The sequence below is a fragment of the Neolamprologus brichardi genome, chromosome 11, assembly GCF_056152115.1.
Source record: "Neolamprologus brichardi isolate AB-2024 chromosome 11, ASM5615211v1, whole genome shotgun sequence".
Classification (NCBI taxonomy): Eukaryota; Metazoa; Chordata; class Actinopteri; order Cichliformes; family Cichlidae; genus Neolamprologus; species Neolamprologus brichardi.
In genome coordinates, this window is record NC_142114.1 from 25,497,115 (window position 1) to 25,640,488 (window position 143,374).

The 143,374-nt window shown below is 38.6% G+C and overlaps 8 protein-coding genes across 11 annotated transcripts; 5 read left to right on the top strand and 3 right to left on the bottom strand.

The window, feature by feature from the left end:
* Window positions 1-975: 975 nt before the first annotated feature.
* LOC118454245 (uncharacterized) lies at window positions 976-9,893 on the bottom strand. 2 transcript variants are annotated; one of them, XM_035908188.2, is made up of 6 exons: window positions 9,804-9,893; window positions 8,922-9,018; window positions 5,224-6,021; window positions 3,160-3,357; window positions 2,536-2,746; window positions 976-2,191 (listed from the first exon to the last, which is right to left on the bottom strand). In XM_035908188.2, the coding sequence occupies exons 3-6, from the start codon at window positions 5,930-5,932 to the stop codon at window positions 1,939-1,941; spliced, it is 1,371 nt and encodes a 456-aa protein (XP_035764081.2). In that variant the 5' UTR covers window positions 5,933-6,021; window positions 8,922-9,018; window positions 9,804-9,893; the 3' UTR covers window positions 976-1,938. The 2 variants fall into 2 exon arrangements, with proteins under 2 accessions (XP_035764081.2, XP_035764082.2); XM_035908189.2 differs by lacking the exons at window positions 8,922-9,018; window positions 9,804-9,893 and adding an exon at window positions 6,664-6,764.
* Window positions 9,894-16,787: 6,894 nt separating this feature from the next.
* smarcc1a (SWI/SNF related BAF chromatin remodeling complex subunit C1a) lies at window positions 16,788-41,491 on the bottom strand. 2 transcript variants are annotated; one of them, XM_006791815.3, is made up of 28 exons: window positions 41,261-41,491; window positions 38,913-39,032; window positions 38,730-38,815; window positions 38,282-38,363; window positions 37,742-37,834; window positions 37,573-37,642; window positions 37,218-37,287; window positions 36,931-37,006; window positions 36,426-36,551; window positions 34,772-34,866; window positions 34,117-34,247; window positions 32,849-32,908; window positions 32,674-32,711; window positions 32,181-32,299; window positions 31,759-31,830; window positions 31,531-31,644; window positions 31,055-31,208; window positions 30,360-30,470; window positions 30,180-30,239; window positions 29,651-29,909; window positions 28,618-28,779; window positions 27,511-27,566; window positions 26,441-26,594; window positions 26,031-26,209; window positions 25,694-25,828; window positions 22,151-22,505; window positions 21,275-21,400; window positions 16,788-19,973 (listed from the first exon to the last, which is right to left on the bottom strand). In XM_006791815.3, exons 1-28 carry the CDS (start codon window positions 41,444-41,446, stop codon window positions 19,882-19,884), a joined length of 3,381 nt encoding a protein of 1,126 aa, XP_006791878.2. In that variant the 5' UTR covers window positions 41,447-41,491; the 3' UTR covers window positions 16,788-19,881. The 2 variants fall into 2 exon arrangements, with proteins under 2 accessions (XP_006791878.2, XP_006791877.2); XM_006791814.3 differs by having other exon boundaries at window positions 34,772-34,890; window positions 41,261-41,461.
* A 2,643-nt stretch (window positions 41,492-44,134) lies between these two features.
* LOC102781256 (uncharacterized) lies at window positions 44,135-50,604 on the top strand. The gene is made up of 6 exons (XM_006810326.3): window positions 44,135-44,200; window positions 44,379-44,459; window positions 45,079-45,364; window positions 45,923-46,077; window positions 48,980-49,262; window positions 49,641-50,604. Exons 2-6 carry the CDS (start codon window positions 44,396-44,398, stop codon window positions 49,822-49,824), a joined length of 972 nt encoding a protein of 323 aa, XP_006810389.1. The 5' UTR covers window positions 44,135-44,200; window positions 44,379-44,395; the 3' UTR covers window positions 49,825-50,604.
* Window positions 50,605-50,739: 135 nt separating this feature from the next.
* On the top strand, window positions 50,740-58,655 carry LOC102786060 (fucolectin-1-like). The gene is made up of 6 exons (XM_087848433.1): window positions 50,740-51,128; window positions 51,763-51,827; window positions 54,554-54,842; window positions 55,227-55,378; window positions 56,477-56,756; window positions 57,896-58,655. The coding sequence occupies exons 2-6, from the start codon at window positions 51,764-51,766 to the stop codon at window positions 58,044-58,046; spliced, it is 936 nt and encodes a 311-aa protein (XP_087704559.1). The 5' UTR covers window positions 50,740-51,128; window position 51,763; the 3' UTR covers window positions 58,047-58,655.
* Window positions 58,656-60,761: 2,106 nt separating this feature from the next.
* On the top strand, window positions 60,762-65,569 carry LOC148100574 (uncharacterized). The gene is made up of 6 exons (XM_087848434.1): window positions 60,762-60,839; window positions 61,292-61,356; window positions 62,312-62,597; window positions 62,960-63,114; window positions 63,325-63,604; window positions 64,088-65,569. Exons 2-6 carry the CDS (start codon window positions 61,293-61,295, stop codon window positions 64,236-64,238), a joined length of 936 nt encoding a protein of 311 aa, XP_087704560.1. The 5' UTR covers window positions 60,762-60,839; window position 61,292; the 3' UTR covers window positions 64,239-65,569.
* Window positions 65,570-67,305: 1,736 nt separating this feature from the next.
* Window positions 67,306-74,092, top strand: LOC148100575 (uncharacterized). Its single transcript, XM_087848435.1, has 6 exons — window positions 67,306-67,512; window positions 67,942-68,026; window positions 69,118-69,403; window positions 70,682-70,836; window positions 72,920-73,199; window positions 73,578-74,092. The coding sequence occupies exons 2-6, from the start codon at window positions 67,966-67,968 to the stop codon at window positions 73,726-73,728; spliced, it is 933 nt and encodes a 310-aa protein (XP_087704561.1). The 5' UTR covers window positions 67,306-67,512; window positions 67,942-67,965; the 3' UTR covers window positions 73,729-74,092.
* A 1,274-nt stretch (window positions 74,093-75,366) lies between these two features.
* Window positions 75,367-78,472, top strand: LOC148100576 (uncharacterized). Its single transcript, XM_087848432.1, has 6 exons — window positions 75,367-75,433; window positions 75,621-75,688; window positions 76,165-76,462; window positions 76,560-76,714; window positions 77,288-77,567; window positions 77,879-78,472. Exons 2-6 carry the CDS (start codon window positions 75,625-75,627, stop codon window positions 78,027-78,029), a joined length of 948 nt encoding a protein of 315 aa, XP_087704558.1. The 5' UTR covers window positions 75,367-75,433; window positions 75,621-75,624; the 3' UTR covers window positions 78,030-78,472.
* A 319-nt stretch (window positions 78,473-78,791) lies between these two features.
* dpy19l1l (dpy-19-like 1, like (H. sapiens)) lies at window positions 78,792-108,601 on the bottom strand. Of its 2 annotated transcripts, XM_006791816.3 has the most exons (22): window positions 108,182-108,601; window positions 107,719-107,743; window positions 107,532-107,619; window positions 105,239-105,376; window positions 104,002-104,122; window positions 101,143-101,236; window positions 100,854-100,911; window positions 98,383-98,474; window positions 96,256-96,355; window positions 94,089-94,166; window positions 91,515-91,601; window positions 91,235-91,294; window positions 90,764-90,844; window positions 90,342-90,443; window positions 89,410-89,481; window positions 86,969-87,048; window positions 86,766-86,790; window positions 84,569-84,688; window positions 84,282-84,456; window positions 83,958-84,057; window positions 83,522-83,647; window positions 78,792-81,742 (listed from the first exon to the last, which is right to left on the bottom strand). In XM_006791816.3, exons 1-22 carry the CDS (start codon window positions 108,402-108,404, stop codon window positions 81,571-81,573), a joined length of 2,217 nt encoding a protein of 738 aa, XP_006791879.2. In that variant the 5' UTR covers window positions 108,405-108,601; the 3' UTR covers window positions 78,792-81,570. The 2 variants fall into 2 exon arrangements, with proteins under 2 accessions (XP_006791879.2, XP_035764075.2); XM_035908182.2 differs by lacking the exons at window positions 107,532-107,619; window positions 107,719-107,743 and having other exon boundaries at window positions 108,182-108,234.
* Between the last annotated feature and the right edge of the window lie 34,773 nt (window positions 108,602-143,374).

Sequence of the window (143,374 nt, forward strand, 5' to 3'; positions counted from 1 at the left end):
AAATATAATAATAACCACTGCAGCCAAGAAGAGAGCCTGACGAGCCCAGTTGTAAGTAAGCTATTCAGACTCGACTGTACACCGTGTTCGTGTTTTTCTCCAAAAACAATAAGTTCCGTTGGAGCAGCCTTTCAACGCCTCTCTCTGTCTCTCGCTAGCAAAGTTGACCCAGACAACAAAGTAAAGCTAGTTTTTGGCTACGAGCCCGACACAGAACCCACCGTATTAGCCAGAGGTCCCTTTACTACGGTTCGGAGCCGCGGACCTTCAGTAACAGTAATAAATCACAGCAATAGTACGTAGTTGTAAACAGCATGATAATATATTAAGTAATCCAAAGTATTCAGAATACGTTACTCTCATTGAGTAACGTAACGGAATACGTTACAGAATACATTTTGGGGCATGTATTCTGTATTCTGTAATGGAATACATTTTAAAAGTAACCTTCCCAACACTGCTCATGTCTGGCAAATACCTAAATAAGACAGCTTTGTGTGTAATTGGATCTTTAAAACACACGTGTAAGCATGTAAGGACGTGTTAAGGAAGGTGATGTTTCTCACTGAGGCCAATTAAAGGAGAACCAAATCATGTGTTGTTTCAAGCATCTACTCACTCAAGTCTGACATTTAAAGAACAAAATACATTTTTTATTGTTTTTGATGTATTTTTGTTTCATACAACAACTGGACAGGCTTGTGTGAACAGCAGGACAGATCATTGCTATCACTGTCTCATCCATCCTGGAGATGATCAAACAGCACTACATCCAGAGTTTCCAGCATCATGTAGGACACCTTCAGTGGTTCCCACTGAGTTTTTTCACTCTTACCATCAGGGAGGAGATATAAAAGCTGCCCCCAAACAAAAACTTTTATGTTTCTCATGGCTAGGTGCGTGATTTTATACTTGCAAAAAAAAAGAAAAAGAGGATTCAATCAAACAATACAATTCTTCAGAAAAAAGGGTTTGTATTAGAAAAAAATATATATATAAAAGTTCACACAACTTGTAAAAATTGTTTAACAAATACACATGCTTGGATCGACCATTCAAAAATAAACACTGAATTAACATTAATTAACAATCTGGAGCATTTCACAAAGAAGCAGCTTCTTGCCTTTTCAATTCAGTTTGCTTGCTACTCAGTTTTGATGCTAATGGTTTGGGTTTGTTTTGTACTTTTGTTATTTGCTTTCCTTCTTTGTGCCAGAAACAAATAGATTATAATAACAGTGACTTCAGTTTTTCCAGTTCATTTAAAAAAAAAAAAAACAATAAAAAAATCAGCCAGAGCAAAATCAATATGCAAACAGATCTATCATTTCTCCCCGTTTAAGAAAAAAGAAAACTACATTAAATGACCGTAAACGCAAAAACAAAATTAAATTTAAGGAAACTGATCTACAATTCATGTAAATCTAGAAAGATTATAATCCTCTACAACACAGTTCATGTAAATTCACCTCCTCATGCACCGGAAAAAGCTTTCTGATTAGGCCAACAGTTCAATAACTCATCTGCAATAATGTGGCTTTTTTGTTGGCTTTGAAATATACATCTCAAGACTTTTCAGACTGCTCACATTTAGGGTCCCGCCTGTTAAGGGTGGTTTAAAGCTCACATGTCACATCCACTATCGCGCACTGGTGTTGCTTCGGCCGGTTGTGCAAATCTAGATTTTTGTAACATCCCACCACTGCGTTGCGCTGCTGTGGCTGCCGCTGGGTTATAGACATCAGTGTATGATTGTACGATCGTGTCAGAATTCAGATTATAGTGAGCGTGATGTTGCAACAGTTTGAAAACATAAGACTTTATGGGAAAAAGAAAAAAATCTCTGCAGCGTCTCTGAGTCTGGTTGACTTCAGATGACATTGTTGTCTGAATGTCAGTGTCTATCATTTGGCAACCTGCGGCTTAACCGCGGTGTCTTTAGTCCCCTTCCCAAACACAATCACATTCTTGAAAAAGGTTTCTTTGTCGCATTGTGGTGATGATGTTGATCCTGTTCTCGGACAGCTCGTGCAGCTCTCTGATCAGCTCCTGCAAAAACGGACTCGGCCAGGGGTGGTCGTTGCGGTCACTTTTGAGAATGTACGAGCGCTCCACGATCAGCTCCAGCTGCTCGAGGTGTTTGAGATTGCTGAGGAGCAGGATGTCTCTTTTTGGTTCCTCAAGGAAATATCTATAGAAAAAGGGCAAAAAAATATGTTTTAGACTCCTGATAGGAAGATCTGGTGCTGGAGCAACTGGAAACCCAGAAAGAAAAAATTAAAATTTGATGACTCTTTCCAGCAGATTAATGTTTGGGTTGTATTTAAGAAAATGCTGCAACATAGTTTAAAGTTCTAGTGCTTTTGTTAAATAAATGAAGCAAGTTTAAGCCACCAACATTTTTTTTTTAAATTGTCAGTCAGTACTGCATGAAGGTAATCAATTAAATGTAATCTGTAATAATTTCACTGACCAATGGTATCTATCTACAATAACAATAAATACTAAATATAAAATAAAAATCTGCCATCTCACCGTATCCTGAGAGTCTTGAGCTTAGGAAATAGTGAGGGAAGCTTCTTGCAGAGACTGCCGGAGAAGCGGTTCTGATGCATGTCGAGGTGCTCAAGTTTCTTGACTTTCTTCGCGATGAAGCATAAATCCTTGAGTGATATGATCACTCTCAGCACCAGCCTGGTCACACGGGGTGGAAAAGTGGTTGTATAGAAAGCAAGAGAATTCCCACCTAGACAGACAGAAATCAGAAGAGTTACAGGAGGCAGTTTTGGCCTAAAGCTTGATCTTTTGCATTTTTAAAAAAAAATTTGCTTTTTACTTTCACAAACAGGAAGAAGGAACAGGCAACACATGGGACAAACAAAGTTTTCATCCCCCGTTTTCTGATGGAGAAAGTTTGTCCTGCTAACTAAGGATGTATACAGCATCAGAGTATTCACTAAAATGCTGGCAGGCAACCTATGAGCAAATACTAATACCTGCTTTTTAAAATAAAATAATGAGTACTATTTGTAGTGCTGCTAGGACTTACGTGGCTAGTCTGTGCTACTGCTTTATTTTGTATATCAGGTCAAATTTGAGAAACTAAACTAAAAACAAACAAACAAACAAAAAAACACATTGAACAATGGTGACACTCACCAATGATTTCCAGTGATTCTAGCTGTTGCAGATGACTCAGCCAGGACTGCAGACGACATTTGACGCCAATTTTTAGGTACCTATAGCGAACAGTCAGTGACTTCAGTGAGGTCAGTCCCCTCAGCGCGTTCTCAGACAGCATGGTTTCTGGGTAATTCACCAACTCCAGAGAAGTCAGTGCTGGGCCACCGTACGCTTCTACAGGACCAAATAATGGGAGCAAGTTAGTTAAACCTTTCATTACTCCTCTGCTAATAATTTGGCACAGTGGCTGATCTAACTGTCCCACCACTACAGGCTTAGGTAGTAAGTAAAACTCTGAATGGTGACTGATCAGTAAAGGACATCTTTAGTTAAGTTTATTAAGACCCTCATTAGTTGCAGCATCATAGTAGGGCTGGGCGATATGGCCTAAAATTCATATCGCGATATAATTTGAAGCATGTGCGGTAACGATATATATCACGATATATTCTTTTCTTTTGTATAATGTATTTTCCACACTATAAGGCACACTTAAAATCCTTTAATTTTCTCAAAAATCGAGAGTGTGCCTTATGTATGAATTCTGGTTGTGCTTACTGACCTTGAACCGATTTTGGCGAGCAGAAATCTGTTAAAAATGTTTTAGTACAACTTTGGTAAGCCGCACTGCTTGATGGATTGTCAGAGCATTACGGCTGCCGTAGTGAGGAGCTTCGCGGAGTAATCTGGGTCCAAAACTCCGTCTCACTCAGGTCAAGTCAAACAAACACTAAGAGTTAAAAACGGTCTAAATTCTTTAATCTTTAATAAAATCATCAGCATTGCTGCTTTACCAGGTGTAACAATTAAGTTTAACATGCAGGCATCCATGAAAACAGAAGTTATTAAATTTAACGGATTTAGAAGTTAACAGGAAGTTAGCTCGCTAGTTTACACCTAAATATTTTATACCATGTTCTGACTGAGAGATTTTTGAAACTAATTAAAACGTACAGCTCTGCCACCACTTCCAACATAAATAAAGGCAGAAAACTAAACAGCAGTGGGGTTTGCAAGGTTACTGAAGTTGGACTACCTGGTATATAATGTTGTGCTACGTGATTGCTAGCGACACAGCTATGTTAGCATAACATTAGCACAGTGAAGCTGGAGGATGAACGACAACTTTTTTTCCACTCCATAAAAGTTAACGTGAGGGATTCTGGTGGTCAGGGACAGATGCAATCGCATAGCAGGATGCTATACACGGGGCAAACTTCAGTCAGGAGAACAACTGAGATTATTCATCCACAACACAAGCTTAGTTATTAATATACTGCAACAACATGGGAATAGAACAGCTGCGAGAGAATTCAACATTAATGAATCAATGTTACGGAAGTGGAGGAAGCGCAGTTTTTGGCTTTCCCTATATTTCAACGGTGCTTCATCTCTTTGCTATGACTGTTGCTAGCCATAATTTGCAGATGATAATGGTTGTCGCTGCTTTCGACCAAAACAGGCGCAGCTTGATGACATCATCAACATGCGCTATCGCGATAGAGCGGTATAGTCAAAATCTCTATCGTTTTAATTTATATCGTTTCTATCATATATCGCCCACCCCTACATCATAGCAACTATTCTTCCTCGTGTCACATGTGATCCAGCAACTCTTAGCAAGTTGACTCCTTTAGGAAAAAACTATGATAAACAGTATCATCCACTGTACTCAGTAATGTCTTTGATGCTGCAAGTTAGATACATAGCTAATAAATGTATGAAATTACTGAAAGCTGTCTGATTTTGTGACCTGCTGAGTCACAAAATATATTTGATCCAGTTACACAGCAGCTGTAAATGTTGTTTGGGGAGCAATTTAGCAGGTAAACCCTCATGTAAAGTTTGATTTTCTCTTGATGAATGTTATTTTAACCCTGGAGAACCCATGGGGTCAGAGCCGACCCATTGGTTTTCTAGGGAAACCATGGGATCAAATTTGACCCCATGGGTTCTCCAGGGTTAATATTTCAGGTGAAAACAAAATGTATAGTGGTTCTGATGCAGGGTTATAAAATGCTGTAAAGACACTAGACTTACCTGGGTCTTCTGGGTCTGGGGGATAAAAGTAGTCGTCGGGCAGTGGCTCTTCTAACTTCTCTTTAATCTCCCAGGATAAGTGTTTCAGCTTCCTTAGGTTCAATAGCAAGTTATGGAAGGCCTTAGATGGCACTGATTCCACCACCTGCAGCTTTCCTTCAGCCTGCTGGTGAAACAGCAAATATTCCAGATTGAACAAGCATGACACGCTGTTTACAAACTCAGCAGCGCTTGGCAGCTGGATGTTACACACACTCAGGTGAGTCAGCCGCTCTGCTAGCTGCCCAGTCTGACACTGCTGTAGCATTGGCTCGCTCCATGTGGCGTTTCGTATCCCGAGAGTCTTCAGGTTGGGGAAATCAGGCAGGTTGTTCACATTTATCTTCTTGTAATGCTGCTGTCCATCCATGCAGACAATAGTGGTGAGCCGTGGGAGGGACTTCACAAGGTGTTTCCAGTCTTTGAGCCTCAAACGTTGCACTGCAACACGGGTCACCCTGCGATACGTTAGTGTGTCCCAGAATCCAGCTGTGTAGCGTGGAAAGTTGGATAGTACCACCATGTGGTTCCGCCATAGGCATGGGTGGTCAATCAGCTTTTTGAGGACTTTGCAGCAGCAGCGTACCCTGTGCTTTTCCTGTGTGCTCAGGTAGCTGAACACCATGACCCAAACTTCGGGTGGCAGATGTGATAGCCACTTGACCCTCATGTTAACTTATTGGAAGCCTCAGCTCCAGGCCTGTTTAACGCTCCTTTGGCCTAACTCCCTGCCTTCAAGTTTTCAAAGGCAGGCTGCACCTGAAAAGTTAACAACAAAAACACTTTTACCATCCAGACTAAAACAATACAAAGAAGATACACAGAACTCACTTAAGCCATCTCTTAAATAAGTTTCTTTTTGGCCAGTTACTCAAGAAAGTCTCTTGATGTATGCTCAGCCAGATAAGGTCTGTTCAGTGGAGAAATGTTTCTCCCACTGAACAGAATCAACTTTTTGGTATTTCCTTACCTGGCTGTAGTCGAAGGACTACAGTCTTTAATTTATTTTAAAGACAAATATGACTGCAAATTCAAACATCATGGGCTAAATCCCTGAAAACAAAGCAGTATTGTATTAATCCAAGTTATAGTCATATAACCATTGTTTGGTAATTCGTGTCTAAACTCATATTTATACAGAAGTTGAAAGTTGTGCTGTGAAGAATGAAATCATTATATTACTCCAAGAAAGCTATCCAGCATTTTTGTCAAAATGATTGCAAACACCTTTACCTTAGGACAGATGTGGTAAAAGCATGCTGAAAATAATCATGTGGTAAAATTAACATCCATTCAAATACAATGCTTTTGCCAAATGTCCCTCCAGTTTACAAATAAATGTATATTTAACACATCTCTTTAGTGGATGTATATAGTTCAAAAATAATTGTGATTTCTTACCTGGTAGAAACTCCTGGGAAAAATACATTTGGTCTTATGCCTTCAAAAAACACATTCCCATGATCCTAAAGCCCAGAGGCAGAAGCTTTTCCAGCCTGCACGCTCAGAGTCAAATGAAAATGAGTGAGTATCTCTGGTCTGTGACTCTTAAAAAGCTTGCTGGTCCGTCCTGTTTATCTACAGGTTACAATCTACATGTGACCTTAGTAATCAGCCTTTTGTTTGTCCCTGAGTGTTTCAGTCTTGATTTTGTCACTAATCCTTTGTGTAGCGACAGACTCCTTGATCACCCACATTGAAACCACACCTCAGTGATTGATTGCTGTCCTCTCCCTTCCTCCTCTGCAACATCATAAAAGTAAGGCTTTGGGAGAAGTCCAGGGTCGCTGTGTCTGAAAGCCCACCGTAAGCTTCAACAGTTCACACCTACCTACACCCTTATTCATGCGTTCCAAAGCATTCACCTCTTGGCTGGGGGTGTCAACGAGTCTCATGACCTCAACAACAACTCTTGATGGCTGAAGCCCCACAAAAGAGTTAATGTCTGAATATCTAAACCCGTCCGCCATTTTCTTACAGACAAAGCAGCCAATTTTTTCTAGGCAATGAAAGACAGATGTTCATGTGAGAACACAAAGGCTCATTACAGTCAGATCAGAAAAGAGTGATTAATCTGCCAGCTCGTGAAAAAAGTCTGTCCACGGATGTCCAGCAGTGTGAATGGGTCTGAGATTACTCAAACATTATTGGCAGTTCTTGTGTGAAAGAACTGCTAAAATAAAATACCTTGAAGGATGTAAACAACTACAAAAAGACATGACTGGACTACAACAAGATACAAAATGTGTCCAGTTCTCTCTGTGATCACGTTTGCATGTTGCTCGTCCATGCAGCACATCCTGAGCACTCCACTGATTATGAAGTAGAGAAAGAAAGTTTTATTTACAGTCCATGTAAAGTACTCAGCCTGTACTCTATTACTTAAGTATTAGGAGGCAAAATCTTAACATCTAACAGAACTTTATAACACTTAAAAGTCAGAAGCCAAACAGCTGAGACTATTTAGTCCTATCATATCCATCCATTTTGTTCAGTCTGTAGAGGGTTTCTGCAAGCTGATAATTATAGTGCATGTCAGCTCAAACAACATTTCTTATTCTGCAGTTTACATATAAATATATTTCATGTCTTCAGAGGAACCCAAAGTTCTCATTGGATGATAAGTTTAACGCTCATTCAGTGTGTTCCTTCCATAATAACACAAAGAGGTCTAACAGAATAAACAACCATGTTTTCCTACTGACACCGATCCAAAGCATGTAAGTAACGATCTGCTGATACTTTGAAACAAAGGTAGTGAGAGAGAAATGATCAGTTATTTATCTACAGTTTACAGTCTTTTCATCTCATGGCCGGGTGGGTCAACGACTCTCATAAAACTCAAAAACAACTCTCGATAGCTTGAGTCCCCACAAGGCGGTTAATGGCCGGGTATCTATAGCAGCCAGTTGTTTTCACACATGCAAAGAAACCACCAGCTTTTCTAGACATTAAAAGACAGATGTGCTTGTTAGAATAAAAAAGGTAATCAAAGTCAGACCAGAAAACGGTGTTTGATCTGCCGGCTCCCTACAATAAAGTCTGTCCAAATATGTCCAGTGGTGAGAATGAGGCACAGCTTCGAACATAAAATGACTGAACCATCATTTCCAAGAGTTCTGGTAGAAGTGTAAACACATTCACACTTTTCCCCCACTATTTCATTTTGCTATTCATCTCTGTGGTTTTGCTACAGCATGCACACTATATTCAGAAAGAATTTGCATCCATAATTCTTGCTAAACTATTGTATGTAAAAAAAAAGAAAATTTTTTACACTGAGCTGTACAAAAAGTTATGGCTCATCATTTTAGCTAATTGCTGATCAAAACTGAAAATATTCTAAAAAATAAATTAAACTGGTAAACTGCAGACACAGATAAGAGACATCTTACAATTCTTTATCCTAGAAGTTGTAGCATCACAAATTGCGGTGTAATCGCACCTAAAACATTAAACAGACTGTAACAAATCAGCCTAAATAAAGTAAAATAATTAAATAACTGGAAATTTGTTTGCGATTTAGCTCATTCTTTCCTGAATTTAAACATTAGCAGGGTTAAATGCATGCAAGCTGCAGGCTTTCTACTGTTACAAGTAAACATGCTATATCAGTTATTCACCATCAGTTTATAATATTAAACCGTTATCAGACTTACAGTGTAGATGCTCCTTTGAGAGGTCTTGACCGTTATTTCTTGACGAGCTGATCAAAGTGCTTTCTTGGCAGTTATGAGGGAAATGATTGGTCAACTCCTGGGAGGGACAAGGAAAGAGATTTAGTTCAATTGTATTTATGTAGTGCCAAATCAGTTGCCTCTATGCTATGATAAAAGATAAAGACCCTACAATAATACTGAGAAAAGCCCAACAATCAGATAAGCAAGCACTTTGGTGACAGTGAGAAGGAAACATTCATTTAAACAGGAAGAAGAACCAGGCTCAGGGAGTGGGGGCCATCTGCAGCCACTGGGTTAGGGAAGCTGATTGTTTTTAAATTTCATACTTTTCTTTCTTTAGCAATGCTATGCCAATGCTAATGATATATGTAAATAATGAATATTAATGGCCAGGCGACGGGCGAGCCGTAAACACAGCAATATCAAACATAGTCATTGCAAGCAGAAAGAAGAAACAAAACAAAAAAGGGCAACTCATTTGGTATATGTAATCCCAGATCAAGTAGAGGAAAAGCGTTGGATCACAGTCAGTACTTTGTTGCAGCACCTCTGACTTTCATAAAAAGGCAACCTGAAATCTTTAATTGGAACGTCTCATGACTAATCATTGAATGTCACTTTAATCCACAGTTGCTTTGGACTGTAAGTCTATGTCCTTGTGTTTAGGTGTTACTGCTGGTTATTTCTTATCAGTGTATTTCACCCAACCAATTTCATATATTTCTGTCACAAACACTCTCCTTTCTGCCCATGTTTTATTTTTAAAAGCATGCTCATTTGAATTCTCTCCCTTCTATACAGTTATCTGCTCCACCTTAATGTGTCTAACCTGCATCTGTATTTAAGGTTTGTTTTACGTACCTTAGTTTCCTTCCAGATGTGTTCGCAGTGTTCTTTTAGTACTCCTCTCATGACAGTCTTCTAGTGTTTTTGCCTCTGCTTGCTTCATATTTCTCTGTTTGTGTGGTTGCATTGATTACCTTTGTCCTAACTCCGTTTTTATCACAAAGAATTTGAACCTTAATCTCATCAATGGAGTTGCACATTTGGGTCTTATCAGTTGTTACACTGCTGAAAGGTCCTCCAGTATTTTGCAAGGAGCACTAAAAAGACACTTTGTCTACCATTGCATTTTGGGGTAGCCTGTTTGTTTAGGGTCACTAGTCAGGCAGGACTCGAACAGTTCAGTGCATTTATTTATTTACAGTAAATAACAGTTTTAACAGGAGATCAACCCCAGCAAACGTCCTGGGCTTCCACACAACAGGGTTATTCCACAAATCCACACGGATCCAAAGATTCTCTCCCAAGAACACAAAACAGCTCACCGCTCTCCTGCAAAGGTCCCTCGTAGACAAGGAAACAGCAGGTAAGCTGCTTTTTTTTTTTTTTTGTCCCCACTTAGAGGCAAACAGCACAACCCCAGTGGTGAAGGAGCCAGACTTCACTAACTGGTTAAAACTCAACAATCCAACAAAGACTGCAGCGCTGCCACTACCTTAAGTGGTAGCACAAACAAGGACATCAGGAACAGGTGTGTGACTCCTCCAGGTGTGTGAGCCAGAGGGCGGGAACCAGAAGAAAGTCCCACTTCTGAACCAAAACCAACACATGCGCTCACACACTCGATAAAGGAGAGACATTAAAAACTGCATATAACTCCTGTACATCACACATGTTGGCGAGGTGATTGTTAGGATGAAAAGTAAACTATGATGAATCAAAGAGAGCTTTTTTACTCAACAATGCTAGCTCTCTTTGAGCACAATACGCAAACTTTAGCTCAAGGGTGGGGAACTCCAGGCCTCGAGGGCCGGTGTCCTGCAGGTTTTAGATCTCACCCTGGGTCAACACATCTGAATCAAATGATTAGTTCATTACCAGGCCTCTGGAGAACTTCAAGACCTGTTGAGGAAGTAATTTAGCCATTTAAATCAGCTGTGTTGGATCAGGACACCGGCCCTTGAGGTTTAGAGTTGGACACCACAGAGCAAAGAAAGCAGAACCAAAAACAGCTTGTTGTGCAGTCACTGGGGCACCCGTCAGCCTCCCGTTAAAGACCACAGACAAACCCACAATGTGGATAAACAAACAACCAGTAAATGCTGCTGGCCTCTCAGCTTGAATAGCTCAGCATTTTGTTACCAGGACGCAGACACGCTGGTGAACACGACAGAAGCTGTAGATTCTTATGGCTTCTCTCAGAAGATGAGGCTACAAAATGGCAGTAATTTACAGGATGGATGCCAACAGGAGATATTTTATGGGACCAAAGCTCTCGCCTAATGCTGTCTGAGCTGTAAGAAGAGAGATCACTTTCTCTTTGATAGAGTTGAATAGGTTTTTTTTGTAAGAGTTCACTAGACTAGCACTGCTTCCTTGCTTGCCCTAACTGAATGCCACTGATGTGTTTTCATGCACGCCGCACATTAAATACAATAAACACACATTTCCCCCCAAACGTTTCATAATTAACATTTGTGCTTCCCCCCAGCCTCCCACATCTGGACTCAATCTGCCACTACAGATGAGCTTTACACTTCGCAGCTCAGACATTCTTTCTGTTTCTCTCTGGATTTTATCTGTCAATCCCGATATTCCCTCTCCGCAGCAGCTCTCACCTTTACTCCTCATCTTTTGCTTCACAAAGAAATATCCGGACCACGACTCGATGCATCACTATAACCGGTCCTCAGAGGGTGAATTTACTTTTGCCAGAAGCAATTTTTCTGGCCCTGACCTGAGGGCATCTACCTGCAGGATCACATTTAGGACACGATTCAGAGTGATAACAGAGTCATCTGTGAACGAGACAAGTCACCAGCTGGGTTTAATAAAACTAATGAAATGAGAATCTGAAGTGCTGAATGAACAAACTGTGTTGCGTTGAGGATTTTTTGGCAGTGCACACAGAGAAGGTGAGTGTGCAAAACATTTTTGGCTGTAACGCTGCATCTGCTGCCACACATGAGGTCATTTTTGAAAGAGCTTGCCAACAAAATCGGTGCAAAAAAAATTTTCTCTGCAGAGTTGCAATGGGATAAGTAACACAACGTTAAGTTGAATAAATTAGCAAAGGTGAAGCAAAAGTGTCGCCCCCAGAAACAGCCTTACTGATGGGATGTTTACACAACACCTAAAGTTACTGTGCAGTGTGAATGAACTGCAAATGTGATGCTTTTTCCCAAGTCAAAGCAAAAAAAGTGAAAAACCAGTTCAATCCCTTCCCTTGTTTCTGTTTGAGAAATGTGTGATCTACCAAATTTTATCACCTTAGCTGAAAATATTGGTGACACTCCCATTTCTTTTGTCCTTTACTTAACAAAACAAGCAGAAATAAGTGAGGCATAAGCAACTTTTTCAACTGCTGCTACTAATTCCTAATAGCTTTTCCATTTTAAAGGTGTATTTTTTCAAAAAAGGTTAAAATGGGTTTTCAGCAAGGCTGTTTTTGAAGAAGTGAAGAACTCTTCTGAGTCCACCCAGTTTCACTTTAGTCAGAACACCAGTCAACCGAGATTGACGCTGCTAATTTTCAAAGGTCATAACTGGGCCACGGATGGCTTCTCTTAGCCTCATCCTGAACCTTCCTCTCTGCTTGTACACTCAGGGCACACGACTGGCATTTACTCTGCAGAGAGAGAACACATAAACACACATGTTCCTACCCACATGACCTCTGGGAAGACGTAAGTGTGGCTTTTAGCATGTGGACCTGTGAGAAAAAGTGCATTAACCTCCTAAGACCCAAACTCTTCCACGACATGCATTTTTAATTTCTCTTTGATATTTGGGCATATTGGGGCCTGATGAATGTAAAAACAAAGAATTATCAGATTTTATTATTTTTTTTTACCTTATTTTTGTTTTTAAGAAAAATGAGAGCCACAAATCAGGATATTCATTTAAAATTTTGATAGAACAGTAGCAGTATAATGTCCTCGTAAGTGGATATCAGGCCCATGTAGAGAAAAATTGAGTATTTTGGTCTAAATAACCCAAAATGTGATGTCCACATATGTGGATGGCAGGTTCTAGGAGGTTAAGGGTATATAACACCAATATCTCCTTTATCACCACTGAACTGCATACTTCAATTCAGCATGTCACTGCAACTATAACATTTTTTATCTTATAATACTATACTATAATACACTGTCAGCTATTTAGTAGCAATTGTTGCTGTTTTTGTAACTGCGAATTTTACAAGTTTGCTCTTTTGTCTTTTCAAAGTTCTATTTATGACTCAGAAAAATGGAGCTGTTACCGGCTGGAGCGACGAGCATAAACAGATTGTAAGAAAGAGGATATTGTAAAATATAGCTGACAAAACACGTTTTTGTTGTAGCCAAATCTCTAAGAAACAATCCTGAACTGTGTAATACTTGTATGTCAATTAGATGATGTTCACAAGGCCAAAAAGTGGCTTAAAAATGGTGAATAAAGTTAAAAACACCATTAATGACTCCATTACGCAACAAATCAGAATTTGTTAAATACGTTTCAACATATTCAAATTCTACAAAACCGGAAAGATTACTTTTATTTAATCGTACTCATGTGTGGCAAGCAAACAGGAAGTCAGCCAGATACTCAACAAACTCATGGCAATCATACAAGTCTATGCGCTAACCTCATTTATATTGATAAATAAGGAGGAGAAAGCTAAGAGTAAGCACGCAAAAATATATTTGTAAAGTCAGCACTATTTTCTCAGACTGCATACTAAAAGGTCTTGTCACTAAAAGACCAATGTTTGAGCTCATGTGTCAAGTTAAAAGGCCCTTGTGTAAAACCCTCAACCACTTCTTTCCATCTCGTTGTCAGGCATTTTTGGTATGCATCAGCAATATGCAAATTGGTCCGTTTTTGTATCCTCGTTGGCAGGCAGCCGGCCTGTTTTAGGCTGGTTTCTGATGTGGAAACCAGTCAAGGACAGCAGGTTTTAGAGTAAGACTTTGTACTGGATGGCTGCCCATTTTAAATCAAAGGGAAATTAATCATGACTATTAACTCTGAATAGAGCTTCAGTTTAATATTCCATTGTGCTGTTATATAATATATCACCTATATGCTGATAAAAATGTTCACGTGCACTTTTTATTAGTTTGCTGAACTAACCAAGCATTTTGATGCTCCAGGCTAAATATTTAGTATGCTAAATCTAGCTCAAAGTTAGCCGCCCTGCTGAGGTGTCCTTCCAAGATGCCATGCGAAGGCAAAACATCCAGACTTTAATGCTCTTGCAGTTTAAGTACTTAGCAGGTGTGTTCTTGGGAAGTCTTTGAGTAATGACTGCTGTCCAACCTGCAATTAATCAAGGGGCCTCAAGTGAAATTTCTGCAGACCACCAGAGGGTCTACTTAGAGTGCAGACATGCTTTTCATCAGATTTTAACCACTGCCTGCAGCAACATCATAAAATAATGCCTGTATTTGTCTTAAAAACAATAAAAGAAGGCTGTTTTGTGGTTTCATGGTGGCAAGAAATTCAGAGGAAGTTTTGGCTCATGTAAAGTGGAAACAATGAATTCTGACTACTGGCTATAAGTTGTATCTACAAATATTATTAAGAACTATTCACAATCACATCCCTTTGACAAAAGCCAGTCAGGGTTATTGCGATGCAGGTTAGCAATATGGCAGTTAGATTGTCATCCTCCTCAGGCCAAACCTTACCAAACAAAAAAAAGTTCAGCTGTTTGCTTGTATTTTCATCCTCTCTCTAGTATAATTTTCTCTCATAGCAACCATCTGGATGTCTTCCATCAATACATCCATGGGACACAATACCTCTCCCTTTTTTCTGTCCATAATTAAAAGCCAGCTTCCACCTTTTACCATTCATAGTCCTTTTATTTAAAGCCCCTACGTTACTGTCTTTCCTCCTCTCTGGCTGCCCCCCAAAACAAGAAATAGCACCAGAAATTGGCCCTGTTGGTAAACACCATCAGAAGGCGGTCCTTGTTAACCTTGGTCAATCCAGAATAGAAATCTTATTGATTGATTTGGCAAAGATTTGACACTGGATGCCCTTGATGATGCAACCCTCTTCTATTATGCGGGGCTCAGGACAAGCACAAAGAGTACACTGGCTTGCACCCCTTGCCCTCCTGGCTGGGTTACGTCTCAGAGGCAATATTGCTACACTTTAAAAATCCCATGAAAAATGTATTTAACTTCAAAGCTTCTGCCAGCGAGTTTAAAAATACAGTCCTCCAGGACGGTCTGTACCTCACATCAACCATATTATTTATTTGATAATTCCATTAAAAATTCTCCAGAATCACTTCAGCAAGCATAGTCCCGCCTGCCACTCAAAGGGGTAATACTAGTGTAAGGTTTTTTTTTTTTTTTTTTAAAGTAAAGTCTAGTTATTAAAAACAATTGTTTTGAAGATGAAAAAACAATTGATTAGCTATAGAGACAACAATCAGATGGCCATTAGAACTGCAGTTTTTCACACCAACACACTGACTTCACCCCCAGAGGTTGCTCACAGTGCTTGATGAGAGATGTTCCATTGCCCTCTCATCAAACTTCCCATCCCCCCTTTCCCAGTCCGACTCAGGAAGTAATCACCCTCTGGCCCCTCAAACCTCTCAATAACATACACATGGTCAATCTGCTGTATGCAGAAATCCCCCCTCTCGCCAGATTACAGTGCTGGCCGGGCGGGATTAGTTTTCCTCTTCGTTTGTTCATACACAGATGCTACAAGCAGAGAGCTAAGCAGCTAAGGCAGCAAAACAAGCACACCAATGACATCTTCAACCCAGTTATCATGGATCCCTAAGACCTGAAAAAATGCTAAGTTTGTTGCTTTGTTATTCCACTTAACTATAATAGCCTAAAATATAACTTTTGCAGCCCAAATCATATAGCAGTAATTTTGTGGACAGTACTTTACCTCTATGTTAACTTGATTCATTTTTCTTTTCCTATACTACAATTATTCTCTGAAGCTGTCTAAACAATACGTAAAATACTTAAGGAAATTTTATTTGTGCGCCACACAAATGCAAATGTTTTAGCTTTGTTATGAAAAATGTATCTTCAGAAATTAAAAATGTAAGAAATGTGCCAAAGGAAATGAAAAAGCTCAAATTATTTGATAATAATAATAATGTGACAGCACTGTGTGTCTATCATAACCATTGTTGAAGAAGTAATGGCATTACAAATTAATCATACTGGTAAGGAGCTTGAAAGAATGGTTTATTGTGATTTAATTCAACTTTTTTCATTGACAACCACATATGCATGTTCTGTTTGGCCAGTGTTGATTCATTGCATGGTGCTCTAAAAATCTACTGTTCATTTCAAGTCTCAAACAGACGTTTAGACTTCACCAATTTTCTTCCACAAAAGCCGACTAAGCCTGTGACGTCACTGAAAACTGTAATTTACACATTGTGAATTCATTATGTGCAGATGTTTTGGAGCAATGTCCCTAATCCCGACACAAAAGCACGGGATAGATTATCCAGTTTGTCCTCTTGAAGCTTGTAGTTCACAAAAACATGATCACATGAAGTATTAACCCTTACAAATATGAAGCAATGTACTATTTGTGTAATGTGGTTTTTTTCTTTTGGAAATGACTAATTCAGTATTCACTAATAGCTATTTTTTTTTAAAAAAAACCTCTGAATTAACTTCAAGAATTACTTAATTGATAAGACTTGGGCTTTCAGGTGATTGATTTTTAAAATACAATCTTGTAACTGCAATATAAAAACATACTTATTTTCTACATTCTTTTTGTGCAGTTTCAGATGAAAACTTTTGCAATTTTAGCAATTGTACATTTAGTCTAAAGAGAAAAGACAAAGAAACTGAGACATTTTCATACAAAACACAGTTTATTCGACAGTGTCTAGGTCCAAGTACCAACAGACCCCATACAAAATAAAAAAAGGGGGGGAGAAACAAATGCTACAAAGAACAGAGAGAACTTCCATCTACACAAAACATCTCCTTGAAAATACATTACCAATAACACAAAAAAGTATCCATTAAAGATAATATATGTAAAGGAAATCCCATCATATTTAAGTGATATTACATAACAAGCCTGGTAAAATGTTGCATGGGAGGGCACGCTGAACGAGAGTGTGAGCGAGGGATCGTACGGTGTGTTTGTGTGCTTTCTTCTTCCAACAGACTGGGAGAAGAGGGCAACAGTCAGTGATGCAGCAGTCATGTGGGCAGGACAAAGAAATTATTTTAAAAGAAATTAAGAAGAAACAAAAAGGAAGGCGGTGGGGAACAAGAGGTAGCAAAGGGGTGCGCAGAGAGGTAGTAGATAGCAAGAGGAAGATTTCTAGAAGAGGTAGCTAGCAGATGGAGGAGGAGGAAGAGGTAGCAGAGATACTAACAGTGCTAGCAACAGGGAAGGAGTAGTAGTTCTGGTTAAGACTTCACATTAAAACATCCTCATATTGGATTTATTATTCACTTGTATGTCAGCTTTAGAACGATGCAGGATGGTGAATGCAGACTAGTTGAAATGATGATTAGAGCAGCAGGAATAAAATAAACATTTTAATTTATTTAAAGCTAACTTGCAAGTGTCATAAAATGTTTTTAATGGGTTGAAAGCACTTGCTGATGACCTGACAAAAACAACTACGTCATGAGGAAAACGGGCTTCCAAATGTTCAGAACGACTCGTTTCGAGGAATAAAATTCCGATTTTAATTTCCAAGATTACTGACATGAAAATACTTTAAAAAGCTCAGAAAAGGGAAACCTGAGCAATGGAAAATGTGGTGAATACTGCGACAAACCGCAGCTAATAAATGGATCTTGTGGTGAAACTGTTGTCCTATCCTAGTCCTAATTCAGAGGAGAGACGAAAACAAAAAGCCCATAATGTTCCTTTTTTCCCCTTTTATAGCTACAGGATTTAATTTTCATTTTTTCAGACACTTTGTTCAGCTGATACTGAAAATTAACACACAATAACTGTTTTTCTCTCAGCTGAGGTTACTTTAAATTTCCCATTAAAGAAAAAGATAAAGGAAACCAGCATCCAGCTTGAGTAGCTGATATTTAAATACCAAATCTGCACGCGAGTATTCAGTGGTTTTGCCCCTTGTTTAATTTAATTTACTGTGACATGACAGGACAGAGCGTTTAAGGACTAAACAGTTGTGATTACTTAGTAACTTAATATTTTTCTGTGTAATGGTTTGATACACAAAAATGAGGATATTGCAGAGTTTTACAGTAGCTGGAAATTAATGCAAAACGTGCACTAAAGAGGGAAAGAGGGGGAAGAGGGGTTAGCGAGGTAGGCAGCACTAGGCGTGAAGAAACTGAGCATAAGAGAGGGGTGCGGGATTTAATCGCTACAGTATCAGCACCTAAAAACATCTAGAAGCCCACCGTGCTGAGGAAGAGCATCGTCGTGTTGTGATGTTTCAGCCGCATCACAGCGTCTCCCTCTCTGTAAAGGCTGTGTGAAGGTCAGCAGGAGATTACATGTGTGTTTGTCCAGTGCTTTGTGGCAGGGTCTGGCCAAGTCGGTGTGTGCATGCAGCCTCCAGTGTTCGCCACAGCTTAGCTTACATGTCTGTGTGTGTGCGTTACAGTGCTGCAGGTGGTGTGACAGACAGAGGAAGGAGGTGGATGTACTTCCTTTCATGGCCGGAAAGTCCTAACTTGTGCCTCACAAAATGAGATTTAGCTTCCAATTTAGTTTATATTTGCTAAATACTGCAAATGTCTTTAGTAGGCAAAACTTTTAAATGTTAAAATCATACAACATAAAGGTTTTACTTCTCTGATTAGGAGGTCACAAAGTACTGAGAAGAGAACTTGGAAATTTCTGGTCTTTTTTTAAATGGAATTTTAAAGTCTAATCGAATCCAGTAAAAAGTTGAAAAAAAAAAAAGTAATTTTAGTTGAACCCTTACATTTCAAGCACAACTAAGAACAATTTAAACCTTTTCAGCAGGTACCCTCTCTCACTCCTATACTCAGATACTGTTAACAGTATTTACAGCTGCCATTTTTGGGGGGTCAAGGAGGATGCAGCCTATCAGACAAAGGCAGACCTAAAATTAAATCTCCGCCTGCCTCTTTGTTCAGTTTTGACTTTATGTCTCAAAATCAGCCAGTGCAGAAGTGAGTGAAAAACAGATTCCATACATTAAAAAAAAAGGCACAAATGACCATCACCCAGCCCTCTGTCTGACACACACATTCACAGACACACACTCACACACAGAACTACAGTGTATCATTTCAAGAGGAGCGAGAGGTAGATACTCGACAAGACAAGAGTGAGGGCAGGCTGGGTCCCCCATGTGTGTTTTATTCATGTTAATGTCTGAAAAATCTGCTTGCTTCAACACACACACACACACACACACACCACCCACCCCTACAGGTCACACCAGCTCTCTAGTCTCGCTAGCTCCCCCTAGTGTTTGTCTTGGAGAAAGAGGAACCAGACAAAAAGCAGGGCGTGTGTTTTGTGAGACTGGAAGGGGGTTTCAGTGCAATTAAAACAGCACTGGAAAAAGAAAGGAGGAAAAAGAAAAAGAGATGAGACAGTTTTTTTTTAAATCATTATTTGTTCTGTCTCCTTGTTTTGTTTTCTGTACACAGGGTCATTCTCTACATCCTCGGTTTGGCCCAACAGAGCAGAAAACAGTGTTTATTAGTAGACGACCCTTGCCGCTGTGCCCTGAGTGGAAGTCTGCATGTATGGGTGCATGTGTGAAATGTGAGGTTACCTCTGCTTTTGAACCCTGTGTGTGTCTGTGTGTGTGTGTATCCTGTGATGACGTTTATAGTAGATGTGAGTGCTGAGTGAAAAATACCGAGCCAGTAGCAAAGGCCATCAAAAAGGGGTTGATGTTCAGAGTTAGCTTCAAGCTTGTGTGCTTTTGTGTGTGTGTGTGTCCGCGCGTGTTTGTGTGTAGCTCTTAGTTGTCAGCCACTCGCCCACTCGGAGGTGCTGGAGGACCTACAGGAGCAGGAGGGATCGCATCAGGCTGTGCAGGTGGTGGACCAGGATCTAAGAAGGAAAATCTTGGTTTTAGAGCATAAAGGAAGCAAGCTAAAGTTTGAACTAATATATAAATGAATATGAAGGTAACTGTAATCCTGGTATTTTCAATACCAGTCATGTGTAATCAACCAGTTCTACATGGCATTTAACCCTTTAGGCTTTCATCGTTTGCATTTCTCTGTGCAGTTGCAGCTGCACTGTGTCTCTTCTGTCATATTCAAGACAACATTACAACACTGCTTCACTAAGTGATAAGCTTGGACGTGAAGAGCTTTTCACAGAACCAGAAATTCTCAAAGACCGCTTTTTCAGTGGTTCAAGTGGCTACCATCCTCCTCCAGTACAATTTATTCATCACAGGTTAATTGTGGATGCAATATGTAAAGCTGATATCTGACTTTAAGAGCTCCCTCTACTGGATGATGAGGCAAAATACATCAAAAACAGTCCGTATCTTTAAAGACAAAAAGGTTTCATCTCATCACAACAATCTACCACGCTTAACCTAGCTACAGGGCAATTATTAGACTAACACACACAGCAGTGGTGTGAGGCTTTAAATTAAAGCCCGCATTGATTTCTGGTAACCATAACTTATGCTGATGGGCAACATAAATGACATCCTAAGGCATGAAGAAAATTGTATTTTTCTCCTCCTTTAAAAAAAAATAAATTACAGGTTAGGTATCAAAAAGTGCAAACATAGCTTAAAAGTTAACAGTCTAAGAATTAATGATATCGCTATAATATGTCACCTGCAATAAATCTAACAAATTTTGTTTCTCTTGAGGAATGTAAATGCTGAGAAGTCTCTTTAATATAATGCAAAACAAAAAAAAACGATTAACTAACACCATTCTTAGAGTTCAAATTTCAGCTTTAGTACACGTGGAAACACAAACAGCAGCTGCCAAAAAACTTAAATACATATCATTACACTGGTGCTTAATTTCAGATGCTGATTGGCTGCTTTACAAGGTTAGAGAAATCAATGCAAACCACAGGGTCTGTGCGTGCTGTGATGCTAATAAGCAGCCATGATCCAAATGTTTAGCTGCAGCTGACATTCAAAGTAAATACCAGCTGTCAGCTCCGGGTCAAAGCATTATTTGAATTTCCCAGAAAGTTTTTTTTTTAGGTTGTTTGTTGGGTAAATAAAGGATTCTAGAAACAAGGCCATAATTTAGCGTGTATTGGTTTTGGTGAATTACATTTTCGCAAATCAACAGAAATAAACCACCTTGAGTTTGCTTATACATATTCAAAAACAACACAAGCATAATGAGAGGGTGACTATTTATACTTACACATGCCGTTGGGGGCTCCGGGGTGGCGTGGGGGCATCATGGGAGGCATGCCACCGGGAGGAGGCCCAGCAGAAGGAGGGCCAGACATCATACGTCCAGGCATTGGCTGACCTGGTCCCATTGGTCCTGCAGCATGGAAAGCACAAATAAGAGAAATCAGACACATGGAGATCAGATGGACATAAGGAAGAAAACCTACATGAGGTGCTTCAAACCAGAAACAAACATTCAACCAACAACTAACATGATTTTGTAGAGAAAAAAAAAGCCATTTAATCCATTCTGTCCTTATTCTCTGAGAACACTTGATATGTTATTTTGCTGAAGTTTAATGTAATGAGCCAATTATGTCCACATTTTCCTGCAGTTCCCAAAAGCAAATAATCACCAAGGGTTAGTCCAAATTACCAAAACACCAGTCCAAATTAGTGGGACTTTAATAAAGTAATTCATGTAGCTGTTCTTTTAGGTAGATTAAGGCATCATTTATAAAAAATAAATTAAAAAAAAAATAGAAAAAGAATAAAGATTAAAATTGTTAAGCAAGTTAGCAGTTACTACCAAGCTGGCTAAGAAGTGGCCAAGATCTAAGACTACAAAACATAGCTGCTAGTATAACTGTGGGTATATATGAAGACAACCCACTAAAGGCAGCAGAGAGTAGCTACTGAGCTATCAATATCTGATATGGCAAATGTGTAAAACAAACAAAGTTATAACCTGGTAAAGCTGCTGACATTCTTTCCATATAAAAATGCTAATATTTCACAATATCTATAAGAACACATCTTTAGGGTTATAACTGCTCCCCCTGTTTCAAAGCTCCTTAATCTCTGTATCACTTTGAGCACTAGTGTAGTTTTCCTTTCCCTTCACCTGTCTGTCCTGGGTGGTGAGGGGCCATTGGGTGGTGACCCATTGGGGGGTAGCCAGGGTGCATTGCAGCGCCAGGTGGGGGCCCTCCATGGTGTGGTGGAGGTGCTCCGTGGTGGGGAGGAGGTCCTCCGTGATGTGGTGTGGGTCCTCCTGGGTGCATGCCTGGTGGAGGGGGCCCAGAGTGTGGCCCAGCCCCAGGCCCCTGCCCCTGTCCTTGGGCCTGGGCAGCTGCAGCAGCAGCCGCGGCTGCCGCTTGCTGCTCCATCTGCTGCCTCGCCTTCATTTCGGCGTATTTGAGTTGCTCCATGTGGAACGCCTGACGCTCGGTTAGCAGCTGCTGCCTCTGAAGCTCCAACTGCACAGAAATGCAGGAACCATGAGGAAAGATGATTTTAAGACAGTTATAATACCAAATACCACCAACAACTGGCAGGTATTGCAGTACATAAAGTTACATTTTCATTGCTTTATATCCTGATAAAGTCTGCTTTACGCCAAAAAGGTGCACACTGACAAAATGTAGGCCTGCATATTTTACAGGGCAGAAGCCTAACTTATGAATACCATGGCCATGAAATCAAAACAGTTTTTACACATACAGATTTTCTTGTTACAGGCCACAAAGGTATATTTTACAACTACTTTTAAAAACGTTTTCTTTTTGTTAATCTTTAAAAACTGTGCATGCATTTAAGAACTGAAGAGCTCGTGCTCATTTCCATTTTGTCCAACTAAACAGGTCGCTGTTTTGGCCATTCCTGATATCAATCGGTGGCCTTTCCTGAACTTCTCTAGTCTGGCAGCAATAATTCTTCCTCCAGACTGAACTTGCAGCAGATGTACAGCTAGTGTGTGTGCAGCTATGCTGAGATGAATGAGCGAAGTTCTACAATAACTACATAGGCCGCTGCACTCACCACACATTCCTTATACTGATGAGGCTGGACCCACAGTATCATCAGGCGGGTATTTCAAAACATGGATATAAAAATAAAGAACTACAGCCAAAGTCAAAAAGAACGTTTATGAAGCTAAAAAGAAATAAACTAGCTTCATGACAAAAATCAGAACAAGAGAGGGGGAGGTCTGTTCAGTTCCTTCTGCATAGCACATACAGCTCTAAATAAAGCCTGTGTTTCTTTGTTTTAGAGTCTCAGTGTTACAGTTTATGTTAGGAACAGCAGCAGGAGTGGGTTGGTTTCATTCCAGCGTTCAGAAAGCCTCTTTAACCAGACTCCTTTTCATGCACTGTTTACAGCTGTGAAACTGGGCTACACTGCCAATGCCGCTACCGTGAAAACACAGTTTTACACTCTCACTAGCGTCTCCAGGGATTGTGCAGGGACAGAACACACACAAACCAGAGCTGAGAGTCATTCATTTGCTCTGTCGGGGCAGGTAACACTTTCACTTGCCTCACTGAACAACAGCTTTGCTTTGGAAAAAATGTTCTCCTCACAGAGAATTAATGCTGCGTCTCTTTTTCAATCTCTATGGAGAACTTGGGCCAAGTGGGGACAAACCTGTTGGCCAATATCTGTTGATGAATTAAATCTTTATTAGTTACTTGTGCCAATATAGCAACAGAAGAAGCGAAACTTTGTAACGCAGTCTTTTCTGGACAACTCCAAAGGATGTGCTAATCCAAATACAAATGTAGTAGTTATCTTTCTTTTTCATTTTAAAGTGTTTTACAATTATTTTAAATTTTTTTAAACAGTCTAATAAAGACGTCTAACAAGTAAGGATATTTGTGTACTTCAGAGCATGTTGATCCTTTTTCTGAGCAAGAATCCTGACATTCCTTCACTGTCCAAATGTGTTTAACTTTTTTTTGGCAGCAATAAACATGACAGTTTACTTATTTTCATTTAAGACATGTTTTATTTTAATTAAGTGTAAAACTTTTTTATTTAATGCAAAATTATATTTTGTTTTAATTTACTTTCAAATTCTTCAGTTGCTGAAGGGGCTGCATAGTTTTCATAAATTGCATAGTTCAGAATAGCTATAATTGTACCAGATGGTTGCGTTCAGTTAAGTTGGACTAGACTGTAATACAAACCATTCAGTTTGTCAACAATAAAACTGAAATGAGAGAAAGACTGAGTGTGAGACTTTGATATTAGATAAAATGAATATTGATAAAGTTTACCTTTATGTACAGAATCTGAATATCACAAAATATTTTAAAAAATTGCAATAATATTGTATTGTGCGTTAAGTATTGTGATAATATCGTATCGTGGGATGTATGGTGATTCCCACCTCTACTTAAAACCTCCCAAAATATTGGCATTTGTCCCAACTTAAAATGTCTGTTCTTAAATTTAGGAGTTTAAATCAAACATTCAACTTTTTCTCAATATTTTGTTACACGTGTTGTTCTTTTTATAAAAAAATATTTCACAGGCTAAGATGGGGTATCTGTAAGTATGACCAAGTTAAATGTAAGACCTTCATAACACAATCTTAAGAGAATCTGCTGTGAAAGTCGCATAAAAGTGAAATATACCCTTCCCAAGGAAACCTGTTGAAGGCAAGTTAAAATGGTGTTTAAGGAAACGTACAAATGTTTGGTTAATTTTAAAACACCATCCAAATATTTATCTTTTCAGACTGCTACAGTAAACCATTTGCACACATGCAAAACCTATTAGGTGAAACCTTAACGATGCAATCATGCTGTATGAGCTAATTGAGTAGCATTATGTGCCAGAGATTTTCACGGTGGTGAGAATGAAAACGTTCTTGACTCTGTGGTGTAGTGGTTGAAACATTTGGCGCACACAAAAGATCCCCGGTTCAAGGCTGAGAGGAGACACAAACAAGGCTTTAAGCCTTGATTGTTGTGTGTATCTGTGACGTCCATGTGGCTGCCTGTTTTTTGCCACTGCTCGGACTTGTCTGCAGAGAATTTACATTATAATGCATGAGCCTCGAGTAGCAGACTTCAAAATGAGTACTCTGCTGTTGGGTCTCCAAAAACATCCAAAACAAGCAGTTCTGGATCTCCCCACAGTGTTGTATAATAACCACATGAGGGTCACAGGCTAGTCTCCTTTTCTACTTGCCAGTCCCAGATTAATGTGATGGCTGTGTCAGGAAGGGCATCTGGCATGAAATCTGTGCCAAACCAAGCATGCAGAGCCATCCGCTGTGGTGACCTCTTGGGAAATACGGAAGCAGCTAAAAGTAACCTGTGACTAAAAACATTCTCCTTTGACTTCAAGTCTTTTTAAAAAGCTTATTAGTTGCATTAATAATTTTATAGACCTTTTAAAGATCTGTAGACACTTTGTCTGAGAGGTGGGTACTTTATAAAGCCGTCTTTGCTTCAAACAGCTAATTTTCCACTTTAGAGAGTAGGCGTAGTTTTAAAGTGCCGGATGAACTTCTGTTAACAGCTTACCTTCATTATTGATAACCACAGTTATAAGCCTTTACTGAGCATTAGAGGATTTGAGTGCCTGCATTAACTGAAAGTGAAGAGCCCAGCTGGCCAACAGAATACAACATTGTATTGAAGTATTCCTGACTTACAGCCTCTTTCTCACGGTCCATGATGGTCTCAAGTTCCTCAAAGTGCCTCAACTTGATCTCCAGTTTCTTCATCTGGGTCTCAACCAGCAGAGCCACCAAGGACTTGATCTTCCTCTCCTCCACTGCTGCCAAATGCTAAAAGGAAGGCAATGGGCTGATGGTCAATATCTAATCAATGCTAAATAACCTTTTCCAGAATTTTACTATTTTAACACTAAAAAAGGTACAAGATTCCATCAGAACAACAGGTACACAAAATTATAGCAGCAACACAGCGTCATTTGAGAAAAGCTGAAGTTGTTCCATGCAATTGCTGTTGCAGAGTCAGCAGTCTTACCTTGGCTTTTGTGGCAGCAGATGCCAAGGCAGCAGCAGCCGCAGTGGCAATGTTTCCTTCTCCGATATCATGTTCCAGCTTCTTGCCCTTGTCCTCTCCCTCCTCTGTAGGGGTTTTCTCCTCCTTCTCCTTCTCCTGGTCTGAAGATGATGTCTCCGTAGACTCCTCTTTGTCTTTGTCTGATAAGGAAAAGAAAAAATAGAAAAGATCAAGCACTTTATGTAGACTTTTTAAAGAATGTGTGTGGAAAAACATCAGATTTTACAGACTAATTAAACAATAAAACATTAAATAAATTATCAAATCATCAGGATAATCAACCAGAAGTAGACCCTTTAAATTGCAATTTAAAAACAAAGTTGCATGCCTGTGAAATGGAGCTTTAGTTTCACTTTGGCATAAACTGTTACCTGCTTGAGCGGTCTTAGCCTCCCCTCCCTCTTCATTCTCTTCTTCACGCTCCGATGCCTCCGCTCCCTCTTTTTTCACCTTTTCTGTTGCTTCTGTCTTGTCGCTCTTCTCGGCAGACTCGCTCGGCTTCTCAGCCTCATCCTTCAACTCACCCTGAAGGTCGAGGAAAATCAAAAATGGTAGGCGTGCCACCACAGAAGGAAAAAAAAAAAAACACAACAACTGTACTGCAAGTCTGAATTTAAGATTTGCCTTGAGATTTGAAAAATAAGTGTGGTTCAGTGTAGCTAGCTGCTTAAAAGTGTTGAATAAAGGACATTCATTCAAGGTTTTTCATCTACAAAATGCTGCGAGTACACTCAATAGTTGATCAAATCTCAAGCCTGTTAACTTTCTTCCCCCAATCACCAATGTAAGAGAATAATTAAGTGAACAGCCACTAGTGTCATTACATTCACTCACTTTTTAAAGCACGAGACGAGGGCTAAAAGTAAATGAATTGGAAAGTTCTAAATCGTGCAAAAGATAAGTGAAGTGGCTATCAATGTAATAAGTGACAGGTCATCTGTCTGTACAGGAACACTCATGAACCTGTTACAGCATGCCAGACTATCTGAAGCTGTAATCTTGTAATAACATCAGAATAATGTAGTCAGTCTTTGTTTTTGTTTCATTTATTTACTCTTGAGAAAAACATGATGAACTGATCTGGCTGGTAGTAAGACACTTCGCAATATTTTGCAATTCATACACTCTTAATAAAACCTGAGGTATAATTCAAACCATAGTTTTGATCAAAATAATCTACCTTACCATTGGATGGGATTATGTTGCATCTCCATTACCAATGCTTGTCACCCCAAGTCTGGTTATATTGTGTACTTTCAATGAAAAACCTAAACCATGAATGAATTCAGGTATGCGCATGGCCCAAGTTAGATGTTTTAATCTGATTTATTAATCAGTCTGACCTTTTAATTAGCAGGGTATTTATTATAATATCCATTTATAAATAGATGTTTTCCTATGAGACAGTGAACATCTGAAGATGCATGAAAGGTGGTCTCACCTTGTCAACCTGCTGGGAGTCGGAGTCTGTTTCCATCTTTTCCGGCTCTGTAGTTTCTGTAATTGACAGCAAGACTGAAAAATCAGCATCTGTCAGACAGATAAAACTAACAAAGAGGGTCAGAGATTATTTTAAATACATTCTAAATTTACATAGATATTACCAACATTTGTGATATGACTGTAGCTGAATAGCCAAACTAAGATATATCATCCTGTCTGGAGTGAAATTAACTTATTGATTTACTGAGATAAACACCATCAAAAAGCATCGTTTGACATGCAGGTACTAAGGTTGAAAGCACTTTAAATGAATAGGCCCACAGGAAATGATAAGTGTTGTGTGTACACTCACACGTGACCGGGTGAATACATGCGTGTGGCTGAGTGTTAAACCATGTCACGGGTGCACTTGAGCGTATGTTAAGAGTTTGAATATTGATTTTGTGCCAGTTGAGTGCTTTAGGCTAAAGGAGGCATGGAACACATTTAAACTTATTGATTACAACTGAGCATTAATCTTTAACAAGTGATAAGTATTGTGTGTGTGGTTTGTTTGTGTGCAGGGGCGGTGTGGGTGATTTCCAAGACAGCACAGAGAGAGAGAAAGCGATGAGAACATCCATGAGTGTGGTGACCCAGTTTTCTCCTTCACCTCCTCCCACTGCGCTGCCCCATCTGCAACCGCAGCTTTAATCCACTGGTTACCACAGCAGTGTACACAGAAACACCACAACATTTCACAATATGTCTTTACTCCTCAGTAGCCTGCTGGTAAAAGGACTGCTATGTAGCAAAAGTCAAATATGAGCCTAAATATGATGACATGATGAGAAACATCGGTTAGCCTGGACATATGCACAGAGCAGCAATTTACATTAGAGTGGACATCCCTCATTGCTGAATAACATTGTGATATTGGAGCTGGTCACAAAACTACCAAACCTCAGCAAAGACAGGCGATTATTTTAGATGATACCTGCCTTCCCCCAACAGGAAATGCTTGAGATATTACACCTAACATGTTTAGAAATACGTTAAAGACTTTCGAGGTTGGCTTGGAGGCATCAGCCTGTCTTTCTTTATGATCTGTACAAACAACACTCACCAGTCTTTTCTGGCTCCTCGGGGGCAGTTCCAGCAATGCCGCTGCTCTCCAAACCAAAGGCGGGATCCACCTTCCCAGTAGTTCTGGCCGCCTCCTGCACCTTCTTCACGTGAGCCTCCACCAACTCAGCTGGCACCTCTTCACGCACACGAGAGAACTCCTCTGCAAACAAAGAGTGGATGTTTTTTTACTTTCAGACTCTCATTGATAGTAATATGACAATTCATTAGTTCAGACATGAAGCTAGTATTATATTCCCAAGCATGCCAGCTGGACTGTGCAGCTTGTGTTTATTCACTTTATAATAACAAAATAGTCACATATGCACAGACCGTTTTTGGAGCTGCTTTCAGTATTGTGTGTTCACTTGGTGTTCTCTGTTTATTTAGTTTCAAAAAGCAGTAGTAACAGTGTTAATTACTCACAGAGCTAAACCATTTTTTTTTTACCCGTACATAGCTACTTTCCCCCTGTTATTCTTCCCACTTAAAAAGAAAAATAAAAGCCACACATCAGTATCGGCTCATATTCTAGCTTAGCTGACAACAATCAAATCATTTGATATTTATTAATTACAGTGGCCAGTGTTTGTCTGTTGTCTCAACTAAATCTCATGTTACGTTATCTGAGCAATTCAGCGGTTACATTTATCTTCTACTGGTCTTTTTGTTTTTAGTGTAACTGGCACAAGACCAGGAAAAATATTACTAATTTGTGTAACAGGTCACTTTTAGTTACACAAAAGTAACATGTGTAACCAAAAGGCAGACATTTCCTCTTTAACGTTCAAAAATCAGAACCATTCAAAACCCAACCCGTGTATATTTGTGGCTGCATGATGTTGTTTAAGATAATGAAACTGAATATACAGATAAATTCCTAGTATCTCCTCTGAAGTCAAGAAACTGCTGCACTGATATTTGTTGTAAATGTTTCTGTTTCTAGCTATTTAGCAATTAAAATACAGAAGCTCATTAAAATATCGTATAGATTTAAACCCTGCAGTTTATGGCTTTTTCCCACCAGTTCTCACCTAGTGCTGCCTTGGCTGCAGCAGATGCCACTCTGGGATCCACAACAGATGCCAGGAAGGCTACTGTGCTCATGACTGGGTTCCCAGACTGGCTGAAAGGTATGGGCTGATAGGAAAGAGGCCCAAGTGTGGCCTCCGTGCTCTCCAGGTATGGATCTTCAATGGGCAATCGCAGGAAGTGCAGGATGCACTCATCTTGGGTGCGTGAACCAACATGCTCTGAAACTTTGTTCCAGTCATCTTTATACATCTCCAGGGCCTAGCCATAGGTGACAGGAGTGACAATACAAGTCTTATTATAAAAAGAAAGCCAGAGAACATTTAATAAAGCAATATTTATAATTCCATGAGGCATAAAGAGTTTATCGCCATCTTCTTTTTTTGTTAAAGACAAAAAAACATAGAAAGAGTGTTGTTGTTTTTTTAATCAGGTCATAAGAACAGGCTGAGCTTATGATCAGCAGCCAAACATTGGAAGTTTTTCTTATTTAAAACAGGACACTCCCATCTTCTGTACTTTAAGACTCACCTCGAGCAGCAGCAGAGTCTCCTGCTCAGTCCAATCTCTGGTGGTGCTGCCTGCTTTACCCTGAGGAATCAAAAACCACAATATACATTTCTTTGTTTTTAAATTCTAACACACCAGCTCAGAGAGACTGTTAGAACTTCAAACATGAAAAACACATTAGGAAGTTGAACAAGTTCCAACCTTGATGCTTTTCCTGTTGTAGAGGTCAGAACGAAGGCTAAAGTTCTGCAGGTCGATGGGCTTGTCTTTGCTTTTGTCTGCAAAATTTGGCATTGGCTGTGGAGGAGGAATCTGGAAGGAATAAAATGGCCACAGATTAGCAAACCATCTTTATGAAGATGTATTTTTTTGCAATGGCACCATCTGAGACGTGCAGCAGTTTTGCAAATGAAGCTCATCAATAAAATGGTACAAGGGTATAATGGAGGGAACCCAGAGAAAACAACACAGCTGTGATTTTTATTATTATAATTTCAGTGATAATTGTTTTGCAACTATTTCAGTTTGTTTTTCTTTTGACATCTTAATCAAAGTTAAACATCTTTTGGGGTTGGTGTGTTGGCCAGAAAAACAAAACAAACAATCAAATCACAGATTCCATGCGTCCCTTTTAAAGTGAATTGCTAGCAAAAAGGACAAAATTCTTCAGGATTTGATCTATATTTGGTGTAAAAACAAAAAACTAAACAAAAAAACTATTTTAGGTGTTTAGCGATAACGTTCAGGGAAGTTATTAAAAGCCACTCTGGAGTGAGAGTCATTGCTCAAAAATTTCCTTTTTTGGAACCAATCTATTTATCTTAAAAAAATATGGTCCTTGGCCGCACAGGTGGATTCAAACCTACTTCTTCCTTCCCTCTTTAAGTTGTCCTTACCGGTTGGGGCCTGTGGTTAAGAGGCATGAGGCCAGAGGGTGTGTCGGCCAGCACAGTAAAATGAGGAGTGGGTGGGGGGCCCATCGGCAATGGACGAGACTCTGCATCGACCTGGTAGTTCACCAAACCCCACTGCTCCAAGAATGCATGTACCCTGGAGGGGGAGGGGGAATAATTACATTAAAAAATAATTAAAACAATGAAAAGCTACTTATCCTCTTCTCTTTAAAGCATTTGTGGTACCTACAAGGGTACCAGTCAAATGCATGGCATTTCTTCAGGACTGTGTTTGGCTGAAGGCCTCCCAGTAGGTGTTAACTTCCATAATACAACAATTCAATTCATTTAGGGTAAGTTTTTAATATTCATAAATCTTTTTTATTGAGTTAGCCACTGCCCATTAATCCAACCAAATTAATATGTAAAAAAACAAAAAAAAAACCCAGAAAAGTTAACAACATGTGGATCTGTCGAACCTCATGATGGCGCAAACATCTCCAGTCAGGTTCCTGCGGCAGGAGGTGGAGGTGAGGTACTCCTGAGGATTCAGCCGATACGTGTCGATCATGAAGTTGCGATAGGCCAGGTATCTGTGTTGAGATGTCGCAGTATGTCCCGTTAGAATGATAGGAGACTTATTACATGAAAGCTGCATTTTTATATATGTGGGACTGATGAGTTTGTGTGTGTGTGTGTAAACTCACATTTCTGGAGTTTTGGACTTGTTCTTTCCGTTGAAGAACTCTGGCAAGGCTCGTCTCTCGATCTCATGGATGCTAACAAGAAAGGAAAGGAAAAAATATTGATAGATATCAAAGTAGGAAGAAACAATGTTATTCCTAAAATAAAATTGTATTTTTAATGGCAATGAGATTATAATGGCCTGCAGATGCCATCAAGTGCACCTCTAACTGCATGTAAACCGCAGCTGGTGGGTTTTTTTGTTTGTGTTTTTTAAAATGCATCTGTAATCCATCTTCTTCCAAACAGCAACATCTCACTCTCTCTCCAAAATAAAAAGCCTCCTATCATCTCCACTCCACGTAAGCTTTTGAAAAGTTAGTTATAACTTATTAACCAAGTTATTTGTGTAATGTAGCTTAAGTTTCAGATTCACAACACTTACCTGTTGTAGTCAAACCAAGCAGCATAGCTGGGGATAACGATGTGATGCGTCTGTTCAGTCACATTGTCCTCATTGGCATCCAGTCGGTTTATTTCACTTTTGCCTTGTTCCTCATCATCCTGCAGAAGGATAAGCAGACAGGTCAAGTAACAGCAGTCTGAAAAAAGTCATCGTGCTGCGTAATTACAATTCATGAGACAGCCCTACTTTGGAATTAAAGTGGCTTTTCTCACAAACATTTATTTAAAAACAAAAAAAACAAAGCCTGTATAAAGAATGAAGAAAAACAGCAGCTAGTTTTTAGTTCTTTGAATAATAACAATAGGGATATTTTAATTGTACCATTTCCTCATATTTCAATTAGATTTAGTTTAACTGAATCAAAATACACTGTTTATATTACATATCACTCCCAGGAGTGACTGGGAGTGATATGTATATGTGATATTCCTAACTACACTGGAGAGATAAAGACAGACATCAATGGTCTTACCTTCCCACCAGACATCACAGATTCATCTTCCATGTCATCTGGAAAAAATAAAAATAAATGTCTCGACTCAGGTTTGCTTTTAAACTGCGAGACAGCTTATGCTCACATACAAAAGATGCTAATCTCACTCATATAACTCCTACACAAGGATACAAGTTCATTTATAAATACATACCCAAGTCGGCCACATGCCCTCCTTTGACCGGTGTATTCTCGCTGTCTTTCTTTGAATTTGCTGTGCATGGAATAAAAGAAAAAAAATGTACAAAGTGAAGTACAGAAGAGGGGAAAAATTAAAATATTTAAGAAAAAATATTCAAAGACTGTCTAATTCAGCCATGGGCATGAAGACAATAACAAGCTTTCTGGTTTGCAAAAGGGGAGACTAAAATAGACTGAGTGTGTGTCTGTGTGCTGGAGGAAGACAAGGAGATTTCTTTGGGACAAAAGTGGGACATAACGAATGGGACTTGGTCTAAAAAGAGTATTAGACAGATCATGAAAAAGAAGCTCCCAAAGGCTGTTTTTCTACTTTCTGACTTGAAAACTGTGAGCGTCTCTGGGTATGTTTTTTTCCCTTGCTGCTGAGGGGATTTTCTTGTCATCATAACATAATGATTCAGTGCACAGCAGCCACATAGAGAAAAATCACAAAAAAATGAATTTAAAATTGAATGAAATAAAATTTATCTGTTTAGAGAAGGACAAACCTTACAAAGAGAGAAACAGGACAAAGATCACAGTGCAGGTTTCTTACTGTTTATAAAGCTCTAGCTGAACATTGCAACACATAACAACAAGACTGAAGAGCGCACTTATGACAGGAATCATTTAAATATCCTAATTTCGGTCTCTGATCTTACTGGCAACTGCAGACAAATACCATTTAAAACTATTTAAAATATGATTATGTTACAATTATAGATAAAATCTAAATACGACTCAATTGATGATCAATTAAATGTAAAGACAGTAAAGTCATTTTAGTTATGCGTACTCAGCTATAGAGCAAAACTTTACATTTGTAACTGAATATTAAATACCCTTTTTATCTGCTTATGTAAAATTTCTTTAATATGACTATTCTGTGATGTTTAACTACATTTAACAAATATCAAAGTATTGATGACCAAGTTAGGATGCCTATTGTGGTAAAAATTATTTGGTGTATGCAAGCAGTTTTTGTGTCCATGTAACAATCTAAATTTAAATTCAATTAGTTAGGCGTTTCAAAATAACTGTCTGACGTTTTCTATGACAGCTAAGACAGAATAATTACATTCATTTTAGAGGGCTAAAACATTTAATGAACAAGTGTATTTAATTAATCTAATGATAATCCAAATTAATGCTTTAATACACAGGAAAAGTATCTCATGTACAGATGGTAGTTTGCAACACAAACACAAATGGAGCCAAGCTTAGCCCCTATATAGCACATACCATTCTTGGAGATGCTGCCCTCCTCCATGCTAGCACCAGCTGAGGAATCGTCCATGTCTTTTGTCATGTCCTCTTCAGTGTCCTCCTCTTCTCCTCTGTGGCCCCGTCGTTTCCAGTGAGGTCCCGGGTTCCTGAGAGAGAGAAATGATTTATTTGCTTTTCTCTAACTGTTAAAACGTGACAATAAAATATCTTATTTTATATCTGATATCTTATTATACTGCACCACAGGGCTTCATTGTCGTCCTAATTCTACTCACATCAGTCTCACTGCTGTACAAAGTGACATGTTCATTCATTAAATATAGTCTACATTGACTCAATCACACATACACAGTCCTGCTACCATAAATGCTCCCTAGCACAATCACTGTGAATTAATATCCAAATACAATTAGTCCCCAAGCCTTGGAAAATTAATTTTTGCAGCATATTTTATTAAGATCTGCTTAAACAAAATTAATGATACATCTCCTGTTCCTGAGTCACATTTAGGCCTGTTGTCTTTTGAAAAAAATGTATTGGATCACCAAGTTTTATCCTTTAGAGACAAATCTGAAGTTTTAGGAGACCACTTGCACAAATCTGCGTTTACTCAGTACTCACTCCATTTTACACTACCATTAAAAACAAAAACAAAGAGAAGGATCCTTACCCCTTCTTGCCTCCCTTCTTACGGGACTCGGCTGGAGTGCTGGGTGGAGAGGGTGAGCGCCTCCTCTTCTTTCCCGCAGAGTTGGCCTTGCGCTCCTTGCGATCGGGTGTACGGGAAGACTGATCAGACAAACCCCGAGCAGCGCAGGGAGCGAGGGATGGAGGATGAGAGAAAGAGCGGCAGAATGAGAGGATGGAACGGTTGCACACACAAGGAGGGGAAGCAGTGGGAGAACGACCGTAGGAGGGGTGGGGTGGGGTGGGGATGCCGTGGAGGTGGAGGAGACAATCAGGGTTCCTGTATACTGTCCTCTTCAAACAGACACTCTTTCATACTGACCCTCATTTCAGGATCTGAGGAATTTCTCTTCAGCAGCAGACAAACTTCTTTTTGTCCAGTTGTCACTATTTGATTCTTTTTTTTCCCCTTTTCAAATTTAATAAAAAGTAACAAAAAAAGGCTCCAGATTAGATCAAATAAAAAGCTTTTAATGTGTTTGCTGTGGCTCTTTAGATGATGTTAACTTCGCACTCTATGACTGCATTCTGGAGATTTATCCAAGCCCTACAAAACAATTCATCCAATAATAAATTTGGAGCTTTCATAAATATTTCTATCCTGCAGATGGTGCTTCATCCACCAAATTATAACAACTAGTAGAAAAGCCTAGGCCTGACCAGTCAGCTTTTCATATATGAATGTGATGTGAGTGCCCGCCTATTCAGCTTCATCTACAGCTTCACACATGTAAACAAGGATGAATATGCCAGCCAGCATAGCAGTTCCTGATGATTAGGTCAGCTGGCAGGCTGTCCTGACTGCACTTACTACAATGGCCATTCCTGGCAGTCTTTTTTCTGTTTACTTCCAGGCATACTCTGGGGCTGAGGATAACTAAAAAGCTAATTCATATAAAAACTATTTTTTTGAAAAGCTTAGGGAAGCATGTGCTTACTAACCTTAGATGCAGTTCACTCAATGTTTTGTGTGAGTGCGTGTATGACAGAGGTCAAGAGTACAACTTAAGGGTAACCCAAAGAGCTACAATTAATGGGAAACTGGAGCACTTAAACATCTGTGTGGCCAGTTTGCTTAACGCTCGCATGAGTGATCGTGAGTGATCAGTGAAAAGGCCAAAACAGTGTAAAAGAAAACTTAATGTCTCTGGCATCATAACTTTCGGAGTTCATTTACCCAACATGAACAGGAACCCTGAAACTCATTAGAAATAGACAAAGTGTGAGGAAAGGCTTAGAAAGGATGGGCAGCATGCAGACTGAAGCCAGTTGTGAACGAAGAGTGAGGTGCACAATCCATACAGCAAAGCAACATGCAATGGGACAGACTAACAGTAAAAACATCCAAATTCACACCAGCATTCACACCTAGTCTCAGTCAAATAATTTCCATTTCCAGGCTTACATACAGTACAGATTTGAAGACCAATTTTAGATTAATACCTCTACAAAAGAGCCAATTTCAACACAAGTCACTTGTAACAACGATCAGGTTGCTGCCCTTTAACAACAATGGTAGGAGCTGTGCTGTCACACTGTACTGATGAAACGTGGCTGGAAAACCTGCTTTCACACACGATTCTCTTGGATTTGAAGTTTGGATCACTGACACACACCCACACAGCAAAAACACATACCTCTTCCTCTTTGGGGAAAATCCTCTGGCGGAAGCTGACTGGCTTCTTGTTCTCATCCACTTCGTAGTCTTCCTCATTCATCCACTCATTGAAGGCATCTGTGTCTAAAACCCACTTGGCATGGACCTTATCCGAGTAAGGAAGGAGATAACAGAGTAGAATCAACTCATCAATTTACTCTGCTGGCCTAATTTCCCATAATTTCTTAGTGGAAGACACTAAAGAACAAGTAGAAAAGACAGAAATACATAAATGCAAAAACAAGAAAATTGGTTAGCTGATGTGGTAAAGCCGCTTCACTTTACATTTTAAAATAAATAAATACAATAAAACTTTGCTTGGTATGCAGGTACAAACACATGTCAGATGCATACAATAGTGACCATTTATATTCTCAGGACAATTTATAACCACATAGGTAACAAAAACCAAAACTGGAAACTCTAAGGGACACAAAAAAGTCTTCCAGTATCAAAAGAAAACCTATTGGTTACAGACATCTCACCTTCCAAGGTCTGTCAGTGCTGGGTGGGTCCTCTGGGTCACCGTCTAACTCACTGGCTGACACCCAGGTGTCGTAGCTAACAAAATAAAAACAGTTATCAGTAACTTCATGAAGTCATGAACAGAAACATCTCTCTCAGGATGATTTGAGTGATTATTTATTTTTCTTTTCTTTAATAAAATGCCAACATTTTCCTAAAATGCCCAGATATTAGAAGGAAATAATTTACATCCACCAGCTGAAGCACAGATCTTTTTGTGAGCTGCTTAATGCCTCACTCTGCTCACCTGTCTGGGTAGAGACCCCAATGGACAAGCACCTGCTTGTCTTTTCTCATGACAGGACGCAGCCACTCCTCTGCAAAACATAAATACCAATATTCAGGAGTTTTCACAATTATTATTCACAATTATTTACACTTTTATAAGCAAAAACAAAACTAAAAAAAAAGTGGTAAGATTACCAAGCAGTATTTGATCACTTTACTATATTTTAAGTCACTTTTAAAATCTTTCATTATTTAACTGTAGTAATAAGTTGGTTTTAGGTCAGAAGGATAATGAAGTGAGAATTAAAGAAAGTAGATATGTGGTTCACATTACTTGACTAAGAGTCCTTAAATCACAGAGATAACTAACAAACCTTCTTCTTGCTGGGATAGTGACGGGTAAATGATATGGGTGGCCTTCGACTTGTCATCCGTAATGGAGCCCTGAAGAGAACAGAGAAAAACAAAATGAACAACTTAAAAGGCTGAGCTTCCCACGAGAATATTTTACTACTCTGGAAATCATTTCATTCCTGTGCTCACCTGGTGTCTTTTGATGATGTCTTTGAGCTTACTAGCCTGTTTCTGCTCGATGTCTGGCGACAGGTAAACAGTGGGTCGAGTCAAGCAGTTATTCTACACATGAAGAAGGTTTAAGTTAGAGTCATGCAAAAAGTTGCTTTATAACAAAGCAAAAGTACAAAAACAAAAGTACACTCACTCTCTCAATGCGGTGATTACAGTTGAAGTTTTAAGGGACACTTGACAGCATAAAAACACACCCTTACCTCATTTCCATACAACTGCATACAGTCACAAATCTGATACCTGCACACTGGCTAAATGGAATCTGAGCTTATTCATTTAAAATGTTAAAAGACTTGGAGTTACTGAAACTTACAATAGTTTTAACAATAAAAACCCTGTATGCATTTTGAAAGTTAAACACAACTGCAATATCTGAACTTCATAACTAGAATACACGAAGCCTAATTGAATTTTATTAAAGACTGCACTTTGATTAACAAATGTACTTAGAATAAACATAAGGAGTAGCTCGAGCATAAGGACTTTGTCTTGTACCTGGACCAGGTTCTTTTCAACATTTAAGAACATTTCCACGTTCCTGTCCATCCGGGAGGGATTCTGTAGGTCAAATCTTCGCCTGAGAATGACACAAAGCCACATGAATATTCAAATAATAACTCTGCATTTATTATGACTTTATGTGCTGTGACTTCTATGACCTACGCCATCCATGGACTGCTGAGATATTCAACTTGGGGGACAAATAAAGTCATTCAAGGTAGTACAATCACTGGGAACTGACACAAATGTTTTGTTTTTTTTTTTAACTCCATAAACCAACATCCTAAAATACCAGACCATTAAGATTTTTGCTTATCTTCAAAATGCACAACTGAGATAGTTTAAATTATATTTCTAAGACCAATGACTTCAAAAGGAGGGTTTAAGTTGGTGATCAATGTCAGACCCATCTGCTCATACTAAGTTACACAAGTTAACTTACCAGCCTTGCTCGCTCTTAAACTTGTAGACAGATCCCAAAATGTGACAGAGAGCACCTCCTGCCTTGAAATCCAGGAAACACTTGGCCTGAAGATATGAGAGGAACCATAAGAACAGAACACTTTACCATTTTGGATTCAACTGTGATGGCAATTTTTGGAGAATGCAATGTTTGTATGCTTACAGGTAGCTTTGTAAGAGCAGGATTGTTGACTCTTCGCCCAAATGCATCTTCCTGGAAATGCAGCAGCTGGACCACGAGACCTGCCAGGGATTTACTGGAGGGGGAGTCATTCTGGACGTGCTGGAAGTAGGCACAGAAAAAAGTTATCAGTAACATGATAGCAATGGCACAGATTCCCATCTTATCTAGCAGTCTTTTTTTTTGTTAGCAAATCAAGGTGGCCAAAAGACAGAAAAATACAACCTACAAGAGTTTAGATTTTTTTTTTGTACATGAATTAATTCCAAAGAAATGCTCAAAAGTCTGAGAATGGGCTTCTTCATTTGATAATAAGATAACTGTTTATTGTCATTGCACAGTCATCCATAGTACAATAGTACAATGAAATTGGAAAACTGTCCCACAACGACATTGCATACAACACAACACGACACAACACATCACAGTATCACAACTTAAGTAATAAAAGGAAATAATAAAAAGAAGTCTGTTACCATGATATGAGCAGCCAACAAGAGTCGTTTACTAGAGCTCTATTTCTGTTTTGTTTTGCTATACTACTATTAAGCAGTGGGGTATAGATAAGTTAGTCCTGTAAAGAGGCTCATGCACCTCTCAGATGGCTTAAGTCATGACGGAGAGCATCATTAGCATGGTTATCAGCAGCTGGGAACATCATCACAACGATAAGAGCAAGCCTCGCTCCAGAACATCCAATCGTGAATTCATGAACCAAATAATATACAAACTATTGAGTAATGTTAAAAATACATTTGATTATTTTGAAATTCAAATGTTTCTCGGATCATTATGTTAAGTTGGTGGGGGACAAAACAACAGGGTGATATTCACAGGTGGGCAGACTTCAGCAGATGAGGTACTACAGGGTAGAACAGAAGGTTTGGCTACAGGAAGCAGAGATAAGAGTTACTGAAATAATTAGGCAGATTAGTCGAATATCAAAATAATTGTTAGTTGCAGCTCTAGAGAGTCAACAGACTAATGATTTTTGTTTAAACTTGTTATATCTTTTGCCTTGCATGGCGACAGGTTTCTGCTTAGACTGCCGTCCCTGAAATCCAGGTCCTGTTACCAGCAGGACAAGAGGGATAGTTGGATGCTATTTATTTCCTGATCTTTTTGCTCCAGAGAATCAATCTTGACCAAAAAAATTTAAAAATCAAGTCATGACTTTATCCTTTAAGGTTTAGCCAGTGCATAATCAATGTAATCCAGGAGACAATGTTAGTGAATCCCATTTATATACTGTTGCATCACCAAATAATGACATAAGGTTTTAGTTGCTTATTTTAGATTTAGTCTATGCTAAGTTCATGCAACACAACAACTAAACACTGGCCAGAAAGATCACAGTCAACAGCAACAAAGCACATTTAAAGCTGGAAGACCTTCCACTGTCATATGGCCTCAAATAACTCACATAAATATCTTTGCAAAAACAACAACAACAACAAAACAAACGGATGTATTTATTATTCTTAAAGGCAACTTTATTGAACAGTGGATATGCTTAAAAAAAGCCAAGTTTATATATGAAATATTGTAATAGAAATCTGCGAGTAAACGCTGTATTCACAAGCCCTTATCTGTGTAATTTCATTTGAATAATGTTTCTGCTATAACTTGAGCAGGCACAACGTGTCAGTGGTTTTGAATGAGAGCCTGGCGTGACAAGAGGAGCACTCTTTGTTTGGCTAATTCAGTAGGCAAGTGCAACCTGCACGGTGTGCTATGCTGCTGTGTTGACAAAACTCAACACACCGACAGCATGGAACAGGACTGGGCTTGCAAACAACACGCAGTGAAGTAGATAATTACCTTCTAAGTAAAGTACCTTTTAAGATGGCATAAAAAGAAAGCTGGGGTTTATTAAGCTAATATTATAATTTCTGCAGGGTATGTCCCGTGACTTACATACAGGTTAGCATCTCGGGCCTTTTGAAAAACTAATAAGAAAGTTTGGTTTATCGTTATTCCTTTTTAATGAGAAACTTATTACATACGAGTTAAAAAAAAATATACGCGGCTATGTGTCGCTCGTTTGTAAACATTTCCCCCCTGAGCGTCATATTAGTAGCAACATTGAATGGGCAGTTAGCGAGCTAACAATAGCTATTTGATAAACAAGAACTGATTACTCTAACTGTTCAAGACTATGGGCAGTATAGTGACGGTGAACTCCCAAACAAAATTATATATAAGCACTCTTAAAACTTAACTCTACTTAGCTCTGGGTGGCTGCAGCTAACTAAAACATGAGCGCCCCTTTGTGCTAGCGGGACGCGGGCCTTCATAGAAATCAATAGAGGAGCGGGCAGCTAGCTTACCTTCTTGTAGTGCTTTCCGATCCAGAGTCGCACCGTCTCCAGCTGGGATATTGTGTCTGAACTTTCCCAAAATTTCGCAGACGGACCACCATCTTTCTTTCGTCCCACTGCGGTTAAACCACCGACGGGGCCAGTGTTCGGTCCACCCGAGCCCGTTCCGCCTGCCGTTGTCGCCGCCGTCGCCATTGTGTGTTTTGTTCGCTGCGTTGTCTTTCTCCTCCACGGCGTCCCTCAGCGTGCAAGTTTTCGAATGACATTGCGCAGCCGCAAACGTGTTGAGTAATTTGAAGTCTCGCGAGCCTGAATATCAGATGGTCCATGGGAAATGTAGGCACCTGAGAAGGTTCCTCCTTTTTTTCCCCCGTTAGTTTATGTTAAAAGTAAGACGGCGTATTGGGGCCATTGTATGTAAGATTAAAAAAAATTTAAAAAGGGGACCGGGTTGATATAATAACTTAATAATAGCCATTATAAGTAATTTGAGTACAAAACTATCAATTTCCAAAATTCAAGTCAAAAATGTCAAAAAACTTAGATTAAAATATTACATTTTTAAAGAAAAATCTTGCATTCTTTATGGTTATAAATTCACAAAACTAAGAGGAGAATAAAGTTTGTTTTTTTAATCTAAGATTAATGTCTAAAATTTATTCATTCATTTGATTGTCATCATTATTATTATATTACTCTTGTCCGTTGTTCTCATGTGGTTTGATACTTTTTCCTGCAACATATAGATTTGAATCTTCGTATGAACTTTTATAATCCAGTGAAAGTGTTTTTGCCAACAAGATCCAAGTAGCCACATTATAGTAACAAAACACAATTTAAATTTTTTTGGTGTTGCTTACAGATTTTTTTCTGCTTTAACTACTCAAACATAATATGAGACTTATATGAGAGTTCAGTCTTACTTTTTTGGAGGGGGAGGGGTTATATGTACTAAATTAGCACTTTTACTTTTCAAAGCTATTGTCTATACTGGTGCAATATAAATTAACTATTGCCATGTAATTTGATAGACAAGGTTGACTATTTGTGAGCAGCAGTCAGGATGGCGCCATCTTGTGGAGACACTTTTTTTTTGCCTACCAGCTTTGGTCAGATTTAACCTCTTGCACAAACAAGTGAGATTATTTTTTGTCAGGTAATACAATACTTAGTTTGTGCCTGTGTCTGTACAGAGCCAGGAGGTGGAGCAAGTTTACATGACTACACCGTGATGTAAATAAAACCTCAATAACATGTATCTATCTGTCTGTTCAAGAATAAGAGAATAAAGCTGCCTTCACATAGGTTTATGTCACGGTTCTGGGTCAGTTTCGACCCAGTATTTTGAGTTTTGGATTGTTAGTTTATTTTTGGATAATTGTTGTGGTTTTGGGCACTATGAGGTTTATTATTATTATTATTATTATTAGAATTCTGTTTCTGTTTATTCATGTTAAGGATTTGTTCTCGGTTGTATCTCACGTTTAGTTTAGTTCAGGTTCCATGTGTCATTCTCCGTCTGTCTCTCAGTGTCAGGTCTGCGTCTTCCTGTAGTGTTCTCATTTCCTGTTTTATTGTGAAGGTTTGAGTCTCCTGTGAGTGTGTTCAGTTTTCCCTCTGTCTCGTCTTGTTGATTATTCCCAGCTGTGTCCACCACCTGTGTGTAATTCCTGTGTTTCTCTGTGTGTATTTAAGTCGTGTCCTCTGTCATTGTAGTTGCTGGTCCGTCTGCGTTCCCACCATGTTTCATCTGTGTGTTCCCTGCCGTCACCATCATGTACCATCGTCTTCCTTCCTTTATGTTCGTGTTCTTGTTCATGCTCTGTAGTTTAGTTGTCCCAGTATAGTTTAGTTTTCCGTTTTGCCGTTTGCCTCTCTATATTTCGTGTTCATTAAATCACCTTCACACCTTCACGACTGCCTGCGTTTGGATCTTCTTTTTCCTTTTCCACACGGCTCTTCCCACTCGCCGTGACAGTTTACTTCTTATAAATAAAGTACATTAACATATAATCTAAAAGTTAAGAAAGTGTTTCCAAAAAGTGGTGAAATGGTTATTTGATTTGATTTGATTTGATTTTATTGATTTACTTTATTTGTTTTTGGTTGAACGGTAAAATTGCACTACATTCTACTTTTCTCTCTTTCTGTTAGTCTAATTAAATTCACTAATTTAAAAAAAGTAGTTTGTTAAAACCCTTCACAAGTTTAATCAAGCACAAGAGATATAAAATGTGGCAGGTGCCCAGTAAAAAGGGTGTACTGTTTAAATCCAAGCTGAGCTGATAACGGCAGTTTATGATAATGGTACTACGAATTTCAAACCCCAGCTGATAAATATCTGGTAGATTAGTGAGCAAAATCCTTTATATTCAACAGAAAAACCTGTACACGAAGCACAGGGAGTGGAACAGGAGCTATTTTTTTGCTCCAAGCACATTAGCACGGCCCTATAGATGAGAATAAATTACAATAGTGTGGCATATTTAGCATAAATGTTCATATTTTGCTTATATTTGTTGAAAACTGAATATACCAGAACCGAGTCAGTTTATTACTAAGGTTGGGGTCAGATTTACTTTAGGATTTAACCCACTTGAGATTGATTTGAGTATATGAAACCCATTTTACTTTTTCTAAAGTCTTTGTGAAATGTTTTCTTCTTGTTTTTATTAATCTTGCCACTTTTTCTATTTTTACATCACTTTTTCTTCTTACGTTTTAGAAGACATGGTACCATAAACCTTAGATCTAGCCTGCATTACCAAGGCATTTTTACAAAAACATCAGAAGCTCCCAATATCCTATCTTATTTGGTAGCTGAGGCTTATCTCTACAAGTAAAAGGACAAAGTCCTGGGTGGGTTATTGATAAACAAAGCTCATGTGCCCTGGTTGGATGTGAATATAAGTAACAATCCTTAACAGCAGCTCCTCATCTGATTATAAGGTATGTAGTTTTCATTTAAAGATGTAAAATATTCTCTAAGGGGGTTAAGAGGGTCACTCTTTGTTTTTACTTCACATAAATGTGTTTAGTTTTTGTTTAAATTTAGTTTAGAGTTTAAAAAATGTGCAAGTTGGGGTGAATTCAAGCACATTTCCTGAATGTATTTCTATTTTCCCAGTGTGAACAGTAGCAACAATGAAACACGTTTCAGAACTGGTTTTGCTCCTTCTCCTGGGAATGTCCTCAGCATGCACGCATCGTAAGTATGATCTGGATGTATATGGGCTCTTTTTTTGTAAGGAAAACTAGTTATATGTAAAAGACAGCGTAATAATAAGAGGCAATGTGTTTATCATCAGGTAGCGATAGAGAGTGAAGTAGTATAACAGAAACTTAACAGAGTATAATATGCCTAGTTATTTGCAGTTACTGCAGTTTTTGTTTAGAGCTGGATGTTTCATGTAACTAAGAAAAAAAGTTTATACAAATTATTAAATGAGACATTTAAGCAACATCAGTGTCTTACATAACACATAAGACAATAAACCTTCCAAAAAACCCATGAAGGAGTCAGTTTTTCAGTTTCTACAGTAAGAACATTCTTTCAAACCATTCTTTTGGCTCACCAAATTCAGCATATGTAATCATTTTGAATGATGGGTAGACTTACCAGCAGTTGTGTTTGCTGATAATTGTGCAGCTCTAACAAATATACTTATCCAAATATGTTCATATACTACAGTCACTGTATTACTGTAAACAGAGTTATCAAGCTAACTACATCAGGAAGTAACTAAATGAGATACATTTGGATGGGTGCTCATTTTCAGCTGCATGTCCTTTCATGATATCTTTCATTTGCATTCTGCTATTTCCAGAAAATGTGGCCCTGCATGGAAAAGCAACCCAGTCAACCTGTATGAGTGCGGTACTGTCGGCTGCCTACGCTGCAATTGATGGAAACCGTGATTCTGACCTTCACCACGGATCATGCTCGCACACCGATCAACAGACCGACCCCTGGTGGAGAGTGGACTTGCTCGAGTCCTACATTGTCACTTCCCTCACCATCACCAACAGAGGAGACTGCTGTCATGAAAAGCTCAACGGGCTGGAGATCTACATAGGCAACTCTTTGAATAATGATGGCTTAAATAACCCAAAGTTAGTAAATATAGAGCAATAAGAAATGTGATTCTTTGTCTTTTGTTCTGGTTATCCTGTTTTGGCATTTTACTCATTTTTACCTTTGCAGTGTTTTTTTATTGCTGTTTTTCTGAACGGTAATGGAGAGGTTGCTGTAGGACTGCAGCCCATATTCTTTTTGTTGGCACTCCATATAATAGATTCCTATATTAAATCATTCCATTGTATATTAAAATAGAGAAAATTAGGTTACAGTTTTTGTAAATTTTGTCGACACAACACAAGAAGAATAAAGTGAAAGAAGTCCTAATGACTCTGTGTGTTGTGCTATAGTTATGGAGTGCTTACAGTAAAAAAATAAATAAATACCAGTATGAAAACTACTACAGCAAGCACCTGTCTTAAAGGCCCATGTTTTTTCAACCTATTCACTCACTCCAATCTCCTCTCTGTGCCATGTCTGTGGCTCTGGCGCTACCAGCAAATTCCACTAATTAAAAATGATCACGCTGACTATCATATGTTCTGATATTTGCTGCCATGGTAAATTGTATTTTCTCACACATTTCTTGTTAGGGTTGGAAAAATTTCTGAAGTTGGTGCAGGCAAATCCTACACTGTGAATTTCGCTGGTCGTGTGGAGGGGCGTTATGTAACCTTGACTCTTCCTGGTTCAGAAAGGGTCCTCGCACTCTGTGAAGTGGAAGTCTACGGATATCACGCTCCAACTGGTGAGAATTTGAACTACTACATGAGTAAATGTGCACGGTATGCAGCTATATCGCCAAACTCTGGTATCCAGAGTTTCAAGCTGATATTAAAGCAGTTTAACAATAGATATATGAAGTGCAATAAAGTTTAAACAATTTCAAATAGAAACGTGTAAAAAAAAAAAAAACACCCAGTACTTTATTTCCTAAAAAAAGCTGCAAAGCCAGGACATCATTACTGTCATCACTGTAACCATGACGACAAAGAGTTTGCTTCATTTAAAATAAATTAAAAGAAATATTTTTTCTTTTATTTAAGTAACTACTGATATTTATTTAGACTGCTTGCTTCCTATTGATTTCTCTGAACTAACTTCAGTAACGCCTTTATCCACACTATCAACATATCTAATAGTCCACATTCCTACAAAGAACTGTGTATTGCTAGACGTCACTGCAGCATTTGATAACTGAATAAAACATTTTACAAAAGTAACTTCACATTTCCTAGAATACAATATGTGTACAATATGTGAATACAATGTGTTGAAATTTTAAACAGGAAGAAAAGGTGTAGGCTATTGATTACTAGGTAGTGGGAAGGGGGTGGGATTAAATAAATTTAGGCTTTCCTACTTTTTTTTGAACATGAAAGCTTTTTGTAGTTGTGGTTGGTTTGTTTTCCTTTTGTTATGCGTTGTTTGTTTGTCTCTTTTTATTTCTCTGTTGTTACCTTTTTTTTTTTAACATGTTCAAAACAAAGATTCAATTCAATTCAATTCAATAGTTATTTGACAAATCCTAAACTGGTCACGTAAACAAGTAAACAGTTTTTCACTCACAGAAAAGTTCAATAAGGGATTATTATCAGAAGTCAGAGCATATATATTTTCACTGCTGTGCAGTTATATTTATGTTTGGAACCAGATGATACAAATCAGTTTCTTTAACTACAGGTATGTTTTCAAGACTGGATGAAAGGTCGTCCATTACAACCATTTGCAGCACTGAGCCTTGTTCTGTCAGTGGTTTCTTCCAGTTAAAAGGGTGTTTTTTTTCCTTCCCACTGTCACCAAGGCTTGCTCACAGGGGATTGTATGATTGCTGTGATTCTCTCTCTGATAGTGTAGGGCAGCGGTCCCCAACCTCCGGGCCACGGACCAGTACCGGTCCGTGAGTCGTTTATACCGGGCTGTGAGAGTTGAGACTCAGGTGTGAAATTTATGGTTTTCAGGGTTTTTATCGTTAACTTGGTTTCCCTGGATCTTTTCCGGTGTTGTAGTTGTGTGTCTTATTTTGAAGGAAATATTTACACGTCACCATAGCCAGTGGTGCCCTGGGCGAACACCCCCTCTGCTACTGTTTACAATCATAGCCAAGTGGCTAACAAACGTAAAAAGAAGTTTTCACTATCCCTACTAATTTATGTTATCTTGTTGTATCTCTGTTGTGATCAGTGCTATCCTCTATGCTGTTGCATGCTGGTGCAGCAGGTTGAGGGTCACAGATGCTAACAGACTAAATAAACTGATTCACAAGGCCAGCAATGTTATGGGATGGAGCTGGACTCTGTTAGGGTGGTGTCTGAGAAGCAGATGTTGTCCAAGATAAGGACAATCATGCCTATGCCATCTCCAAAATGCGCTGGCTGATGTCGGGGCAGCATGAGTATGAGCAACTTTTTTTTGGAGATGCCCGTGATGCCACCCCCACCACGATGCCGCTCTGGGCAACCGCCCCTATCGAAAACCGCTACTGAATAGCGACCAGAGAGCATTAAGGGGCAGAGAGGAGGACGTTACTCTCAATGTTGTTGGCGCATTGCAGGAGGACGCTGCTAATAAAGTTACACAACTACACAGTCAATTGGCGTTTATTATTATATAATTTTATTTTGTTGTATTTATCCGCGACATTTTAAGGCCGGTCCGTGAAAATGTTGCTTGACATTTAACCGGTCCATGGCGCAAAAAAGGTTGGGGAGCACTGCGGTAGGGGGTTTACTCTACAATATAAAGCACACTGAGATATTGTAATTACTATTATTATGAATTGTGGCTATGTGATTAAAGCTGATTTGAATTAAAGTAATTCTGGGAAAAGTGTTAGGCAGGTTAGGGGGGAAGAACTGAACTGAAGAAGCTTCTCGGATGAGAGGTGAAACGTCTTCAAGCAACTTAAAGAAGTCCAGACGCTTTTCTTTCCAAGCTCCTTAGACAGGGGGGAAGCTGTGTATTACTCACTCTTCGGAAATGGAGTATGCACTCCAGACCCTAATTGGACAAGTGGCATGGCTCTAGCTATGACGTGAACGCTGCGATTCTAATGAAAACATAGATGAGCTTGAAAGGAAGGCTCTAGATGTACTGGTAAATATATGCCCAAACCCTCACCCATGGCCATGAGCTTTGGTAGTGATCAGAACAATCACACCGCAGATACGAAGAGTGGAAATGAGCTTCCTCTGTGGGGTACCTGGGGTCAGCTTTAGTCACACGGTGTAAAGCTCATTTGAGAGGGGCTAAACGTAAAGTCGCTACTCCTCCACATCAGAAGGAGTCAGTTAAGGTGGTTTGCATCTGACTTGGATGCCTCCTTGGTGGCTGGTAGGTGTAACCAGTGCAGGCAGATGGAATGACCTCCCTGAGCCGGGTTCTGTGCAGAGTCTCTTTGTATGAAGAGAGTTCGTTTTTCCCACTGTTGACAAGTGCTTTCTCATGCTATCACCTGATTGTTGGGGTTTTCTCTTTAATATTTTAGAGTTTTTACCTTATAATAAAAAGCATTTTAAAGTAAATGTTTCTCTATAAATAAAACTGAATTGAAAAATGTAATTGAATGTAATGCATTTCTTGATGCCGAAACATGATTATTGACAAGACATCAATGTTTAATTTTTTTTCATGAATTTGTTCTTTTGCAGGAGAAAATCTTGCACTTCAAGGAAAAGCCTCACAGTCCTCACTCTATACAATTGGTATTGCCTATAATGCCATAGATGGAAATCATAACAGCATATGGGATGGGGCATCATGCACTTGTACAAAACCTGACTTCAGTCCCTGGTGGCGACTCGATCTGCGCAAAACCCATAAAGTTTTTTCTGTTAAGGTATTGAATGTAATAGATTCTCTCCCAGAACGACTAAATGGAGCCGAGATCCGCATCGGAGATTCTCTTGAAAACAATGGCAACTATAATCCCAGGTACAATGCACACTAAAAACTGCAACTTTAATAGAAATTAAATTAATTACAAACTGGAACTATAGGGGCATTTGCATCTTCCAAAACTGATGAGAGCAAATTTATTGTACAGCAGTGGGTTGATAAAATGCAAATTATAAATGTGAACCATATTCACCTTTAAGAATATTAGTCCTCTTAAAGGAAAATACCAAAATCCAAACAGAAAATGAATATGAACAAAAATTTCTGTGATTCCACTCATCTCACTTAATTTGCCCAATTTCACCTTTGGGGTTGTCACATTTTGCAGCTTTACACTGCCAAGTGAAGAATCCAATGTGAAACGCCCTGGTAAACGTCTTGGGTTAAGCCAATAATCTCTGCTTCTTCTGCCAGGTGTGCTGTGATCTCAAGCATCCCAGGAGGTTCCATTCAAGAGTTCCACTGTAACGCGAGTGACGGGATGGGGATGGATGGCCGCTATGTTAACATAGTCATCCCTGGAAGAAATGAATACCTGACTCTGTGTGAAGTGGAAGTGTATGGCTCTGTCCTCGATTGTAAAGCTTGTGAAGAATAACTGTGCAAGGTTTCTCTTACAGTTTTAGATACACAATAACACAATAAAATGTTTTCCCAAATTCATAGGAACCTGCAAAAACAAATAAATAAAGAAAACAAAAAACAAAATCACAACAAAACTGTAATTTATTAGAGTAAATTATGCTGGAGGAAAACCAATATTATTTAGACATAATTTGTGAACATCAATACTTGTACAAATACATTTTAAAAAAATATTTATGCATATTTTATTTTCAAAAATGTTTTGGCTGTATATTAATTCTGAACTGATAATTTTAATGTGTCATCTTTGCTTTAATTAGTTATTTGTAAATAATTAATCTGAGACTCATCAGAGCAGACAGCGTATTTCCAGTCTTCTATTATCCAACTTTCATGAGTTAGTGCAAACTGCTGTAGTCCATCTGTTGTAAGGTTTGATATGTTCTGCATTCAGAGATGCTGTTCTGAATACCTTCATTGTAATGAGAGTTTTTTTGAGTTACTGCTGCCTTTTTATCAGCCTAAAGCAGTCTGGCCATTTTCGTGTAATCCCTGGCATCAGTAAACCATTTTAATGCCTTGGATCCAACTTCTGCTCACTGGATATTTTCTTCCAGTACATTAGCAATTTCTGAAATAAGACCTGACCAACTGGCACCGATAACCACACTGCATTAAAATCAGCTGCATTAATAGATCTGTGAAAGAGTTTCTTAATGACAGTTACACATTTAATTGTCATTAGAAAGCTAAAAGTACGTGAAGTTCAAAATGCACCATTGGAATATAAGCCTAATTGTTCCTGAAAGCCTACAAAAATTTGGGTTTTTTTTAATGACAAATTGATCTATGATAAACGATTCCATTAATCGGATTTTTTTTTACTCATAGAGCTTTTGAAATTATCATTCCACTTATCTTTCAGATACAAGGACATTTCAAAATGGCCCCAAACTTTGAAGCAAAATTATATTTTGTAAACGTCTGATTACATCTTGAGTAATAAGTAGGAGGATATTGCCAAATAACCAGAAAAAAACATCAGTGCTGTGGAGAACTGCTTTACTAATTCTTGAAAATGTAATTCACAAGTGAGGAAGTGAAACAAATGTGCATGGGCACAAACAGTAGGAAGCAACTGGATAGTTTTGAGGAGAATATGAATGTGGTTTCTGATGATTGGTTAGTTGTTGTTCAGCAGAGGCGGAGCTGCATATACATATAAAACACACACAGAAACAACATCAGTAGTAGCGCTTCTCTTTGCCTGAATCATCAATTTCCAGGAAGAAGCATCTGCTCAGTCTGGATACTCAAGTAACACATTTCATTTCTTTTCTTGAAACTGATTATCTTTATTATGTTTCTGTATTTTCAGTTTAAATATAGAATTTGTTTTCTTATTTTGCTTAAAGCTCTTTTTTTGTATCTTTAAACTTAGTAGTAGTTTCAATGTATAATTTATGATTTTTTTTCAATTCAGGCTCACAACAAAACAACTCTAATGTAAAAATATATACATAAACTAATTCATAACTTAAGATTTGAAGAGTAGTAATCCTGTTCAAGGAAAGATCCTATTGAAGCTTGAAAGCCACTTTTTTAATTTATAGAGAATTCCAATGTTTTCGTGGTGAGATCAGTGCTTGCTGCTTTAAGTGAATGGATTATGTACAGGCATATAGTTTGTAGTGGTTTTGGTCACATTAACATTTTTCCCAGTGTCTTTAAAGTGTCTACCACACTGAATTTCACTTCTGACCAACAAAACACCAGTGCACATTTGTGTTTTTTTCTTCCACAAAGTTTCTTTTCCTACAATAACTTTGATCCTAACTATTTCACCTTAAAGGTGGGGCTTAAATACTTTGACACAGGAACCAGTAATAAATTAAATTTGCAATAAAATATTGTGTACTAATAAAAATCCCATCTTTCTTAAATTCAACAGAATGATGAAACTGAATGCTTTCCTTCTGCTACTCCTCCTAGGAATAAGCTCGGTTTCCACTTATCGTAAGTGTGTGAGATATCGTAAAAATAAATACACCCCCTGATTTAGTAAAAAAATAATAATAGGCAGAGTCATTTTTGAGCTTGTGTAATGTGTATACAGTAAAAATAAATTTTACTGAAAGGAGGTGGTTGCAAGTCAGTTGTGTTATAAAGATCATACTTTTTCATTTGCCATAAAATAAACAGATCACAACATGGAAATACACATTCCCAAAAATGTCTGCCACAGAAATAATGCAAATACAACAAACAAAACTCTTTTGTGTTCTGCTACAAATTCAGTTGCTTATAAGGCATTTTTGCAAACTGTGCCTGTGTTGTTAGTGGATTAGTGGGCACATCAGATACCTGCTCTGAGCCTTCAGCCTTGAGGCGACTTTTGTTGTGATTTGGCGCTATATAAATAAAATTGAATTGAATTGAATTCTAGTTTGTAATGGTGATGTACAAGTTGAGAAATGATGTCAGGAGTCTCGGTGGACTATGATATTCGCAGACGACACTGTGATGTGTATTGAGAGTAGGGAACAGATAGAAGACAATCTGGAAAGGTGGAAGGGCGACCATGGCTCAGGGAGTTGGGAAGCTCAACCGGAAGGTTGCCAGTTCGATCCCCCTGCTCTCTGTCCTGGTCGTTGTGTCCTTGGGCAAGACACTTTACCCTACCGCCTACTGGTGTTGGCCAGAGGGGCTGATGGTGCGATATGGCAGCCTCACTTCTGTCAGTCTGCCCCAGGGCAGCTGTGGCTACAACTCTAGCTTGCCTCCACCAGTGTGTGAATGAATAGTGGAATTGTAAAGCGCTTTGGGTGCCTAAATGCAATCCATTATTCCATTATTAAGTATGCACTGAAGAGAAGAAAAATGAAAGTCAGCAGAAACAAGACAAAATACATGTGTGTGAATGAGAGGGAGATGTGTAACAGTGGAGTTAGTAAAGGTAGATGACTTTAATTACTTGGCATCAGCCATCCAAAGCAATAGACGGTTCAAAAGAGAGGTGAAAGGAGAGCGCAGGCAGGGTAGACATGGATGAATATCAGATGGGATTTCTATCTGAAGGATAAAATCAAAAATCAAATCAAAATGTATTTATATAGCAAATTTTTAAAACAACATTGTCGATCAAAGTGCTTCACAAATTAAATTAAGAGCAAGTAAAATAATTTACCAACAGTGACAGTAACAGTGACAACAGCAACACAAGACAAACATTGAAGCCTGTTAAATGATAATCGACTAACTTAAGTCAAGGCCAAAGTAAATAGATAAGTCTTTTAGCGAGATTTAAAAGACTGAATAATATCAGAAGTACAAATGGCAATAGGGAGATTATTCCATAGTCTAGATGCAGCGATAAAACGATCGCCTCTGGTTTTCAGCCTAGACTTGGGTTGCATTAAGAGCATCTGATTAGAGGATCTTAGTGCTTTTTTGGGTTATACAACTGGAGATGTTCTGTTAAATAGCTAGGTGCCATATTATTTAAAATTTTACAAGTGAGTAAAAGAATTTTAAAATCAATACGGATAGCAGCTAGAGTGAAAGGAAAGGTGAAGCAGGTGAACGTATGCAGAAGAGGGTTAATAAATATGTTAGAGAAAGTCTGAATTGAGCTGCCAGGCCAGAGGAACTAAGGAGAACTACAAAGAGGATTCATGGAGCCAGTGATGGAGGACATGCAGAGAACTGCATGAGAGGAGGATGTTAGGAATAAGATGAGATCGAGGCAGATAATCCACTTCAACGTCTACTCTGGTGTTACCTCGTTATCATTTGGCCGACTGTAACTCGTCCAAAACACGGCTCTTAACTGGAACGTATAAGCGAGATCACATATCTCCCATACTTGCATCATTACATTGGCTACCATTTAGTTTTTGAACTATTTTTACGATTTAAACACTTGTTTTTAAGACGCTGCATGGAGTAGCTCTTACATATCTCTCTGATCTTCTAACCTGGTATACTCCCACAAGATCTTTGAGGTCTGCAGACCAAATGCTACTAGTTGTCCCAAGATCCAGATTAAAACACAGAGGAGACCGGACATTTCCGGTGACTGCTCCTAAATTGTGGAACACTTTGCCTTTCATATCAGGACCTCCCCAACACTGGATACTTTAAAAACCCATCTAAAAACCAATTTTTAGTCTCTGGCTTTAAATCAGTATGAGTCTGTTACTACTGTTTTTATTGTCTTATATTTCTGTGATTCTATTCCCTTCTAACTTTATCCTATTTTATGTCTTCTGCTTTGACTATTGTACAGTACTTTGGTCAATAGATGTTGTTTTAAAAGTGCTATATAAATAAACTTGGACTTGAACAAAAGGAAGTTGCTACTTAACTAGTGTAGGGCAACCCTGCAGCTGTAACACTAGATGCCTCTAGATCTTTTTAATATAAATTTGTTTTTTTGGAGCTGTGGGTTGCAGGGAAAATTGACATATTGTTTTTCTGCTTTCCTGGACTGAACTTTTCAAAGTCTTATTGCAGAATAAATTACAGTCTCCTAGAAGACGTGATTTTATGAAGCATAGTCAAAGCAACAACTTGCATTCACAACCTCTTTTATTTAGTGGCTCATGGAAAGCTATTTTTTAATGTGCAATACTCGCCCTTTCCAAAACTCTCTTTGTTTGGATATTACTGTATTTTATTATGTACTGATATTTTATTATGCATTGTATATTTTATATTCATTGTACATCTCTGATTTGCAGAAAATGTGGCCCTGCGTGGTAAAGCAACTCAATCAACCCGTTTAACTGATAACCCCGTGTCAGCTGCCCACAACGCGATTGATGGAAATCGTAATTCTGAATTTTCGGATGGGTCTTGCACACACACTAACGACCAGACGAACCCCTGGTGGAGAGTGGACCTGCTTCAGTCCTACATAATCACGTCTGTCACCATCTTCAACAGAGGAGACTGCTGTCAGCACAGACTCAGTGGGCTGGAGATCCACATAGGCAACTCTTTGAACAATGAAGGCTTAGAAAACCCAAAGTGTGTAAATAGAAAGGAGAAACAAATCATCAGCTACACTATGATTCTTTTTTCTTTAATTTTTGCATTTTTATGTTTGTAAGCATAAAAAAGTATTGTGGTGTTTACTTCTGCCTTTCTAAAGTAATCACTGGTAGCAGGATTGGTTGCTGCAGGGCTGACTTTGTTAGCTGTCCATACTCGGACCATTGGCATGCTATATAATACTACAGCAAACAATTTAATTATAGCACCTGCAATGATTTAACTACTGTAAAAATGCATCCCAAATAAATTTATAGAGTACTACAATATCTTGCTGCATTATTATCACGCTGACCATAAAATGTTCTGAAATCTGCTGCTGTGGTAAACTCTGTGTTTCTTTCTCATACTTTCTGTAAGGGTTGGTACAATTTCTGAAGGTCGCACAGGTGAATCCAAATTGACTTTCACCAATCGGGTGGAGGGACGTTACATAACATTGACTCTGCCTGGTTCAAGTAGGATCCTCACACTCTGCGAAGTCGAAGTCTATGGATACCCTGCTCCAACCGGTGAGAATTTGTGCCACTACATATAATGCTATGGAAAAGTATTTGCCCCCTTCCTGATTTCTTAGGGTTTTTTTGTGTATTGGTCTCAGATCAGCAAACAAATTTTAATACTGGACAAAGATTACCAAGAACAGCAATCAAGCATTTTGGGATAACTGGATATGACGAACTTTTGCCTACTCTTCTTTGCTGAATTTTTCAGTCATGTTGGAGGGTTTTCGAGCATGTTGAAGGTCATTTTGCAAAGCATCTCAAACTGATTTAAGTTTAGACTAGGCCACTCAAAAACCTTCCATTGTTTTCTATTAAAAAGTGGACTTGTGGTGGTGGTGGTGTGTTTCAAATCATTGTTCTGTAGCATAACCCGATTGTGCTTGAGCTTCATGGCATTAACTGATGTCCAGGCATTCTTCTTCAGGATTTTCTGGAAGAAAGCAGAATTTTTGGCTCCATCAATTACAGCAAGTCTTGGGGATCATCAAGATATTTTTTTGGCAAACGTTAGATGAACTTTTGTGTTTTGTTTAGTCAGGTGTGGTTTTCACCTCTGAAGTCTCCCATGGATGCCATTTTTGCCCAGCCTCTTTCTTATTGTTGAACACTGACCTTAGCTGAAGTAAGTGAGGCCTGCAGTTCTGTAGCTGTTTTGTTTAGATCTTTTGTGACCTCCTGGATGAATCTGCCATGAGCTCCTAGAGTAATTTGATGGTTCACTGTTCCAGGTTTTCTCTGTTTGTGGATGATGAACCAGGGTTTGAAGGAGTCTCGTTGCCTTACAAATTATTTTGTAACCCAATTAGGGTTACAACCCTTATTGTAACTCTAGTTTGGTTTGGTTAGTGTTATCACTTATTCACACTGTGAATAAATGTGGACTGCATGCAGCTTTACCTACAAGCTGTGGTATAAACCACAAAGTTTCAGGCTGATAAGCGGTGCTGCTGCAATAAAGGTTTAATCAAAATATATTAATGCAAACTCCAAAATTAGAGAAAATTTTTTTTAATTGTTGCACGTGTACTGCAGCGCTTCGAGCTTATAATTGTGACTTAACAAACATGACAAACATCATACTTTTTTAAATTTGTTCTTTTGCAGACGAGAATCTTGCACTCCAAGGAAAAGCCACACAGTCGTCAAGATATTCATTTGGCATTGCATATAATGCCATAGATGGAAATCGTAACAGCAAATGGGAAGAGGCCTCCTGCACTCTCACAAAAAAATCAATGAGTCCGTGGTGGCGGCTTGATCTGCTCAAAACACATAAAGTGTTTTCTGTTAGTATCGTAAATCAAGATTCTCACCCAGAACGACTCAATGGAGCCGAAATCCGCATTGGAGAATCTCTTGAAAACGATGGCAACAACAATCCCAGGTACTTCACATTTCATCATGGCATGTCTTAACAGCTTATACTCTTCTTCTTTCGACTGCTGCCTTTATTGGTCACAGCAGTCAGTGTTGGGAAGATTACTTTTAAAATGTATTCCACTACAGAATACATGCCCCAAAATGTAATTTGTGACGTATTCTGTAACTTATCCTGCAAGTTACTCAGTGTGAGTATTGTATTCTGAATATTTTGGATTACTTAATATATTGTCATGCTTTTTACAACTACATGAATATCCTATTGCTCTGTGATTTATTGCTAATACTGAAGGCTGTTTGCCACCAAGCTTACATTGTTAGCTGGCGTTAGACTGAGGTTAGACTGATTATTTGCAGCTAGCAGGTTGTTAATGCTATCCATCAAGTCTAACAGCCTGCAGTCTATGAACTAACTAACCTGTTGAGAGCAGCTTGGTTCCTGGCAAACAGAGTTTGCATCGCCCATCCCTTTCTTCTTTAAAGCTGAAGTAGTGTCAGAATTTCCACATAATAAATGCATTTCTGCTCGTTCATAATTAGTGATAATTGGTGATGCAGACAGGACAAACTGAATGAAATGGTGACACCTCCCCATCCTTACTTTTTACTTTTTATCAGGTTATAATTGGAAGCATACTAATATGCTGAGGCAAATGGGTAATCAGGTCGAAAGTCATCACTAGTCATGATTATAATTGTCATGGTGAGCTTATTATTGTATAGATGTTAGCATTTATGTTGTGTTCAATGAGATTAAAGTGAGAAATTGGGGAAAAAAACTCACACAATACAGATTTACTAGAAAAACTGATATTTTGTCAGGTTGTATAGTCATGAATTTACAAGAAAAAATAATAAAAACATCATCTAGTTTTCATTTTAACAGCATATAGGCATGGTGATGGCCAACGTTTCAATTAATGAAATTATAATAGTGTATGCAGACACTTTGAGTGTACATTCATTGTGTGTGTGTTTATCTGACATGCCTGAGATTTGACTCAGTGACTTGATGTGAACTTTTAGGGCCCATTAGGAATGTTATATTTGAAACTGAGGCTGAGAGTTGAGTTGTTAAATTCCATGGACAAAACACGTGTTCTGATCAGAATTAACTAGATCATGTTCTGTTTCTTCTGCCAGGTGTGCCGTGATCACAGGTATTGCAGGAGGTGCTGTTGCTGATTTCAAGTGCAATGGGACAGAGGGCCGTTACATTAATATCGTCATTCCTAAGAGAAATGAGTTCCTAAGTCTGTGTGAGGTCGAAGTGTATGGCTCGAGACTAGATTAATGCTAAAGCAGCTAAATTTCTCTCTTAAACAAACAAAACAAATCACAGCTTTAATATAATCATGAAAAACAATTGCATCTAATTAAAAAAGAGCCATAATTTGAACTGCTTTGTTATCCACGATACAGTATAAGTGTTCAGTGATTGTAACATTTTACCAAAGAGTCCTGCAAGCACATCAGCTTTAATAGTACTACTTAGCACATATACACAGATAACACTGTATATATTAAAAAATGTTCCCATTACTCTTTAGTTAAAACAGCACTTTGTGACAACAATGAAAAACAAACATCAGCCTGCTAATGATGCATTTATTGTCACATGTCGCAATAATAATGTCACAATGTATGTATTTGTTAAGAATGTCTTTACTGACCTTGTGAACTGTGGAAACTTCACTGAACTGTGTCATGTTTTTTTTCTGTCAGAGAAAAGGAGAACTGATGAAAGAACGTCTCAGTTCTGACTGAACTGTACTGTAGAATTTACAGTCATCTGAAAAAAAAGTATAAGAAAAATGACTTTCCAATTTTTCTTGACAACTAAACATTTGATCCCGTTTAAAACAGTGTCTTTTAATAAATTTGGTATGAATAAACAATATCACAAGTGAATTTATTTTGTTAATATAATTTTTTTTCTATTCTGCAAAAAATATAAATACATTTAATATTCGTCTCTGTAAAAACTAAGTACATATTTAGTCTTAGGAACTAGTACGCCTCTGTTTAAGAGAATAACTTTGTTAACTACATCACTGCCGTAGAATAGCTGTCATTTGAATTGTTTCTGTAGTTGTTTTGATTGTTGGTGAAATTACTGAATGCACAATAGATGTAACTCTGTCACTGTCAAATTGATATGATGTGATTATATGATGTTCATAATGTGTATCACCTGGCTGAGATCAGACACACACACACATATATATAAATATAATCCATCCATCAGTCCATCCGCTTCCGCTTCTCCTTTTCAGGGTCACGGGGGGCGCTGGAGCCTATCCCAGCTGTCATAGGGCGAGAGGCAGGGTACACCCTGGACAACACGTTCTCACTCCCAAAGCGTAACATTTTAGGCTAGGTGACAAATCGTCAACATATTACGTTTTCGGCTACCCACCACGTTCCTAAATGACGACCTCGGAAAAATGAGGAAATATGAGAACCGTCTGGACTCAATCTACACATGCGCGCTCTTTTTCTTCAAATCTCTTAGAAACACGCTATTTAACGTCATTAAAGTCCTGGTTAAGGTCACGAATAAGGTTATGGTTAGGACTAGGGATAAGGTTAGGTTTAGGGCTGGAATACAGGGCTGGAACGTCTATTACCGCGGAGCGTCGTTGCACTGGATTTCAGCCATAACCCGCCGCGTACCATAAGAACGCCGAAGGTCTCCTTTTGCGTTCATCAGGAACGCCGCGGGACGTGACAAAACGTCGGCATGTTACGCCTCGGGAGTGAGAACGGGCTGCCCTGGACAGGTCACCATTCTGTTGCAGGGCCAACACACAGGGACAGACAACCATTCGTGCTCACATTCACTCGCACATTCACACCTAGTGGCAATTTGGATTTTCCAATTAACCTATCCCCACAAGCTGCATGTCTTTGCACGGTGGGAGGAAGCCGGAGTAGCCGGAGGGAACCCACGCAAACACGGGGAGAACATGCAAACTCCACACAGAAAGACCCCGACCTGATGTTGGAATTGAACTCAGGACCTTCTTGCTGTGCGGCAACAGTGCTAACCACCGTGCCACCGTGCTGCCTTATAAATATAATAGTATCACTAAATCACAAGCTGAATATTTATCTGTTTTCAGACACCAAAATACAGAAGTCACTGAGTATTTGTAATATGTAATTTGTTAATATTGTATATTAACACCCAGGCAAGTAAAAAAGTACCACTGAGCAGTTTTACTTGATTTGTTCATATTTGGTAACACTACACACGTTAAGGCAGCATCGATGGCGGATGGGTTTAGGATTTCAGAAAAAGTTCCTTTCTAGAGCTTGTATCTTGTTCTTTTGGTCACTATGCAAAGTTGATAGCCCCAGGTGAGGTTAGAATTAAACTAGCCACAAAACACTTTCACCTTCTTGCTCAGCTTTCTCTTCATCACGAGAGACACCACAGCTCCGATCTGTCTGTACATCAAGTAACTTGCTTTGAAACCCAGGAAAGGTGAACTCCACACTGTCAAAAAAGAAATATGTGTGTCATTTTAGGGAGCATACAACAAATACTTTTTGTTAGGATGTATAATCTGTCTGTTCAGGAGATAAGAGTTGATTCAAGTAATTACTCAGTTTTTTCATTTCATTCAGTTATTTTAATCTGGTTTATAGATTTTTCTTCAGCATGCTAAAAACGGACCTCTTCAAGCCCATTTGAATAAAAAAAATAATGTGACGTATGAGAAAAGATTATATTAATCAATATTGTTCACTTACAATATTTTTTAATCAATTTAAGGTTAAACAAACAAACTGAAAAGAAAATGTGCTTATCTTCCAAAAACAATTCAAAGTAATCCTACACTTTTGAGCAATAGTGCATGATTAAATCTTGAGTAATAACTCCAAACAGGATATTGCAAAATAACCAGGAAAACATCTGTGTTCTGGCACGCTGGCTGGAAATATAATTCACAAGTATGGAAGTGAAACTGATGTGCAAAAAACAAAAAACAAAAAGATAAAAGAAATATCATCAGTAGCAGCTTTTCTGATTCACTGACAGTCCCAGGGGAAACAGTATCTGCTTTGTTCGGATCTTCAGGTAAGACTTTTTATTTCTTGAAAAAAAATCTTGATACAAACTTTTCTTGACATAAACCTCCGTGTGCAGCTTTCTCTTTTCTCACAGTCTGAATATAGAATGTAGACTATTACATTACCAATTTACAGCCGTGAACTTTTCTTTTTCTATTTTGAATTTCTGGTTAAACTTTTTTTGTTGTCAATTGCTTTTAGAGGCCAATCTACTTAAAAAAGAATCGAAGCTTACATCGACAGTTTATTCACGGCCGCATATTTTTTGGCAGCTTTCGACCATCCAATGGTGATTGGAGCATGCAAAGATATTTAGTAGTAGCTGCGCTCATAGAAAAATGCTATTTAGGTTGTTTTATTCAAAGATTTTCACGTGTGTTTTTGCACAAAAGCTTCTCTTAACTGGTGTTGAAAACATAAAATACCTAACAGTTTATTTTCTGTTTCTTTTGAAACCAGAATGATGAAACGGAGTGTTTTCATTTTGCTGCTCCTCCTGAGGACGACTTTGGCTTCTACTTATCGTAAGTGTAATGTTAGAGTCAGTGTGAGATGTGTGTCAGGTATGATTTTGTGTAATGACATCCATCCATCCATCCATCCATCTGTGGCATGCAGTTTGTGGGGTTAAGTTAATTGGTGATACTAAATTGCCCATAATTGTTGTCTGTCTCTGTTTCTTAGCCATGTGACAGGCTGGCAACCTGTCAATGGTGTACCCCGCCTCTCACCCTATGGTAGCTGGGATAGTCTGCACCCCCCCATACACCCACAAAGCCAAGTCCTCTTCATAAAAAGTGTAAATCCAGCAAGCAAACAAACCAAGAACTTCATGGTGCACAACATGTAGTCTTAGAACTAAAATGCCCCCCAGAGCCCAGAAATGCTTTTTGTATAAACTGTATGTTATTCTTTCTAAGCCCACCTACTGCCCCTTCCCCAACAATCCTATTATCTTTTTGGTATTTAAAATGCCAAAAAGTGTGGACATTCATTTCTAGTCATCTCAGATACACAGCTTCACCCGCCTGACATTCGGCTGTTCAGCCAACCAACCAGAAGAACGATGCCTTAAAATGAGGGTGGCTGTAAATGAAGAGGAGCTCAGACAGGTTGTTTCAGAGAGTAGATAAATGGAGGGGCTGCGACGAGGCCTGGCCAACATGTTCTCATCATGTATCAGATACTGTTAACTGTCACCAGTCTCCAATGTCAACATACAACACCATCAGGGAGACTGTGGAGCACATTCTGATTGAAGCCTTGTCTTACTCACTTTATTTACACTTGCTTGTTTCAATGATGCTTTTTACTTTGCTGAAACTTGACTACTAAAAAACTATTTTCTGCCAGATTGAGTGCAAGAGCCAATTAGCCTGAGATAACAATTACAAAAAACTGTGATAGCAGTGGAACGTTTTGCTTTTGTTGTTGTTTTCATTTGATCTTTTTTATACATTGTAACGGTCTAATTCACAGAAAATCTGGCTACGCGTGGTAAAGCAACTCAGTCAACCTGTTACCCGCATGCTAGGGCATCTGCCCTCAATGCGATCGATGGAAACCGTAATTCTGACTTTATGGCGGGGTCGTGCACACACACTAATGAACAGACCAATCCCTGGTGGAAAGTGGACCTGCTTCAGTCCTACGTCATCACTTCCATCACCGTCACTAACAGAGGAGACTGCTGTCATGAAAGGCTCAATGGGTTGGAGATCCACATTGGCAACTCTTTGGTCAATGACGGTTTAGATAACCCAATGTAAATATAAACAAATACGTAATTATCAGCAATATTGTGATTCTTTTGGGTTTTTTTTACTTTTTCCTCTGCATTTTTCTCATCTTATCTCTGCAATATTTGGTTATTTGGGGTATATCTTTTAAAGATATATATATATATAAGATATTTTTGTATATGAATATGTATATATATGGAAAATGTCTGTTACAGATAGTTAAAGGCACAAATAATACTATAAAAATACATCTCAACTTGATTTATGGGGTACAAAAATCCAATATACTTTTGTGTAGACCTGGATTTGTTGCATTACCATGCTGGAAATTAAATGTTCGGACCTCTGCTGCTGTAAACTATTTAACTCTCACATTTTCTGTTAGGGTTGGTAGAATTTCTCGAATTCGTTTGGGCAAATCCTTCGATCTGACTTTTACCAATCGTGTGGAGGGACAGTATGTAACTTTGACTGTGCTCGGTTTACGAAGGATCCTCACACTCTGCGAAGTGGAAGTCTATGGATACCCTGCTCCAACTGGTGAGAATATGAGCTATTATATCATTTAATGTGGACAGTAATCAATATATCAGCAAGCTGTGGTATAAACTCAAAATCTTAGGTTGATAAGAGTTAATATCACTTTTTTTTTCACTTGAAACTGAAAAAAAAATCAACTTTTCGCTTTATCATAATTTGCTACATGCAACAAACATCACAGTTACTCTTTTAAATTTGTTCTTTTTGCAGAGGAGAATCTTGCACTCCAAGGAAAAGCCACACAATCCTCACTGTATGCATTTGGCAATGCATTTAATGCCATAGATGGAAATCGTAACAGCAAATGGGAAGATGCCTCCTGCACTCTCACACAGAAATCAATGAGCCCCTGGTGGCGACTTGATCTGCTCAAAACACGTAAAGTGTTTTCTATTAATATAGTAAATCAAGATTCTCTCCCAGAACGACTCAATGGAGCCGAGATCCGCATTGGCAATTCCCTTCACAACAACGGGAACAACAACTCCAGGTAGCCCGTTTTAGCTATGCCCGTGCTGCATTTCAACACATCTTACAGCTACTGCTGTCTTATTGCTGACAAAAGTAATTCATGCACTTATTTTCTTAACCCCTAGATGCATAAGTGGGTCAAAAATGACCCGCATTAATTTCCTAATAATTGCATGGGAACGTTTGATTCTTATAAACTATGACTGTCAGGAATATACATTTTTTGGACCACAAACAGTGCCATCTCCTTATGAAGATTACTTTTCACAGCAAGCACTAACAGACAGCATTAATTCAGCATTCAGACAGCGAGTCACCTCCCTGTGATGTGTCACTGACAAGCAGCTTGTGCCATGTGTACATGGCATCCATTGGGGTAGAGATGTGATGTGATTTGTTAGTCTTCAAAGGACATCCGTGGAGTTCAGTGAGCCAGAACACCACGGACAAATAATTTGTCCTGACTGGGATTAACAAATTAAATTTCTGTTTCCTCTGATAGGTGTGCTGTGATCACAAGCATCGCTGGAGATGTTGTTGCTAAGTTCACATGCAATGGAACGGAAGGCCGCTATGTTAATATTGTCATTCCCGACAGAGAAGAGTTCCTGAGTCTGTGTGAGGTCGAAGTGTACGGCTCTAGGCTGGATTAAGAAAACAGAAAAACAAACACGAAGCTTGCACACTGCAGAAGTTTAATTAGGTATTTATTGCATCTTGCGTAGATCAAAACAGTAGATTAATAAATAGAACATTGATTAGTCACTTATGGATACATTATAAAATTATTTGGAAACTTAGAAGAACAAATGTATGGTAGATTAGAACTGTTACAGTAAAATAATTACTTTGATTCTATGTAAAACGTGTTTGTTGTTTGTGTCTACTGACTGTTGATTCAAGTAAAACAATGTGATATTCTAGTACGTGACATTAGTGTGTAATTACAGTACATTTGATTTTTCGACATCTCACTGCTGTTGCTTTTTGTTGGATGTTTTGTTTGTTTCATCATAAGCATTTCATATGCTGTAACAATCTCTGCTCCAAGAAAAGTCTGAATTTAATCACTGCAAAAATTACAAACTACAAATGCAAACTCTCTTATCCTAAATGATAAGAAAACTGAAATTGTGGTATTTGGCAGCAACGTTCCTCGTGGCCAACTTTGTGATGCCTTTGGTTCCCTTACCAGCTCCCTTTCTGACACTGTTAGCAATCTGGGCATGTTGCTTGACAGCTCGTTCAAACTCGATAAACAAGTGTCTGCTGTAGTTAGATCTAGTTTCTACCAACTCCGTCTCATCTCTAAGGCTAGGCAGTATGTTCCGCATAAGGACCTGGAAAAGCTCATCCACACCTTTGTGACCTCAAGGCTGGATTACTGCAACTCACTTTATTTTGGTCTTCATTCTGCCCTCCTTCATAGACTGCAGACAGTCCAAAATGCTGCAGCACGCATTCTGACCAGAACTGGAAAGTTTGCCTGTATCACTCCTGTTCTAGCTGACCTGCATTGGCTACCCATAAAATACCGCATCCAATTTAAAATACTGCTGCTTACGTTTAAAATTACCAACAACACAGCACCGAGCTACCTTAGTACCTTCTACTCAGTTACTCTTGGTGAAGCCTAGATCTCGGCTGAAGTCTAGAGGTGACCGGGCGTTTGCCCTGGCTGCACCAGAGTTGGGGAATAACCTTCCGATTGTGATCCGGGCGTCTGATTCCATCCAATCTTTTAAATCACGGTTAAAAACCTATTTGTTTAATCTTGCCTTTCCTGCTTGTTAATGCTCGCACCTGACTTTTAGACTTACTCTATTTTTTCTTATACATATTTTTTTTATGGCTTGTGCTTTTATTATGTTTCTATTTTGATATGCATTTTATATTACCCCTGTGTATTAGTGGCATTGACCTGTGAGTATATTTGATACTTTGCTAAGGCCTTATAATACTCGTGTTACTTCTCTGTCTCTTATGTAAAGCACTTTGGTATACCGCTGGTTTTTAAATGTGCTCTATAAATAAAGATTGTTGTTGTATTTAAAAATCTTGTTGTACTGTCTAATTTTATCAGCTTTAGTGTTGAGCATGAACCCTTTTTTTATGCTGAAATTTCAATGCGGATCATCAAGAATGACATTACCATACTGGGCTCAGGTTAACAACCACCACATCCGGTGCTGTTGGCCAACAGAGTTGCAGTGGAAACTTGGTAGTGTTGACCAAAGACAAAAGACAAAAGTAAGAAGAACGATGGAAGATGTTTTTGCAGAAAGTGAGTGAGAAGGAAAGGTAGGAGTGTGGGTGTGACAATAGAGACTTTATACAGGAAGATGAAAAGAGCTGGCTGATATGATGGATAGATGACATAACAGTAGAGGTATGGAGGTATGGAGATGGACAGTGGACTTTTTAAACAACTTTAACACAATCTGGACACGTGAGAGGACGCCTGAGGAACAGGAAAGAAGTGTACTGGTGCTGATTGTCAAGAGCACAGCGCTGTACATCACCCTCTTCGCTAGGGATAAGTTTCATGAGCCATGCCATGAAGATATGGGAAAGAGCTGTTGAAGCTCAGTTAAGAAGAGAGGTGATGATCAGCAAGCAGTAGTATAGTTTTCTTCCAAGAAAGAGCACTATATAGATGGGCTGTTTGTTTTGAGAGAGCTGATGGAGAAGTGAAGATCAGAAGCTTTACTGTGTCTTTGTGGATGTAGGGTAAGAATATGATAGGGTGCCAAGAGAGGACCTGTGGTACTGCATGAGGAAGAGGAAGGATAGTGGGGCAATGGGCAATGGATGTTCAACGATGTTCAACCTGCCAGGCAGGAGGAAAAGAGGAAGACGTCAGAGGTGGTTCATAAATTTAGTGAAGTAGAAAACCTGTCACATGTGGCAGGGGAGTGTGGTGGAGAAGGAAATGACTGAAACAATAACATCCTACAGTTGCTGCAGATTTGTTGGCTTATGTGTTTCAGTTGGGGAAATAGAGAAGTCACAGTATGTGTCATGTTGAAACACCCGGACAAGTGAAAATGTGCAGCTAGGCATTTTTACTTTTCACTAGAAGTTCGTGGCCTTTCTGGTACTTCTGCATATTTGTGCTTAAGCTGCATTATCAGCTGCTTAACATATTTAACTACTTTTATCTGATTTAAGTTCAGTCTGAACTTTGATCATTGACGGCTCTCTTCTATCATTTTTAATTCCCACTCTAGAACCACATCCACACATTTTCATTAAAAACACTGTTGCTGTTGCCAAAGCCTAGCACATGTACAACACCAAATATACTGGGCCCAATACTGGAATCAATCATGTAAGTACACATGAGAGGGGCAACAAAGTCTACCAGTAACTGGCACATGAAGTCCATAAATCCTGTAGATTTTCCTCATTGAAATTGCAAAACATGCTCTGGATCCTGTCATGGAAAATATGTGTGTTTAGATTTTTTTTTGTACAATAACCTCAGGCACAGACCCCCCATTTTTGAGCATTATTTCATTTGTTTCAATAGAAAATGTTTTCATTATGTAGAAAAACAGAAACAGTTATTGCTGCCCTGGAACCTTTATCTGTTTTCTGAAAGCTCGAGGCGATCCCAAACTTTTGAACAACAGTGTGTGATGCAAGTACAAGAACAAGGATGTTGCAAAATAATCAGTAAAAAAAAAAAAATCTGCATTACTGTGTTAGAAAGTTAGGTCATGACTGGAAGTGGAACACAGATGCCTGGGAACAAACCACTGGGTCGTGAATAGACAGAGTTGAAGAGGAATATGAGATAAATTTTAATGTTTGGTTTGGTGTGATTCAGCTGAGAGATGAGATGCATTGATAAAAACAAACAGAAATATAATTAATAGCAGCTTTTTTTCAGGAAAAAGGCAACTGCTTTGTCCGGATCCTCAGGTAACACTTTCCTTTCTTTTATTTATGAAAAGCATAGTTAGAAATGACCATCTGTTACAGACAAAGAGGAACTCAATTGTAAGATCACTTTTCAGTATAAATCCCCATCTGTATAGCAACTTATTTTTTTTCTTTGAAAAGAAAACTTTGAAGGGCAACCTGATTTATCAAATAAATGGTGTCTGCTAGAGACTTTACTTCTAGTATTTCTTCAGAGTCTACAAATTGTGCATATTGCTTCTCACCATTTAAGGAAGGAACCTGGAAACATATTGTTTTAAAGCCTTAGACTCTCACTGACCAGATTCCACAGGGAAAAAAGAGAGAGACTTAGCTTATTTCTGAAGAAAGAGTCCTAATAGAATATACTTACAGTAATAACTAATAACTAGGAATTAGAAAGGACTAAATATTGTTTGTTCTCAACAGATATCATCTTTCTTAACCAGAATAATGAAAACAAGTGTTTTCCTTCTGCTGCTCCTCTTAAGAACGAGTTCGACTTCCACTTATCGTAAGTGTGACATGAGAGTAATGTCTTAAATTTTAAAAAATGGCGTATCAACATCATACAAAGATGTCCTTTAGCAACAGTCCTTGCCTCAGTAGCTATGAAAATGCCTGCTGCCAAGAGATAATACTCCTGATTTAAAAATCCACAAATGCTTAAGTGGGGGTTATCACATAAGTCAAAGATTTACATAATGCTAATTAACATGAGGCCATAATGACAAACAAAAAAATCACCTATGAGATTGGAAAGTTGTGCAGATGATCTACTAATGTGTGAAAAATGCTGGTGCAGACAGTTTATTTCTATAATATAGCAAAGTACAAAGTACAGGTATTTTCTGTATGTTTTTAATCTCCAGAAAAAAAGACAGGCAATGGGAAAGGAATTTATGCATTCTGATACAGGAGTGAAAAATGAAATCAGAAATCCATGGAAACTATGAGAAATCAGACTACATGCAGATTTAATCCACAGAAGGGTTACGCTATTGCAAATGACTCAACTGAAAACTTTGCAAATCAGCAAACTAGCTGCATGCGTAGAGGAAAACAGGATATTATTTACTGACACATTGAGAGTGGTCTGTTTGTAGGAGTCTTGTAAAATAATTATACTGACATGCTTCTTCAAAAATACATTATAATATCAAATAATGTATCTTTATAATTTGACTGTCTGGACTGCTTAAAGTATTGGTGTTATTTTCTTCCAAAGCAGACACACTCATCTCCAAGACGACTAGTTTTGGACAATTTCACAACTCTGGCAGCAAGTGCCTATAAGTAATTCATATACAGTATATTTTGGTTTTTAGAATTGTGTTCTGCATAAAAGTTTGCGTTTTATGTTGTCCTGCTGCAAAAGCTAGACTGACCTTTCTGAAGGTCATACTACAAAACAAATCTGTCTTGCATAAGCTAACTCAGAAAGGAAATAATTATAATACTTTATTAATTCCAGTAGAAATTAGGTCACATAAATAAATACCCCATAACTCATGTGCAACAACTTAGATGCTTGGGCATTTTTGCTGTCTGTTTGAATGTCTTTCCTATTATTTTATCTTATTTCTGTGACTCCCTAATTCACAGAAAATGTGGCCTTGCGTGGTACAGCAGCCCAGTCGATCTCTGAGGACCACGTCCTCTCAGCTGCCCACAATGCGATTGATGGAAACCGTAACTCTGACTTGAGCGCGGGATCGTGCACACTCACTAGTGCACAGAACCGTCCCTGGTGGAGAGTGGACCTGCTTCAGTCCTACATCATCACTTCTGTCAACATCACCAACAGAGGAGACTGCTGTCATGAAAGGCTCAACGGGCTAAAGATCCACATAGGCAACTCTTTGAACAACGAAGGTTTAGGAAACCCAAAGTTAGTACAAATAAAGAAAAAATACCATTAATTTATACAGAGAGATTTTTTATCTTTTATTTAGCCTTGGTGTTAGCGATCTTTGCTTACCTCTGTCTTTCAAACAGGATCAGTGATAGCAGTAGAGGTTTTTCCTTTGTTTGTCAGTTTTGAAAAAAGGGTTTATATCTCTGGACATGTGGTTATAGTTAAATCAAATATTGATAGTCTGAAAGCTGACAGTCAACGGTTTTGAAGGCTCAACATCTGTTACTTCATTTGCCCTCATTTTTGCTCTATAACTTCTGGCTGCTTGCTACAGATATACCACTACTTAAAAATATGTCTGAGCAGTATAAAGTCTGATTTGCTCTAAAGTTTGGCCCATAATTTGTTGGACTGACACAATTTTTGTGTCAGTCAAACCAATTTTGGTATTGATTTAAAACATCTAATTGATATGTCAATGAAGTTCAGACTTCCAGATTTAATTTAAGGTAATAAGTGTACATGAATAATAACGATTTTTAAACACAGTACCCTGATTTTCAAAGTCTCATAAGTTAAAGCTTGACAGGCAGTTTTATGGCCAGGTTAGGCCTGTTCCCCGAGATTCCCTGAGGCTTTTCGTAGTAATTTTAAATATAAGACCGAAAACCATATTATCTGAAAATATACTGGAGGCAATCTGATGGTATAGGCAGTGTATGACTGAGAGTGTTTGAAGATGTTACTGCCATTTGAAGCAGCTGGATGAATCTTGAGGCATACAGGGTACAGAACTGCAGAACTCCTCAGATTCAGCTAAAAACTGTAAAACTGACTGGACACTGTCCAAATGGACAGTGAAAAACTGAAGACAGATAGACCCAGAAACAAGCAGCAACTTAAGGTAGCTGCAGTAAAGCCCTATCAGAACATCTCAAGCAACTAAACAGCACTTGTTGATATCCATGGGTTGTAGACGTCAAGCAGTTGTTCACTGTAACGGGTTAAAAACAATCCTTACTTTTAAAATTATGTTAGTTTGTCCAATTAATTTTTAGCCTGTGATAATATATGTATTAAGACAGATGTAATTCCTAAACAACGATGTAATTTTTTTCTTAAATCCCTTGAACCAAAGCTGAAAGCTGCATATCATTTGATTTAAAAACCTACAAAATGTCCAAAAACTTATGGAACCAACTGTATTACCATACTGACAATCACATGTTCTAATATGTTACCCTGGTAAGCTACACACAAGGACAATAAAGCTATATATCCTATATTTCTCTCTCACACACTTTTTGTTAGGGTTGGTGAAATTTCTGAAGTTGGTGCTGGCATATCCTTCAGTGTGACTTTCACTGATCGAGTAGAGGGGCGCTATGTTATATTGACTCTGCCTGGTTCAAGAAAGATTCTCACACTCTGTGAAGTGGAAGTCTATGGATACCGTTCTCCAACTGGTAAGAATATGAGCTATTACATAAATGTGGACAGTATGCAGCCTTACAGCCAAATTCGTAGGAATCCCAGTGATGCTAGTCTTATTAGTTTAAGAAAGAAAAAATTCTCTTAGGCTAATATTGTTGGAATAGATAACATACATTTTCACTGCTATGCAGATGACACCCAATTATATTTATCTAGAACCCAGATAACAAAAAGGAATTTGTTAAGTTATATCCAATAGACATACTGCGCTGAATGATCTGTAATATTGTTCTCGGCCGGAAGTTTATAAACATGTTGCCTAACCAGGTGCTTACTGTGGACTGTATTACTTTTGTCTCCAGGAACACTGAGGTATATTTAAGTCATTTTTGACCAGGATATGTTCATAAATGTGCATATTAAACAAATATGTAAGACTGCGTTCTGTCATCTGCACAGTATTGGTAAAATTAGAAACATTTAGTCTCAGAAAGATGTTGAAAACCAGTCCATACTTTTTTAGTATTCCAATTACTTATTATCAAATTGTTCTAAAAGATCCCTGAAGAGTCTTCAGTTGATCCAAAACACTAGTACTCAAAAAGGGACTCAAATGTGAGATCATATTTTTCTATATTAGCTTTTCATCATTGGTTTCTTGTTAAATTCAGGATTGAATTAACAATCTTCTCACAAACAAAGTCTGGAATGATCAGAGCCCATCACATCTTAGAGCACTTAAATCTCCAAGTGTGGGCGTATTTCAGTTTTGGAGTATTTGTAAGTTGGGTTACATTCTCCGAGAGGTTTATTTTGGGTTTTCTTGAACTTTTCAGTTCTTCTTAGGTTCTTAGTTATTTGTCATGTTTAGAGTGTAGTTCATTTAGCCTTCAGTTCTTAGTGATCATAGTTTCTCCCTCCCTCAGTGTCTAATCTTCTCCTGTGTTTAGTCAGTCCTGTCTCTGTGTTTCTTCTTATCGCTCCAGTTTCTGTGTCATTCCCTGTTTCCTGTCAGGGAATCCTTCCTTGTGTTTCGACGGATTCCTTGTTAATTCCATGGCTTCCATGGAATTAATTTTCCCAGTTTAGTTTTCCACAGCCTGTTTTTCTTTTCTATTTTTGTTATCTGCTTCAGTACCTGTTCTTATCATCTGCTTTAATAAACTGTTATAGTTATAATTATAATTTGTTATAGTTTTGTCTCTCTGTGGTCTGCGTTTGGGTCCTCACAAAATCACATCTTCCTTGACATTACAAAGGTAAAATAGAAAGAGCCCTGGGGTATCAAACCCAGGTATCAAGCTGGTCTACACTCAGGCTGCTGGGGATTTGGGCTAGGAGATATGAGGAAAATAAAACATCTCTATATGCTTAAATAACCTCAAAAGCAAATCTTATTTTCAAAAATGTGATCACCTCAAATTACAGAAACAAAAGTCTAGATAGTGACTATAAAACGACTGACCAAGAACAGCCACAGGTATCACAGCTGGTTTGTTTTCTTGGGTGTGGGGAGACGTTGACATGCGGAGTTTAAAACAGCCTTTTTGTAGTGGATGACTTTTCAGCTGGTGGAATAAATTCATGGTACTACTGCCTTTTGCGGCAAAAGTTTTTACAGCATGTTCTGCAAATTACTGCATTTTGCTCGACCTCCTTGTGAAATCCAAACGACTGAAACTCCCACTGTTGGCATATTTTTTCCTATCAGGTAGTATGAAAACATGCATGCTCAGCGTGTGACTTTGATATTATCCCTAACACAGTTAATGCTTTGTCCTCTTTATTAATCATAGTCTCTATATGCTGTTCTTTTTTGTGTTTTGGTGCTCACCACACCAAGAAGAGCAAATCACTGCACCTGCACTGCAGTCTAGTTCTGCTGGAGGTCCTGTTAAAAAGAAGTTCTTCCTTTCACCATTACCAAGTGCTATTATAGGGGATCACCTGATCATTGGGAATTGATCTCAAATACTTAACCTTGGAACAGAAAAGAAATAATACATTGAAAAAGTCAATCAAATGGCATGCATTTCTTCAAGACTAACTGTAACTGTTAACAGCAAACACATGCAGATGTTGACAGTTATTTTTATCAGTTTATTCCTTTTGCAGGAGACAATCTTGCACTTGAAGGAAAAGCCACACAGTCATCGTTGTATGGATTTGGATTTGCATACAATGCCATCGATGGAAATCGTAACAGCAAGTGGGAAGAGGGGTCCTGCACTCACACAAACAACAACATCAGCCCTTGGTGGCGACTTAATTTGCGCAAAACCCATAAAGTGTTTTCTGTTAAAATTGTCAACATTGACTCCAACCCCGAACGGCTCAACGGAGCTGAGATTCGCATTGGAGATTCCCTTGACAACAATGGCAACAACAACCCCAGGTAGTTTAAAGACTGTTGACTTTTGAAGTCTGTTAAAATCTGTAAAAACACCTGGCAAGTTGCTCCCAGTACCGATGCCAGTTTCACAGACTTTGTGGAAACAACAGAAAAGCCGTTCAGTCTCACAAATGGCAGAAATTCCTTTTATAATATAATTTTAATTGCCATGATGAGAATGGTGGTGTAGACTTGTTTTACTATTTTAGCTCTACCCAAATGTAGAAACTACCCTAAACAAAACACAAAAACATGCATGTGTAGTCCTCCAACAAACCTGAACTGAAAAGTGTATATAGCTCTCACAATCCCTGTGTGTTTTTTAATTTAAGACATTTTTTAAAATACAAAACTTGCTAACCTTTTTGTTTCATCTGCCAGGTGTGCAGTGATCACAAACATCGCAGGAGGTGCTGTTGCTAATTTCACATGCAATGGAATGGACGGCCGCTATGTGAACATTGTCATCCCGGCCCGAGAAGAGTTCCTTAGTCTGTGTGAAGTTGAAGTGTATGGATCTAAACTTGATTAGGTTCATAACATTCAACTTTTACACATGATCATATGAACCAAAACTCATCTGTCACTTACTAATCACTTAATCTTTAATATGATCCTATCTATCTATCTATCTATCTATCTATCTATCTATAACTGAATTCCCACACAGCTCATTTTAAGTTTTTCTGTGACTGCATGATGAGACTTTAGGATAGAGGACTGAAAATACATGTATACAACCTGCACATTGTGATAGATGTCTGGAAATATTTTCATTCCAGCTCCAAATTTTTTTCCCTACCATAAGCAATTGATGGATTGTCATTGTACCTGCTGAAGAAAGAAAAAGCTGTATGTAATGATTATTGAAATACAATAAAACCCTTTAAAACCTTTCTTTTCATTTTATTATTTATTTGTCATTAAGACAATTTTCTACATTTTAAAAACAATAACTGCTGTTTTTATTTTCTAAGTATTACTAATGTGTATATTTAAAAGGAGGTGTGGGGAGAAATTACCTTAACATAATTTCATTTAGACGTTTAATACTAGAATTTCAAAGTGCTTCCATGTTTCTATGCTACCTGACCAGTATGAGTTATACAACATTTTAATGTTTTATTAAAAAAAGGGACTGGTGGTTTTATGCTATATTTATTTTTATTATTATTATATTTTAGAATTTTTATTTTTAAAGTTATAGTTATTGAGAGCATCGTTACAGTCCATTCATATGGTGACACTGAACTGTGTAATACTTACCCAAGCACAGAGTGAGGTAACGACATGCAAATATTTTGATAGGCCTTCATGTTGACTCAACTGTTAAGTACAAAGTTCAGTAATCAACAAAATGCTGACTTTTTGAATTATATGGAAAACCAAAAAAACATAACCTGTAGATAAAGGTCCAATACAACATCACAATGACAACTGGAAATATTGTTACAGTGTACAACACAACTAATATCTGTCTTTTGATGATGATGTGTTTAAATTGTGGAAGACAAAAGAAATGTAAAAAGATAAAAGACTTAACTCAGTAATTTCCAGTCAAATAGCACTGTGAGACCTGAATGTGCATTAATGCTCTGTAACATGTTTGCAAGACTATCATTTGATATGACTCGAGGGTGTTGATGACTAATGTGACTTAAAATGACTGACTCCTCCTCCAGAGATTTGACTGCGAGTCGACTCCTTAATCTCAATGAAGAAGTTGTTTGTTCGACAGATGACCATTTTCTAGTCATTGGTTCTGACCAAGAATAAATCATTTTCTGTTTCTTCTGCCAGGATGCTTGTTTTCCTTTTTTTCCCCAGCAGGTGATCTAGCAGATTTTTAGTGTCTTTCCTCACGGTCCCTCTTCTTTTTTTTCAACTTTTCTTGTCTACATCTTTCCCTTTCCTATCCCTCGGTCATGTCTCTTCCAATTGTAATAACTTAAAAGTAAAAAATAAATTAGTAATAAAGTTCAATCAAGTGGAGCAGTATGGCAAAACCGTAATGATCCACTCGGGAAAATGAAGTCAAATAGTAATATTAAACACGAAAGTGCATTATATAAACTTTGTCAAAGGTGTCCAAAGGTGATAAGAGGTGGGAGTAAACTCCGTAATGTAATGTGATTGGATAGTGTCCATGCTGAATATGGTATTTAAAGTAAATAGTAATGATAAGCTTTGCCTTGCCTGAGAGTTGACTCTTTGTTGATTATGTGAACAAATTCAGGGTAAGAATTAACATTTTTATTTCAGTCATCTTACATTTTTCAACAATTCACTGTATTTAGCAACTTTTTGACAGATTTGCACTTGACTGTGCATGTATTCAGTTTTTGTACTACAGTACCTGCACATTTGGCAAAACCTAAATTACCTAACCTAAATCTTCTTTTTTATCTTCTTTGTATCAACCAGAATTATGAGCTTCAGTAGAGCATCTCTTCTGCTCCTCTTTGTGCAGATGTCCTCAGTCTTCACTTACCGTAAGTACGATGTACAAATACCAGCACATTTGGATCAATTATAAAAGATCACTAGATGCAGTAGAATTCTTTTTAACTGTAAAACAAATGTGAATGTACATAAAAATGGCATGCTGATCCAATCGTAGTAGAATTAAAAAATAAAAGTGGACATCCTAACTGTATAAAAAAAGATCACCAAAGTTAATGACATGTATTGATTGTGCAAATTTCATGGCGTTCCATCCAATACGTGTTAAGTCAAATCTGTAAAAAACAACAACAAAATATTAACCTTTTGAAGATGATGCACAAAAGCAATAACCAAAATGAACTGATCGAGAAAGTCATGTGTGTTGTTACTACTACTACTTGGAACCCTAAAGACTCAACTTTCATGTCAAACTAATGATCGTAGATTGAACACAGGTTTTTGGATGATATCAATTCCTCCAAAGGAAAAACAAAGCTGATGAAAATATGTTTATCTTTTATAGAAAATGTGGCTTTACGTGGAAAAGCCACGCAGTCACGTCTAATCGAACCGGGAGAGTGGGATGGATTTGCAGCAGCGAGTAATGCTATCGATGGAAACCGTAAATCTCGCTTTAATTATGGATCATGCAGTCACACTGCAACAGAGGCAAACCCCTGGTGGAGAGTAGACTTGCTGGAGTCCTATATAATCACCTCCATGATCATCACCAATCGAGAAGACTGTTGCGAAGAAAGGATCAATGGAGCAGAGATTTATATTGGCAACAAGTTACAAGACAATGGCGCTGCAAACCCACGGTGAGTCACTGATAATTTCCAGTGTATTCAGTATTTATCTGAAACTTTTCTGTATAATAGAAAGACTTGAGACTACAGGCTTCTTCCTCTCTTTTAGGGTTGCTATAGTTTCTTCAATTCCTGCAGGGAGCTCACACACCATAACTTTCAGTAATCGTGTGGAGGGACGTTATGTCACTGTGCTTTTACCAGGTTCAAACAGAATTCTTACACTCTGTGAAGTGGAGGTTTATGGGTATCATGCCCCAACTGGTAAGAAATTAAACAACACCCTTTTCTTTCTCACCATACTTTTTTGTAATTTTGACTTTACCACTAGTCTCAAATAAGAAAGAGAGGGGGCTGAATAATTACGCACACACCACTTTTCAGTTATTTGTAAAAAATGTTTGGAATCATGTATGATTTTCATTCCTCTTCTCACGTGTACACCACTTTGTGTTGGTCTTTCACGTGGAATTCCAATACAACTGATTCATGTTTGTGGCTGTAATGTGACAAAATGTGGGAAGGTTCAAGGGGGCCGAGTACTTTTGCAAGCCACTATAGTCACTGCTGAACTGCACTCTGGAAAACTGAGGAAGAGAGCAGCTCTCTTCCAGGAAGATGCCAAAAAGTGTAACCATTAAACTGTTGAGAAAAAATTAAAAAACAAGTATGGCACGGTTTTTAAAATTTCAATTGGCTCCACAAAACCCCCCCCCAAAAAAACAAACGTTGTGAGAGCTTGTTTAAAGGTCTCTGCGTTGATCATCTCATCCATTCAAGTAAACTGTCTTGATGTGTCTGTGATGAGAACATAAATCCCTCAACCATATTTTGCAGGAGAGAACCTTGCACTCCAAGGAAAAGCCACGCAGTCATCAGTGGAGACCTTAGGGCTTGCATATAACGCCATAGATGGAAATCGTAACAGCAACCCAGAAAAAGGATCCTGCACTCAGACAAGCTATGACAACATCCCCTGGTGGCGACTTGACCTGCGCAAAACACACAAAGTGTTTTCTGTTAAGATAGTCAACTCTGATTCTGACCCAGAACGACTCAACGGGGCTGAGATTCGCATTGGAGACTCTCTTGACAACAATGGCAACAGCAATCCCAGGTACTTTACAGAATAAAAACTGAAAGCATTAATTTAGCATAATTTAAAGCATTATCAAATTGGACCTCAGTTGGGATTTTTGTCTTTTACTGTCCTGATGGCAGCAGCAGTACATTAATCAATACACTCTGTGACTCCAACCATTAAGCAAAAACATTAATAGATTAAACTTGCCAGCTTTCTCCTTCATGGTCGGCTCCTTGTGCAGCTCTAAGAGAAATCTGAAGAACCCAGTGTTATTCAAAACCATTACATCAGAGACGTGGTGAAAGTATCCAGGTTAATCAAGTGATTTCTGCTTCCTTTGCCAGGTGTGCTGTGATCACAAGCATCCCTGCAGGCGGCATTCAAGAGTTCCAATGCAACGGGATGGATGGCCGCTACGTTAACGTTGTCATCCCAGGAAGAGAGGAATATCTGAGTCTGTGCGAAGTGGAGGTTTATGGTTCTGTCCTGGATTAGGTGCAAAAATTATTTCACTTACAGAATTTTAACAAATCAAAAGAAATCCATCACCCGATGACAACTGGGATAGGCCATCATAGGCAGGGGACACAGCGCCAATTTATCAGAATAGAATCAGAAGGCTAATAAAGAGAGACCTGTATTCCAATCTGAGCATCACACACTGACTTTGTGTAAACAACAGCTAAAGAACAGTTAGCTAAAGGCAGTTACTCACGAGACATTCAGCCTCACCATTACAACCAAACAGGTGTTGTGAGCAGGTCAGTGGGCGAGTTTCTCCCAATGCTGTCAGGACATATTTGATGCGACTCTTGAATGTCTACAAAGGCAGTGCAGAGTGCAAAGAAAGCATGACGAATACAGCCAACAAAAAATAAATGGAAAATACATCAGATTCAAATAAATCAATAAACAATCTTTTAAAAAATTCAAATAAATGCTTGATTTGTGCTTTTCACATCTACATTTAAGACAAAGCAATGGTGCTCACTCCAAATATTTTATTTTTTAAATACAGAAAATATAGACAAATAGAAAAAACATCAGAAACACAACGAGGCCAGAGAGTGGAATAAAGTGATTTTGTCAAAGTGTCTGGGAAAGTGTGACAATGGCACAGTTGCTTAAAACCGGGCACTTGCAAGCTCGCTTGTACACCATTAAAATCTTCAGACATTAATTCGCCACATTTATTCACATCACAGAAACGACTTTTTCCAACCGTGAAGATAAGATTTTTTTTTTTGTTGAAAACTGTTTTCTTATTCCTGATTCCAAAGTCAGGTAAATTATTCACCCCAAGACACATCTTTAATCTGTCAAGAAAACAAACAAAATCAGCTTTTTTAATATAAACTAAAACAATCATTGAGACATTTTTATAAATGACTGGAGGAAATATCTTATGAAGAAAAGTGGCAATAGAAAAAACACCTGAGTGGTGACGGTTGAGTTACTCCTGTTGGTGAAGGTGGTTCACTCCTCTCACAGGAATAGTTTTACATTTTTAAAAGAGCCACACTAACCACATGTCTGTATACCAAATATTAAGCTATAGCCAACAAGTTTGTGTCTCACCGCACAAGGACTGGGAGGAAAAACAAGCAAACAAATGAAAGTTGAACATGGAATTGTGATTTTGTAGGAAAACATTTTCATCACACCACCTAAGAGCAGCACAGTGCGACAAACAGCTGTTTCTGCAGGTCGTGCACCACGGTGAGTTGTGGTGCTGCAGGGTGTAAAACACAAGTGTACGAAAGTGTATTGTGCCGGTTTTTACTGTCATTTTAATATTAATTACACATCAGTAAAGAAGCTCAGAGATTCATAGATTACACAGAGGGATACAAGTCTGAAAAGATTAAAAAACTCCTTCACCAGGAGTCATGGCACTTATGAATCTTAACAGGCATAAAACTAACTCCAAGGGTTTATTGAATCTGATTATTATTAAGACAAATAAACCAACCAAATCTCTGAAATAGGGAAAACTGCAGCATTACAGGCAAAACCATGTTTACCCAAATTAAAATATTTCAACTTTGATGAGAAATTTGCTTTGCAATGTAAAAATCCCACGAGAATGGTCTCTGAGGTTCGTTCCTGACACCACAGACAATCAGAAAAGCAGGACAAGCTTCACTGTTTGTAGGCGGCTGAAGCTGAACGGTTAAACTCTGCTCTGAGATAAAAAAAGAAATAAAAGAAACAGCTGTATTTTGAGGGAATGAGCAAAATCTTAGTTCTTTATTGTAAATTGTGAAAATATTAATGTAACTTGAGCCATCAGCTGTTGATCAAGCCATCGACTTTTAGATGTGAAGATTCAGGTTTATTTAAACAAGTAATTCATGGCCTAGGTGGTTTTTAGAAAGCTGACCTTGAGGTCGAGGTCACTGGGATTCAAACTCGTCTGAGATTTTTAGTAGACAGACCTACAGTATGAATCGAGTGTCATGTTCCCAAGATTCACCTCTGAGCTCGACTTTGAGACCAAGGTCACCAAACTTCTTCCCTAAAAGGGATTCAGACTTTTTGTTTCAGATTTTTAGTAAATGCACCTATGCCATCAATTTGAAAATCAATTGGACTTCCATCTGGAGTCATCCTGTTACAAGATTTTCAGAAAACCTGACCTCTGACCTTGAGGACGAGGTCGCCAGCAGTTGTTAGTAGACGCACTTATGGTATCAATTTCAAAATCCTACGTCACCTCGTTTTCAAGTTATCACACTATGACCTGTTATGTTTTTTTTCCTATAACTCGCTAAAGGAGCCAGTTAAGCTCTTTTCCCCATTTTCCAGTCCTTTTGCCAAAATAAACCAAGCTGATCCGCTTCTGGCTATAGCTACATATTTATTAAACAGACATGACAGGGGCATTGTTATTCTCAAGTAATGGCATAAATCAAATGAGGCATGTTTTTAATGTGGTCCGACAAAAGGAACCGGCGACTGCTACCATTACCATAAAATTTACTGCTACGAATAACTGATTGGCTGTCACATAAAAATGAATTTTTCATATGCTACAGTACCCTGAATATGCAGCTTTGATAATAAAACTTCCTTTGGCAACAAACAATAATTCAAGAAGCACAAAGAACATTTTAAAGGCCATCAGCAGTTTACAAAACAACGTAGTCAGTATTTACAAAAAACAGACTCAAAGAAATCGATGTTTTTTTCGTTACCTTCTCGGACATAAAAATTATACAATAAACTAACTATTACTGAAGCAACAACAAAAGCTCTGCTCCCAATTAAGCTAAAAATGTTTTTTGAGTGAATTCAGTTCACATAGACATCAATGTTATGTACATTTTAAAACACAAGAACATCATTTTCTTCCAAGACTCCCAAAAGTCTCAAAACACTGTTTGCTTGAAAAGAAAATGTTTCAACACTTTTAAAGTTGCATAAAAACGGTGACACCAATAAATTATAAAAATAGTGTACTACTGAAAAATCGTTTCATACATCAACACTGTGCATAACAATAGAAGAAGTCAGCTTTTGCCAGGTTTGCAGAGGGTATTGCTTCACAGTATGTGGACATCACTGATTGGTCTTGCCAGACAAAAGTTTACTTCTGAAGTGAAAGTCAAAATCAGTTCTACACAGTAAGAAAAACACTATACAAATGTAATTGAGCATCCCTTAAAATAAGGAATATATGTAACAAGACCAATGCCAGGAAGCTAAATGGAGAGCTACAACCACCACCGCCTGGCTTTCATATAATGAACATCACTAGTGACAACAACGCAGCAATAGCTAGTCTGGAAAGAGACTCTGAGTTAAAAATACTGAGAGCTGTGACGCCACCAAGAGGTTTTAGACTCATGGCATACTTGTTTGTTATGTCCAACCTGTTTTTGAGCCACTGTTTGGTGAATCAGAGTAACAAAAGAAATGTGGAACCGGGTTTTTGGGAAGTAAAAAGCAGCAACGGCAGTGAGTGACCAAAAAATGCACGACAAAGAAGTGACGCAACGAACAGTTTGGTGTTGAGCCAGTGTGTCCAGCGATGTTATCTGAGATCTTTGGTGGCTTTGGGGACTTTGAGAACTTTGTAAATGTCATTGGAAAAGACTGTGGTAAAGTGGGGTCGAGAGTTCCTGGAAATATGGGTGCAGAGGGGGGTTTTACCAACATTTTGGGGGTCCTCAATATCCCAGATCTCTGGCATGCTGCACCCAGGTCTGATGGAGAGGAAGAATGAGAAAGATAAACAAGAATTAAATAAGATAAAAGGCAATGTTAAAGGTTTCAGGGATACCATTTTGCTGACCCGCATCCACCCATCTACATTAAAGGGACTGCTGTCGAGCGTGTGAGCAGCTTCAAGACGACCAACTTCTCCAAGCTGGACAAAAAGGCTCACCAGCACCTCTTCTTCCTGAGGACTCGGAGGAAGAACCACCTGTCCTCAGACATCCTGGTGAACTTCTATCACTGCACCATCGAGAGCATCCTGACCACCTGTATAACAGTCTGGACGGGAACTGCTCTGCAATAGGCTGGAAGGCGTTGCAGAGGGTCGTGAAAACTGCCCAGCGCATCACCAGAGCACCATAAATGACATCTACAGGAAACGGTGTCTGGAAAGAGCTGGGAAAATCATCAAAGACTCCAGTCACCCAGCACACGGACTCTTTACCCTACTGCCCTCTGGGAGGTGCTACAGCCTCCGGACTAAGACCACCAGGTACTGGAACAGCTTCTTCCCCACAGCTGTCAGACTCCTGAACTCAGATTAAACTCACGGACTGAACATACACACACCCACAACCACCTACACACACACAATGGACAAAAAACAAACAAATGGACAACTCCTACACATACACCCTCATACACACAATAATAACATGGACTGAACCAACACTCACCACCACTAGCATTTTATATAGCCTCTGTAGAAATTATCCACATATTTCACTTTTCTTAACTGCACTACTGTATAATTCTGTATAAACAATCATTCTGTACAATACGACAATTATAGTTCTACAACTGTTTATAACTGTTTATAACTGTTTATAACTGTCTATAACTTGCATAGTTCATATTTCTGTATAGTTTTCATATTTATATCCTGTTCATAGCCTGTACATACTTATAGTTATTGCATATTCATAACATATCTTTCATAACATACCCTCATACCGTGTACATTGTAACATACCTATAACAGACCCATTTCTGTAATATATCTATATTATTGCTAATATATATTTGAAATCTATATCATGGCTAAAGCACTTCTGGATGGATGCAAACTGCATTTCATTGCCTTGTACTTGTGACATGTGCAATGACAATAAAGTTGAATTCGATTCTATTTTGTCTGTCTTTTTAATCCCTTTTTGAAAATATTCTTCAAATTTTTATTGTGGTGTGTTAACAGTGGTCAAAACAGATTTAACAGCAAACTTAATGGTTGCACTGCTTGCCTAAAAGGAGTGAAAGTTGTCCAGCAGGGCAGTGGTCCCCAAACTCTTTTGCGCCACGGACCGGTTTAATGTTAGACAATATTTTCACAGACTGGCCCTTAAGGTATCGCGGATAAATACAACAAAATAAAATGATACGACCAACACAAAAACTGTGGTATTTTGTAAATATAATAATAAACACGAATTGACTGTTTAATTGTGCAACTTCATTAGCAGCGTCCTCCTGAAATGCGCCAACAACATTGAGAGTAACATCCTGCTCTCTGCCCCCTTAATACTCTCTGGTAGCTATGGCAACGCGTAAATATTTCTTTCAAAATAAGACACACAACTACAACACGGGAAAAGACCGAGTAGACGATAAAAACCCTGAAAACCATAACTTTCAGACCTGAACCTCAACTCTCACGGACTGGTACGAGTCGGTGGCCCGGGGGTTGGGGACTGCTGCAGCACGGGGTCGACTTAAGCTTGTCTACTGTGCACACGACAGTGAAAGGAGCAGCGGTGCTGTTGCAGTACCTGGTTCGCCTGGTGCACCACGAATCCTCAAGGATGAAAAACTCCACTCCCAGCTTCATGAGGTTCCTCTTAACGGTTTCTCCAGACATGCGGCTGTACATGGAGTAGACCAGCTTGGTTCTCTCTCTGTGAGAATCAACAATGTTATAAAGTGTGATAAAGCAGTGGGATGAGAACAAAAAGGTAATAAAGCGCCTGCATTTTTACGGGAAGGTGTGGGGAAAAATTGACTCAACATTTTTGCTTCCAGAATTAAGTTAATGAAGTGAAAAGTAGCACAATCATCATTTGAAGAATGGTCGTTTTTTATGCCTGTTTGGTGCAGTGTTTGATTCATTTCTTTTATTGTCAAGATGAATGCAATTGTGAAATAAATCTTTTATAACTAATTTAATGCTAGATTGGAGATTGAAGAAGAGCTGTAGATTCCTCTGACCTCAGCCCAGCGTCTTCGTAGTGAGGGTGGTTGACAATAGGCCGACCGGTGGAAAGCTTTACGCTGGCCATGGTGGGCATCGCTCCAGCAAACACAGCATCTGCAATCAAAGCAAAAACCAAATAAAAAGAAAACAAACCAAAAGCAGAGCATCAAACAGGAAAGTTTTCATTCATTAGATTATATAAAGTACTTCATAATTTATAACAATAGAATATACTTTAAAATTTTATGCTGCAATCAGGGCGAGCTGCTTATTAATCTTAATACTTGTTTAATACTATTGTTTGCTCGGTAGCGATGAAATCAGGCAAGGTCACTCACTAGGACGGGTGTTTTCCTGGATCCAGTCCAGCAGCTCCTCCTGGGGCAGGTTGCTGAACTCTCCGATGATCGCCCACTGGGCCTGCAGATTGGTCATTCCCTGTATGGCCATGATGGCCAATACAGCAAAAACCACAGTGTGCTGCTTAAACTTCTCCCCAATCCAGCCAAAGAGCTGAAGGAACAGAATATACTCATTATATTTAAGTAAAGAGGAGACTTTATAGGTAAAACAATATTGAAAGCAGTTTTTTTGTTTTGCTTTTGTGCGTCACTGAGAGACAGACCTGTCTGGAGCAGATCAATGACGCCATGATGCACATGTGTGGCGTCAGGAAGAGCTTCAGGCGCATAATGAGGATGGCCAGGACAGCAAAAGCCACCAGCTGCAGACTGTGGTACACCAGCTACAGAGAAACAGGTTCACACACAGAAAATTAAACAAATCCACAATCATCTACCAGAAACTCTTCTGTAGCCGAGTGTTTAACAAAATCTGTTTGACTCATAAAACAGAACTTGACTGACATTGCTGTATAAATTCACATGTCATAGTATTTTACATTGCTGCCTTAATGACTACTTATCACAAAGTGCTTTTCACACTGATTAAAGGGCAGAGTGTATATTTTAACTTAGACCTGATATTTTCCTTACTGTCAGGTTCTGCTAAAATATTTGATCAAGTTGTCAAATGATTGAAATTTAAATATATTGTAAGTAATTTAAGAAGCAAAAATCGACCCATTGTGGCTCAAGAGGGACAGCTGGTTGTCTAGCAACCGTAGTTGTGCCGCTGGACAAGATGCTGAACCCCAGACTGCCCAAACTCATTGAATCGCACCACATGAAAGAGTGCAAGTGGCTTTCAGTAAGAAGCACTTTGACTCCTCAGAGTGGAAAAATTCTATATGTAGATACCAGTTCAAAAAGCTCAATGTTTCATCTCTGGATACAAGCCTACAGTGTGTCCACCTTTGAGGTGTAACAAATATATAGATGGTCTGTTTTGTATTGCTCAGACAAAAAAAATATATAAATAAATGAATCACTGTAATAAAACACAAAGTCCGTTACATTTAGAAATATCAATCAGTTCACTTAGGAAGCAGAATCTATTGTGAACCCATTTTACATCCTGTGGTGCAAATCAAAGTAAAAACAGGTGCACTGGAGAGACAACAGCAAAGCCGCCACAGAAAGAGAACGGCTTTTCAGGTGGTGACTACAGGCCATTACTCTCTCTCAGTATCTGTTGCTATCCTTCTTACAGTTGGGAGCATGAAAGAGAACCTGCAGCCCAATCAGGTTGCAAAGGTAGTGTGCTATGTCTGCCAACATAGTCTCCAGAGTGTGGAGGAGATGGCAGGAGATGGGCCGTTACACGAGGAGAGCTAGTCAGGGCTTTGGAAGGGCATCAACCAAACAGTGGGACTGTATCAACTTTTTTGTGCTCTACATCATGACCTACATTAGGTTACGTGTGTGCATGTTTCTGACCAACGTTTGAAAAACAGACTTTATGAGGGTGGGGTGAGGTCGTGAGGTTTTGTGAGATCTATGTTGATAAACCAGCATTTGCCTGATAAGACCAGAACTGGCAGGTATGCCAATGGCACAAATGACATTGGCATACCTGTCAAGGATCACAAATGTTATGATGCCTGCAAACTCATCTTTGAACACAAAAATGTAACTATTAAAAAAAGTATTAACAAAACCACTATGTTTTATTTGAATTTAAACTCAGTATTTAGTCTATAATGGTGTGTCTTAATGCTCGCCTTCCTGTTGCTCTCTGTTTTAAATGACAATTAGCCAACTGAGTACTCTGGATTCAACGCCACAGATGGAAAAGTCACAGATGACAGCTGTGCTGTTTACGGACATAAAGTGCAAACGCATTTCAGTAATGTTAGTGTCGCTCATTTCATGTAGATTTGGATTACGCAATCAAATTTATTTGACCTAAATTTGTGCTGCACATACTGCAAACTAAAAAACAAACAGTGAAAGTTGTCATTAACTACAATCAGAAACAGCTCTGCGATCTGCTCCTTAGCTGTGATCACTTCAGTACATTTTAACCTGTATTTTCCTGCGCAGTGAGAAAGTGTTCCTCTCTGAGCATTTATAGACCATCAGAGCCATTATCTAGGCAAGCTTTAGAAACTGAACATCTGAACATTTTACTGCCCAGAGAGAGATATTACAGAAAATGACATGAAGCAGCTGGGAGAAAGCAGACAAAAGGCAGTAGAGTGGGATTTCATAGCAGAAGGGAAAAATGCCTTTGATTTCCTGGTAATGAGAAAAGGGATCAAAATCACTCTGGGGCATAGAAACTGAGCAGACTTCACTGCACGGGAGAATATTATCATATAAAACAGGTTTAGGAAAAGGGAACACGTGGAAGTGTGGTCAGTTGTTATATCTGCATATATTTAACAAAAAAAAAAAAAATGATGTAAGTATTTTTCTCACCTCTCCTTTTGCAGCTATTTCAGACCTGCAACACAGAACAGAGAAATATGTGAAGCCAGCTGCCCACTCAAAACAAAAATCAAGCCATCATTTTACTTTTAAAGGTAAGAGACTGCATTATTTTAGAGCATTTTATTTTTCCAGTTAAACACGGTTTCTGTTTGATCAACAGAATGCATCAAGTCCTTGAGAGGAAGCCTCACCCTGCAGCCTCGTCAGCGTCCTCAGTCTTGGCCAACGTCTTCTCCCCGTGCCTCAGGCACCGGACTATATCCTGGATGGTCTGAAAAAGACAAATACTTCGAAGGATATTTCTTCTCATGTTTAAATGCTCTGCATATCATGCTTTGTCAAACCGATTCATGTGTTCTTAGCTTAGCGTGGGCAGGGTATAATGAGATTAAATCATATAAATAGGACTTCCTCAAATATTTTTCCTCTGATGTTTCCCCTCTACAAATGTTAGCGTGACCAGAATCGGGGGGAAATCTTTTCATCCTTCCCTTCCTTAAAGGCTTAAATATAAAAATGTATATCAGTTCCTGACAAGTCCAAATAAAACAACTGTAGTTTACTGAAACTGAAACAACAACACCTGAACAAGCTTCTTAGTCTACACAAGAATGGACGGAAAGCTACGTGAACTAACCAGAGCAGACAGCAGCTTTGTCTTTCAGCTGCTGTGAAGCAGAAGCTCACGGCTCAATAAGTGATTTGATCTTTGTGTCTGACTGCCTGCTGTTCTGAAAGGTGAGATCGTAGCTTTCATAGTGCAGACACTTTCTGACAGTCGTGCTGCATAATTTCTTCTTCACAGAAGAGTTTGAGATTTTAAAAAACAAAAGATTTCTTACACACATGACTGTTTGGGCTTTCTTGCTTTTTCTGCCAACATTTCCTCACCTCAAGACTTTTATAGAACTTGTGTAAGTAATGTAGCATTTCACTGATGAATAATTTCTTGTCATTGTGCATTTTAAATTGCTTCTTAGATTTTTTTTTCTGACAGATCAGATCCTAATGCTATGCTACAACTCAGACACCAAACCCAGAGTTATCCTTCAGCACTAGTGTGTGCATGTTAGTCAGAGAAAGCATAAAGGTATGGAAAGCAAAATTACTTGTATAAATGTGTGTATGATGGGTAGAGGTGGGAATCACCATACATCCCACGACACGATATTATCACAATACTTAACGCACGATACGATATTATTGCAATTTTTAAAAATATTTTGCGATATTCAGATTCTGTACATAAAGGTAAACTTTATCAATATTCATTTTATCTAATATCAAAGTCTCACACTCAGTCTTTCTCTCATTTCAGTTTTATTGTTGACAAACTGAACGGTTTGTATTACAGTCTAGTCCAACTTAACTGAACGCAACCATCTGGTACAATTATAGCTATTCTGAACTATGCAATTTATGAAAACTATGCAGCCCATTCGGCAACTGAAGAATTTGAAAGTAAATTAAAACAAAATATAATTTTAGATTAAATAAAAAAGTTTTCAACTTAATTAAAATAAAACATGTCTTAAATTAAAATAAGTAAACTGTCATGTTTATTGCTGCCAAAAAAAAAGTTAAACACATTTGGACAGTGAAGGAATGTCAGGATTCTTGCTCAGAAAAAGGATCAACATGCTCTGAAGTCAGAGCATGTTCCATTCCACAAAAACTTTTTTTGTAACAAAATAACGATTTCTGCTGTCCCTGTATCGATACATTATTAGCAAACAAAATATCATGATACTACACAGTATCAATTTTTTCCCCCACCCCTAATGATGGGTGCCCGAGGCTTGTAGTGAAAAGCACTTTTAAGTGCTCAGTTAGAGCAGAAAAAAGTACCAGTCCATTTACAATATCCATATAATACTTCTCAGGAATACAGCTGCTTCATAAATACTTTTTTTGCAGCTCATTATAGATTATATGAGATCCTAAAAAATGATTTACTTGCATTCGCAATGTTTACATGAAATAATCCAAAAGCAACCAATCACGTCTTCGATTTAGATTTTAAAAGTTCAGAAACAGCAGCCAGTGTTACCTACTATCAAGTCATCTTCCCTTTACGCTTTAATTTTATGATGAGCTGCTTAAAAATATAAAGTATCTAAGCTCATCAGCCAGTATGTGTGATCTTCTCTGGAGTTTTTTCAGTAAAAGAACCTTTTCTATAATTTGCACCTCTCATATGAACCATGGTGTGGTGACGATGTTCACTTGTACCTTTAGTGTCAGTCTGACACCATGATATTTATACAGCCATAAACTGCATATTAATGCTGCTTTCATAAGATTTCAGCAAAATCCTCCAGCCTTCCAAACATTCAACAGCTGAATGTGAGAATGTGGACTTGTGAAGTCAAATGTCAGCTGTTTGAGCAATTTCGATGGTTCAATATGCAGGAATGTACTGTAAGCTGTAGCATAGGCGATACAAGAACAAAAAGAGCAGTGACTAAGACAGATCTTGCTAATTTTTATCCATTTTCCCACAGACCGAGAGAAACCTACGACTGTTCTGAGCAAGGCTTCCCAATACACCTCACCTGATACCGTCGGCTGCTTTGAAAACAAATGTTTATCCTTTTCATAGGGATGGTTTTATGCCTACAAGAGGACTTACCCTGCCAGCAATGAGAGCAACCACCAGCACATTGATGGGCAGCAGCAACGTTTTAAGGTAACGCACAGGAGTCTGAGGCAGAGAAGAAGACAATTCAATTCAGTTTTATTTTTATAGAGCCAAATCACAACAACAGTCACCTCAAGACCCTTTATATTGTTAGGTATATCCTACAATAATACTTTCAGAGACAGAGGACAACTATAGCATTGTAGTATATCTAAGCTGAAATAATTTCAAGGAGGAGGCTGGCAAATGAGAGACTAATGCACAGCAAATTACTACTAAAATACAAAAATGGTTATAAAAATAAATAACAGTTTGGGAAATTCTTAATTGAGCACTTGAATAATTAACTGCAAATGCTTAAAGGCCAAATATGAATCATGATATGTTGCAATTCTATATATAATAAACAGATTGCAATAAAATTGCAAAGTGCTAATTAAAGAAAGTGAATCTTAAAGCATTAAGAAAGTATATGACGGCACTGATTACAGCTGCTTTACTGCATTTTGCTTGAGCCAGCCTGTTCCAAAAGCATGCACTGTTTTCTCTGCGGTGCTGAGAGACCACACACAAAACCAGGCGACTGTCTAGCCCGTAACTCAGCCCAAAATGAGCTGCCAGGTTTTGCTGTCAGATTTTGTTTCTTGTCAAATTCAGAGCACAGTTCTGGTTTCCTCCACACTCAGCCCTGCTGTAAGACAATCCAGCAGCTCTGATACAAAGGAGCAGGCCTTTTACAGCATTTCTGACATCTTCACAGCACTGACATTTTAAAAAGTGAGACCTGGCAAGATTTTCCTCAAAAAACTGCCTGAGACTAGCATTTTATCAGGGAAGGCTTCAGCTCAGAATCACAGTGATCACTCGTCATCCTTTAGCGGCAGGGAGACAAATTTTAGCTCTGACAAAGGAACAGAATTTACCTCCAACTCCATGAAGTCAAATTCAGCAGCACATGTATACATCAGAGTGTGAAAGTCCTTGTAGCTCGTGAACTTAGACTTGATTAATCCACTGATGTGAGCCTAGAAAACATACATTTTTGAATAAAACTTTAATCCACCGTGTGAAAAAATTATTCTTAAATTTTACATATTTAATTCCGTTCTTAATAATTCAATTTGACATTTTCTGATAGTGAATATCAAACATGGCTCAAGTGCTCCATATGGCTAGTCCATTTACATTTATATTAACTGAGCTACTATATCAGCCCACTTATGAGGTCATTTTTGGTTCATCTACTTAATATCTACACGATGACCTAAAAATGTTCATTTCCATTATTAATGTTGAGTCAAGAAAAAGGGTTTGATTTTACAGACGGGGAGTTAGAGTTACTTACATCATCAGAGGCACCCAAGACTGTGGATAGCAGGAATTTAAGCAGAACTGTTGAGCCGACCCAAGCCAGACCCTGCATGACCTGTACAGAAAAAACCCCCAAAACAGATAGACATTGGTGGATTGACATGTTCAAATACATACATAAGATTCAGACAGGCGATGTATGGTGGTGAAGAACAAAGCAGTCAAACATGCCGCATGCTTACTCTTTGAGATGTTAGCTTCATATATTTTAGCAGAGCAGGGATACCCGACTGTCTGATAACACTCTATTCTGTTAGATCAACATTAAGTGATCTCTCTCTCTCTCTCTCTACACACTTTTTTTTTTTGGGATATTCATGCAACCATTTACTCGTTTTATTTTTTCTTCTCAAAAGTGTGTGAATGTTATAAGAATGACACAATTACTATAAAGTGGAAACATGTAGTTGTGCAGTAAAGCATAGATAATAAAACTCTTTAGTACCCAGATGACAATGCCTTGTCTGAAGACTTGAGAAAATCGCTCCCTCATTGCAATGATTACCTAAAAAATAAAACAACAAATCTTAAGTGAAAAGCAAGTGGAATAACTCCACTCCAAAGGAAAAAAATACAATGCAGTTACTGTTATACATGTGTTACAACTGTGTACTCTTACAAATATGCTGAAATTTAAACCCACCTGCATCACTGATCAGAGTAAACAGGACTGACTTGAATCAATCGATGATTAAACATTCGTAATACAGGAGCCTCCAACTCACCCAGATTGACACTAGCGAAGAGGCGTAGAAGGATGTAAGGAGCATGGAGTTACCAAACATCAGGACAAAGCAGACGCCGAGTGTGATCTGCATAAAGAGGACAAAGAGAAAGCATCGTTCCTCACATGAACATGGTATTCAAACCACTGAGGGCCGTTTAGTGCAGCCCCGTCCTATTTGGTGCAGCATGATGTGCATGACCCGTGTGTGCAATTAAACAATGCTGAACATCCAAGCTTGGCAGGTAGTGCCTGATGGCAGCACTATTTCTATTGCTGCCATAAAAACACTTAGTCCCATGTTTACCGCCAACAGCAAAAACGTTTCTGTAGCAGGAAGATCGTCAGGGATACAGCGTATTAATAGTCTGCATGCCACTGTTGATGTTGGCGTTTGCATGTTTTAAAAAAAAAAAAAACAAAAAAAAAAACCAACACTTTTATTATGTAAACATGCATTAATGTATTAAAACATAAATATACAGCCACAACTAAAATACAATCCTATTCAATGACCTGTTTATAATGTTGACAGTGACAAACCAGGGGCTTCAGCAGCTGCTGTATCAACACGTTCTGACTCCCAAAGCGTCACATTTTACGCTAGGTGACAAATCGTCAACATATTACGTTTTCGGCTACCCACCACGTTCCTAAATGACGACCTCGGAAAAAAAATGAGGAAATATGAGAACCGTATGGACTCAATCTACACATGTTCGCGCTTTTTCTTCAAATCGCTTAGAAACACGCTATTTAACATAATTAAAGTCATGGTTAAGGTCACGAATAAGGTTATGGTTAGGGCTAGGGATAAGGTTAGGTTTAGGGCTGGAACGTCAATTACCGCGGGAGCATCATTGCACTGGATTTCGCCCATAACCCGCCACGTACCATAAGAACGCCGAAGGTCTCCTTTCGCGTTCCTCAGGAACGCCGCGGGACGTGACAAAACGTCGGCATGTTACGCCTCGGGAGTGAGAACGGGCTGGCTGTAATTATTATGAAAAACTGTTGTAGATACTTATTAGAAAAATTATACCGATTATGAAGCCGCTGCAATGCTTTACAGATTGTAAAAAGACTTTGGCATATATAAAAAGGTTTATTTTCTGCTTGTGTGATGAGTCTAAACTCAGTATTGGAAACGAAACGGTACTGCCAGATGAACCTCAGTGGTGACAGTCAAAATGTTACCAGTTATTCAGGCACTGAACAGATATTTTTCAGAAACATCATTATTATTATCATGATATTGATGAATGTTTGCTCTAGAAAATGTCAAAGTGCTTTTCGACTGATCAAAATTGCTTTGATTAGTACCGTACATAGATTCAGGTTCTCATAATGCTAATCAACACTGAAAATTTAGAGCTTTTCCTTTTCTCTCTCTTATAGTACTCAGTCTCTGCCTTTGTGTTAGCTCAATGAAGAATGAGAGAGGTTCATTGCTCACGTGCTGAGCTGACTTCTTGCTTAAGAGCAAGACCCCAGATTGCAAAGCCATCCTGTGTATAAGGTTTTCCGCTCAGTGGCTTTTTGAGGGGGGAAAAGGTCAATTAAGCATCTAGGAAGTTCTTTACTTTGCAAAGTCACTAAAAGGGCAACAAAAAGGTGGGATGAAGCATGATGGATGCTGTAGGAGAGAGAAATGTCTTACATATTTCCACATAAAAAAGCATCTTAACAACCTAGAAACCAAATGATATCCAAATAATCAAATGCTGAAGTGCTGCCATACAGACAGGAAGTATTTCTGGTATTTTTATAACAGTAGCTCACATATTTTGAGGCTTTGTATGTAATTAGAAACCTCCTATTGGCATATGAGTGAGCACATGTGTACGCTCTGTAACTAATGACAGTTTTCAGGCTCATTAACACAAGCTGGAGGTCACAGAGGACATCGGCTCCTGGTTGTGTCCATTCTTTTCTTGAACACACACACACATAGTCATCACTCCCAAGCTCTCTAAATTATGCAGAGCCATATGCCTTCCTCTGACACAAATCTCCAGCATCTTACCACAAAGGCCCTTCTCCTTATCAGTGGCGCACACAGGCCCTGGCTAACAGCTTGGCATGCTGAGAGGATTAAGGGTAAAGAATGTGGAGAAGAGGGACAATGTCCAAAATACTACACCCACAAAGAAAAATATTTTTACACGTTTCCAAACAAATACAGATATCCTTTTGTCCTTGGTGGTGTGAAATAACTTGCCCACACATCCCTCGTCTTTTAGGCACTCATGTATGCACAGTGGTATCCTTAAAGCTTTTTCAAGGACAAAGTCTCTGCTGACTTTGTCCAACCAGCTCATGTGAATTTCTCCCAGCTGAGGAGCTGAGGGAGATAAGGAGAACTGAGCGAGAGCAGGTTACAGCTCAGAGGACAGGAGCAGTGAAAACTTTCACTTATGCCAAACACCTGATTCAGAGAAAGTCTGCCTTGTACATCTTGGTAAATTGCTTTAAACGAATACATTTCAACTTTATGCAAATACACTAGTGTCAAATACGTAAAGTTGGCCATTAGAAACAAAACAACTGCAAAAGGAAAAGTTATCTACTGTACCATATGAGTGACGAGGATGGACTGCATCTTAGCAGCAGCGAGGTAGCCCAGAATGTACGAAGCAAACAGAGAAGCCACCTGGAAAACAAAGCGTAGTTTACCATAACAATTCACTCCGCAAAGCTCATTAATGCATCACATACAAAAAAGTCCAAAACAACAATAACATTCCCATGATTATCTTTACATTAAAAGTTGCTAATGTCAAAGCTGGATTTGAGCCTTAGGGGAAATTTACATTCCTTCCTTCCAACAGTAATTTGTAGTATTGTATATTAATCAAGAAAGAACAGGGAAAATGGGGTGCAATAAAAAAAACAAACAAACTGTAAAATCTGCACTTTACATGTAACAACTCATTTTTTAAAGCTTTTATGGCATTGCATTACATAATGTATCTTGTGAAGCACTCTAACATAATATTTTTGTTGTGCATTTCCAGAGCTTAAACCCAAGGCCTGAATACATCACGGTATTTGAAAGATTACAGTTAAAATAAAGTGATTCTCTAAATGCACATAGCAGTTGTTATAAATGTAACCCGAATACCACTTGGATCCTTTACTGCATTCCTCTTCCCTTTATTTCCTGTTGTCTTGTCAGTGTATTTATCACATAAAAACCCTACTTTATATTTAGCATCCATCCATCCAGCTTTCATGTAGTCCGCTCCTATTTGGACATGCTCAAACACCTCACCTAGGAGGCATTTTAGTCATTTACTTGAACCGTCTGAAGTGGCTCTTTTCAACGCGGAAGAGTAGCAGCTCTACTCTGAGCTCTAGGTAAATGACACTCTTCAGCTCCAGCTTGTTTCGGCAATCTCATTCTTTCATTCAGTCCCCACAGCTAGAGGCCACAGGATGGTAGGAACGGAGGTCAACTGGAAAATCGACATCTTCGCTTTCCGTCTCGGCTCATTCGTCATCATGACAGACTGGAACAGGATCCACATTTCTGCACACACTGCACCACTCCATCTGGCAATCTCCTGCTTCAGTCTTCCCTCATTTATAAATAAGACCGCAAGATACTAGAACTTTGATTTAGACCAGCAACTCATTCCCCACCTGGAGTGGGCAAGCTACTCTTTTCTAGCTGAGAACACCTTAGATTAGGAGGTGCTCATTCACATCCCCACTGCGAACCACTCCAGCACAAACTAAAGGGTGCTGCTGAATAAAGAACTACATCATCTGCTCAAAGCAGAGGTAAGACCACCAGCACCCACTGGGAACAAGTCTGAGTTACTGCTGATAATGTAAAACAAAACTAACTACAGTTATAGTGAGCGCTTTAACAAAAAACAAACAAAAAGAAACAAAAAACCCTGATACTTCAAAGGACCCATGATGGGATGCTGTCCAGTACCTGTTCTTGTGTTGGGAATTCACACTCAAATGTAATCCGTTGGAAGGTTTTCTAAATTGGCCAATACAATTACTGATCATAATCAAATTCTGTTTGACTATTGTAATTGCTCAAGGGGGTTACTGTAGGCCTTGTAGAAAATTAACTGTGCGACTGCAAATTTTAAAACAACCCCCCCCCCCCAAAAAAAAACCAACAACTGACATCCAACTCCCTCTGTACTGATGAGTAAGCAGTGCTTGTAGGTGTATTTGGCCTTGGATTGCATTATGCATGCAGTGGCTGAGGTGAATGGGTTCAATTAGCAGCTTATAAATGTGAAACAAAGAAATAATAGCTGTGAAACAACACGTCCCGCGTGAAAGTCCCTGCACAAAAGCAGCAGAGCCCTGAGGGGGCAGCAGCAGCAGCAGCAGCAGCGTGGGCTAAACTGTTACTAAGCACATATGCTTGCTGCAGTGACCTGTTTGTTCTGAAGTTATTCGACTCTTCTGTCTGCCAGCCCACACACCTTAATTTACTTCTTTATACTAACGTAAATGTGTCAATCAGTTAGAAAATTTTCAATTTAAGAATGTTTTTTGAATTTTATATAATTTGAATCTCCTGAGTTTATCCCTTTTCTTTCAGTCTTTCTGATTTTTTTATTTCTTTGCTATGTTGCCCAGCGTCTGATTTTTTGCACCTGCGCTGCCAGTCCTCTGTTCTCTCCAAGTCTCTATTTTCTCTTTAATCTCTGTGCTCCCTTTACATTCCCCCTCACATTCTCTCACAATGTTTATCTTGCTCTGTTTACCTGGGTGAGCAGCACAAACTGGGCAAACTGCCAAGGCAGCATAAAGCACAAATTGGAGATGCCCAGAGCGACCATAGCTGTCCGGCTCGGGTTCCGTGTCCTGGGGAGGGAAGACACAGATGGAGGGAAAAGGTGGTGAGAGCGAGGGTGTGGCAGAGATAAAGATGAGATGTATTAAAATGCTTGAGAAAACACAGATGTACAAACATTCACTCTCACACTAATGGTAATACAGAAACCTGATTATGGACAAAGTTACGCTAAAAAGAAAATAAAACAGAAGTACTTCTCAATTTACTGTTAACTGTGACACTAAGAGAAGTCACACTATCAAAACAGTTTTCACACAACTTGAGCTGCCAACCACCAGCTGGGTGTTAAAATGAAAAGAAAAAACAGATGCTTCCCCATCTTTCTTCATATTTTTGAAACCGTTCAAGCGCTTAGATATAATTAGGCATGCAGACTATATACCCAACTAATGCTCCATATAATATCTGAGCCGTGTAGGCGTAGGTATTATGAACTGATTACATGAACGTGTTCAGACATCTACTTGGTGATCGTTTTATCTGGATATTATGCTTAGCTGCTTATTGTCATATAATCTGATCAGACAATCACGTGACGGCAGTGATGATTTGGGAAGTGGAGGTATTTCAGTGATGTTTGAGTATTGCTGAGACTGTTGATTTTCTGGAATTTGCATAACACCCAGAATAATGAAAAACAAAAACAAAAACCCCATCCAGCAGCAGCTTAGCAGGCAGAGATTCATAGCTGATAAGAGGTCAGAGTAGACAGAACGGGTAACTGTGCTGAGCAGAAAAGCGGCTCAGAATTAGCCAACTATCCTTTAGGTAGTTGTGCTTTGATGGTACAAAACCATGCCTGGGTCGACAGAAATCTGAGGCTGCAGCGAGCACAAGATCAATCGAACTGGAAATTTTAAGGCTAAAAATAAAAAACTGCAGCTAGTCTAATGATTCTCCACTCTGCTAAAGCTTGAGACAGAATCCAAAGGTCCAGGCTGCTGGTGGTGTGATAGCATTGGGAATATTTTCTGGAACACTCTGGACTAATTCCAATCACAGTTTGAACGCCACAGAGCCGGAGTATTGTTACAGACCGTGTACATCCATTCATAGCTACAACTTATCATCTTCAAACAGCAGTGAACTGTGTCAAAAATAGGGCTGTTCGATATAACGATATATATCGGATGACGATATAAAAACGTCTATCGTTTCATTTTACGCTATCGTTTGTTTCGTGGTGTCGCAAAATAAACTGTTTATGGCAATATTTTTTTCATCGTTCTGATGGTAATTGTAGTGGCTATATTAATTTCTTGAAGTTCTCTCTTTCTCTTATATTTAATATAACCACACTACAGACAGACAAGCACATGTTTTTATGCGTTGTCGTTAGCAACAACGACGGTAAAACTATCGCGTGTCCGCTTGTTTATTTTCACGTGAAAGAGTATGCAGAGTGTTTACGGATGAGAAGCAAAAAGAGCCGTCAGGTGCTAAAAAATAAACCTTAGGCTCAAACGTTAGAACAAGCTTTTCCCAGCACGCCGTTTCATGCATCGGTTAAAACACTCGACTCCAGGTACACGACGCCCAGCTGGAAACACTTCACGCAAGTCGAGCTGCCCGAGATTCACAGAATTTACAGAAAATGTAAAATTTTTGTGATTTATATCGTTATCGGGACGATAGATGTCTTATATCGGGATATGAGATTTTGGTCATATCGCACAGCCCTAGTCAAAAAAGTCCAAGTATGGATTTCATAAACATGATACTGAGATCAGATTTTGTTGACCTCCCCAGTCACCAACTCTGAAACCAGTAAAGCCCTTTTGGGATGTGGCAGATGGTCATTCAGCAAACAGATATTTTGTGATTCAATTATGTCAACATGGAGCAGAATCACAAAAGATGTTTCCACCATCATTTAGAGTTCGTTAAGCAAAACAAGGTCCCACACCAGTATTAACATGACAGTTATTCATGATGTGCTCGGTGTGTTTGTGATGCCTTTGCACATTCTGAAACACTTTACCAAATTACAATAATATGAATTTAGCAGAGCAGTGGAGACGTTGAGTGAGTTTACCGTAGGATGTATGTGAGAAGAAGCATCTGCAGGACCAGGAAAGGGTAGGCAAAACTCTCCCTCAGAGGCGGAGTCCACATCACTCGAGTGCTCTGATAAAATACACGTGGACAAGAAAAGAATCAGATTTGCTCAAACTCAAATTCACTCTGATTTTCTTTGAGAGAGAAAAAACAAAACAGAGATACATTTTACTCCTCTGCAGCTTATAAATAAATCTCAGTTAATCCTATATTGACACAGACTGTATAGTAACACACAGCTTGTGTAGAGATTACAGACACTTAATGTAAGACATCTGGTATCGGTCTATTGGCAGGATTTCTTAAATGCAAAAACACTGTGGGTGAGGAGGTTTGCATGTTCTTAATCTATGCTGTAGCAGGAGAACACATTTATTGATGAATTCTAGGTCACCTCACTAGAATAAAATAAAGCAGTTGAAAGTTTAAGCCGGTGACTGCATTTAGCTGTAGTTAATCAACTTTAGGCTGATGTGTGACTGTTTCTTTGTGACTGTACTTCATGCTTTTCAGTCCTCAAATAAAGTGATTGCCTACAATCAAGTTTAGACAAATGGATTGCATCTAACTTTCTGAATGTCTACTTTTGACTGATATGGCTCTATATAGGGCTGGGCTATATCATACCGTTCACGGTAATACCGGTGTAATTTTGGGTAACGATAGGAAAATGAAATATCGTGATAGAATATGGATAAAACGCGCATGCCTATGTTTACATACACACATGGCGGTGACGCAGAATGAGAAGAGCGAAAGTGGATCGTTAAATGAACCAGATGAACCAGATGAACCAGAATTGGTTTGTAAGAATGCTTCAACTTCAGTGGTGTGGAACTGGTTTAGCTTTTGTCCGTCAGATACACAACAAAGCACTATTTTTGGTAGAGCATGCTAGTGGGCCGTCGTTATTACCGTGTTGTTTGGAAAATACGGCACACTTAAAATCAATCCTTTGATTTTTCTGAAAATCGACAGTGCCCCTTATAATCCCGTGTGCCTTATGTATGAACTCTGGTTGTGTTTACTGATCTCGAAACGATTTTATGTACACGGCGCTCGAAAATCTGTCAAATGTTTCAGTACGACTTTGCTAAGCTACGAAGCCGCACCGCTTGATGGATTGTCGGAGCATTACGGCTATCGTAGGCAGGAGTCTCGCGGAGTGATACGTACTGGGCTTCAACATAATATTACCGTATTGTGTGTGTATAACCTCTTTTTAAGTTTTGTGGATATTATACATGGTTATGCTGAGGATATGTCGGCCAATTTCCACTGGAAATGCCTTTTGGTTAAACTGTCAGCAAGGAATTTGCACTGTTACATTTTTATATAACTTTAATGCACATAAAAACAGCTGCTTGTTTAAGTGAAAATACATTGATGGGATTTTTTGCACTAATAAAGTTGTGGAGTTGTAAAGCATTTTGTCTAGTGTCAATTATATTGTCAGTTATATCGTTATCGCAAATTTTCAAATGTATATCGTGATAAATATAACAATGAAGTAAAAATATTACAAATGAAAGACTCACAATTAAACAGAAAAAAAGAAATAAAATTAAAAGAAATAAAAATAACACCATGTAAAATGCTGAATATAGAATAAGGAGCTCTTGTGTTCCAACAAACGATTTATTAATTTGATTCCTTACTCCGTTTTAGTGTGAAAACAGGAACAGTAGACTAATAAGGTACAAACTGCACAGTTGCAGCTTTTATCTGTGCACGGCTCCAGTCTGCTTAGGTCCTGCTGTTGAGCTTGATTTAGACTTCTGCAGGAAATCTACGTCCTAACTTGCATCATAACCAGAAACTCCTTTTATCCCTATGCCGCAGCCTTCCACACCACTCAAGTTGTTGTGGTGTGCGTCCACACGACGTGTAGTTACATTTCTCGAGAGGTGAACGTCAGGTCATGCAGAAAGTTACAGCGTAAAGTTAAAATTAGTTTCAGATAATAGAGCAAGTGACGATTTCGATTTCCTGCAGAAGCATAATTCACAGATTAGTGAACCTGTCTCTAAAGGCTAATAAACACCCACACCTCTATTTTAATACAGTCAACACTGACCTCAGAGCGCCTACCTAGCCAGACTGCCATTTTACTACTTCCTCTGAAAAAGTGGAAATTACAGATGCTGCTGTCACAAGCCGCCATAGCACTCAGGGAAAGGACAGAAATGCGTTCGAGTGTGCGCTTGACTGAAATTTGTTCTGGAGGAAACTTGAGAGAAGAAGATAGGCGGAGGGATTCAGCTTTGAGTGCGAGCCAAAAACAACTCTAAGCTCCTTTGAGGGCTGAAACGAGTCCCTATTAACCATCCTTCTCTTTTTCTGAGGGTTTTTTTTCCATTTTGAGTTTTACAGATTTCAGAAGCTTACACTTCCCAAAGCTCCAACATTTGAATATCCTGATAAAGATATTAAAGGAACTGCACTTACCTCACCGTGATTGAAGAAAAAACACAATGTGGTAATAACGCCGCCCAGTCGACTGCCACTAATGAGGAAAAATGAAAATGAGGTGGGATTAAAAGAAGAGCAGAAAGCAGCAGACGGATTCAGAGAGGTTATCTTCTTTCCGATAGTTCAAATCTATAAATCTGACCGAGACAGCAGACAAATGGTCTACGCCTGACAGCTTATTGGGAGGGACCATTTAAAAATTATCCTCTCCTCACTAGTGTCCATGTGAGCATGTCAGGAGAGAGTGCTTAGCTGGAGAGGTTACCTGAGGTAGGAGCCGTACATGAAGAAGATGCTCATCATCATGCCGTTCAGCAGGAACACACAGGCCACATAGAAATACGCTGGGTCACCCATTCCTGGAGCGCACAACAGAGACAGGCAGAAATGCAGCTTTTATCCAGGTTAAATGCTACCAATAGAGTTCTCTGACATATAATTCAGCTTTGATAACGTAATAACTGATTATTTTTCCATTGACCAGCTAATTTGCTACATTTCACAAAGACTTATTAGAAAGTAGTAACTTGAGGACATCGTTTGGACATTGGAAATTGCTGATATAATTTTTTACAGATGTAAATGATCAAGAGCTGTACGTCAATATTCAACTACTGGTATATTTGCACGTCGCATAGGATGTGAAACAAACCCATCATCTCTGTCTGCAGTTCCTTTCACTTCAGTTCACCTTACTGTTGCTAATTACCGATTTTGTCATGTAGAATAGCGCTTCATGCTCCTTTAGCAAGATTTTCCTTGTGTTAAAAAGTGCAACTGAAAAATGTATGAATAATACTGCTAAGCTCTGCCATCCTACTATTCTCTCTCTGAGCAGCAGCACCACCCACATGGAGGCTGAGCAGCCTGTGAGAAACATTTGCTTTAATATTTTTTCTATTAGTAATGACTTTGTACATTATCTATCCATCCATCCACCCTCTTCCATGTCACCGGGGGACTGCAGCCTATGCTAATTAAAGCAAATCCATTATTAATATGCACTTTTTTTGCTTGTAGGACTGCCTTCTATCCTTCTCCATTGAACAGATGATAATTATGCTTTAGTTAACATCACTGATGCAAACATAGAAACTTTGTTGCAAGATTTAACAACTTATTACAGTGAAATATTGATGGGAGACATACCTCCTGTGAGTTTGTGCACTGTGTGAAACATTATTGATTTTAAGTTTTTCTGACTGACTAGCACAGCCAATATGTTTGAACTTATGATTTTAACTTCACCTTTGATTTTGTCAGACCACTTTGCAGTCATCTCACACACCCTAACACCCCTTGAAAATGACTGCAATCACGAAAAGAATGTAAATCTCTGATTACAGGAGTAATCTGAAAACACACCCCCACACACCCCTACGTGTTTAATGATCTGAAAGTCACATTTGCAGGCATCTCAATCAAGCTGTACTGCTTGCATTTTGTGTGCAAACTGGGTCACTGCAGATTGAACAAGTTAGGTCATGCAAAAATAACCCATGGAACAGGTAGGATTTCTGTGCTCTGCTTCTGCAATGAAGACACCACAGACTAATCACTTCCTGCAGACTCTGTGTTGCAAAAATTTTCAGTTCTGCTACTTAAAAAAATTATAGTAAAAAAAATCCATATGTAATGGTATGTGTGAGATAAATATATGCTACTCAGGTCTTTTATGTCCTCTCCGTGTCTGCATGGGTTCCTCCCGTAGTAAAAAATCATGAATGTTAGGTTAAATGATAATTCTAACTTGACTGTAGGTATGAATCAGAGTATGAATGGTTATCTGTCGGTCTCTAATTTAGCCCTGTGACCCGGGACCTGTCCAGAGTTTATGCCACCTCATTCCCAGTGTTGGCTGGAATAGCCTCCAACACCTCCATGACCCGGAACTGGATAAGCAGTTAAGCAAACCGATGGGTGACAAAAATAACAGTTTTTATACAGCATCTGAAATGTCATATCTGAATGACACCAAAGTTGAAGCATAACAAACAGGAAGTACATTAAACAACATGTCACGATCAGCCCTATCAAAAAAATAAATAAAATAAAAAAATGTGGGGTTAAAAAAAAACCCAAACAAAAACCATCAAACTGGAATAATACATTATTAGAGCACATCCCACCGCAGGTTTCACAAGTCATTCTCTAAATTCTGATGGTGAGATTAAAGTTTGAAACTTTAGTGACAGTAAATAGGTTTTGTTCACTTCACTGCTCAGTTAAATGACGTCTCGCTGCTATATTCTTGGCACGATCTCCTCTCAATGATTCCAGCATAATAAGAAGGTACACAGAACAGACCTACACGGCAACAATGACTAAGAGATTGAAGATGCATTGACATCGCATCATCTCCGTGATGTGACGGTAAATCACTGGACAAACAGAAAACGGATCTTGCTCCAAAACTGCTTGTTCCGTTCTACTGTGTAATTTTAAACCACACAAAAATAACATACTGGCTGAGTTACAGGAAATGCAATGCAGCTTGCATCAGGTTTATGTAAACACTGTGAAAACAGCCTGTGTACATCAGCCGTGGGGTGCCACATTCACTAATGAGACCGACAGAAACATGGAGACTGCAGCTTCACAAAGGAAAGCTGACAGCAGCTTTTGCTTGTTTTCTCTCAGCAGACTTAATTTCCAGTTTTACCGTGAGCCAACGTAAAAAAAAAAAAAGATGTGGAAAAGGTTAAAAACATTTTTCCCCCTCAAGGCTAGAAGAAAAAAAATCAATGAGTATATTTCTCTTCTTTTGCATTAAATGTTATTCAGTAAGTGTTAGTTTTGCAGTGGATGTCTGGATGCCTTAAGCTTAACTACTACTTCTTCTTTTTTTTAAACCGCAGGCCTAAAAATGATCTCTTAGCCGACTGCCGGACTGTCAAATGAGGTCAAGAATTACTTACCAAACTTCTCAAATCTGCGATATTTGTACTTCTCTACATCTTAAGTGACAGCTAAACCGTTTATTCAAGCAAAGGGGCTACAATTGTCACCAAGTAGGATGAAGTACGGGAACGGATTAGATTTGACCCGTGTGTGTGTGTGTGTCTAAATACACAACTGAGCACATTTCTAGTTAAGACTTACATGCCATGGCAACAGTGTTTACCTTCACAGCTGTCCACAGGAGTGAGTCCCTCTCCTCTGTTGATGGACCAGCACATTTTTGTAGGAATCCCAAAGTAACCCATTACACCTGTGTACATCCGGTACCAGCTGGCCAGGACCACCTGGGGAGAACAGACAGGATGTAAAAATCCTGTTTAAACATCAAATTTTAAATTACTTTTTTTCTCCCTTTTATTTCTGAGGAGTAGACACTAGCATGATTTGGATTCTGGTCTATGAGTTTGCATGTTGGTGTTGGATGTTGGAATTGAACTCAGGACCTTCTTGCTGTGTGGCAACAGTGCTAACCACCGTGCCACCGTGCTGCCTTTAAAGTCATCTAACTGTAATAAAATAAATTTAAAAAAAAAAAAAACACACACACACACACACACACACACACACACACAAGAATCAATGTTAAGCTGTGCAATCTATAACAACCTAATTCAACTTTCAATTTGGCTTCTCAGAAAATTACAAAAAGACAACGGAGATAAAACGCTGCTGTTTCACAGTCTGTTCTGCACTACGTCGGCTTTCCAGCACATCTTTTTCCTTTATTTTGTTCCATCAGAGTAGCCTGATTACTCACTCACTCATCTTCAGTGAGCATATTTCTTAACCATCGTGTAAAGAAAGAATTAAACAAATCTGGTTTCTCCATCCAGCAAGATTCATTGTTAGAGAAGCGCATTAATCTGGCATGTATACCACTTCTAACTGCACTTATTGCTATTTGCTACATGGCAAAGGACTGCAGAGAGAAAAAAAGTAGAGGGGATGCATGAAAGGAGAAAATGCATGGAGCAAAATTCAACATAAGCAATCATCTAAAAGACTAAAAAAGTTTAATCACCAAACATCTATTTGCTAAATTCATAAACTGTTGTTATGTAATTCTCCAATTACCTGCATTATCTGATTTGGCTCATTAAATGCATCCAGATTCTTGTACTGCCAACACTTCAAACAATATAATACTAATAAAGTGTTGTAAAAAGGTTTTTTTTTTATCCCAAAGCTTAAAAACATCTTCACGATAAAATTACCTCACCCTTCAAACCTTTTATTCCTTCTCTAAAAGAGTTTTGTTTGTACTAAGGGATTCACTGTATACATCCCACGAGAATGAAGATTTGATCTTCTTCTGAAAATATTTCAAAGTTCTGAATAATTTTAGTCTGAGAGCAGCAAATAAAATATGTGCACGGTAATTTGCCAAAAATCAATATTACCTCTGGATAGAGGTTGAATCTCTTCAGTGTGTTAATAACCAGCGGATGCTCGGTCAGCCGATCGTTCATGACCATGTGAAGGCCGTCCAGGAAAGAAGGAGCCTCAATAATTGTCTTGTAGTAGGAATAGTACAGACCCTGGTATCAAAAAGAACATTACATACAGAAGATTACAGAAAGAAAAAGGCAGCAGACGGATACTAAATATAACTCCAGCACTACAACTCAGACAGAAGAAACTGGAATGGTTTACACAGGCTCAGCAGATGGCCATGGCTCGCAGCCCATTTGGTAGCACGCAGCAGGGGGAAGGCAAGACAAGTATTCTGTTTTCATCTGACAAAGTTTTCACCTTGAGCGTCACTTAAACAGCAGCTTTTACACAGAGCGATGGTGATCTAAAAAGCAGCAGTGCTTATAGACACAAATGTTAATTTTGCTCGTGTGCAGCTCTTTATCGAGCGATCAACGTGGAAAGTGACAGATGAGTAACAACTGTAAAGTCCAACATGGTTAGTATTACTAATTTGATTTTCTCTGAATGGACAGTCATAGTCAAACTAGGTTAACTACAGTCATCAGTAAGTCTTCTAAATATTTATTCTCTCCCCCTTTCACTTCAGCTGACGTCTGTGCAATGGTTATTGTTGACCAACTCTGGCTGGTGTGCTCAAGGGTCAAAGTTCACTTTAACCAACTTTTCATTGGAAATCAGTTTGCATGTCAAATAGAAGCACTGTTTTTGGGAAATTATTACAACATCATCATCTTAACTATGCAGGAATGTTTTGTGATGATGATGTTGTAAGCCTCGCATTTCTTTATTAACCTGGCTGATCTCATTTTGATGGCCTTTTTTAAAAAAAATGCAAACTGCTGTCATATTTTGTTTTACAGAAGGCTAACGTGACAGTGCTTGTATGCTCACTGGGGCAGCAGCAAATATTTATTGCCAATAACAATCTACTCATTAAGTTTTAATGACTTCAGCAATGATGAGGTCTATAAGATGTGATGAAAATGTTTAAAAAGTGCATGTTGTGAAAGCCAAAGAGTTGTCTCTGCCTGATTCGTGTGACTAACTTCACCACATTTAAATTTTAAGCACAACTACCCCCCCAAACATTCCCTTACAAATGTCGCATGCACTTCTTATGTTAAAAATCCTATTTTAATGCAGTACCATCAAGGCAACATCTAATCTGTCTCAATGTCATTTAGCAGCTTGACAAAATAAAATAATCATGACATAGTTAGAAGGAATTAGAGGCATAAAGTCTCTGAGAAAGTTGTTGGCCCACATCCTACCACAACAGCTCAAACGTGAACGTTTTTATGAAGATGGTGGAGAGCACTTTCTAATATGTGGGTGTAAAATCCACCACATATGTTCAGATGGGCTGGTATCTGTTATTAACACAAATCTATAATTCACATCCTCTCATAGCTGAACACAAATCATGGAGCCCTCATGTCTGATGGATGCACTGTCCTCTTGGAAGAGGAGACCACAAAATCATCATCCTGTTTCAGTTACTTCCTTTAGGGTTCACCCTATCCTTATCATCCCCCAACCAACCCTCTACATTCCCTCCCTTGATACATCCATGAATTATCTCTGTGCCATTCTTCCTTTCCTCCTTCCTGGCAGCCCCATATTTAACATCCTTTCTCTAGTATATCCACCATCCCTCCTCAGCACATGTCGAAATCTCAACCAAAACAAAGTTAACAAAGTTAAATATATAAAAATAATCACTCACAATGGCTCTTTATTGATTTTCAGTGACCATGTAATCAAATCAGACAAGTCAGCTAAAAAAAAAAAGAAAAAGAGAAAGCCACCACAATATCTAAGTATTGTTTGGACAACATTCACGTGTATCTTCAGCTACAAGGACAATAAACTGCTCTGCAACAGGTGTAGTGCATGGCTGAAATGTAGCCAAATACATTAATATCATGGGATTGAATTTGGGGTTATTGAAAGACCCAAGATAGTTTTCCAATCTGCTCAAACAGCCCCCCCCTTTAAATGAGCAAACACCAGGAACAACTGCCGCTATTTTGATGGTAAAGGGAATCCATGCTAAATATTAATTTGATTTAGACCTTTATCATCTTGTTTTGTAGCAAAGGATTTCACACTTTTTACTGTCTTATGCCAAAATAAAGGTAGACGATGGTAAACAACGGCCATACAAAAACTGTGCCCTTCAAGATTCCAGATGACAATATTTATCAAAGATTTGTGCACCCTGCTGTTGCCTTACCAAAAAGAAAAACAAATTACCATTTCTGTTCGAAAAGCCATTTCCTTCTCCAGGTTAGACAGGTGTGAAAAGTGCCTGTCATTCTCAAAGAGCTGTGTGAGATGATACCTAATTGCAGGGGGAGAAATATGTGTGAAGTAAGAGCAAGTAAACGCAACAGTAGTTAGTGAACGATAACTTGGTAAAGCCGATAAAAGCGCAGCTTACCAGTGCAGATATCCAGTCAGTGCAGCTGTGAACAGAAATAATTAACTTTAACTACTGCAGAAAAAAAAAAGCTACTTCATCACTGAGAGAGGAGGCTAGATTTGCAAAGCCACAACCCGCTGGTTAGACTACAGGAGAGATGTTTTTGAGTGATACGGGGGTTATAACTATTGTGCATTTAGAGGAGAACGCCAAGCTTGAAGTTTGCCAGAAAACCTGTTAACACGTGTGGAGCTGATGTGGCATATAGGCGGAAGAAATACGGGACACTTTCATTTGATTTTAAAGGACAGCAACAGCAGGTAACTACCGCTAGAGAGGTAGCGTTAGGGTGAGCTAACGTTAGCCAAGTGATCGGCAGCGGAGATAACTTAATTTAGCGGAGCTGCTAATGCTGCTAGTGTTAGCACTCGTTAGCTTGTGGTTCTGCAAGAAGCTAACGGGCTAGTGGTTCTGAACTTACCGAGGAGAAGAGTGATTCCCAGCTTGGCGGCTGCAGACGGAGTTAGCCCCAGCTTGTGTCTGATGCCCGAAAGCCCGTTTGAATGCGTGCTGTTGAAAACCTTGCCCTCCCTGCCTGGTCGCCTAACGTTACTTTTGCCAGGTGGCGAAACAAGCGGGCTCCTGTCGCGGTCAGTCTGGGTCGCCGGACTCTTCCCGGTTTGCTTTTTGGTTTTAGCCACCATGATTTCCAAAAAGAGACGAATTAAACCGAGCGGACAGCCGCTGAAGAACCCAAGGGGTGTGAGCTGCGCAGCCCCAACAGACGCTCGTATCTGGTCCTCGAATCTGCCCCTTTACTACCTGAGTGATGCTTTGACTGGTTCCTGCCAGAAATCTTGTGAAACTGTGCCCCCTGGTGGCTGTTGGGCACCACTGCAATGAGTTTGGGATCGTAACCATGGCAACACCAACCGCGAGCGCATTTTTATTTTTTTAGTATCAGATGCGAAATAAATAAAATAAAAATAAATAAATAGTAATACATCTAAAATATGCAACTGCCCGATGCGACAGACAGCAGGGGCTAATCCAGGGGCCTCTCTTGTTGAAAGGTCAATTAAAAAAACAAAAAAACCCTAAAAAGACTGCAAATCTGAAATGACCCCAAATAGACACAAAAAAGACACAACCACCAAATCTCAATGTAAAACAATCACACGCTGTAAAAAGATTACAAAGATGTAAAACATGAAACAGGCATAAACAGAAAAAAACTGTAGTTATATCTCTGCAAAGTATCATTTCATGTAACATATAAGGAATTCTTATTTTTATTATATTTTTTTGAGCAAGAAAGATCGCTTTTACTTTTTAAAAAATGTATTTATATTGCTTTCCAAAAAGCTCCAGCAGCATATAACTGGCCTCCGTCACCTTATCAGGCACTTCCAGACTGTCCAAATTGCTTCCTCTGGTTTAGATCCAGTGCTCTTTAGAAGTATGCCAAGTTTCTTTCAGAAAGGGATGTGTTCTTTACAAGTGCCACTTTAGCTGCCTTGGCAGCGATGTTTCCACTGCAGACAAATAAAGCTGAAGCAGCAGAAAGAAGATTTCTATTAATGTGAGATACTGAGCTGTAAGCTGACATGATTCACTACCAGAGCAGTAGAGGAGCAGAGCAGCGTCTAAATGAAATCCTGTCAGATATGCAGCCAAAGGTACAGCATCACACACACACAAAAATAAAAATGATTGATAAATTCAACTCCTCTGATTGATTTTATGATATCGCCAGCTGTTTTCTTCTGAGTGTATGACAGCATTCTGGTATTAGTTAAATAGGACTCTCTGTTTCTTCTGAACAAATGAAGGAGATAGGCTTTGTAGACTGATAACTGGCACTATAATGGTTACAAGCAAAATGAAAACCAGCTGAGTTACAAGACCTGTTATACTGATACTCATTCCATCAAAAACAGGAGTTGATGAAAAGTTGTGTGAACTTTTGTTGTTTCATTTATCAGTGCTGATGATGACACAACAATAAAAGATACAGTCTAGCAACTGGGTTACAAGGGGTTAAAGTTCCACTCTTCCACATAGAGATGGGAATTGAAAACTGGTTCTTGTAGAGAGTCGGTTCCCAATTGTCCAGTTCCATGGAATTGTTGGTCTGTGCCAGTTGATCCCGGACAGATACAGCTGCATTATGCTGCTACCTGCACAGTCGGCATGCTAACGTTAAAGCTGAATGAATGCTGACCCCAGCCCAGTATCCAGACCCTGAACTTCAACAGGTAATAAACTGATGAGTAGTCAGGCTGCAGCCTCTGTTTCTACCTATTTGTGTTTCTTAATTAGAATCACCATGGCGATCAGTTTGCTTGTTTGTGCTGTTGACTTTGTGTTGTACTAATAGTAAGATCATATGTGTCCTCATTAGCATAGCGATTTGTGTTGGTGTATAGGACTATAGCCTATATGTTTATATTGTTAAATGGCAATTATGAGATAAAACAGGTCATTTTACAGAGTAACATGAAAGCACTGTAACGAGTCGTATAATGAATTAGTTTTTCATCACACCTGCGAGCATCTCTTAGTCATCTACTGATCTACTGAAACGAACATAAAAACCATGGAACATGAAGGTAGTAACACTACATAAATAAAAATGTATACGATTCAGAGTTACAGCTCGGTTTCCAAGACAAACAGAGAGATAACTAGCACAGCTATGCAGTGGCTGTGATGCCAGGCTGAAATTTATTTTTAAAAGTTTCCATATCACATGATATTTTTGATTCATCAGTCAATTGAGTTCATTTTCAAATGTTTTTCATGTGTTCGTAAGCAATGAAGGACAAGGAGTTAACAAATGGACAATGTAGGTTCAAACCTGGACTCCTCCAGACTAATGAAAAGTGAATGAAAAAAAACATATGGCAAGATACACAAATAAACACAGCATTCAAAAGAAGTTGAAACTATTGCAGGAAATGAACTAAAAACTGTACATAAAATCTTATAAATATGCAAAATACATTCGCAACCTGTATCAATATGAGGGTTGGCCCCAGTCAATTTATTTACATTCATTTATTTTATCTTAGAAAAAAATCAATACTGGTAATGAATGTGAGCTTTCAATGTAATCATGAACTCATGAACATGATTGAGTCAGAGACTGAAAAACAACAACTTTCAAGCAACTGAGTATGTTTGTTTTGAGTTAAACCCGTGCATGGGTAATGAAAAAAATCATCACTAACTAATAGTTTAAAATATAAAAAAAATAAGAAGAATTCGCATATAAAGGAAACTGGACAGAAAGTATTATTGACCACAAAAAGGTCATGTCAGAAAATTGCTAGCACCATCGGGAATAACCAGCAGATGTCACTAAATGACAACAATCCATGTGTACCATTAACCCACATTTCATCTTCACATCGTTATCATCATCATCACAACCATCATTTTCATCAGAGCATTAATAAAAAAAAGAAAGGAAAGAAAGAAAGATAAAAGTAAGGCAGGTAATTACTCCAAGAAGAAAAACAGACACTTTGATGCTGATGTGTTTGAGTTGAGATGTATTTCACTGATGAAGACAGAGACAATAACATCAGCAAAGATGATTTCATCTCATCTGTTTTTCTTCGGGAAGGACTGACAAGGAGAAAGAAGGAGAAATGGGAGTGACATCATTACATTTCTCTCAATCGATTCCCGCTCAGGGTGGGTTATGGTGTGGTGGGCTTGTATGTGGGTGCAGGGAGATATAATCATAAGAGATGATGAACACATAAGGCAGTGTGTTTGTTTCCAGTGTCTGGGCACAGCTCTTTGAGATGTGATGAGTTTCGGAGGCATACTACATTTTTTAATAATGGGAAAACAGGAAGTTTAAACCCATGTAAGTCCTCAAGTTGTGTATCCTTCATCAGCAAGGAGTGAGATGGATTTCAAATTATTCTGCAGCAATTTTAGAAAGGAAGGATCTGTTTAGTAGGTTATTTAAGTGCAAACTAACGGTTACAGATAGGCTGAGGTGGCTGGCATTATGGCAGGTGTGCAGGCAGGATTACCAGTTGGTTGAAATGCAAAGAGGGAGGCAGGCAGAAAACAGGATCAAACACGAGTCACACAACTGGAGCGTAAGAACAACAGAGCAGAACTAGAATAAAATGTCACTATGAGAATGAAAAAGCCAAGATTTCAGGTATAAATACTTTGAGGCTGGTGTTGGAACTGGAATTCGGTGAGATGGGTGCAAGTTACAGGTATATTACATGTGAGCTTGAGTAAATGGACTCATTTCACCACTTTAAATCCTCCCATACGGGACCGTTTGTTCACTTTCCTTACAACAGTTGGTTCTCACAAACTGTAATTCTCCCGACTGATTTAATGTCACAGCTTTGTTCAAACAGGCTTTCTCACTGCCTACACACATTTGACATGGTGCTTATTGTTACACCGCCCTCTGCAGTTATTTTTGGAGTGCCATCCGTATGTGCCTTCCCTGTTTTGCTTGTCCAAAGCCTCGCCTGAAAACCACCGGCACATGTGGACATCGCATTGGAATGAAAATCCTTCCCTGCATGCCACATCTCTCATCATCAACCCCAATTTCCAACCCACCAGAAGCCCTCTGCCCCTACTCGCTACCATAGCTGTATTTTCTTAAACTCCCTTCTGATTAGAGGCGGACAGGCCAAGACAAAATACAATAACTGATGCTGAGCGGTAGCCAGGGCTGTCAGAAATGCAGAGGTTTTGCTGTACGGGACGACGGTGAAGGAGAAACTATTGAAAACTGTTAGCTCGGCTTGTGATTACACTGAGGGAATTTGTTTTTACACCATATACAGCATGACAGAGGCACCGAAAGGGTGAGAGTGTGAGTGGGTATACTGTCAGGACTTTTAGGCTGAGTAAGTTTTGTGGCGTGAGGTTTGACCTCCTGCTAATTAAAGACAGCTAACCTACACAAAAGACAGTTTTTTACTAAGACAGTTAGTAATTAAATGTAGTCATTTCTAATTACATTTTGGGCTAATTTAGGGTTTCCAGCTGAATTTAGCTAAAGAAATGTTAGATGCATTTGTAGATTCCTGAGCATTCACTATACCGGTGACCCAATATTTACAGTTTTTTTTACAAGACTGAAAACATAAGAACATAAAACAAAGACAAGCCCCCCCTCCCCCACCCACCCAAACATTTACATGACTAGCCTACTATGTCCACTTCTTGTCCACTGTGTCTCATCCTAAAATTCTTTCTCTTGCAGTCAAATCATTTCAACATGTGCAAACAGTCCTTGTATTTTTAATGAGGTTTTGCAGACATGTGACTTGTAACCACATGGCAGTAGCTTGTTGGCTACTTTTGGCCATGTGCCTTTTGAAACATGCCACTGTAAGGGCAAACTTTTACTTTGAAGGTGAATCTTCTCCATCACCAGCTTGTGTCATACTTTCTCTCTCAAGTTATAGTATTAGTAGTTATCAAGTGTCTAAGTGTGACAAAACTACAGGCAATTGTAGCAATCTGCTAGCTACCAAAGCAATCAGCTAGCGGGTTTTTGATGGAGCATCTCTTTTTGCAACCAATTTCGTTCATTGATACCTGGTAACCCTTTAACTTGCATTGTAGTGGTATCATATCCAATGTCGTGGCCAAATTCTGTGTGAAAATGATGTAAAATAAGAAACGTCACTAATAAAACAATTTCACAGCAACCACGAGCTCTTATTAATCCTGACAAAGAGCATCTTGCTAGCTTTTGAATTTAAACAAACAATATGTTACAATTTTTAAAAGTTTTCTTTTTAATTTGGTGATACAAACCAAAGAAAAAACAATAAGGCCTACCTCAAGAATTTTATCCATTTTCCACACAGAAAATAGAGGCAGTGGAGCCCCTTTACTGCCCAACGTAAGTCACTGAGATAAATTAACCTTTATATATAAAACACGTATAAAACATTTAATTAAAACTGAGGCTCTTTTCCCATTTATTTTGACAAAGACTTAAAAAAAAAAAACTGCCTGAGGCTTTAGAAAAAATGACTAATGAATGAAAAGACATTGAATGGTTTCAACTTCCTAGCTGTTTTGCTGTTATATGGATGACAATAGCAGTGATCTGTGCTGTACTTTGAGTTGAAACCTGTTCAGGGGACATGTGGGTCATTTAGATGACTCAATGAAAACACGGTCTGCTGATAAAAAGTCAGAAATGAGCATCTTCTTTAACAACAACAGCTAGACAGAGTGTTTTTATCGCACTTTAAGCCTGAAAGCTTGTTTGATTAGAGTACTAAATACACAAGTAACTTGAATGGATGAATCAAATCACATTTCTTTAAAAAAAAAAATATTTTACTTGCAAAAAAAACGAAAGTGATCAAATAAGACAGATTATATTACTGCATATAATTGTTGAGGGTGATAGAAAATAAGATGACAACAAAGGAGAGAGAGGAAAGACTAAAGCAAGGCTAATGACAAGACTATTTTGTGTTAACAATGTTGACTGTATAGATTTACTTACTTACTTACATCTGCTCTATTTATGAAAACTAATTTGAGTTTCAGGTCCTGACAATGGGGACATTTTCTAGTCTTGCTGGTAGCATCGCTTTAGGCTTGGCAATGGCAGTGTGTTGGTCTCTCTGCCTGTCTGAAAGGCAGACGACCTGCTTGATTGAACAGGTGTTATACTTGTCTTCATAAGTGTAATTTAAGCAAATCACATGTGTGCATGAACCGGGGAGGGACTGAAGAGAAGGGCGGAATTAATTTACGGGCCAAATGGCCCCCCGTGCTGTTGTGACATGTTTATAACAGAGCAGAAACACATGGTGTCAATGATCACTCGCTGTGTGAGTATCAGTTATCTGGACATTAAGGCCCATTAGTATTCTCTGGAAACCAATTCAATTAGTGCTCTCCAGGGGCCACAGGGCCACAACACCACATCAGTCAGACAGTGTGTGTGTGTGTGTGTGTGTGTGTGTGTGTGTGTGTGTGTGTGTGTGTGTGTGTGTGTGATAATTTAAATTGAACAAAAACAAAACTTAACAGTGAGAATATTCTGCTAAATTCTTACTTTAATATCCATCGACTGGTTTGGATAAATATATAAGAAGTATAAGAAGTGTCTCCAAATGAAGTATAATATAACATTTGGAGACACTGTTTGTATTCACACTTACTATGGAGTAATCCTAAGAGAAGAATTCACAATAAGAATATTTGCTTGAAAACCAGTTCTAATTAATGAGATAAATAAGGATAGCTGGCAGTACATCTGATGGTATTCAGTCAAAAATGCCTTTTATTATCATTTCTTTTAATAGCTAATTTGTTGGATTACAGACTGGAATCATAGTATAACATTTTGTATTCGGGATCATTTGAGTTACCACTTCACAATTATAACCCTGCTCGTTGACACTGGTTTGAATCGGTTCCTCTCACTAATGCTAAAACTCAGCCCAGCAGGGCAAAGATGCTAAAGGACACCATGTTCATAAAAATGCTAGTCAAAAACATCAAGGTAAGCGCGCTAGCTGTTAATACTGTATTTTGTTTAAAAGTCAAGTCAGTTAACAAAAAAATTGATTTTATGGGCTATGGGCCTCTTGTCATTCATCGTTTATTACAACAAGTATTATGACACTTTATTACTCACAATTTCTTGAAGCAAGTTTGTAGGAACAGGTCTATTTGTGCTGGGTATTTACATTTACTGTTAATGTTTAAATTACAAAAACACTTTCTAGTTTCAAGTAACCACAGGAAAGGCATTTGGACTGAAACACACTACAAATTTGAGAAAGGTAAAATATGAATGAAGAAGGCACCTGTCTAATTCTGTAGCTGATGGCAACCATGTGATAATATCTTAATTTTATTCTCGTGTTCTAATGTTTTCCCTTTAACCCAGCAGGTGCAGATATAGAACTTTTTCTCTACCCCTCAGGTTGTTGTCATGGCAACACCTGTTTTAGCAGGACACAACGATGGCCTTGGCCTCATCTTAATCCTAGTAACACAGCTGCCTGGATTACCAGGGCACCTTGACCTCGAGCGTTTGAATCCCTCGCTTCCCAGGACAAAGCTGTCAGCCAGTTCACCTGCTGCTCCCTGATGGAGAGATAAACTGACGGTGAGATGTCAGACTTAACATCAGGGCTGGTGCTTCTCTTCTCCTTCTATGCTGTCTTGACTGAAAAACTGAATAAAGTGTATGGAGGCTTTAGTTACATTTATATATTCACATTATATGTCTTTTCTGTTAAATATTTGCAAATTCACATTTTCCATAATGAAGATAAGGAGGAGACGGGGATTTTACATCAAGTTAAGCTGTAAAATTATGAAGTATTAATGTGAATTACTCCATTTAAAAAACTCTGAGCAGGTTGGAGGCAGAATGTAAATACCACATCTCCCCCATTAGTGTTGTTGAGACTTGAAACTGAAAATTAAGTCACCAAAGCAAGATAGCAGCAAAGACTGGAACCGTTTGCATCCATTTCATGCCTTATGGACATACTTTATACACAGATGGTTGTTGATATGACGTTGAGTTGTGAAGCCTCAAACTCAAAGCTCCATGTTTTAAAACAAGGAGCTCAGCTGACCAAAAAATATAGCATGTGACTTCTGGCTCACAGAAAAGGAACTTGTCAGTCATATTCTGAGCCAACCCTTTCTAATTATAAATCCATCATTTAAAAAGTAAATAGTATGTAATGAACAAGACCTGACACTTTAAGCTGAGAACTCTTAGTATTTACTGAGATTGAAAATCAAGGGAGCAGACAGTTTTTTTCCCCCATTAACGTCTATGTAACCAGACATTTTTAAGGCCAGCAGCGTGGCCCCCTCCTGGCCAATAGAGAGAATACAGGTCTAAGATGCTTCAAGTCTGAATTCACTTTTCAGACTGAGAAATGACCACCATCTTTTCTGCACAGTCTGTATTTTCAGAGGATTTTGAGAAGATTGTTTTCTTGTTTGCTTCTTTGTTTCTTACTCAACATAAGACCTATGACTTATCCAAGCATCAAAAAATGACGCCTAACTCTAGGGACGAACCAGTGTTGTGTCTACACACAAGAGACAACTTAAAAAATAACCAATTTTTCAGTCGTATATTCAGGCACTTATTCAGCAAAGGCCTGGCAACAGACCTGAGAGATGCTTCTAGCCCTTCCATTTAGCTACTGTGGAAGTGCGGCTGACAAGAAGCCCTTCTTAAGGAAGGGAAATTCCTTGAAAAGGCAGAGGTATACCAAATTGTTCTGCATCAGCCAAAATAATTGGACTGGAAAATCAGTGGCAACAAGTCTTAAGACGTGATGAATCCAAATTGTCCTCGATATGTAATGAAGAAGTGCAATGGTGAGTGTGTATGTGACACCTACAAATGTATGGTCACAATTGTAATCTGGTTTAAGAACTAATTTATGTAAAATGCCTTATTTTTATTTTATTGGAGTTATGGAGATGTATACAACATTTTAGTAGTCTGAGTTAATTATAATGCACATTTACGAACATTTAAGAAACCATTTTTTGTCTTAGTTTGAAGAATGCGAATGTTAGAGAAAGTCTATTTTCACAGACTGAGAGAAAACTGAACTTTCCCACCAGTTGTAATGGGAGCTGCTATTCCACCTGTAGTGCAATTAGATGGCAGGGCTTAATGCATGTGCTTCATTATGTAGCTCTGGGGCACACCTCTTTTATCCTAAAGTTACTGGAAATTTTACAATTGAGTAACATGATTTTGACATAACCTTACTTACTATGTTTCTATATGCAAATAGTCTAGTCTATACCGATTTCTGGGCAGAATATATTTGTTTATTGTTTGCATATGTGATGTATTGGGGAACATGTTAAGGCATAAAGAGAGTTTACAATGTTAATAATAAGCAGGTTAATAGCAGCATTGATGCTACTGCACAAAAATATTTTTGAAGCAGGACAGCAGATAGTCACAGATTTATTGTAAATAAGGAGACTGATTTTGTAGATTTATACATGAAAAAAAGCTAAGTGGGTTTAAAATGAGAACTTGATAAGATGTGATGCTTTTTATCACAAGAGAAACAAAGCTTTTGGGGGAAAGAGGAATGTATGTGTAAATGAACTGTAAAGAATGATGTGAAATTCTGACGAGAAAGAGACTCCGTTGAAGGCCTGTAACATCTACAGCTATCTGTAAAACAAACGGGAGGCTTTTCATGGTTCGTGTCTGCATTTCAGCCAGTTGTGTTGGAGATTTTGTCAAAACTGAAACAGGAATTCTAAATACAGAAAAATACTATCAGATTTTGACCCACCATGTGGTAATACTTCCATTTCCACAACTCAAAAAAGCATCAGATTGATAACAGTTTCATTTGTCAGCATGCCACAACACAACTCTATGTCATGGACTGGCCTCCCCAGAACCTGGAACTTTATAGAACAATACTGAAGCCGTGTAGGGGCCATCTTAACAGAAAAATACAGCTAACATCCAGAGACAAGCCTTGAAATCTGAGTTCAGGTTGTGATGAAGATTAAATATACGGACTTTCAAGCAGGTTAAAATCGTACAAATTCTGCTTCCATCTTATCTTATCTGTCACAGTCTGCAGAGACAGGCCGTGCGGTGGTGTGTGTGATGGACCCAGGTGTGTACACAAGTGAGTAGACGGGAGTGAACTTAACAGAAAGCAAGCCTTTATTATGGCTGAAGACAAAGTGTACAAACAAAGCAGGGATAGCGTGACTTAGTGATGGGTCGTTCGCGAACGAAATGGCTCTTAGAGCCGGTTCTTTGAAGTGAACGACGCGAGCCGGCTCCTTATTGGGAGCCGTGAGTTTTTTTTCTTTTCTTTCTCTCACCCTTTCTCTCGCCTTTTTTCCGCTAAACTCCGCACGCGCGGCCTGTACTTTGCGCTGGGCAGAGGGGGGGGGAGGGGCGTTAGTTACACTTGCAGCAGCTCAGGAACAGAGCCAGAGAGGGACAACAACGTCACATTAGAAAGGTATAGTAATCATCAACTATTTTCAGTTGCAGATCATAAAGGATTCAGAAAGTTTATTCATGCAGGCCCATATGACAGAGAATGTGCATCTTCTTTTTGTTTTAATATTTTAATTTATATTTAATTGTGTTGTGGTTTGCAGTGTTTTTTGTTATTTCACGTTAAATTTGTTTAAAAGGAAAAAGCTGAAAATTTAAATAGTTAAAAGTTTAAAATGTAAATAGTTGTTTTTTGTATTATATGATTTATTTATTACATTTTATGTGGAGTGAATAAATAAAGTATATTTATGGTGGCCCTTAGAGACAAAGCACGTACAAACTCCAAAACGCGTAAAAAAAAAACCTCAGACACACTTACAAACCCCGAAGCATGTACAAACTCCAAAACACGTACAAACTCAGAATCACGTACAAACTCAGAATCACGTACAAAAGACAACAGAAGTGCTCCAGGATGCTGGGCGCAGTGTTGAGCTTTTGTTACCTAGTGGCTACACAAGCCAGGAAGTATCAACAACCGGATTTGGTGTGTGGTAGTAACAGGTAAATGATTTTTTTAAAATATTTGAATAAATATGAGTGCTTGTCTATAAATACACAAACAATACACACATACTTTCAATTGTGTAATTTAAGTGATCTGGGTAGCTCTGTTTTGGAAGTTCAGTTAACGCTAGAAATGTGTTTTGGAGTTTGTACGTGCTTTTTGGAGTTTGTATATGCTTTAGAGTGTGTACGTGCTTTGTCTCTAGGGGCCATATATATATATATATATATAAATAAAACCACTTTTTTTACATTAGTAATTCCTTTTGTGCATAATTTTATATTTTTGTTAATAATAAATTAATTAAAGCAACAAAACAACCTGAAGAGCCGGTTCGGAGCCGAAAGAGCCGGCTCTTTTTAGTGAGCCGAGCCGAAAGAGCCGGATCTCTAAAAAGAGCCGGAAATCCCATCACTAGCGTGACTAAACTAGACTCTAACTAAACTGGGAAAACTAATACTGTGACAAACTAAGAAGACTCAGAGACTATGATGATCACTGCAAAGACTGACCATGAAAACATGGAGGTGAGAACACAGACGACGTGACACTGAACACAGCAAGACTGAGGACTAAATACACACATGAGGTGATCAGGGGAAGTGGAGACACATGAGGACACAGCTGACTAGAATGAAACATAATTACAGCACAGGGGAGAGTTAACCTAAATGCAGTGAACAAAGAACACCAGACTCTTTCAAAATAAAACAGGAAACCCAGAGACATGAAGATAAATCATGACATAACCTTAACATAACCACACAGACATGAAACATGACAGGTAGACGCACGAATCAGGGAGACTGAGTACAGGGAGAGATGACAGAAACAACTAAGAAATTAACTAGATCAAAAATGGATACAAAAATACATAAAACTCAAACACTGGGTCACACGACCCAGCCCATGACATTATCTGGTTTCATATGTTTCAGGTTTTGCATGTTGCTGCACCTCTTAGCAAAATATACTGTGCAAAGGGTTGTTTGAATTTACTGTATGCTTTGCATTTTTCTTGCTAACTATTTACACATTCAATACAATGAATATAGGAATGTGAACAATACTTGTGTGTTGTTCATACAAACATACCAAAGCAGACATAAATCAGCAAAGAAATTTCAGAAATTATGTTAAAATCTCTACTGATTAACAAATCAAATTTCCAAATCTGGAAACAGCAATCAATACAAAGCAAAGTTAAAGAGGCTGAGAGAGAAAGAGAGACCAAGAGGCCAAGCAGCGGGTTGAGAGAGAGGACGTGATTGGCTTAAGTCAGTGCCGAAAGATTGTTTCCTTTGGCCCTGTGCTGTGATTTCCTGCTCTGTGATCATCTCTTCCATATGATTAGGCCAATGTGCAGAGCATGCAGTCATATGACGGGCTTTGCTGCACGCTGGCTGTGCAGACAAATGAAGCAAAGCAGCGACACAGTCAGCAGGCCAACACACAGAGGATTATCTGTAGCAATGAGGAATACACATGGGTGAATTGCTTTAGCTACCAAGTTGGAACTGTTAATAAGTTGCAACTGTTAATATTGGCTCAGAAATATGCGTTAGCACCTTGTTTGATGGTCAGAGTTGTGAATAGCGCCTCTACATGATATTTTGAAAGTTTGATCAGTCGTGTATCAAACCAGGTCCTTTAAATTTGTATTTTAAATCAAGTCTGTACATGGATGCTTAAAACCAATCCTCACAAACATGGATGTTGAAATTCACATACACAAATATATGCACACACATACACACACGTATGAAAGTAGACCTAAGGAGCCCTGAGTAGGGTCGATGTAATATAATTAGCCCAAATCAGTGACCTCTTTTCAGACCCTACACAATGCCAGAGGGGCCCTGCTCTCCCTCCACGTCAGCCTCCCAACACACAGACACAAATTCATCTTGCCACAATCAACACAAGCCTCCAGAGTCACCCAGCTGGGACCTTCGGGATAATGGACCAGTTAGCGGTGAGGGACAGTGTGCCAAACACAGAAGGGGGAAAAAAGAAAGCCACACCAAAATGTAACACTGAGAAAACATCATGTCCAGAGATCCAGAAGAAATAAAGTCCATTTATATTACTGTAAAACTAGCCACATATCACAGCCACAAACACTTTCTAATAAAGCAGCAATATCATATATATGTATGTATATGTAAACATATATGTAGTATAAGGTATATTGTACGTAGTATATTTTATTGGCTACATTTTTTAATGTAAAATCTTTAAATGGAGCAAAAAAATCATGTGCAATATTGTTCTTTTATGTTTACATTTCAAAACAATAATAATAAAAACTGAAGAAAGCCACAATAAAAATAGGATATAAAAATAAAATCAAACTCTGCCTAATGAGAGAAGCAGTAGCACAATGTGTTTTGCAGCAGCTGGACAAGTCTGTTCTGTAAGATACATGACTTGGTTTTCAGAGTATTCATGTGATTACAGAAGATAAAACACAAATGCAACAGAGGGTGAAAAAAATGAAACATCCAAATTCCTGAAGCTCTTTCACCAGATGTGGTTAGTGTCTATGTTTATTTCTCTTTCTCTGTCCTCCCACCTTGTTCAGTCCTCCCTCCTTCCCATTACCGCAGCGATTTTTGACTAAGCCTCTTACTGCTACACATGTACCTGATCAAGTATTGAGGAAGCAATCTGGAAAGCCAATTGCTTTAATTGAGGTGAAGAGTTGCTGACCATTAGGAAAAAGGAGGGAGTAGACCCGGCACACAATGTGCAAACGCATGTGTGTGAGTCCACTGCTGCGACTTACACACTCGTAAAATTTCTTCTGTCACTTGTCAACACTCTGACGGTTTAATCTTTCCTGCCTGTGCGAGTATTAAAAGATTATGAGTGTTCTGCATGGCTTCATGCACACTGCATAAGGGCTGGTTCTCCATGGGCCCCTTAGTGAGATCTCAGAGGGGGTGAGATGGAGGCCGATGGGGACAGAGGCACAGAGAAGATGCAGAGGTGATGGTTTCTTAGTTTTATGATGTGAACAAGACACTAAAAGCCAAAGCAATGATTTTTTTCTATTAGCTTGTTAGCAGGGATTTACTAGTGACACCTTAAGGGAATATTATTTTAATAATCACTGGCCTGTCTTGATCTTTTGTTAAGCTGCAATCAACCCTTCAGTTTACTTGCTACTAACTTTTGAAGTAACTGGTCTGACGAAGGACCAATAATCTGTATTGAAAATCAGTGCTGAAAAAATATTTATATTGTACAGGAATGGAAGTTGTGTATAGTTAGGTCTACATACAAAAATCACTTGGTTTGGTTCAGGGGGGAATTACCACACACACTAATGTAGGAAATGCCACTTCTACCATGTTAAAGTCCAATGTTTTGCTGAACCATCCACCACAGTCTCCTCCTACTGTAGACGTGATGGCAGTAATAACATTGTAACTACAAAGGCTGCAAAAGGGCCTCTTAATATAAATACCTGAACTACACATTGTCCTTCCCAATAGCAACCCAAGACAAAAAAGAGCAAATCTTGGTAACTCATGATTGTTTATGTAATAACTTCACAGATAAATATTATCTTCGTCTTTGAACCAACTTTACGTAAAAAGCCACCCAAATTGCTAAATCACCTCACTGCGGCCATAAGAAACTGGTCAAATATTTTCAAAAGTAAGTAAGCCAAAGCAAACTTGGCGCATATTTTCAGTTAGTGTGAGATCTGCAGGACATAAATAAAAAGATCTTTACTGGGTTGTATAGACAAGCACTCCCACAGTGCCTCCCCACAATCTGCAGTCTATATTCTTGTACAGCAAGTTAGATCAGGTAAATATAGTGCATGTGTCTTACAGGCAGAGCTAATGTAACTGTAAGTTTTCATTAAGACAAGGTGCAGGTAGAGAGACGAGGTGTAATAGGCTCTTTCAGCACCTCAGCTGGCTGGCGTGCTGCGGTGATCTTTCAGCGGCGGGGCTCCCTGCTAACACCTCTCTGCTCACTGCGGTTCTTCAATTAGCAGTTTATTATTGCGGGGGCCCTCGATTTCAGCCTCCCAGGCGCTGATAGCTACATGCCAATACTGCTACTGACAGTGTGTGGCTTATAGGTGTGAGAGAAACTGGGTGCCAAAGTGCAGAGTGACACCTATCAACGCTGATCTTTGGAGTTTTTAAAAAATCTATGATGTGAGGTGATCAAAATGTCCTGTTCTACAATGCAAAAGCATAGATGGGTTGTAACAAACTCAGTATGGTTGGCGAAAATGACTGCCTGATCATTAAGTCATATTGAACATGACTTTTAAAGAATATTTAAATATTTAAATTTTTCTTTTTGTTTACATTTTTTTAAACTTTGTATTTAATTTTACGCAAGAGTAAGACGACCAATAGTAGTCTAATATGTCTTATGAAGGGTACTTTAAGAAGCTTAGCTTAGCATATATATAATAAAAAATAAAAATCAGGTGAACCACATTACCTATTACTTTCTCCAGTTAATATATAGAACTCATCAAACATCTAGTCTTGAAAAGTTGAAAATTAAAATTGTTCCAATTATGGAAACATAATATTGCTGATGCCTGGCTGCCCTTGTTGGACTTTTTAGTAGGGAGAGTCTAACATTTTACTAAATATTAGATCTAAAACAATAAATTTAAGTAAACATTCTCAATAGAGAATGACTAACGAGTAAGAAAAATGTGCCCCAGATCAAACTCGTTGTTGGATGTTGTGTGGCTGTCTGTGTGGCACCCAAATTAGTTTTCATTTAAGTTTGACTGTCTTAAAAAAGTGCATTTGCATTCTGAGTTGTTTCAGTTTTCAGTTTTATTTGTCATATGCAAGTTAGCACATGGTCAACATTGCAATGAAATGTGTTTGACGAGCAGCAGTCACTCAGCAGCATGATACAGTAGAAGAAAATATAATAAAATATAATAAAATAAAGTAAAATAATAAAAAAAATAGAAAATAGTAAAGAGCAAAATATTAGAGAGACATGGTAAAAGAGAAAAGATGTCTAAATATATATGTATCTATAAATATAAATATATGTACACTAGTGATTAAATAAGAAAATCTGAAATATGACGGGAGGGCAGATGGGATATTGCACAGGAATGAGCAGCAGAAAATCACAGTATTGCACTTTTAAATATAAATATCAATAACAATAAAGTGGAGTGACCAGTGCAGATTAAACAGAGTACTTGTGAAGCTGCAGGGTAGCTTCTGAGTGCGTCCTGTGGACTGTGTTGTGTGTGTTTAAGTGTTGTGGTTGAGGTGTCGTATAGCTTGGTGGTAAAAACTGTTTGGGAAACATTCTGTGTGTGTAAGAGTCCATTAAACCGAACTCGGACACACTAAACAACAACAACAAAAAAAGATATTTATGACTTCTACATTGGTTTTTAGGTTGTACTTTATACATCACAGACTTCAGGTTTGCTAAGATGATGCTCTTCGCTTTAGCTGCAAACAAAAACATGTCTTTGGACTCATGGCATTTGACACGATCCATCAAAATTTATGACATGAAATCCTTCCTTGAGATGAATTAGATGCAGTATTGGGGTAACAGGTTGCAAAGTAAGTTGTTATGGTACTCACATTTTTGTTGTAAGGTGTAGACAAAGACATTAGTTTTACAATTTAATTGGTTATTTATGTATTTTTAAAAATAAGCAATCCTTTTTTCTGTTAAAATGTTAACCTTATCTCACTGTTCCTTTTGTTGCCACCAAACGAAACAAAATGAAAAATCATTAGCACATCCATTCCAGTGATTAGCTACAGCCATTGTTGTTTGGCTGTATTTGGATTGTTTGGAATTCGTGAAAGGATATTGCAAGGTCAAGGACAGCTGCAAACTTAGCAGCTGTTGGTGGCTCACTAAGGAGGAAAAATGAAGTCAGTGATATAGCTCTGAAAAAGAGCTTTGTGTTCAGCTGATGTCACTCTGAAGGAAATTAACAAGCTTGCTGCTGGTTAGGTGAAGGATGCTATCAAAATCAACCCGTTCTGAAATTAGCTCAAGTCAGTTCATTCAGAAGTAAATGTAAAAGGACTCTCTGGAGAATATAACCAACATTTACAAAGGGATGTTAATGTCAAAGTACGAAATTTCCTTTCACAGTAGGTATCAGTGTACATAAAGTAATGGATTACTTTTTCATGGTAGCAATGAAAAAACTTTTACACGTTAACAAGTTAGTTCTACCCCACAAAGTGACTTGTCCTATGGTGGAACATAGGAGGAAGACACCCTTCAATGAGCTGAAACATTAACTTGTTTTTCATCCTGCTTAAAACTCATTATTATGGATTTCAAAATCTTATTTGGTTTTCATATGTAACTATTTTCGGTGATATCAAATTTAATAGCTGGAAATTAATTAGGCATATAATTCTTTTCTTTCTTTCTCTTTCACCACATTTTCCCACAAGTAACCTGTATTTGACAGCAGCGTAATAAAACTGAAATTCTGTTTTTGGTATGCCACCCCAATATTTTTAGTGGGCCCTATGTGGCCACTCCTATGAAAAAATTCTGGACCCGCCCCGGTCTGCACAGAGGACAAACTTACTGTTAGAGTTCGTCCTCTGTGTATGATCCCAACTATCTTTTTAAAAGATTTTTTATACACTTCATGATACATTTATAAAAATATGCTAATTGTAACCTGTTGCCAGGTATTGTTCTTCCATAGGTTGGCTGTTCTGGACAAATATCTGTGAATTTTCACAAATGCTCCAATGACTGTATTCACACAATTCATACAAGTGGAAAGATTAGACATTTATAAACAGCATCATTATCTGTACATGGAAAAATTGACCATGTGTCATTATAATCACCGAGTCATCACCTCTATGAAGACAAAGACAAATATATTCTTTAACTCTTTGAAGCATTTGTTTTTCTCCAAAACATACGGTTAAGTTTAGGGTACGAGTTACCTTCTATCATTAATGATGACTCAGACATCAGGATAACCTTTAAGAAATAAGAAAAGTAATGGCTTTAGTCTGATCTCTAAATAGTTTTCACAGTCACAGTTGGATAGACATCCAGCTGAAGTCCTGTTCACTGCAGGCGTCTCGCATCTCTCTGCTGCTCTGAGCGTTTTGCCGGGTGGGAGTGGGTTAACACACACTACTGGCAAATTGTGAGCTTCTCTCTCTTGTTTTCTGCATGCTCAGAGACTATGCGTGCACAAACACGCACGCACAGAGCTGCAGCTCCCTCGCTCTCTTCTCCTGCCAATGCGCTGCTGGTTAGATATTGTTAGCATTCCATTTGCCATTTACATTTTCTCTGCTTGACATAATTGAGGAATGGATGCTCTTATGAAAATTAAACTCGCAGTCCTCCTGGGTTACTGTAACCCTGTTAAAATGTAATGAGATTCTTTATGCGTCGTCTTGTGATTTTTTTATTAAATAGAATATCAGTATGACTAATTCCCTGGGCCCAAATGTGGACTGGGACACCGCATTATTGATAGGCCAGTGCATAAGTGGTCTCTCTTGGCCTGCCTCTAATGGCCTAATAATGCATTATACCAGTATCAGTGGGCCTGCGGCTTGCAGTGCTTATTGTCGTTATTGAAAACACCTGGGCGGACCATTCATCAAGGTTAAATCACCAGGGCCCATCCGTTCATTAGGCTGTCAGTAAACATCTTTATTTAGTTTCAGCTGCCGATACTGACAGAAAAAGAGGCTCAAGGATCCCTGACGAGCAGCTGCGGCCCCGCAGCATCCAGGAAGACACAAGAACATGAAGCCGGTTGTGTCAAGGCTTCCAGCCCGCGGTTTGTCCACAAGCACCGGACCGAAGCTCCCCTGTCAATTGTTGGGATGATAGAGTGGAACGGATCAGGGTGGCCGTTCCTGGAATAGAGGCAATTTTACGATAGCTGTGGATTCACTGTGCATATTTATCTTCTCTGATGATTGTTTTGAGTGTAAGCAGAGGGAGAGGCTGAGAAACTGTCGGCCAATCTCAGAGAATTTGGAGGCTTTTTTTCCCCCTCGTGACAGATAGATGAAGGGCCTAATGAAGAAAGATTGGCCTGTTGGAGGAGCCAGTGGAGAAATGATTAACCTCATTGACTCCCAGCTGTAGTTAAAGAGCAACTTGACAAATCATCACTGCACTGGCTGTATTAATATACTAATATGGATATTAAATAGCATCAATTCAAAACGCAGACACCTGACAAAGGACATTAAAATACTCTAAGCCTGAAAAGTTTGTTTCATATATACTCTTTTAAATTTTTATAATTGATTGATCAGTATTACTTTATTTTACTTATTTAAAAAAAAAAAAAAAAAAAAAAAAAATATATATATATATATATATGTATATATATATATATAGGGCAGCACGGTGGCACGGTGGTTAGCACTGTTGCTGCACAGCAAGAAGGTCCTGAGTTCAATTCCAACATCAGGCCGGGGTCTTTCTGTGTGGAGTTTGCATGTTCTCCCCGTGTTTGCGTGGGTTCTCTCCGGGTACTCCGGCTTCCTCCCACCGTCCAAAGACATGCAGCTTGTGGGGATAGGTTAATTGGAAAATCCAAATTGCCATTAGGTGTGAATGTGCGAGTGAATGTGCGAGTGAATATGAGTGCGAATGGTTGTCTGTCCCTGTGTGTTAGCCCTGCGACAGACTGGCGACCTGTCCAGGGTGTACCCCGCCTCTCGCCCTATGACAGCTGGGATAGGCTCCAGCGCCCCCCGCGACCCTGAAAAGGATAAGCGGAAGCGAATGGATGGATGGATATATATATGTATATATATATATATATATATATATATATATATACATATATAAATATGTTTTCCCTCTGGATTCTAATCACATCCATTTAAAGTTTGTGCACTGAAAAAATTAAATTGTTTTAAATCTTTTGAGATCAACTTCTTCTACCTTTGGTAACATTAACAATCATACAACCATGAAGGAAAAAAGAAATAACAAAACCCAAACTTTTGGCCTCCCACTGAGCAATAAAACATCATTAGGCTGTACTGAGACCTTTGTTTAGCCCTGGTTCCAACATGTATAAATAATTTATCGTCTTTTCATTATTAATCTCTTTACAGCCACCGCACCCTTGTAGCAGAATTGGACAATTTAATGAATAAATTAGGACGGTTTGAGAGAATTAGTGACGTCTGCTGCTGTGAGCTGTAACACAAATGGGACCTAAAATGGTTGACCATGACATTAACCATTAATTCAGAGAAAATTGCAGCAAATTAAGCAGATGGGATAAGGTTTAAGGCCTTAATTTTAATAAATAATTTAGGAAAAAACAGAGCATATAGACTCTGCTTTATTGGTTTGGATTCTAATCTGGAAAATGGGCTAAAAATCAAACCCTGCCATCACTGGCTTTTAGTTGCTTTGAAACAAATGATGTGGGGGGGCTTTTGAAGATTACAAAAGCACGGTGGTAAAGAATTTGCTGACTTGTGGCCCAGTGAAACAAATGATGTGTTGCTTCATCAGTTTATCACTGACACTGACTGTCTGGAAAATGCACATATTTACCAGAATCATCAGCGGGGCTCTTAATAAATGTCATTTCTTTTCCTTTTCTTTAAATAATCATTCTTCTCTTTAGCAGATGACAGTAAACTGTCCTGCCCTACAAGAAACTCAGGCTTTTAAGATATTTACCGAACATATTACTGCTATACAATAAATATCTGTCAGGAAAATTTTAAATATTTTCAATATGTATTGCCATTCTGCCAAGATTGAATCTGTTCCGTAATTAGCTGTGCCGTTTCCCACTTCAGGGCTTTTAGTTTCCTGTCTCACTGAAAGCTGAGTCTAAAAAATGTAATATGTAAATATGTGATTGCCACCACAAGCTCAGTCTAAATAAAAATACACATATTTCTCACCCCAGTTTATGCAATTCTCTGCACAAAGCATCCACCTATGTAGTTTCCAGCTCTTCTTTATCATGCATGGACACAGTAACAGATGTACAGAGTTTGACCCTGTGGTGTGTAGTTTAAACAGAGTATTGTCGATGCATTTTCGAAGACTTCATAAAAATGTATATTCTTCCTGAAGATTCCCTCTTTTTCTGAAAATATAATTAAAGAAATCAGCTCATCATTTTTATATATACACATATATATTTTAGAATATTCATAAAACATTTTGACACAGGTGGTGCAATTTTGCTGTGTAAGTTTTGCATTGCATTAAAAGTACAAATTATTATTTTAATAAATTGTGAAGCTTTGGAAATTTCCTGCTAGGTGTCCAGAACGAAAGCATGATTTTGCATCTGGAATTTGCACATGTTGTGACACGTGCATCAGTCTGATTTGAATGAAGTCGTCATTTAGCTGCAATGTGTTGTGTAATCTCTACTTGATGCAAACTCAGGGGTGACGTGGCTTACACACTGCACAGAGGTCAAGAAGTGAGGGTGTATGCAGATGGTGTAGCCGTCGGCCCCGGCTGCAGACGGTGAGGCTCTACACACACATACGGAGACATACACACTGCTCCAGCACACTTGGAAGAAACTGCTTGTATGAAATGGTCAGTTGCTGGTGTTGATAAATTGATGGGGCAGGCAGCTCAGGACACACAGCTGGAATTCACGGGACACCAAACCTAACAGAGATCCATATATCTCTCAGAGGCGGAGGCACGTTAAAGAGCTCCACGTATCTGTCACTGAGCTCGCCGGGCCCTGAGACCTCAGACCAAACACAAACAAACTGCAACAGCTGGATCCTGCGCACTTTGATGCAACAATGTTGTGTACATAAGAGACTCTCACACACTGCTCAGACTCATAACCTGGATTCAAGTTATGGTGCATAACAACTGCTTATTTGAAGGAGATCACACAGCTGGCTATGGGAGAATGATTTTTATTGTGGCTGTTGAATTTAACAAGCTCAGTAACATTCAGGACGAGAACTGGCTGTCAGTTATTGCCAGTGAGAGTTTATTTTTTACTTAAACCTGCAGTAATTTATTTTTAACCCCTGAAAGTGTTTCTTTTAAATTGGAAATACATCTAACATAACTAGGGTTTGTAACAATGGCCAACTGTTACTTTCTATGGTTGGTTTACATTTTTTTTTTGTTCAGAAGGATTTTGGCTTGATAACAGTGCAATGGAAAATGAATAAATGCCATAAATTTGGCAACATCAGGTTCAACAAAAAGAGCTAATCTGAAACGTCCTTTGAAGTTGATACATACAGAATGTGTGAGCATCATATTTAAAGCCATGTTTCTTGAATATTTGCATTCTGCTTAGCCTGACTGAAGGACAATGACGGTCTCTTTAGTAATTAAATGCTCTATTATACTCACCGGTGAACTGCTATGCGTGTTAGTGGTGAGCGTGTTGCACGTGTATGTAGCATTTATTTTATTTTATTATGTTTATTTGTTTTTAAAATTGACCTCATGAGACCGGTGAAAGAATTGGGTCCATTGCAATAACGTACATGTGATTAAATGTTACTAAAAATACCAATTACAGCAGAAACAAAGGGGAGAAAAACAGATACAAAAAGTCTGAATTCACAAACTTTCTTACATATTACATACATATGATATTATATTTGGTCATTCATAAGTGATCAGACAGTGTAGCACACAAAGAAAACAAGAGGCAAAAAAAGAAAGAAATCCAAAGGTCATGTGTTAGAAAACTAGTGAGGAAACACGAGAACAAAACTGCACAAAAGAACACTAGGAATGCCAGACAACAGCTTAACTGCTGCAAGCACTGAGAAGACGGAGAAGCTGAACACAAATGATGCTAATCAGGGCGAGGCAGGTAATCACAAAAGACGGGAAATGAACCAAAGACTGGAAGCAAAACAGAAATGAATTTCACAATGAAGCTGGACTTCACAGGAACTGAAGCTCAAAACCCGGACACAGAGCTCACCATTAAGGATTTATTTGGATTTATTTGGGATGATACAGGATTTGTTCTGTCAGACAACACCTGAAAAAAAAATTGAATTGTTAAAGTCTATGTCTTATAAGCTCATGAAACCAATTTATAAAATCTATTTCATTACTGAATTTCTATACATTTAATCTGGTAATAAAAATGGATGTTTGAGGAGATTAGAATGAATTTGATATTATTTTTTAACAAACACCAAACAAATTTACAAAAAAAAAACAGTTGTGCACTCATTCCTCGTTGTTCTCTGAGCGGTGCTGGAAGGTGCTGCGTGTGCTTGTGATTCCCTAATGGACCTCTGGGGGGCGATAACAGCTTGAAAAGCGCCCAGCCCAAGAAAAACAACTGCAGAGGGGGAAAAATGTAAGCTTTCAAAAAACTGAAAAAAAGTCAGAGATGGAAAAGTATTTTCATCTTCATCTGATTTTAAAAACATAATTTTCGCATAGTCTTTTACTTTTACTATTTTTATTTTAAATTTTTTTTTTTTTTTTACTATTTATCCACATTAAAGCAACAGATGCTGTTTAAAAATATATAGGACAAAGTGACCATAAGTCAATTTGTAAGACCTACAAGAAAGAAATATATATAAAAAAGAAAAGAAATAAAGCTGCACTTTCTTTAGTATTCAGGTTCCACTGAGCCTTTTATCTCCTTTTTCCTGAAATTATAAGAATTGCATATCTCTATCGTGTCTTTACAACAGCAAAATTAATAAATGCTTTCTGCCTTTTCTCCTCTTTCAGAACAGTGCCAACACATTTTTCCAAGGATCTGCAGGCAGACAGGAACAATTAAAAGCTGTTAAGTGACCTTGTTTGGCAGCGGCAGCGACAGCACACAGCTCTCCTGGCAGAGCAGAGTGAGGGGAGAGTGAAGCCTTCTCGACAGCGTTCGTCATCCCAGTCGGCCCTCGAGAACTTCTGAATGAGTAAAATGATTTGATTACGTTGAGGCTAATGACGAAGGGCATACTTAAATCCATCTCCACGGTTTTCTTTGCTTCTGTCCCTGATTCAGTGCCCTGTCAGCAGCTTGTTAGACAGGTTTTTCACTACACTACAGCTGCTCGCTGGCCTCTTCTGACAAATACTGGGAAAGAACTGGGAAAGAGGGAGTGAATGAGAGGCATGAAGGTAACGTAAGAAAGGGGAAAAGAGGATTAAAAATGATACAGAAGCTAAACGAATGTTTAACCCGTGTTTGATCCACTGAAATTGGCACTCAAGCAAATACTTCACTGACACCACGGCTCTGATCTGGACTTTTAAGTCACTGAAAAACTGAATTCATAAAAATAAGAAAAATAGAACAATTTGATTCTCATCTGTGTGAGAAATATAATTTTTAAACAAAATGTACAAATATTAAAAAAGGTAAAAGACAAAGAAAATCCCCAAAGACAATATAATTTACAATGTACACACAACAAAAATAAAAGGTAAAATTAACAATGATTTCTAACATTAATTTGGGGAGAGTGTCTGGTTTTAAGCTTAAGCAGTGCCATAGTTTGTACTAAATTTAATAACACAGACTTTGAGTGTCAGGCCATCAGAAGGTAAGTAATACAAGTAATACCACACACACACACACACACACACACACACACACACACACCTACAGCCAGTTTAGAATTAAACAAGTCTTTTGGTCTATGAAAGGAGGAAATATCATTAAAATGGTGGTAAAACACAACACGTGTGTCTTCATCTAATCTGCAGCAGCAATGGTAAAAATTTGAGAGGTGCATGATGGGTAGAAACAGCGTCAAGCAACAGCAGATGTGACCTTAGCAGGTATAATGGGGCCCCATTGTTTACGTAAAGGCTGCAATAACTGCTCAGAAACAGACCAAGGCTTTGCTCCAACCCAGATCACAATCCAATCTAGACTTTGCAGAATGACCCTTAAAAAGTCAAATCCACAGCTACCCCACATTGCAGCCCACACAACCCACTGGTGCCAGACATCACTGCCAAAAGGTCCCGCATGTCTCCACGCCCCAGCAGGTCAGCAACGTTCAGTAACTCAAGATCGACCTAGACAATATTTGGGAAGGTGTCTTTAATTTTGTGAATAATTGAAAAAAAGTAGTGTTGTTAACATGTCTCCATAACACAAAGTCATTTTGGAAATACCCTTAATCATTAAAAGATGCTAAAGATTAAAAGACGTCATCTATCTTTCAGCATGTCCATACACAAACTATGATGCTACTGTCAGCAGCTGGCTAAGCTAGCTTAACACAAAGACTGAAAACAAGAAGGGACAGCTCACCAGTATCGAGCCCAAGGTAAGAAAATCCACCTAGCAGCACCTCAAACACTCAACGATTAATATTTTATAGCTTTTTTATTAAGCGATACAAAAACAAAGTATAACAAAATGTATCAAAATGACCATTCCCTGGTTAATGGACTCTTAGTTCCCCAGAATCACTGACTTATTATTGAAAAACTGGTCCCAATTTGAATATCAATAAGATCAGTCAATAATGATTTGGTATGTGCTACTAAACCCACGCATGTGTTTAACACAGACAAATACATGAAAGAGACGTTAACATATGGATGTTAATTAGCGTCCCTGCTGAACGTTATCAATTGAGACCATATGGAGGCATGGGATCCTTTCTGCTGTAATTGACAAAAGTTTAATAACAGGACCAAAACTCTACAATCAGCAGTGTGTAGAGCTGCACATTGATTGACATGTCAAAGCAGTTGAACAAAGCTGGTGACTGCCAGACAGTGACCCTTGCTTCCTGCCCGTCAGCACAACAAAGATACGCATTTACAGACAGCTGCCGCTCATGACACAACGTTAGGCTGACCTGAAACAAATTACTGTAAAGAAAAGGAAATCACTTTAGGGACAAGAGTGGACATGAGGAAAATTATAGCCTGCTGTTCTGATATTAGCTGTTCTATTGTTGCAGGTAAAGCTGGGCCTGCTGGGAGGTTTTGTATTTACTACTTAGGGCAATGTTTGGTACAATTTGTGTGTGTTTTGTTGCGTGTCTGTTTCCCCAGAGTCATTAGAGCCAATCATTATCTGGTTACTGTCCTGTCTACTATTGTTTATGTAACTGGACCAGACGGATCTATTGAGCTCTTATTAAATATCAGGTATTGGTCAGTCAGTAAATTGACAAGATGACAAAGAAAAAGGAAAACCTGCAAAGGCTAAAAAAAAAAAAAAATACTTTTTTCTAAGACAAAAGTCAGTATAACCCCAAAATAACTAATATTTTTGCATTTATTCTATTTTTGTTCAGTTTTCATTTTTGTTAACACAATAATCTGCCATGAAATCCATTATTATGGCACCTGTAGAAGTCTGAGTAGCATTATATTTATGTAGGCTTTGGTTATATGGATATAAGGAGTGTATTTGACGGCTATTGTCTTATGACAGTTTTGTTTGCTTTTATTTTTTCCAGATTTCACACACAACACATATTGATGCATATCGGCTCATTTTCATTTTTAGGAAATCATTTCCAACACAACTTAGTTACACACAAGGTGCCAAGAAAATGGTGTTCAAGGGGTAAAGGTACCTATAAATGATGGTTAACTTAAAATAAACAAACCTTGACAATGAAAGATAAAACCATTAAAGGTGACTAAAACCAGTGCAGTGGTTAGCATTGTTGGCTCACAGGAAGAAACTCCTGGGCACAAATCCACCAGCTGACAGGGGCCCTCTAGTTCGGGGTTTGCATGTTCTCTGTGCCCCAAATTCCTCGCACAGTCCAAAGGCATGGAGCCTAATGGGCACCCAAGACCAACGCTTCTCTACCTTGGTCTTGGGTGTGAATGAGCGTCTGTTTCTTTCTGGTGACCTGCCCAGGGTGCAGCCTGCTCCGTCCCTCATGCCAGCTGGAATAGGCTAAAGCCTCCGTTAAACCCTGAATTCAGTACAATGAAACGGATGGATAAATGGCATCTCAATATGGCAAATATAAATTTAAAAAAGCATCAAAATTGGACAAAAGTAACAAAACAGACAGGCGATTCTTTAAAATGGTCTCATTGGTCTATCCAACTAGCGAGACAGACTTCTTATAAGGTGGGGTCACCAAAATAAGATTAAACAACACAAACATAACTGAGAGTTTTTTTAAAATTTAGAATTATTGATATAAAGAGCTGCATTTTTATCACAGATCAGGACCTTTTTTCTGAAATTTTCCAAGTAGTTTGTAGTGCTTAAAACTGCAAAACACAAAAGCTGAATAGTATAAAAAAATGAAAGAAAAAAACAGATCCTGGCTCACAAAACTGCCCATTAAACCGCTGCACCTTGCTAGTGTGTTTCATTAGCTAACTATTCAAAGGCTATTTTTCATGCAGACACAAGGAAAACTGTAGTTTTGCGGACGTGAAAATGTCAGTTCTCAAAAATCCGAATCAATCAACCTCCGTATCTCCCTGCTAATGTGCCTGCTTCCCTACATCACAACCTGTTAGTCTCTCAGTGCTATCGTCACTTCCTCGACTGCCACCGCCCCATGACCTGCCATGGTGAAAAAGACAAAGAGGGAGTGCATGGACTGAGATGGAGAAGAGGAGGAAGAGGATGAGGGAAAAAAAGAAACGTTTCACCGCTTTCAGAGAGACTCCACTGGTGAGGACCCTCCTCTCCTAATCACATTACCCGAGAAAACTTTTACTTATGGCTAATGGAATTCGCTTAAAATTGAACCGCTGGGCTGAAAGTAGATTTGCATTGATCCAGATATGTATAGAGCCAAAGTCAGTCTATCTATTCTTTGAAGGAATTAAAGGCCGCTAAGCCTATAGAGCCAGACTGTATAATCCTATGTTAAAAGATCAATACTGGCTGGAACCCACATGAGCTTTTTTCATCGTGTGTGTTTTTGTGTGTCTGCCTGAATATACAACCATGTGTTTTTTATCCACAGTGTATATTTTAACTGTAAATCATTCAGCTTGTGGTCTGTTTGCTCCTTTGCTTTGTGCGGTTCATCATGAACGAAGGCTTTTTTTGGACAGATTAAAGGGGCGTTGTGATGGGGTTTGCAGTCGGACTGTTAACACCATACAAATAAACCTGACTGCCCACCGTTTATTTAGCCTTACGCCCTCATCTAGTATGCCCCTTGCCACGTTTAACCAGCAGAAAGAGCAAACTGTCTCGGCGGCTGGGGTACAGAAAAGCCCTGGCTGGACTCTAAATATACTGTTGCATCATCCACCCCTGCTGCTTCTTTCTGAGCAAACAAGACCCTGATCTGGAGCCTTCTGTGCTCAAGTCTTAGACGCCACGGTAGCTAAAATTTACACTTGGGTATACAACACATTTGTAAAATCACTATTTGGTGTGTCTTTTGGTAAAGAAGACAAACAAAACAAATGCCTAAAGATGTGTTTTTTTTCACTTATGTTAAAAAATGTAGGTATTGTAACAACCCTTATTATAGCATAGCGTAAGAGCATGGTTGCCAGTTTATTGATCTTTATATTATCATCATAAAATCAATGTTCTTGACACACAGGTGCATGTTTAATAACCTTTAAAGGCTAACAAAAGGCTAGCTAGTGCACTGCTAAAATGTTGTGGAAGTGTATGTCAACACAAATGTACAGTAACTATTTTTTCACTGTGCAACCAAAGAAGGCTCATCCCAAATGGAAAGTCGCCCGACAGGTTCAGGAGGAAAGCATTCCTGTTGTATCTGTGAAAAACATCACTTTAAATGCCAGGGTTAACATTTAGAGCAGATATGTTTAAAGGAAACATTTCTGACCACTGAGTGCATTGCTTCTTTGTTCATTGCATTCCAACAATTTCCAAACATGTCAGTCAGACTAACCTTAATATAGTGAATTCGGGCAACAGAATGTTAGACAAACAACTTTGTGACATAGTGATATGATGATGTTTCCATTTTCCTTCCAAGGAGTCAGACATTCTTGTTATTCTCAATAGCTCTGCAAGCTTTCAAAAATGAAGATCTTTCAAAGTTTTTATTTTTCTATTTTTTGGACATTGGCTACTTTTCACAAATTTTCAGTCCAGTCTTTGTAGGTGACCATTTTTAGAGGGTTTAAGTCACAATAAGACTTTTTGTTAAGTCACTTAACTTGACCTATGACTCATCAAGCATAAAGAATGCCTCTGGTTCTGGGTCTACACATAACAGAATACCTAGCAAAGAACCAATTTTAAATTGCAACTTTCAGCACTTTGTAAGTAACAGCTTGTCACAAAAACATGTAATTTGTTTCCATTCTTTTTAGCTGAATCTACCAAAAAGGTCAAAGATAACACAATTTAACAGGCATAAAATAGAATTTCTTTGCCATCAAGGCATGGTGATCACAAAGAGGCATTAGCTAAAAATCTGAGGAACCTGAACAAATGGAGAGAAAGTTTCAGGCATTAAAAAAAAAAAAAAGAACACCTAAAATAGATAAACAGATCTGGAAAGGCTTATATGATTTACTCATGAAAGTGGCCACTTTCTCATTACTTTCATATATTGTTTTAGTAAGTATCCAAAACATACAAGTTTCATTTATATATTTTTTCAAGGGATCTTATATTTGTTTTCACTCTTGTATGCTTTTCATACAAGTTTCACACAAGACAGATACAAACTTTATAAGATTTATATATATATATATCTTTTCCATATGGGGTAATTCAGCTCATTTGTTTGCCAAAGCCTCATCTGAAATGGTCTCAATGGAAGGGTAGCCAAGTAGCCAGGAACGAAGACGTACAATAGTAAGTGTGCAGCTATCTGTAAAACATTGTTGAGGCGTATTCATGGTGTGGAGCTGCATTTAAGCCAGTGGTGTTGGGGATCTTGTCAAAATTAAAGGAATTATTTTGATCCACCATGCAAACCAGAAAGTGTGTAATTGGCAATGATAGGCATAGATTGGTCTCCCCAGAGCCTGGACTCGACATTACTGAAGCAGAAAGTAGTAGTGTGAGATCTGTATTTTCTATCTCTATTCTTTTTTCCCCACACATTGGAAATTTTGTAGTCCTCTGCATTTAACCCATTCACTCAGTGAAGCAGTGGGCAGTTACCAATATGATCTATCAGTCTATCTGAGCTATCCCTGCCCATTTTGACAGAGTAGAGGAAGATCTCCTTTCCAAGATCCAAAGATCTTTGAATTTTCTTTCTAAAAGCCTGGAGAACTACTCCTTAAGATTACTTAAATCACAAGAAAACTGATAACTGTACATTTTTCCATTTTCTTAGGAAATATAAGAGGTCACTCAAGACCTTTGTGCTGCAATGTAATTTATTTAAAATAAAGGCGAAGAGCATGTTTCCATGTTCAGATTGGCTTTTATCTCTGAAAAAATCACAGTAATATTGTGTAAATTATTCACACTATTATCATTATTGTAAAATTTCAGTTTTACGGTTTTCTACCTCTGCGTGTGCTTAACATGACATCAAACAGGGAGATTAGCTAAGTGGTCAAACCTAATGAAATCACAAGGTTTTAACTGGGTGACATTGATTAACTGGGGAAAATAATTCCTCCTGGCAGTCCATCAATCTCATCCATATTCACTCTCCCCCCTCCAACATCTTGACAGTTTCCCCCTGCAAACCCCGAGAATGTGCTAAATGACCTCAAACACTGACAGCATCGCTGCACACACAGTTGATAGTGACCTCATTGATGAGCCAGCTGCTGCCAATACTGTAGCACACACTCGCACACAGATGCTCATCAGTCAGAGGGTCACTGTGACCCCCATCATCATCACGCTGGCAGGAATGGGCAACAGCAGCAGCGCGGCAATGGCATTGGCCATCCATGGTGAATCTGATGACTAAGAAATCCAAATATGGGATTAGCCCTCCTGACTATCCTGCTCCTAAGTGCCACTCCACACAAATGGGGCCCTAAGAAGATAATAACTGCACAATTGCTTTTATAGGGAGGGAGTTATTCAATTACAAGCCCCTGGAGTGAAATGTTGCTATAACTGTACCTTGGCCGGACATGGTTTGGAGAGCAGCTATTTTAATAATTTGTAATAAGAAGTTTCTAAAAGAATGAATGAAAATTTTTTTATTTTCATTTATTTTTTAACAAAGGTACTTTATGTTAATAACTACAGTTAAAGTTGTGCATACAGATTCAAAGTTTTAAACGGTGCTCCTTCTTTAATAGAAACAGTGCAAATGTTTAAGGTTGTGTTACTTAACAGTTAGTTAACTATTTGAATGGAAATGAAAGTGGCACATTTAGAGGCACAGAGTGTAGACTACACTATGATATTTGTGTCTTCTACGCTGCTGGATGTGGTTATTTTTGGCTACTTGAGGTATGAACAGATCACCTGGACATGGGCATTTCCTGTTTATTAGTTCTGTTTTGTTTTTTGGGGGCACAGGGTAGACCAAAAACAAAGCAGAGGAGATGCACAGCTAATCAGAATGTACTACATTCAGTTCAGAAAACCTGTCTTAATACAGATATATTACATGAAAGGTTGAACTGTGCAAGAGGGTGAAATTAATATTGCATTGAAGCCATTATACTAATGGGTTCTTTTCACCTGTACAGTGGTCCCTCGTTTATCGCGGGAGTTACGTTCTAAGAATAACCCGCGATAGTTGAAATCCGCGAAGTACCCAACTTAATTTTTTACAATTATTATAGATGTTTTAAGGCCCTAAAACCCCTCACTACACATTTTATACACTTTTCTCAGACAGGCATGAACATTTTTTCACTTTTCTTGTTCTTGTTTAAACACGCTCAAAGTTCAAACCTTCGTAGAAAAATAAGTCCAGTATTATAGAATGAAGCCAAAGATCAAACCCTGTTTTCAGGTCCAGAACATGGAAATAGAGCAGCTGCCAGAGAATCAATGGTATGGAAGTAGGGGAAGCAAGAAGAATGAGTTGAGTATCATTTGACTTATCTTCTGACTGTTTTGTTTCGCTTAATGCGCCTTATAATCCGGTGTGATAACTTCTACCTTCCTTTAGCATGTCCAGAAGTCCAACTTTTTGTGCGATGGTTAGCATTTTCCTCTGCCTTTTTGGTGCTACTGCAGGTGGATTGGTCGGTGCAAAGTGTTTCGTCGACATAGTTGTGTTTGTTGGGGAGAAAACTTACAAACATACAGTACAGCACTTCAGAGTCCCACTGCTGGCGGTCGAAGATTTATGTAAATTTGACAAGCTGAACCATTCTGTACTGTGCAGAAGACACAGAACGGAAGAGATTGCTAAAAAAAAAAAAAGCATCCAAAATTGCACAAAAAAAAAAAAATCAGCGAAGCCATGAAAGGTGAACCGCGTTATAGCGAGGGACCACTGTATTCATTTTAATTTATTGATCGCTACGTCACTGAAATATTGCGTAAATTATTTTAAGTTCAGCTGTTGCCTAAGTTTACCTCTTCCTAGTAACTTGAGAAATCCAAACAAAAGCAGCAAGCAGCTGTAACTGTTACAAGTAATTGCTTCCCTTGTCCTTGGAAGTATTCAAGTTAGCTAATCTGCAAATGAGTGATTCAGAACAATCACATTTCACAACCAGGTGTGTGCAGATCTATTGCCAAACCTGATAAGCAAATTCAAAATGCTCATGAAGGCTATATAATCAAGCTGTAATAAAGAGTTGAAGGCATAGTCAAGCTGCATACTTAAATATATATTTATTTCCCTGAGCCTGGTTCTGCTAGAGGTTTCTTCCTGTTAAAAGGGAGTTTTTCCTTCCCACTGTCGCCAAAGTGCTTGCTCATAGGGGGTCATATGATTGTTGGGTTTTTCTCTGTATCTATGAAGCGCCTTGAGGTGACGTTTGTTGTGATTTGGCGCTATATAAATAAAATTGAATTGAATTGAATTGAATATATATATATGGTGATGTTTTGAGTTCAGAGACTCAGCTTAGTAAAAGTGAGGGCTTGAAAAACACCACTGGATACATCAGCCTGTGTCAGAGTCTAATTGTCAAAGTTTTAATTCGGTTTAAACAGGTTGGTGAAAAATGTTCAGTACAGTTATGCAGTCCCACGTTTTAAATATGTTTATTTCTGCTTGATGCAGCTGATTGGCTTTTAGACACAGCCTCAAGTGGCCATTCAAGGAACTGCAGTTTTCCTGTCTTAGTGTTACCTTTATTTTTAACCCTGGTGGTTTCCACTCTAGTTAATCACATTTGGTTTCAATTTGCATAACAAAATTCTTGTTAATGTCACCAGATTTAATTTTTCCTTCCACATTCAGATGCATATACAGGTAATAGACAATAGACAGAGCTGTAATACCGTCTCCCTTTCCACCAATGAGAATTAAGTGCTGCTGCATGGCTGACCACCCAGATAAAGAATGAGCATGTTTGACCATTCTTCGTTGGCTCTTTGGCAGCATCCCCTCAGAGCTGTTGAAAGTCCAGAGCAAAGCTGGCCCTCTCCCCAACCTGCTACCTTCAGATTAATCCTGTTTGCCTCCGTTTACCAGGATTGAAGTGGATAGGTCGATCTGGATGCCCCGGCTACCTCCCCCTCTTAAAAACATTTGCTGCACCACATCTACGTGCCCTGCTCCAGGACAACTTCTATTACTTACAAATTACGGTCTCAGTAACCCAGTTACCCACAGGGGCTTCAGTTCTTCTATAAATTGACATGGTTTCTAGGGGACGACGGCTCATCCAAGGGCAATCCACAACTGGGCATGTCGTCTTCATAAAGGAAGATGTTGAGAGCCGAGACACAAAATTGTAATCCAGGATTTCTCAAATGGGGTTCTTTTTCACCATCTTTCAAATTAAGACACATGGTTGGTTGATGGCGAATCAGATCCACAAAGTATCCCACATCTAAAAAGCCAAGCCTTACGAGGTACAGTGACTACAGATAACAAGGCTAATCTGATCAAAATATTTCATGTGCTTCTTTTCACATAAGTATCACATAATAATCAATTGTCTTTCACTCTGTCCTCCCTAGAGCGTTTCAGAAGCCATTAAAACTATTGATTAGTCATCCAAAGACACCTCTTGACTGTTTAGAGTGAAAGGAGGAATTGTGCCAGAGGATAATCGCTCATAAACTGCTTGGGTATCAGTGATTAAGTGTTGATGCGAGGGATTTAAGGGAAAATCCTATCAAACTATGACTGAAAGGAAATTCCAGGTCTTTGGTATTTTCTTTTAACTGCATGTGTAAAGAAACCTCCATGAAGAGTTGTGACCTGTTTCTTTAATCAAAGTTTGGAAGAATTGAAAAAAAAATAGCAAAGGTGCCACCTGTCATCAAACTAAGGCCTTCAGTTATTAAGACACAGACTTTCTTTCAAAAATGTGTAAAGTTCCACATTTTCTTTTCTTTCTTTTTCCTACACAATGATATCCCAGCTGTTGTCACCAGACTGTGCGACCACACACTGGGTCAGCCTGGGTGCTGATCCTATGACACAATACCTGGATGTTGCACTGTTTACTTGATAAACAAGGCTGTGAATCAGTGGTGAGGAAAGAGACAGCTTAGTGACCTGGGCAGTCTCCTCTTCCTATAGCTGCTATTTTTATACCCACCTCTCGAGTTGCTTCAGTGTCATTATTAAAAATGAAGCTTGACCTAAAAGTTCAAGCTGCATTTTCGGCGACAGTCCTTTGACTTGCCGTATTTAATTTTATGGTTTCCCATTTACCAACGTAACACCCACCCAAAAAAAAAAGAAGAAAAAACACAAACAAAACAGCAGAAAATCCACCAAATGTTACCAAATGTTAGGTCTGAACAGACTCATAATGTTTGACTTGTAAACATCAATTATACTATTCAGTATTCAACTGATAGGTTTGTTAGTCTTGATTGGCTGACTTGCTTAAATATGATATGAAGTAGACAGCCAGAATCATACACATTCCTTTTCTTGGGAATCTCTCACGCGCAGTCTGTCACATATGGTAAATGGCCTGTATTTGTATAGCGCTTTACTAGTCCCTAAGGACCCCAAAGCGCTTTACACATCCAGTCATCCACCCATTCACACACACATTCACACACTGGTGATGGCAAGCTACATTGTAGCCACAGCCACCCTGGGGCGCACTGACAGAGGCGAGGCTGCCGGACACTG

Excerpts from the sequence above, each read along its gene's own strand:
- LOC148100575 (XM_087848435.1), top strand. The coding sequence starts at position 67,966 with ATGAAAACAAGTGTTTTCCTTCTGCTGCTCCTCTTAAGAACGAGTTCG. Across the intron at positions 68,027-69,117 it reads GAGTTCGACTTCCACTTATC|AAAATGTGGCCTTGCGTGGT; the intron begins GTAAGTGTGACA and ends CCTAATTCACAG. Across the intron at positions 69,404-70,681 it reads GAAGGTTTAGGAAACCCAAA|GGTTGGTGAAATTTCTGAAG; the intron begins GTTAGTACAAAT and ends ACTTTTTGTTAG.
- LOC118454245 (XM_035908188.2), bottom strand. The coding sequence starts at position 5,932 with ATGAGGGTCAAGTGGCTATCACATCTGCCACCCGAAGTTTGGGTCATG. Across the intron at positions 2,747-3,159 it reads AGAATCACTGGAAATCATTG|GTGGGAATTCTCTTGCTTTC; the intron begins GTGAGTGTCACC and ends CTGTCTGTCTAG. Across the intron at positions 2,192-2,535 it reads CTCAAGACTCTCAGGATACG|ATATTTCCTTGAGGAACCAA; the intron begins GTGAGATGGCAG and ends CTTTTTCTATAG.
- smarcc1a (XM_006791814.3), bottom strand. The coding sequence starts at position 41,446 with ATGGCGACGGCGGCGACAACGGCAGGCGGAACGGGCTCGGGTGGACCG. Across the intron at positions 37,007-37,217 it reads TGGGGTCTCTACCCAGACAG|CTACGACACCTGGGTGTCAG; the intron begins GTGAGCAGAGTG and ends TTATTTTGTTAG. Across the intron at positions 26,210-26,440 it reads GGCTAAGACCGCTCAAGCAG|ACAAAGACAAAGAGGAGTCT; the intron begins GTAACAGTTTAT and ends TTTCCTTATCAG.
- LOC148100574 (XM_087848434.1), top strand. The coding sequence starts at position 61,293 with ATGATGAAACGGAGTGTTTTCATTTTGCTGCTCCTCCTGAGGACGACT. Across the intron at positions 62,598-62,959 it reads GACGGTTTAGATAACCCAAT|GGTTGGTAGAATTTCTCGAA; the intron begins GTAAATATAAAC and ends ATTTTCTGTTAG. Across the intron at positions 63,115-63,324 it reads TGGATACCCTGCTCCAACTG|AGGAGAATCTTGCACTCCAA; the intron begins GTGAGAATATGA and ends TTCTTTTTGCAG.
- LOC102781256 (XM_006810326.3), top strand. The coding sequence starts at position 44,396 with ATGAAACACGTTTCAGAACTGGTTTTGCTCCTTCTCCTGGGAATGTCC. Across the intron at positions 46,078-48,979 it reads CGGATATCACGCTCCAACTG|GAGAAAATCTTGCACTTCAA; the intron begins GTGAGAATTTGA and ends GTTCTTTTGCAG. Across the intron at positions 49,263-49,640 it reads AATGGCAACTATAATCCCAG|GTGTGCTGTGATCTCAAGCA; the intron begins GTACAATGCACA and ends TTCTTCTGCCAG.
- dpy19l1l (XM_006791816.3), bottom strand. The coding sequence starts at position 108,404 with ATGGTGGCTAAAACCAAAAAGCAAACCGGGAAGAGTCCGGCGACCCAG. Across the intron at positions 100,912-101,142 it reads ATGTACGGCTCCTACCTCAG|TGGCAGTCGACTGGGCGGCG; the intron begins GTAACCTCTCCA and ends TTTCCTCATTAG. Across the intron at positions 98,475-100,853 it reads TTTTCTTCAATCACGGTGAG|AGCACTCGAGTGATGTGGAC; the intron begins GTAAGTGCAGTT and ends GTATTTTATCAG.
- LOC102786060 (XM_087848433.1), top strand. The coding sequence starts at position 51,764 with ATGATGAAACTGAATGCTTTCCTTCTGCTACTCCTCCTAGGAATAAGC. Across the intron at positions 51,828-54,553 it reads AAGCTCGGTTTCCACTTATC|AAAATGTGGCCCTGCGTGGT; the intron begins GTAAGTGTGTGA and ends TCTGATTTGCAG. Across the intron at positions 56,757-57,895 it reads GATGGCAACAACAATCCCAG|GTGTGCCGTGATCACAGGTA; the intron begins GTACTTCACATT and ends TTCTTCTGCCAG.
- LOC148100576 (XM_087848432.1), top strand. The coding sequence starts at position 75,625 with ATGAGCTTCAGTAGAGCATCTCTTCTGCTCCTCTTTGTGCAGATGTCC. Across the intron at positions 76,463-76,559 it reads AATGGCGCTGCAAACCCACG|GGTTGCTATAGTTTCTTCAA; the intron begins GTGAGTCACTGA and ends CCTCTCTTTTAG. Across the intron at positions 76,715-77,287 it reads TGGGTATCATGCCCCAACTG|GAGAGAACCTTGCACTCCAA; the intron begins GTAAGAAATTAA and ends CATATTTTGCAG.